At 49.3% G+C, this 126330-nt stretch overlaps 3 protein-coding genes across 4 annotated transcripts; 1 reads left to right on the forward strand and 2 right to left on the reverse strand.

The window, feature by feature from the left end:
* The first annotated feature begins 949 nt into the window (after nucleotides 1-949).
* GAL (galanin and GMAP prepropeptide) lies at nucleotides 950-6242 on the forward strand. 2 transcript variants are annotated; one of them, XM_019755608.3, is made up of 6 exons: nucleotides 950-1139; nucleotides 1387-1467; nucleotides 2217-2271; nucleotides 4108-4194; nucleotides 4593-4676; nucleotides 6005-6242. In XM_019755608.3, the coding sequence occupies exons 2-6, from the start codon at nucleotides 1387-1389 to the stop codon at nucleotides 6067-6069; spliced, it is 372 nt and encodes a 123-aa protein (XP_019611167.2). In that variant the 5' UTR covers nucleotides 950-1139; the 3' UTR covers nucleotides 6070-6242. The 2 variants fall into 2 exon arrangements, with proteins under 2 accessions (XP_019611167.2, XP_019611166.2); XM_019755607.3 differs by having other exon boundaries at nucleotides 1000-1139; nucleotides 4542-4676.
* A 4160-nt stretch (nucleotides 6243-10402) lies between these two features.
* On the reverse strand, nucleotides 10403-44999 carry TESMIN (testis expressed metallothionein like protein). The gene is made up of 10 exons (XM_074336845.2): nucleotides 44960-44999; nucleotides 43976-44523; nucleotides 41878-42033; nucleotides 39129-39249; nucleotides 37285-37361; nucleotides 34116-34207; nucleotides 17427-17529; nucleotides 14928-15065; nucleotides 12962-13137; nucleotides 10403-11291 (listed from the first exon to the last, which is right to left on the reverse strand). Exons 2-10 carry the CDS (start codon nucleotides 44450-44452, stop codon nucleotides 11102-11104), a joined length of 1530 nt encoding a protein of 509 aa, XP_074192946.2. The 5' UTR covers nucleotides 44453-44523; nucleotides 44960-44999; the 3' UTR covers nucleotides 10403-11101.
* A 2541-nt stretch (nucleotides 45000-47540) lies between these two features.
* CPT1A (carnitine palmitoyltransferase 1A) lies at nucleotides 47541-104551 on the reverse strand. The gene is made up of 19 exons (XM_074336847.2): nucleotides 104393-104551; nucleotides 82087-82239; nucleotides 79566-79705; nucleotides 77157-77328; nucleotides 75185-75286; nucleotides 74114-74251; nucleotides 73184-73261; nucleotides 71701-71808; nucleotides 70238-70325; nucleotides 68345-68540; nucleotides 66287-66475; nucleotides 65154-65259; nucleotides 61049-61165; nucleotides 59044-59208; nucleotides 53561-53695; nucleotides 51841-51993; nucleotides 51062-51175; nucleotides 50767-50859; nucleotides 47541-49715 (listed from the first exon to the last, which is right to left on the reverse strand). The coding sequence occupies exons 2-19, from the start codon at nucleotides 82225-82227 to the stop codon at nucleotides 49629-49631; spliced, it is 2322 nt and encodes a 773-aa protein (XP_074192948.2). The 5' UTR covers nucleotides 82228-82239; nucleotides 104393-104551; the 3' UTR covers nucleotides 47541-49628.
* Between the last annotated feature and the right edge of the window lie 21779 nt (nucleotides 104552-126330).

Consider the following 126330-nt stretch of genomic DNA (forward strand, 5'->3'; position numbering starts at 1 on the left):
GTATTCTTGGAGCAAGCTGAGGAGGGCCTGTTTCTGCCTGATTTCTCTTCCTGCTGCCCTACCCACCCGCCCACACCTTGACCACCCCTGGGAGCCTGGGTTGGTCTCTGCTCTGGGCCACCCACACCCCCCAGGTCCCCAAGAGCTCAGCCACTACCTGACCCTGCTCAAAACTGTTGTGTCCTGAACCTGGGAGTCAAGAGAGGGACATGGCAGGGACCCCTTCTAGGCCAGCAACGCCCACGGATATAGGGAACATGGCGGGGGGGGGGGGGGGGGGGCGGGGGGGGCGGTGCCCCCTCCTACAGCCCAACAGCCCTAGTGGACTTGCCCCCTTTTAGCAAAACAGGACAGGAGTCTGGGTACCTGAGGGCCAGTGGGCACCCAGAGGTGGAAAAGCTGGGCACCACTTTGGAGGCAGGGAGCCCTGGGACTGCCCTGCTGGGCCAGCCAGGACTGAGGGGTGGTCCCTGCCTGTCTCTCCCGGGGTTCCTGGCCATGAAGCTCAGTGGCTTTCCAGGCAGGGGAGCACCCTGTTGGGGAGTAGGGACGGGGGCTCACTTCCTCCAGGGCCCAGGGTCTGGGTAATAAGGGTGGGGCTCTCAGCACAGCCGCGACCTGGGTCGTGAGGTTTTTAGGGCGCTCCCGAGGTGGTTTTGGGGTTCTCTGCATGGGCTGATACAGGCTTTGCACTCAGGGTGATGGGTCTCTTCCGCGGGGTTTGAAGTGCTCTCCCGCTCGGATCGGGGTCTCTCTGCCGTCCCAGCCACCCTCACACAGCCCCCCAGTACAAGGCCACTGCGCGGCCCTCGGAGCGCGCTAAGGAGCCGGGTTGAGGTCACTCCCGCCCCCATCAGGGCTCAGAGGGGGAGGCGGGAACCGAGCCAGTGACGTGACCGCGCGGCTCCGGACGCACCGCATAAATACGCCGGCCACGGCCGCTCCAGGCGCGGACACGTCGAGGGATCCCGGTCGCTGTGCGCTTCCCGCCTCCTTGTCCCCGGGGCCGCGCCATGCGGTGAGCGCTCCCGGCCCGACCCAACCCGACGCGACCCGACCGGACGCCCGACCCTGCGACACTCGGGATCCGCCGACACCCCGCCGGGTCTCTGACACCCCCGGACCCACCGCCGCTCAAGGTACCGTGTGCCCTCGGCCGCCCCAGCTGGCGGCGTCCCCTCTCCCCGCGTCCCCTGAACGCCCTCAAGCCGATGGACGCTCCCGGGGCCGCGGCGCCTCGGCCGCTTGTCCCTGGGCTCTTGCCCGGGCACCGGCTGCCGGGGGCGTCGCAAACCACTCGGTCCTCGTCACCCTCGGTGGCCGGCTCCCCTCCCACCAGGGCCGGGCCCCAGGTGCGCGGCGCCCCCACCGCCCCTTCTCCTGCAGATGCCCAGAGGCGGCGCCCTCCTGCTCGCCTCCCTGCTCCTCGCCGGGACCCTGTCAGCCACCCCGGGGCTCGGGGCACCGGTAAGTGCAGGGCGGGGACAAACGCCCCCCGAGCCGTGTCCCCTCTCAGCGAAGGGGGGCGATCGCATCAGAACCGCACTGGGCGGGGGGTGGGCGCTTCGTGCCAGGAACGGAAGCAAACGGCGGGGCGGCGGGGCGGGGAGGCCCGGGTCCTGCGAGCGGGCGGAGGGCGGGTGTATCCGCGGAGACGCTCCCCCGTCGGATTCTCTGGGCGTCGCGCCCCCGCGGCGCCCAGGCAGCCCCGCTGCAAACCTGTAGGTCTGAACACTGACGTTAGCGCCTCGGTAAGTCAGAAGCAAATCTCGGTTCGTAGAGAGTCGGTTACACGGTCTGGGAGCCGCTGTGATCAACACGTGTCCTCAGCCTCACTTACAAGCAAGTGATGGAGATGCGTCTGTGGTCCATGGCTCCACAAGGAACTAGTTCCTAAAGCAAGTAGTCCTGTTGTCATGTCAAATATGGCGTGTTTGGGGGCAAACCTGGAAGTTTCTGGAAGCTTGCACAAGTGCGTGCATCGTCCTAATTCCTGTGTTATGCCTGCAAAGCCTGGGTGAATGTCATTTAACGTTCATTCTTGCTTTAACAGTTTGCGTCACTTGAGTTTATTACGTGAAAGAGTAAGGAGATTGTGTTTGTAATTTAAGTTCTATGGTTATTTGAAGTTCGTAACTTCGCAGGGACCACGGCTGGCTGTACAAACAAGCTGCCCGCATCAGGCACGGTTTGACCCCCCTTTTCTCCCACTTAAGGTGAAGGAAAAGAGGGGCTGGACTCTGAACAGCGCTGGCTACCTTCTTGGTCCACGTAAGTGACCCAACACCACCTTCTGAAATGTGTGCGGAAGATTCCAGTGACAGTCAGATAAAGGGAAATGGGGGGGGGGCGTTTCCTGAGACTTTGAGGGTGAGTTTCCATGTAGGTTAATGACATTTGCCACGTTCCTACATGGCACCTGCTCCCATTGCCTGACAGGCAGCCCCCACCTGTGGCAGCCCTCCTGCCCCTTCACGCCCCTCACCCACAGCGATGGACTGATTCCTGGGGCCCCTGACCCCTCCTGCCCCACCCCCACCCCCAGCCTTGAGGTACCTGGCTCTGTCTTGAACCCCGACCCATCCTGCAGCCAGGCAGACCCTCAGCACCCTCTCTCCAGCCTTCCTGCCAGGCCTCCCGTTTGCTCCATTCCTCAGGCTGCCTCCGCCCCCGTTTAAATAGACTTCCTCCTGCTACAGATGATTGTTTATCCGTCACCTGGAGGGTCCTGAGAGCTGTGTGCTTTGAGAGACTCAGGCAACAGACGTGACAAAAGCTAGATGGGGTCACAGGTGGATCCGCTGGGCGTCTTTGGGCTCAGGTCCCACGCGGTCTTTTCACTGGTTCAAAGGGTGCACGTTTTCCCGAACCCTTTGTCACTCAGAAAGCACCTCGTCTGTGCTGTGTGCTGCTGGCCCAAAAGACAAGAGGAACCCTGCAACAAAAATATCTATTCCTGGTACTTTGGAATATTGAGAGTATATCAAGGTTTCGAATCCTGAGTTAGAAAACAAGTTCGTTTTCACTGTCAAGTTTCTATCTCGGTCAAGTTGGACCACCAGGAGCTGGGCACGCAGACTACCCGTTTGTCCAAACTCTTAGCACTTCACAGCATGCCCTTGACTTTACTGCCCACGTAGAAAATGGCGACATAAGGAGCATGTCTGCTGATGACACCCAGTCGTGTATCCGAGGATCAGCTCACCACCATTCTCCCAAATTGAGTACCAGGAACTCTGTCTCTGGAAAAATGAATTCATTTTCTTTTGTCCAGCCTTGTAGAAGACACAACCCACCAGGGCAATAGCCGGGCAACCTGAGCCGTCCACGCCCCCCTCTTCTTCTTTATCTCCTAAGTAGCCCCCAATCCAGCCCCTTCTCATCATTCCAGGCCATTTGGTTTACAGCCCTCATTCTTTCTTTCCAGTAGTTTCTTTAGGCATCCCTCTGCTTGTAATCAAGATTCACACCACCCAACACACACACGCGCACGCACACACACATGCACACACACACGCACACGCACACACACACTCAGCCTCCCTGCTTCCCTCCCTGCCTCCTCCTTTTCTTCTATCTCCAAGTCTCTCTTTCCCCCTCCCTCACTCCCCCTCTGTGTGTGTCTCTCTCTCTCTCTCACTTCCTGGCTCCAATCCATCTTCCACACAGCTGCCAGAGTGGTCTTCGAAAAATAAACATCTTCTTACATCAGAACTTGAAATTCTTCGATGGCCCCTCCTTGGTTTCAGGGACACAGGACCAAAGCCCCTGCTGACCCCAACCCCTCTGGAACCCTCCTGGTGCTTCCTGGCTGCACCAGGCCTGTGTTGCCCCAGGGCCTGTCTGGCTCTGCTGGAGTTTTATGTGTCTGCCCTCTTTCTCTCCCCGTCTTGGGCAGGCAGCCTCCTTCTTGGGCCCTGGCACACGTTCTTCCCTCAGGTCCATGGAGCATGACCTTCCCTCCTCTGGGGTTTCCACGCTGAGGCTCCAGCTTTACAGTCCTGTTCCGTGAGCGTTTGGGTTATAAGCAGCTGCATGTCCTTTGGGTATGGGAAGGGTGTCACCTTAGTAACGCCATTCAGGGGCTGTCCTCTCTGATCTGCACAGATGCCATTGACAGCCACAGGTCATTCCATGACAAGCATGGCCTCGCTGGCAAGCGGGAGCTCCCCCCTGAAGACGAAGGGAGGCCAGGTGAGAGGACTTTAATCCCGGGGCTCCGAGTTGCTTCACTGTCTGTCACCTCCCAGGGCACGTGGGGCAGTGGGGCCTTCGGGCTCCGGGCTCCGACAGATGTGGCCCCGACCCACAGCCACACCTGTCAACTGCCAGAAACAGAAGCAGCAAAACCTGAGAGGAAGAGGCAGCCACAGGGACAGCAGAGAGCCCTTCTAGATGGGGCCTCCAAGAGAAGTGGCCTTGAACCCACTCCCTCCAATACATGAGCAAGGCCCTGGGCAGGGGGTGGGGGGCGTCTTGGTGATGGCTTCACGCTCGGGGGTTCACTGACCTCCTGGTCCCCGTGGATGGTGCTGTCCTAGGACCCAGAGTACCTATGGTGAGTCGTAAACGCGGATCCTTCTGGTTTCCAGGAAGCTTTGACAGGCCACTGCCGGAGGACGAGAAGGACATTGTGCGCATGATAATCGAGTTTCTGACTTTCTTGCATCTCAGAGGTATGTGACATATGACCAACTTACATTTCCACCTCTTAGAACCCTGGGCACATAAGAAGCCAGCTAAGGAAGGATTCCATAGGCTTCTACGGGGAAGTGACCGAGCAACCCCACATACCTACTGTCACCACTGTTGGCTGGGATTCCAAAGCTGGGAACTGGGACGAGCTACAAAGGGGCTGGGATTGCCGCGGGTCCAGCGCTGTCCCTGGAAAGGGTCCTCGGACCAACAGCGCTGCTGGGAAGAGAGAGGGCCTTGGGGTTCAGGTCATACCATGCATTTACTGACGTGGTGCCAACCACAATGCCAGTTTGGCCACAGTACCCAAGCCAGGTTCCCCGTAGGCCATCTTAAGACCTATCTGTCTCATAAGCACGATAAACTAATAGGAGCCCATAGTTCAGATTTCGGGTTTTCTTCTCACACCTGGGGCAGGCTGAGCTTAAGTCTAATGGCTCTCGATCCTGGATCTAGTATCATCTACATCTAGTACATGACCAGGCCTCCCTATGAGCCCCATGTCAACGTTAGCACTTCTGTCTCTGCTTTATGCTTGTCATTCGTTCAAGTCTGGCCTCAATCAGATAATCTCACAGGTCAAAACCGCCCCTGTGGAAGGCGTGGCTCTGAGAGTTAACCATGAGGGGTGGTAGGGGACACAGCAGGGAGAGGGGGGTGCACGCTGTGATGCTCCAAGAGCCACTTGGTTGTCCAATTTCACACGTCACAGTTTTGTTATGAGTTTGGAAAAGTCAAGGCTGATCCTGGTTCTGTCCTGAGACATTTGCTGTCCGTCCCCACTGCGTTGGTTGAAGGACTTCAGGTGGGTGTGGGAGGGGGAAGACGTGGGGGGAGGAGACTTAAAGCCCATTGCTTTTCCTTAGAACCATCTGCGGGCAGGGAGACTGGGGGGAGGACTTAGAAATCTCAAAGCCCATCACCACGTTCCCTCGGTCTGAGCCTAGTGGCGCCTTCGGGGTCCTCCCAGCTGTACAAAATCTGCTGTTGACACTCCAGCAAGGAGCAGATGGACTTTTCCAGGGTTTATTTTTTTCATTTTGTTTTTTACCGTGTTTTATGTTTTGAATTCCGTAGCATGGAACTTCTTTCCTTAGGACATACCAATTTTTATCACTCAAACAGGAGTTATACTTCCTTAAAGCATGAATTTGAAAGTCTGACAGTTTCAATACTAAGTATGAGAATTAAATCATGAAAAGTAAGAAACAGGAAACGTTGGACCTGATTTGGGATTGGAGCCACAGTTGTGATTTTCCTCCGGGCAGACGGCCAGGGCTGGCCACCTAAGTGCCCCTTCCCTTTGCAGAGGCCGGGGCCCTGGAGCATGTGCTCCCCTCAGCCGTTTCCTCAGAAGACACAGAGCAGTCCTGAGGAAGCCCCAGGGAAATTCGTCATGTCACATCACGCGGAGACTTTAAGATGACAACTTACGTGGAGTAAACTATTCCTGTCCTCACTGCTCTGATGCTATTCTCTTATCATTTAAGATTTTCTCCCTTTGGTAATTATTTTATTTTGAGTGGCAAAATAAAAAATAGCAAATACTTTTGTTGTATTTTTCTTCCTTGCGTCTGTCTTGTCACCACTGCCACCAGTGTGTTTTCAAAGATAAAGCTTGATTCTACTCATGTGTGTTGGATAAAAGTTTTAGACCCAAATTGTACTAGTGAGAGCGTCTCTGAGATACTTTCCCTTGTCACTACCCGTCCAGGGAAAATGAAGGTATCTTCACATGAAGCCGAGTCTAACATGATCATGAAGGTAAGTCTGTTACTGAGACAAAAGGACCAAACGGACAATGGAGCTGATATTCCAGGGAGAACGTCTGAAGCAACTCCAGTCATGAAGAGGAGCTGTTTGGTGCCATGAGTGTGACAAGTGATAAGGGGAAAAGGATTGGCCGGCGGGGGGGGGGGGGGGGGGGGGGCTGGGAGTGAGGTGGAGATGGACAGGTGCAGTATCAGAATTCGTGTGGCTGAGGTAAAAGGTGAGCGTCCTGAAAATCTTCACTGTTTTTTGATGAGGCGACGTGCATCACACCAATGCTCTGTGGGGACCAGCAGCCACAGGGTGTGTCCTGAACCTGAGTACAGAGGGCGCAAAAGGTCCTAAAAGAACACAGGCAGAGATGGAAAGCCTTTTATTAAGTGCTGTGACTGACGGGGCTTTGGGGTGTTTACCAGAGCAGATCTGAGGGGGGGGGGTGTTGCCCTTCAGTGGCTCCCCGCTGGCTGTTCCTGAGTGTCACCTGGGGGCCAGGTGGCATTCAGAGTCTGGGGCTCTGCCTTTAATGCCCCCCCGACCCCGTGATTGCAATACACAGCCAAGTGTGAGGAGGGTCACCGCCTAAGGACCTGCTCCAGGACGAAGTGGATACTAGTGGGGACCCGAGCCCTTGCCTCTCTCTCCCCACCTCCAACACTCAGGAAGCTTTCCCTCCTTCCACCAGCCATTCCCCGACGTGGATCCACGTCTCCTCCACTTTCCTGTGGTGCTGCGACCCTGCTCAGCTCTTCCTCCGTCTGCACACACCTCGTCCAGACCCAGGGTGCCCGGTCTGGCTGAGGGTGAAGCAACACCAGCCACCCGGCTCTCTAGACAGAGGGCCCATCCTTCACTCCCTGCCCTCGCCACCCTCAGCTGTCCTCTTTCACATGTAATTTTATTTAGTTCTCGGAGTGTCTGATTCAGGACGGCCGGATGGGCCTGAGTCTGCACTGCTAACAAGTGCCCAGTGATGCCCCGCTGCTGGTTGGGGACACCCCTGTGCCCTCTCTCCATCCCTGCAGCCCACAGCCTTCCTGCTGGGTCTCCTCTAGCCTCATCGCCTTCCATCCAGCAGCCGTGCACCCCCGTCCGAGCCCCAGCCCTCCCTGCCAGTCCCCTGGTGCGCTGACATTCAGACCGCCAACTGTCGAGGGACTGAGAAGACAAGTCACAGACTGGGAGGAAACATTTGCAAAAGACACATGTGGGGGGAGTCGGTTGGCTCAGTTGGTTAGAGCGTGGTGCTGATACCACCAAGGCTGCCGGTTCAATCCCCACATGGGCCACTAACAAAGAAAAGACACATGTGATAAAGGACTATTTCCCAAAGTATACAAAGAATTCTTAATAAGAAAATGAACAACCCAGTTAGAAATGGGCAAAAGACCTGGGCAAACACCTCACTAAAGAAGAGGCACCAGATGCCGAGGGAAACAAAGCTCCACATCGTATGTCACCAGGGAACTTCAAATTAAGACAACGAGATGTGGCCGCACAGCTGTCAGAATGGCCGAAGTCCAAAGCACAGACACTGCCCAGGGCTCCCTCCTGCCCCCCTGGAGAGACAGCTCCCCGGTACAGTGAGCAGCTCTTTCCCCTCCAGTGTCTTGATTTTCACCTAGACTCTGTTCTCTTAGATTCTCTAAGTTCTCCACCATTTTTATCTTGGATGAAAGTTACACCTTCAGTTACCTAAGCCAGTATTTTAACTTACTTCTTACAGTAATTTGCGTGTCGTGGCTTTAAGCTGCATCCACCCCGGCGGAGTTTCGGGCATGGTGCAGGGATTCGTAAAGGGATAAAGGGCCTCAGAACCAAGAGGAGGGTTACACATAGGTTTCTGCTGATAGTCTGCGGTCACAGAAGGTTCTTTCTTAAGGATGGTTCGTTTGCTCCCATGTTTCTGTATTGTGTACCAGCTTGTGGTTAACTGATGGGAAAGAACATTTTCAGCATGTGTGGCTATGGGGACACAGCCAGGAGTGCAGTTTCCAGGCTCTCGTCCTCACATGGAAAGGTAGTAAATGGCTCAAGTAGTAAATGGCCATCAGCTGTGGCTAGTTGGCCGTCAGCTGTAACCAGTGAGCCATTGGCCACTAATATAACTGCTGTGGCTACGCTAGCAGCAAATGGGGGCTAGCAAGAAGATGGTGGCTGAGCTAGCAAGGGCAGATTGCAGTTAGCACGGCGGGTTGCCGCTAGCAAGTGAGGTTGGTTGGCAGAGAGAAGTGGACGGCAGGTTGCGGATCATGTGGCTCCTGCTTCCTGTGTCTCCAACCCAGCCACCAGCGAGAGTATAATGGTATGACTCCCCTATCTATGGCTCCATGGGTGTTCCTTTTCGGCCTCACCATGTCCTGCGTTCTTGTGCGGGGAGTGGGAGCTGAGACCCTGCATGACAGTAACATAAGAAATATATGTTGGGGGCCGGCCCGGTGGCTCAGGTGGTTGGAGCTCTGTGCTCCTAATGCTGAAGGCTGCCGGTTGGATTCCTACATGGGCCAGTGGGCTCTCAACCACAAGGTTGCCAGTTCAATTCCTCGACTCCCGCAACTAACAACGGCAACTGGACCTGGAGCTGAGCTGTGCCCTCCACAATTAAGATAGAAAGGACAATAACTTGACTTGGAAAAGTCCGGGAAGTACACATTGTTCCCCAATAAAGTCCTGTTCCCCTTCCCCAATAAAATCTTAAAAAAAAAAAAAAATCACAAAGGTGGCCCAAGTCATTTAGTAGAGTAGAAAGATACAGGGGGTTAAATTTGCACAACACAGCCAGAAATAGGGACTTACTACTTTTATTTTTTTTATGGGTCTTAAGATAGCATTAGCGTCTACCAGAAACAAAAAAGGTGCGGTTTTGTATCTGTTCAGGCGTCCGCGTAACTGCTGCCTCTGGGCCACATCACGTGGCTTCATACACAGCTGTACCTGGCTTTTACTTCATGTTGGATTTCCTAAAAGCTGTTCCAACTTGCTAAATTCTCCCCATTGAGAAACCCTGCAGGGATCATGTGCTCCCAGAGGTCTCCGCCTAACTCTTAGGGTTTAGCTCAGAATACCTGGTGTGGGGACAGCGTCCCAGAGAACAGCTTCCAGGCTTTCGGCTTCACATGGAAAGGTGCTGGCTCGGGGAGTAGATGGTCATCAGCTGTGACTAGTTGGCCATCAGCTGTTACCGGTTAGCCATTAGCCACTGATATAACTGCCGTGGCTGTGTTAGTTGGTTGGTTGGCAGAGAAGTGCGGATTGTAGTTAGCAAGGGGTTGGTTGGCAGAGAAGCAGATGGTGGATTGCGGATCGTGTGGCTATTGCTCCCTGTGTCTCCAAACCAGCCGCCAGCGAGACTATAGTGGTATGACTCCCCTATCTATGGCTTCATGGGTGTTGCTTTTTGGTCTCACCATATCCTGTGTTCTGGTGCGGGGAGTGGGACCAGAGTCCCTGCATGACAGCTACACCTGGCTGCAGGGCTTTTCCAGGCAGCTTGCTGCCTCAGAATAGTGCTGGAGGACCCTGTACGAACCCCCACACCCCTACCCCTACCCCACACCTGCCCTGTGAGGTTCCTGGCACTTAAATGTGCCTGGTGGGAATTCAGATGTGCTCTGAGTGTAGAACACACACTAGATTGTAAAGATTTGGTACATATAAAGAAGGTGAACTATTGCAATCGTTTTTCTTTTGATTACATGTTGGAATGATAGTGTTTGGGATATACTGGGTTAAATACATTGGGTAAAAATGAATTTCACCTGTTTCTTTCACTTTTTTAAATGTAGCTACTAGAAAATTTTAACTTGCCTGTGTGGTTGGCAGGCACTGCAATTGGTAGCGCTGCCGGCCGGCCTGGAAGGAGTCACAAAGCCCACACTCCCAGGCCCCTTCAGTCAGTAAGTTAATTACAACAGAAGACATTTGAAAATTTTATTCCTGTTTGCTTTTACAATAGAACCAAAACAAAGTCAACTTAATAACTAATTTTACCTGCTGATTTCTGCAAACTAGTTATTTTAACCATATTTTACCAACAATAATAACATTATAATAATTACAGGGAAGTTAATTGGGTAGCAGACCTTTTCCACATATTCAAACAGAAACACATAAGAAACTAGATAATTTTCAGTCCCACAGCTCAAGACGCTACTGATGAAATCACGGCCGTGGACCCCGGCTGTCTGCGTTTCTCGGAGACCGTAACAGAGACTGACAATCTGTGCGACTCTAGGGAAATGCCTGCACTCAGGAATTCTTCAGAGTATTTAGTTCTTTAGAGATTTTAAGTTGTATCTTAGCAGCTCATCTGGAGAATTTCTTGCTAAATAATTTTGAGGGAAAATCACTATGGCTTTTTATGCACAGAAGCCTCCACAGGAAAATTCCCGAAGAAGGACCAAGCAATAGGCCTGGGAATCCCTGTATACCCAGGACTCACGTCCACCCTGCAGGACACAACGTCAGTGCAGACAGTTCTCCCCGCGTCCCGACGCAGGGGGACAGTGGAGCTGTCTTTAACAGTGCAGCTGTTGATGCAGACCCGGCCTCTCCTGCTTAAAACCACCCTCCTCTGCGTAGATTTCCTCAGAACTTTGGGATGAAATCCACACGCATCCACACCTCACCACACTGCACTCTACTCAATTTTCAACCCTTTGGATTTGAACTCGGTGTGGAGAATCTGCGACAAGCACCTCCCGAATTCCTCTAGGATCAGCCGCTGGGCCAGGCTCTCCGAGTGATTCTCCTGCTCTGCCTCTTCTCCTCGAGCCAGCAGGCAGGCACATGTGGCCTCCACCACCTCCCAGGAGATGCAGGACGGTCGCCTGTCAGAAACAGACCCGAGAAACGCCGTGGTCAATAGCCCTGGTGCTTTTACACACCTGTTACAGCCAAGGGGACACGCCTGTCACAGTATTTTAAAGACTGTCACTGTAACATCTAAGGTTGTCTTCATAATACTGGGAACTACTGACTGTGATAATATCAGGATTACTTTTAGAAGAAAAATATAGAGGAAGGAAAACGTCAGCTTCTTGACCTCCCTCTCATGACAGAGTTTAACTTTTCTCACAATTAGATCCACAAGCAAACCCAGAGGCCTGGGCTACAGTGTCAGCTGTGGGCTGGGCAGGCACAGGAGCAGCAGAACCCTGGACAGACAGGACAAGCCCTGTAGAGAAGCAGCTGTGGCCCGAGCTCTGTGCACAGTGTCTGGGTGTCCTCCCCGGGGGACACGGGGGGCCAGAGGATGCCTGTAGGGCCAGGCCCTGAGGACCTCCCCGCCTGTCACTCCTGGGGGTGCACGTCAGCCGGCCCCAGCCACAGAATGCCATGGAGCCCTGACTGAGCCTCTGAGAGGCGGCCATACTGTGTCCTCCAGGACCTGCCATGTGCCCCGCTGAGCTCAAGAGGCAGCCGTGGCTTAGCTGCCCAAGCCGTGCTCAAACGGAACAATTTTAGGAAAACTTTTTCAAGTGTTAAAAAGTGTTGGAGGGGCAGCCAGTTAGCTCAGTTGGTTAGAGCGCGGTGCTCACAATACCAAGGCTGCCGGTTCGATCCCCTCATGGGCCACTGTGAGCTGCGCCTGCCTTAAAATATAAAACTAAAGAAGTGTTGAATTATAAAAATAGAGAGATGTTGGGTCAGATTAAAGTCTCTCTATAAAGGAAACAGGCCAGGGCTTTTGTTGAAGGTGGAAGAACAGTGCTGCCCCTGGGTCAAGAGTCATCGTCACGTTTGGAGACCAGACCCCAGTGCATGGAGCCTCCAGCACCTTCCATCGGACACACACCATCCCGATGGCGGCAATAACATTTTCATATGTCATTTCACGGAAGATGCGGCCATGTGTGGGTACATGTTTACTGATAAAGCTCTCTGCAGGTCCCAGTGACGTGCACTCCTGATGTCTAACCAAATAAGCAGGAATTTGGCTTTTCAATGATATTGATTAACTAATGCATCTGGTACTTTATCATGACATGACCCATCCATCACACCAAATGCAAAGACATGTTTTTAAAATGGATGAATCCAGTCCAATATTTAGTAAAATTATTATTCAACGTTTGAGACCTACGAGGATTACCTTATGGCCTCAAAATCATTAAATGGTAAAATATGCAACTAAATTGGAACTCGTAGTCCCTTTAGTAAGGAAAACAGTGTGTACTGAGAACATCACAATGCTGTCACCTCACGTGGTAAAGAGTGGCTCAGGCACTTGCTGTCTGGACATCATGCCCTTGTAGCCTGAGGTCAGTGGCCTGTAGGTGACCCCTATAGGGCCCCTCTGCTCCGTGAGGACAAAAGGGCGGAGTCAGAGGACAAACAGCACAAAGTAGCAGGGGCCTCTGGGAGGCAGGCGCCCTCCTTCCCCACGCTTTCTTCCGGCCCCCACAGACAACCTGCTTTCTTCCCAATGTGTAAATTAACCCTCCTCTCAAATCACCCTCGATTTCCCCTATTAGGACGGTTAGTTCAGAGTACTTACTTTTCTTTTCTGAATTTTGGTAGCCCTGCAAATTTAGTGGGTGACAAGTGATGGCTGCCTTCAGAACCTCCAATTTCCATATAGTTTGGCATGGTCATGAGTGTTTTTCGTTCTGGGCTTTCTTCATAATTTTTGCAACCAATGCATTTGCAAATAGAAGAACACATAATTTTGGCCTGGTAATAGAAAATGCTTCAATAAAATTGGGTTGCCCGGCAACTCATCAAAAAACAACACGTTCTCTTTGGACCTTCAATAACTCTGCTCACACCTGTGTGGTGTGATCACGCTCAATCTGCAATTTCAGACCCAAACAAGTCGACGTGAAGAGGAGCAAGTAACTGACATGCGGAGAGCGGGGTGCACGTCCACACGCGGCCATCGTGGCAACACAGTGGGCGGCTGACCAGGGAATGGGGGCCGCGTGTGGGTGTGTCCGGTGGGGGTGCTCCCTCCTCCTGGGAACCCAGCGAAGGCTTCATCTGACTGGTTCTGAACGAAGCCTGTGCCAGCGGGGGTAACTCCATGTCCTCCCGCAGCGCAGCGCTGGGTACTGTGCTGGTTGTGCTGTTGCCGAAGGCCGGAGGGGGAGAATTAGAACCGGCCCCTCCAGAGTAGGCCTGTGTTGGGTGCTGGAGGGGAGGTTCCTGCTTCCTCGCGGGGTGTGTGGGGGGTTGTTTCCCACCACATGGCAGTGTGACACTCAGGGGGCTGTCCTGGCTGTGCCCAGCAAGCCTGGGTTCAACCCCTTGACCACCCCAGCCCTGGGGCACTCTGCACACTGGCCCTGCCACCCACTGGGGTTTTCAGCCCCTGGGGACTGCCCTCTGTTCACTTCCACTCACACATGCATCTCAAAGGGTATCTGGGTGTTTTGAGCAGGACGCTTTTCGCTTTTCGGGATTTCTAATTACTCTAATGCCAGGGACTATAGGACAAGTGCACATCACGTGGGCCGGTGCCGGCAGAGGCACGCGGGCTGACTCACTGTCACAACAGTCCATAAGGGTGCAGGGAAGAGCAGAGAGTGCAGCTGAAAACAGTTCCTGGGGGGACGCCAGGCTTTTGAACTCTGTATCTCTGCAATAGTTTTGACTGTATTTTCAAACTCCTGGCAGGGCGACGTGAGGTCTGCTTACTTGGAGCTCTTAATGTGTGTCTCCAGAATCATGAAGACTTGTATTAAGACTGAGCTTCTACGACCATCTTTTAAAAATAAAGTTCACGGTACCCCCAAAAGCCCTCAAGCAAAGCAAAGGCGAGCCCTGTAAGGAAGGGTTCTGTGCTGCTCCACCGAAGGGCTGCGGGTTCCCTCCCTGCCTCTCTCCTCTTTTCCTTCAACACAAGGAGACACAAAAGGGAGGCGAGAGAGGGAAGAAACTGGAGGAGAAAGCAAGTCTGTCTGCAGCCACAGAATCTGAGAGAAACAAGGCTTTTGTCCAAGAATCTGTCTGCACCTCGTCTTGTTGGCATCTCTCTGGCAACACAGGCGACTGTCCACTCTGGTCTCTGAGCGGCTGCGAGCCAGGGAGGACCTGCTCGCCCCCGACAGATGTCCTGGGGACATGGCCCCACTGCCCCCTGAGAGCGTCTTCACTCTGCTCAGGGAGGAAGAGGCCCGGCCGCCTCCAGGAGCCACCACACTGCTGGCCTGAGTGTGGCTCACAGGGCCAGAGCGCAGAGCCACAGTGGTGGGCGGGGCGGCCTCCCCTGGACACGGGTGGGCTCGGGAAAGGCACGTGCTCCCAAGGGGACCCTGGGCTAACTGGCTTGATTCGTAAAGCATAATTTATATTTAAGAAATGAATACAGATGTATGAGTGCCCTTCTAGATAGCCTAGAAGAAGAAAACAAAATTCTAGTTCTCTTTTTAAGTTACAGGAAGCTTTTCTCTTAACGCCACAGTTCCTTAGGCCATAATATTTACCTGTTTCCTCCAATAACACTAGGAAATTTGGCTACTAACCTCATAGCATTCGCAGTAATTCTTAAGGCAGCCTGACCGCTTGCAGTTACAGCCTTTGTTATGTCGTGGCTTAACGTCCCCCTGTTTCCCTTTCCCGATTTTTGGCTGGAATGCTTCCGGGTTCCTATCAAGACATGCCTAAGACAGAAAATGCAACACACTCCATCAAGACATACTTTGTTATTAAGAAATACTGTTCAGCGAAAGGTGTCTCATTTACCTGTCATTTGAACCTACTTGTTCCTTTAACAGAAGCCACACTAAGCGGTGTGTCTCCTCGCACAACTAAGAAAATACATGTCCTTGTTTCATTCTAATTTGTTTACACACTTAAAGGTACACTGCAGCCAGTTTCTTCAGGCTTTGCTGTATTTCCCGAGCTTCAAAGTCATACAGATTTATTGTAGAAAATTAATGGTCAGTAAAGATGCCAAGAAAATCGTGTGTCCATGTGAACCTATTTTTCCTTCCAGCGTTTCTTGGACGCGTTATCCTAGGATGGTTGGGATCCTGTACTCTGCCTACAGCTCACATTTATGGAATACTCGTCATGCTCCAGGCATCTTCACATGTGACTTATGTGCATTCTCTCATTTAACCATCAGGGCAATCTTGTGAAGAGAATGCTACACCCGGGGGCACCGAGAGAGTAATAACAGATGGACTCGGGTCCCAAGGCTCACGCTGAGCCAGGGAGTCAACCGCTGGGCCACGCACGGCTCAGGCAGCACGCACGGCTCTTTATCCGGCTTGTCTAACTTTTTTACGTATGTACTTTTTTTAATGACAAAGTGATTCAGTGCTCCTTATAAAGATTCAAGCAACACAGAAGTCACCATGTCAGGCCCTTCCCTGTCCCCTCCCCAGGTTGGCAGCTGGGAGCTGCGCCGTCCCACACCAGAGCCACTGGAAATGGCCGCTGCAGAAGGGCCTTCGGGCAGCACTGGCCCGGAGCAAGGCTGCTCTGTTTGCGCATTTTCACTTCTTACCACAGCACAAGGCCCCTCCGTGCACACGTCTGTGGAGTGCAGTGTCATGAGTTTGAGCGTGTGCGCGCCTGTGGAACCCCAGTCGGGGCGAGTCAGAGGACAGCCCAGCCCCCTAGGGGCTCCCCCCTCGACACACCGCAGTGGGAACCACTGTTCTGACTTGGATCCTGTCCGTTGGCCTGTTCTGGGCCTCCAGGCATGTGGAGTTCAGCGTGCACCGCGTCTCTGAGGCTCCCCACGAAGCTGCACAGAGCTGAGGTCCTTTCTTGTTCATTCATGTCTAGTATTCCATTCCACGACACCCCTCAACAGATTTATGCATTCCACCATGGACGGACACGTGGGTTGTTTCCAGTTTGGGGGCTATTTGAATAAAGCCGCCATGAACATTCCTATACCAGCTTCTGGTAGACACGCACACTCACCTCCATTGGTTCTGCTTCTGGAAATTAAACTGCTGGGGCGCAGTACACACAAAGGTTTACTTCTAGTAGCTGCTGCCAAACAATTTCCTAAAGTGGTTGTATTCATTTACATTCCTACCAGCAATGCATAGAATTCCACACTTTTTAAATAAAACTTTTTGCACTATTCTCTGTAGATAGTATCCTTTACCCCTAAAGAAAATGCTTCTATCCTGAAGGGTAAGATGCATCAGGATTTTCTTCTGTCCTATGGATCTGGCTGTACCAAAGTTGACAAAGGTATTTTGAACTGAATTATCTGTAACTCAAGAGGGGAATTAAATTATTTTAGAAAAAAGAAACCACAGAATTGTACACCTGAAATCTATGTAATTTTACTAACAATTGTCATCCCAATAAATTTAAAAAATAAATTTTAAAAAAAAAGAAGAAAAAAGAAACCAACCAACCATGGCAGTCTCAAGCCTACAGGAATTAGAGGGCACCGACTTGTATCCCGGAGCAGGCTGGGGCCCAGGCCTAACGTCCTCCCTTCTCTGATGATCATCTGTGTCTACAGGAAGGGACGGAAGCTGTGAGCTCCTGCAGTGAGTCTTCTGCAAGTGGCCAGCAGGGCTGCTACCCCCGGGAAGCCCAGAGTCGCCCCTTCATGCGGGAGCCCAGAGAATAAACACTAGACGTGTAACGGCTGAGAGCGCCCACCCAGTTCTCTCTGCACAGCGGACCATCCACACCTCTCTTCAGGTTATACTCTTTGAACTCGGGCCTCTCTGCTACACATTTCTCAACCCCAAATCAAGACAAGGTGGACATTAGCACGTTCTTAAATTGGGACCTTCCGAGACCCGCTGGACTTGTGCAGCCGTCCCACACAGGTGGAGGGCGGAGGTCTCCCCGGCTCCCACTCCCCTCATGGCCCCCGTCACGGGCCAGTGCCCACCTGCAGGACCAGTCATGTGCAGTGTATATTCTTCAAGACTTTGGGTTTTCCCTAGAGTGAAATTAGGCATCTCTGGAGACGGTTTTATAAACATCTTGAGTCCTTTTAAATGCTTTTTAAATACATGTATTTAATGGAAAGTTACCTTAATGGCCTTAAACCGTTCGATTTCATGACGTAAATTGTTGCAACAATTATTACAATTGCAGTTGTTGCAGAAGTCCCCACTGGCAAAGCAGTCACAGTACCTGTGAAGAGAAGGACAGTGCGTCAGAGGTGCAGATGGTGTGGCGGGCAAAGAAAACGAGAGGGACACGGACACGGACACACACACACACACACACACAAGGAGCCGGCCAGCGTGCTGCAGACAACACAACTTTTGTTTAGACAACTCTCTGTTTTTAACAGAAACTAGATCAACTGGGATGATTCTCCAGTGACCACCACAGAGGACAGAGAAGCTAGTAAAACCATCGGTTTCATCATATAGGACTTGGCAAAGCAAGACAATTTCCTGGCAATGTCCCCAGGTGTCACGTGTGGCCTGCCCCTGAATGCGCACTGTGTTCCCAGGAGCACCGTAAGTTGGTAGGTGGAAACACCAAACAATAAAGGGCTCTTTTCCCATCAGCTATCCCAACCCACCCAGCACGACTGCAGGTGAGTCCACTTCTTGGCCAGACCCTGACAAGGAGTGAGAACTAATGGGACCCAGAGGTGGAACCTGGTCAAGGCTTTGTCTTACTTTCATTCCACATCCGTGTGTGTTGGAAAGAGAAATGAATGGTGGAGGAAACACATGTGTGAAAGGGCTGCTATCACTCTCGGTTGTAGCACAAGGGTTGTCCATGAACTTGGGTTCTACAGCACAGCACTGTTAGCAGGGCCGCTCTGAGAACGCGTCCACTGTGCCCTGGGCTCTGGAAGTCATCACATTACCTGTGGCCGAAGGGCAGTGCCGAGGACCTTCTCTGATGTTTTCCTTGAAGATGCATCAGTGTTTACAGCTAGTAACTGCATCGCGTGCTCCTGTAGGACGCCTGCTCTTACTGTGCTGTACAGACGTGTTGCGACCTATGCTTTAAGCTTCCTCAACTCAGGTAGAAATCCAGTGTCAAGGCAAAGACCCCTAATCACCTGCCTGTAACCTGCGCCCAAGAGAGGCTTTGGGAAGCTCACCAGCCTCTCCACAACTTCCGTTTGTGATGAGAGAAGACCTACGTGTTCTCTTCTGAGCTCATGATTCATTGAAAAGAGCTTCAAACTCGGGTTTTTAATATCAGCTCTGCCACCAGCTCCCCATGTTATCAGATATAGTTACTGATCAGTCAGCATTTCAAGCTGTAAAATGGAAGTCATGGCACCTAACCTACCAGTCTCAAAGGGTTGTTCAGGGAAGCCCTGAAGATCATGTGGGTGGATGGGCTTCCTACAGGGCAGGCGGGTGGGCTGCATAAATGCAGAGACAGCCTCTGTGTCCGGCAATGTGGTAGACTAGATGTTTGCAGAAACCTTCCTGTTATAGAATCCTAAACATGATTCTTTTAATATTTATTATTTTAGGTTTTTAAAATAATATTTCTAAATGCATGTCAAGTCAAGAGGAGAGTAAAGGAGAGCAGAGATGACAAAGACAAGAAATTGTGACCTCAGAGGGGTGGCTTCTGTAGCTGCCAAGTGTTGTCCTGGGGTATCTGCCAGTCCCTAGTGGCCCAGAGCTTGCGTTCAAAGGGGCTGCTCATGCAGGAAGCAGAAGACAAAGTCTGGGCTATGAAAGGTGGAGTTGGATCAGAGATACCCCCACTTAAAATGTGGAACCTTGAAAGGGGACCTCCCCATAAATCTACTCCACAAAGGAGAGAGTAGAGATACATCCCTCTGTGGCCCACAGCCTGGAGTACAGGGGCAAAATCTGGGAGTTTCTCCTAAGCCTGCCTAACCAGAAGCATGGAGAGAGGGACAGGAGACAATGACAGGCTTGGAGGCCAGGAAGGAAGGTGAGTGAGTTAACTGACAAGCCGGCCCAAGACGCTAAACCCTGGCCAACAGGAGAGAGCGGAGAGGCAGCTCTGAAGACAGAAATTGGTGGTACCAGGCTGCTCTGAAGTGGCAAGAAGGCGGGTGAGACAAGGACAGAATTGGCTGAGATTCTGTCTCGGAGGCAGTGGGCCCCAGGCTCCTTCCCGCTTCTGGCAGCAGGTGACTGCCTCTCCTTTACGTGGCAAGCCTGAAATCACTCTCCGGGGTAAAACACCTGCAGACTGGGGAACTGTAATGAACTAAAGACCCCAGGTTTCTTCTACTTAGCTCCCAGAGTTCCCGCAGAGACGGGAAAAGCCTCCTTGAGAGCGTTGACTAGCCCAAGAGAAAACAGACAGAGAAAGAGTCTGACACTGAGGTTTCGCAATAAAAGTCTCAGTCACATCACCACCGTGAGCAAGCCTCACCCATGCACCAAGGGCCCCCAGCCAGCTTAGCCTCCTCCCTAAGTGTGAGCAGAGCGACAGCCATAGGTCAGCAGACATTTTAGGAACTCTTTCCACATGAAAGAGGCCTAGAAACAGACTATGCAGAGGGAAAACGGGGGTGTGGGGGGTGAGGGGAGGTCATCCACAGCTTAGACAGATTCAGAAAAATGACTGCACCCAGGAAACAAGAAAATGATGCCTAAAAAACACTCAGAATATAAAAAGACGTTCAGGGAAATAGAAAAGTAATCAGAGATGAAAAACTTAGCAGAAGGTATGGAAACTAGGACAACAGCAAAAGAAGTAAACACAATAAGAGAAAGAAAAACAGAACACCAGACCAGAAGGTCCAACACTGATGTCATTCGAGTTCCCAAAAGACAGAATTCAAGAATGAAGGAGAGAAAATAATTCAAGAAAATGTCCCAGAACTGAAGGGCATGGGTTTTCAAAGTAACAGGTTCTGCCGAGTGTCAGTACAACAGATAAATGAGCCCACAACCAAGACATCCCACTATGAGATTCCAGAACACTGGGAACAAAGAGAAGATTCTACAAGGTTCCAGAAAAAATAAAACAGGTTTTATACAAAGAATCAGGAAAAACAATAGTGTCCAAATTCCAATAGTAACACTGGAAATGAAGAAACTTCAGTAAAGCATTCAAAACTCTGAAGGAAAATTCAACTATTTGAAGTTGAATTGAAGTTGGGAACCCAACCACCCCATCCAGAAGGACGGGATGATGGTGGAGACAGACTAAGACGCCTGTGGAAGTGTCAAGTCTGACAGCGCTACCTCCCGTGCATTCTCTCGGGAAGCCGCTGGAGGCTGCCACACCAGACCGATGCAGTGCGTCAAACGAGGAAGATAAAGGCTCCAGGAGCCCAACGTGAGAAGGTAGCAAAGGGAGCCCTTGGCTGGTGGCCGGGGGAGGCCCTGGGTGAGGACTGCACAGCAAGCACCCAGCAGGGCCAGGCCCGGGGAACGGCTTTCTCAAGACAAAGGGACCCAGTACCTGGCATGTCGGAGCATGTTGAAAAGACACGTACACAACCCGAGAAGGGGTTAAGGTTACATTCGTGGCACAGCCATACAAAACTAATTATTAAGTATTAACTCTAGGAAAAAGGTAAAGAAATGTAGGAACGAGAATCAATCAACAGTGAGTAGTGTTTTCATAGTGATAAATTTTAAGTACTTAATACTGATCTAACCAAATATATCTGAATCTGACTTCTTGTTAGAAATAATGGAAAACAGTAGAATTACGTCTTCGAAGCACTGAGAGAAAAATGGACAATCTAGAATTTTAGTCAAATCACGTCTGTTCATCAAGGTCCAGGCCAGACGCATTTCTTTTCTGGCTCTCCATACTTTGCTGGGTGATTTTATTAACTATTATCCCTCTGCTTTTCTTTCCTTTATGTTGAAGATGTTAAAATCTGTTTCATCCCAGCTGCTCTGTCTCCCACACTCCAGACCCTAAAACCCTCCCTTTCTCTTCCCCAAACCTCGTGATGGTCCACATCTGCCGCTTACCCTCCCTCCCCTCCCACTCAGTCCTTAACCTTCTGCCTTCGGAGCTTCTCCACCCCACTGACTCTCACAGGCAATCCACAGCCTCCTCACCGGGAAACGGGAGGACCGCTTCCCCGCGTCAGCTCTGAGCAGCCCGTGACACACCGCGCCCAGAACCGCACCGCGCCCCAGAACCGCACCGCGCCCCAGAACCGCACCGCGCCCCAGAACCGCACCGCGCCCCAGAACCGCACCGCGCCCCGAACCGCACCGCGCCCCAGAACCGCACCGCGCCCCAGAACCGCACCGCGCCCCAGAACCGCACCGCGCCCCAGAACCGCACCGCGCCCCAGAACCGCACCGCGCCCCAGAACCGCACCGCGCCCCAGAACCGCACCGCGCCCAGAACCACACCGCGCCCCAGAACCACACCGCGCCCCAGAACCACACCGCGCCCAGAACCACACCGCGCCCCAGAACCGCACCGCGCCCCAGAACCGCACCGCGCCCCAGAACCACACTCCCAGCTCCCTATCAGACGTTTCCACCCCAGCTTAACGCGTCCAGACCTGAACTCCTGATCTTCCCCTTCACCCCCCACGCTGCCCACACTGTGTCCCCCTCGCCATTCGCGGTGTCGTCACCCACCCAGGGATAGAACCCCAGCGTTATGGCTAACCCCGACAGTTACTTTTCTCTCTTTCCCGACATCCAAGGGGTTGCCAAGTCTACTGAGTCTGCTCAGAAACATCTTTTTAAAAACTATTTGTGACCAACAAAATCATATTTGGTGTAGAAATTTTAAAAATGTAAATAAGCAAAAAAAGAAAAATTGCCACCCCTTAGAATCCCACTCCGTAGAGATGATGATTTGGTGAATATATTTCACACTTTTTCTGTAAAACTATGCACACTGAAATAATATATATTGTTTGATTACATATTATATATAAGCAAAAACAAGGTATTCTATATACTGTCTCAGTGCATTTGTCACTTATCAATATAACATCTTGCTTTTATTACTTGTCAACACAAAATTATGAGTGGTTCCCATGTAAATAGATGTACACACAATTTTGATGGCTGCAGAGTACCCCGTGCGAAAGCGGCATCATAGTTTAGTTAATAATTCCCTCACATTGCTTCGTACGCTGGGGACTTACTTACACACAGCGCTGCACCAGTGCGTCAGCCTCCTTTCTATTCCTGCAACCCGGACCTCCCTTCTCTTGCCACAGGACCTTTGCACCTCTCCCGCCTCTGCCGGGAATACACTTACCCACCCGCTTTCAATCCCCCTCCACCTGATGAGCGCCTCCTCATCCAAGCACCCCTCCTCAGGGAAGCCTTCCCTGACTGCCATGCGGGCCAACGCCTCTGTTCTTCCCCATCCCCCCGTTACTGGTCCTTTGCCACATTTTCCACAGTTCCACTCTGACCTTTATTCACATCTGTCTCCCACATGAGACTGAGAGAGCCGAGAGGGCAGGGACGATAGCTATCTTGTTCATTTCTGTCTTCCCTGTTCCTGAAATCACAGGCATTCAAAATATTTGTCGAATGAATGAATAAATGAGTGGGAAAATGCATATGCTTGAAATGTCTCTTAAACCTGTTTTTTCCTTTATTACGACCATCCCTGCCTTCGTGCAGGTCTTCGTCATCCCTTGTCTACACCGTTGTGACAGCTCCTAACTAATGTACTCAGGTCCTCCACTGGGCCATTAGTGCTAATTTCCTAAAACACATATCAGACAAAAAGAAGCAAGGAAAACACAACAATTGGAAAACACAAAGTAAGGTGGTATTATGCATTCCTGGTGGGAACGAGAAATGTGCAGCCACTCTGGAAAACACTATGGCGTTTCCTGAAAAATTAAACATAGAATTACCATGTGATCCAGCAATTCCACTTTTAGGTACGTCCCCAAAGAAGTGAAAGCAGGGACTCAAACAGATGCGTCTACACCTATGTTCACAGCAGCATCATTCACAATAGCCAAAATGTGGAAACAACCCAAGTGTCCATCAACAGATGAACGGCTATACAAAATGTGACATGCGCATAGGATGGAATATTATTCAGCCTGAAGAATGGAAAAGAATGAAGCATTGACACACACTACAACGCGGATAAACCTTGAAAAATTATGCTGAGTGAAAGGAGGCAGACGCAAAGGGATACATATTGTATGATTCCACTTATGGGAGGTCTCTGGAACAGACAAATTCAGAGACAGAAAGTAGAACAGAGGTTACCAAGGGTTGGGAGGGGGTAATGGAGAGCTATTTAAGGGGGACAAAGTTTCGATTTCATGATGATGAAAAAGGTCTGGAAACGGATAGTGGTGTGATGGTTGCACAGCATTGTGAATGGAATTAACGCCACTGAATTGTACACTGAAAATGGTTAAAATGGTAAATAATAAGCTTATTTTACCAGACACACAGAAAAAGCTAGATCCAGAGAAGCAGGTGTGGAATGCTGCTGCTTGAGTGAAGAAAAAAAAAAGTTAAAACTTCAAAGAAATAAAGTGTACAAACAAATACACACATATCGGTAAAGAGACAAAGAATGCAATGGATTTTAAAAGTCTATTAAAGACATGGGTTATTAGATATGATATTTTTAGCTCACAGGAGACACCTAAAACAAATCTACCACACAGAAACTGTGAAAATAAAGGGTGTTATAAAGTATAACTTTCTAACACTAACCAAAGAAACTTCGGTGTGGTGACATTAACATCAGACAAAAACATAATTTAAGTTGAAAAGCAACAGGATACAGAGGTATATGTAACAGCTGATGAAAGACGTCACCAAAAAGATATAACAATCATGAATTTATATGCCATTCATACTACAGATTCAAATATATAAACCAAGATGAAATTACAAGAAAAAGTAGAGAAATTTACAATCATTTAACAGCTGATGGAAGACGTCACCAAGAAGATATAACAATCATGAATTTATATGCCCTTCATTCTACAGATTCAAATATATAAACCAAGATGAAATTACAAGAAAAAGTAGAGAAATTTACAATCATAGTGAGAAGTCTTAACTCACTTCTATCAAAAACAGATAAATCACACAAAATTTAATAAGCATTTAGCAGATTTAAACAACAAAATTAACAAACTTGAGCTATTGCGTAGATTACTACAACCAACGCATAGAGAATACATATTTAGTTAATACAGAATATTTTAAAAATCAGTCAAACATTAAGTCATAAAGGAAGTCTACATTAATTTCAAATAATTGATATCATATAGGCCACATTATCTGACCACAGTATAAATTTTTTAACAATAAAAATATAGTTTAAAAAATATATACATATACACATATATGCACACATACAAATATATTCGGATGCCTTGAAATGTACATATAAATACCTCATAAGGTGAAGAGAACATTACAATGAAAATTATAAACTATTTCGAGTGAGTGACAATAAAAGTGCCTCATATCAACTCTTGTAGGACGCAGTAAAACAGTACATAGGGGTAATTTATAGCTTTAAATGCACGTCTTTTCTAAAAAAATCAGAAAAGATTAAAAATAAATAAGTTAAGCATTTACCATAAAAAGATAGTAAAATAGTACAGGTATAGGGGGAAAAGTAAAAATGTATGTGCACAGGAAATAGGAAACAGGAATACAGGTGAGAAAGTCAGTATAATCTGAAAAGACTACAAAAATAGACAAACCTCTCATGAGACTGATCAAGAAAGAGAAACAGTACAAATAAACAATAGGAGAAATTCAAATTAGAAAATTAGACAACATAAAAGACTATAGCTACAGATACAGAAATAATTTTTAAAATAATGTAAGAATATACGAAGGCATTTGAAAATGTAAAGAAAACAATTTTCAAGAAAATGTAAAATATCAAAATGGACTGAGAAGAAATAGAAAACAGTAACAACTAAGGAAAGCAAATGAGTAATTTGTCCCCTCCCCCCGCCCAACCCCCAAAGACACCAGGCCCAGACAGTTTCACAGGCAAAGTTTTGTCAAATTTAGATGAACAAACATATCCTTCCTTACCCAGGCTTTTTCAGAGGCTAGAGCGAAAGAGAGGAGAGGGTGGGCAGGGCAGCCTGCTAATGCATCTTATTAGGTAATATAACACTGATGCCAAAACCCAATAAAGAAAATATAAGAAAGGAAAAGTACAGACCTATCTCACTTGTGGACAAAGATGTGAAAATCCTAAGCAAAATATTCGAACACTAAATCTTGCATTGTGTCCAACAGATAAAATCAGGACGTCATGATCATTCTGGGTTCAGTCGCTGGCCTACAAGGCTGGATTAACATTAGAAAATTTGTTGTAATTGATCATATTATAAGATTTAAAGAGGAAAACAATCTGGACATTTCAGTAAGTGCAGAAAAAAGTATTTGATAAAATTTATTGGTCATTTATAATAGGAATAAAAAAAGGAAGCCTCTTAGGAAACCAGAAGCTGGAGGAGATTCCGTGACCTGACACGGCACGTGGCAGAGGAGCAAGCTGTTTTGCAGTGTCCACTCGCCCTGCACTCGCCACAGACAGCAGTCTTGTTGCCCCCAGGCTGGACTCCTTCAAGACTACATTTCCCAGCTTGCACTTGGCTACTAGGCTAGGGGTGGGAGTGATCATGGCAATTTATGGTTATACCTTGAAAGGTGGGGAGTGTGCCTTCACCCTTCTTTTCTCTTCCCCAAAGAGACTGGATGTGAGGGTGAGAACTGGGGCCGCCTTCTCAGCCCACAGGATGGAAGGCTTCCTGCGGATGCAGAACAAGTGACAAAGGAGGCTGAGGCACAAGCACTGATGAGCTGCCCCGAGCCCTGGGATGGCCGTAGTTTCCAGTCTCTGTTACAGCATCTACCCATGTATTCTATAAAATGCCTCTCAAAAACCAATAGCAAGCATCTTACTCAGGGCAGGGCAAGGGAAGTTTGGAAGCATTTCTATTCAAGTCAGGAGCAAGCCAGCAACGGTGGGACCAGCACTGCCTGCCATTCATCACCATGTGCATATGTGCATGTCCTGCCCCTGATGATAAAGGGAAAGGAAAGCCCCAGATAGAGGCAGACGCGCACGTTCTCTGAAGCCGTCGTGCACCCTCAAGCCAAACTCAACGACTCCCCACAAAGAAAGTTCCAAATAGTGTAATTCACAATGTAAAAAAAAAATCACAAAATACGTAAGGTAACAAGTCATAATGAGTGAACAATCAAAAGACGTGAACATCAGAATCAGTCAGAAACTTTAAATATTAGAGTTATAAGCTACAAAATATAAATTAAGTATTTACTGCTTTAAAACATAAAAGAAGGAATCCAAGCATGAGGAGTAATGGGCAAGAGACTATAAAGGACCATCCAGACTTGACCTTCTCCCCACAGAATTCTGGTTAATAAACAAGCTGGTTAATCAGAGACAAAAGGCCATTTGAAAAACCAGTATTGGAGATGGCCCAATCTATGATCAAAATCTTGATTTAGATTTTATCAGAGTAAAAAAAAAAAAAGGTAGATAATACAACTGCTCCCAACAAATCCCACCCAATATCCCAGCAAAAATGGAATTGGAACAGAGGATGCTTAAAAAACTGAGCTGGGATTTGTTTAGTCAGCATATGAAAGGGCTAATTAAAACTGTCCTGAAAAAAATCTATACTCATAACACAGAACCTATTCCATGTGAAATGCCCACCTGCTGAAGAGGGCTCCTGCCACTCGATGAAATTGTGCCAAAGGCTCACAGTTTAAGACTTACGACGATACTGCCTGTATTGAAAAAGTTCCCGCTACAAAAGCGTTTCCCAAGCAACGCTCTCATAAACTGAGTATGAAGCAAATCAATGTTTAAAATGCAGAAAAACGATTGAGAAAGGCATAGCCAACAGTTATGAGAAGGTAGAAGTGAACTACTTCAAAAATCTTAAAATCATTTTCAATAATCAATACATTTTCAATAAATCACAAAACATTTATCTACCTTTTTCTTAGGTTTACGTCAACACCATTTTAATTGCAGAATATTTTTATCATTTAATAATAATTCCCAACATTTTATGGCTAATGGAACAACAGCAAAAGCTGAAGTGTGTTTAAAGTTTCAAGGGTAACCAGGAAAGGAGCTAAGGTGGGAGGCTGGCTCTGCCTCTCTTTGGAGGAGGAAGGCGAAGGGGGATGAATGCAGAGACGGAACCCTCGCCTACCACAGCAGGCAGGCAGCAGAGGGGACAGACGTGGAGGAAAGCTCTGGAAGCCTCAAAACGGGTCAGTACAAGGGCGCTGCTGGGGACCAGTCCAGGGACCAAGGAGAGGTGGAGCTGGGTATTAATACCTCCCACTGTGGTGGGTATTAATACCTCCCACTGTGATGGGTATTAATACCTCCTACTGTGATCCCGCCAATAGTCATCAATTTTTACCCACGTGTAGGTATCGCTTTGATTTTTTTAAAAGATGGTAACATGTTTTCTCTTTATTAATGGCCAATTAGTAGAAATCCCTCTTGACTTTTATCCAGTAGAGACTCCCAATAAAGTAGGACACATGCACCCTAAGAAAATTATGTCCTATTGCCTTGAGAACATGACGTAGCTGGGTGCAGCAAAAAGCCAAAGAAAACTGAAAGCTGTCAATGGCGATCGTGCCGCGCTGGCTGGTGAAGCCAGCCTGGCGATCCGCTCCTACCATTGGTTCCTGTGCCAGTTTTCCGGTAGGAGTACCTGAGGCACACGTGGAGAGACAAGGCAGTGTCATCACCTCGCAGGTGGCTCTGCTTGGGTGACTTTACACCGCCTTTCCAAAAACAGTATTTCCAGAGATAATCAGTTTCTCCGTGATGGGCTGATACCAACCAAGCCACGAGGCACAGATTAGGATACTGGGTGTTAATTCGCGGTGGAAATAACGTCCCCTTCCTGTGCCCATCGTGCTCACATCCTCTGTATCCCGGGCCCCACGCTGCGTAGGCTTGGCCTGGAGCTCCTGAGGAAGCTAACTTGTCAGGAAGACGGTTGCACACTGAGCATGGAAAGTCACAGCGTCATGAGCGGGCTGCCAGCCCCGCCCCCGCACGCAGCGCTTCTCTGGAGAAGGCAGTGCCCGCGTTCCCCAGAGACAGTGCCTCCTTCTGGGCAGCGCTGGACTCACTCCGCCTCCGTTTCCTTTGTTCCAATGCTGACCAAGCCCCCGTGACAATTCTTTCTTTTGTGTAGCATCACCGATTAATCTGGAAAGCTGCTTCTTGGGCCTTCCATTGTTAGGTCATCAATAAGTTAAACCCTTCTTGGCCGCTCATCTGATTTCCAAGTCCTTAGGGGTCACCTCACTTTGTCCCCAGTTATAGCCTACACCTTGCTCAGGCTTCGCGGGTTATTCCTGGGGCCCCAGACCCAGCCCGCAGCTCAGCAGCCCCCATCCACAGGGTTCCCCGCCCCTCCTGGCTCTGTCCGCTCAGACACCACCACCTGTCCTCCATCGCATCAGAAGTGTCCATCGGGGCAGGCCACTCTGCTTGACAAGGTCACATGGTCCAGGCTTTTCCCTCTGCTGTCCTCCTTCCTCCTGTCCCCGAGCTGCACTGTCAGTCCCTGACCACTTGTCTCATGGCGTTTCCAACATTCAGCGAGGCGTACGGCTCGCCTCCCCGCACTAAACCAATGACAGCTCACGTGTCTGCAGACAGTCAACCCTAGATTTCAGCATTACTTTTTTAAAACAACAATTTGTTTTTTCAGTTTTGTTCTGTGAACCAAGTTTCACGGGCTTCTGGATTTGTACCCACGTCCACACCCCCACATCACTGTCCCGTCGGTGGAGCTCTCAGTGACCTCAGCAGGAGCTCTGCAAGGGAAAATCACGCGGAGACGGTGGTTAGGGTCGTTAGACTCCAGGCCTCGGCCGTCAGCCCCCCTTCCAACACGGAACTTCAAGCAAGCTGAGCATTGGGGACAGACAATGAGCCACCCGGAGCAGGAGCCGAGAGCAGTGCACACGAACGCCAGGCTGCACTTGGCAGGGTGGGCGAGGACGCTCAAGTTCAACGTGGCGATTCCGTCCAGCTCCTATTTTAGCTGTACTGTCCCCACCCCACCCCGGGGCCCAAGATTCTGCTTCACCGTCTGCCCCACCCCCCAGCCTCCTGGAGCTCGCATCCCTGCAGATGGATGAATGTCTCTGAGAAAATTCAATACAGAGTAAACCAATTCATCAAACTTTTAAAAACTAGGAAGTGGAAAGGTTACAGTTAATGCTGAACAAGGAGGCCGTGCTTTGTGTTTGTCTGATGTGCTACAGGACGTAAAGCAAACCCAAGAAAATGACACCACTTGGGGTGTAGACAGTGTCCTCCACTAAGTCACTTGGGCAGGGTGACACCAGAGCAGCCGCAGCGGGTTTGCGTGACGCGTGGCTTCCGCTGGCCGCGGCCTGAAGCCTGCTGGCCATTGAGGTTTGTCTGGGCTCTGCCCCACTTACTGACTTCTAAACAACCTTATTTCTATTTAATAATGAAGGATTTGTGATTACTTACAATTTCAGACACTGGGATTTGGTACAGTTACATGGCTTTTTAGAGTTTGTGTTCCATGCACTAAGAGTTACTCTATAAAGATTAAAAAGGAAAATGTATTCAGATGGTTACTCTTTAAAAAGAGACTTAGCTTAAGCATGTGGTGTTTTCGAACAATTACTGGAGGTCTTGGCACCTAGCAGCTTAGGTGCTATTTACAGGGGCCAGATCCTGAAATGCCAACTGCAGCTGCCCAGAGGGCCTACTGGGGGTGCTGGGGGGGGGGGCCTGCTGCTCTCCCCAACCCGAGAAGCCTTCCGGGAGCTTCTTCCCCGGTTCTGCTTAAACCTCTATTGTGTGTGCCCCTCCCCGCCACTCTCCCACCACCAAATAGCTCTTGGTGGTTTTATTTTTTGTATTTTCTAAAATCTGAACACTGCCAGAAAGTCTGAGAGCAATAGCGGATCCACGTTCCTACTGCTGCAGCAAGTAGAGCTGCCCCATTGCAACCTTACCAACAATCTCAGAGTGTGTTGCGAGTGGGTCCCGTGGTCCCTCGGGACCTCCCTCCTAACTGCTCTTGTGAGAATTAGCCCAGAAGCCACCTTCAGGGGCATGAGAGGAAGACAAACGTGCCCTGGCTGCTGGGCTACAAGTCAGGAGCGTCCCCACGCATTGCTCAGACATGCCGCTCACTGAGAGAACTCTGAACATTGGTAACGTAAGGAGTTTGCTAGATCAGGATGAAAAGGAGAGGCACGTGTGCAGAAACACCAGCTGTGATCAGGGCTCTTCCCAGGCGCGTGTGGCCACCTCATCGTGCAATGTGCCCTGGTGATGACGTGTGCCCTGGGGCTGCCTTTCCTCAACCACTGGCTGCTTCCGGCCAAGGCACGTGTTGGTCAGGTTCCCACACCAGCGCGTGGCGGCCCACACTCAGTGCTGACCGACCTCTCCTGCTACCACACGGAGCACAGGAATTGCTCTGGCCCTTTCGCTCTGTGTTATAATGAATACAAGTGCCCTGGAGAGAGTGCGCTGGCCAAAGCCCTTTGCCCTGGACTCTGCCATTGCACACACAACTGTCTTGAGTCAGGATTGAGGTCGATCCTGAATTTTCTCTCTGCTCTGACGTGCCTGACTTACGGGCCCTCCACCGCTATTCTCACCATCTATGTTTCTGTTGAGTGACATTCCTTCCTCGCCCCTCAGAAAAGCTAATGGTGCCCGATTCATGTACAAGCTGTTGTTACTTTTTCTGGAGAGGTCTCTTATTTTTAACATAATGTCTCCAAACTATGTCAGTGAACACTCTATGGATTTATTACTCATCTAGTTTTGTTTTTCCCTTTATCGATAGGAGAATGGCAGCTTCTGCCCTCATGGGTGCCCAGAGGTGGCAGGTCTGGCTATACTGCCCCCTGGCTCTCCACCGTGGCTCAGACATGAGCTGTTCAGGGGAGAGGGTGGGGACACCTTTCCCTTCCCCTCGCACCTGCCCCTGAAAAGGAGCACAGGGCAGCCTGGCCCTCCCTGACCAGAGGAAAGAAAACTCCTCTAAACACTGGGGCAGTGGCACGAGCAGACATCCCAGCGGCGGCCGTGCTGTAACTGTGGAGGGACAAAGTGCAGTTCAGTGAGAACCTAGTGTCAGGAAGATGCCAACAGGCATCTACTAAGGGACGTCATGTGGTCTGGACTGTGATACGTGCTTCCAGGGACATCAAAAAATACACACTTTTTAATTTGCGGTGCATGTCCTGGATGAATCCACCAAGTAACTGGGGACATGAGATACGCACAATTGAAACATTAGACAATGGAAGATACTATATAATCAATAGTCAAATTGCTTGATACTGATTGTAAATGGTATAAAATTCAGAGACAGAATAGTATGTACACAGAAGAAGTTAGAACAAAATACTTGTGAAGGAGGTAAAACCTGACATCAACTTTTAAGGCTGTGTGTGAGGTTTTCCATTACTGGTCAAAAGGACGTTTCAGTTGAAATAACAGCACGAACCAAGAGCACCTTGGAATGAGCCCAGGGTGGCTGAGGGGACATTAGCAGACAAGTTGATTGTAATGGAAGCTACACTGGGAAAGAACTTCCACGGCTCTAATAATATTTGACTACCCTCTTATGCCAATCTGAAAATTGAAGCGTTAGAAGAGGGCAGGACAGCTCTGCCTCAGAAAAGCGTTGTGAAACAACTGTTCCACAATGAGTCATGACTTCATCTTTAAGAAAAAAATGTCCAGAGAAGCAGAATCATGAATATTCTTTATTATAATCTTCATTATGTTACCAAAAATAATAGCACCAATGATGTATCAGAATTCACATTAACACCTGACTATCAGATTATTAAAGCTATAGAGAAGAACAGGACGTGGATTTTTATGAAGAGGACTTTTATTAATGTGATAAGCTAGTCAATAAGTTAGCCAGTTCACCACCCGACTCTGAGGACCGATGACCGGGTGAATTCACCCGTGTGGACCGCTGGCCAGGAGGCCCGAGCCGACCTGCTGTGCCATCTACTAGGTTAGACACACTGGAGCCCTGCGGTGCTGACCGAGTTCCTCTCTGATGTCTCCAGACCTAGTTTGGCCTTGCCCTTGTGTAAGTCAGAAGGAAGCTAAGGAAGTATCTAAAGAGGTGACGAGGTTCAGCTCGTCAGCCGTGGTCGGGATCACACAGAACGAAACCAGCAGCAACCAGCCTCCTGCCCGGTCCCTTACCACAGACAGGTCGGTGGGGACTCCAGCCTGCTGTCAGCACCAGCAACATCCAGATAAAAATAACCAGGGCTGATTCAGCCCACGGGCGCCAATCAAGTCATTATTTGCAGCAAAAAATGCAAACACCAAGCTGACGCTGTTCCTGGCACATCACTTATAACAGAAAAACCTTTTAGGACCTACATAATTACTCCAAAATAAAGAAAAATATGTGACTGAGGACACGCAGGGCAGACTGGAGAAGACGGGGTGGGGGAGGAGGGGAGGGAGAAGCAATGGAAACGCCTCTGGCCTCGGTGGCCTGGAGCGCTGTAGCTGTGACAGCACGCGCTGGAAGGACAGCTTCGGAGCCCCGTCCCCACCAGTGTTCTGGATGCACTAACGCACACGGGCAGGTGCTCCCAGGTTACAAGAAGATAAAGTGATCATGACATCTTAGTTCATGCTGTGGAACCAAACCTGTAACGCCACCAGCAGAACCGGCAAGTTGCTTGCATAGTTTTGTCTGGTCCAGAAATGTTGAGGGTCATGACGACGGGACCAGTTAGGATCACAGCAACCACCTCTCCTCTGAGCCATCCCACCAAGACAGCGAAGCAAGGAGAACGGCTCCACACAGACTCACTGCGTTCAATTAACTGTAAGTTGGAAGCAGACGTGGGGCAGCAGCACAGCCAGCGGAAGGAACAACTGCTAAAATGGAGGCAGCAGATCACACGAGCAACCACCACTGCAGTGGCAGGGCGGCGGGGACTGTCCCTAATCCCAGTACAACCCCAGGACTCTGCCGCGTTCACAGAGCGCATCAGACACGGCTGAGGGCAGAGATCCGCAGGTGCCGGAGGCTCGAGAGGCCACACCCACATCTGTAAACTGCGTGGTCTGATTTCCGCCGGGCCCTGGGATCTACACTGCATCAGAACGAGCGGCAAAATCCTGCGGGCGCAGGAGCAGCATGATCTCCAGAACCAATAAAGGGCTCAGCGAGCAGAAAGCGCTGCCCCGTCCACGGTTAGCACGCGAATGTTAACTCTACAAAGAATTCCAACCAGCTTGGTTAGTTTCATTAGTTACATTCGGAGGCACCAAGGTCCCAGACACGTAGGTGCAGCCCACGTGCCCCTGGAGACCGTGTGCCCCAGCCGGCACCTGTCCAAGTGCATCTGTGGACCTCACAGGACAGGCGCACTAAGACGACCACCAATGTGAGGTGATTGCCACGTCATTACATACACTGATGACAGCAAAAAAGAGACAGTACAGCTCGTGTCAACCAATGTGAAACCAAGGCAGAGCTGTGAACAGCAGCGAGCCGCCAAGACCCTGACACCGCACAGCAGACAGAGCGGGAGCCCCACTGGCAACGACCAGCCAGACACGCACAGGGACACTGCTGGTGGCACTGCTGGTGGCACTGCTCAACGCAGGGTCTTTTCGGAGTCATGAGGTTGCAGGGAGAGCTAATTTTATAACTTAGAAGAAAATCACAAATGTACCCAAGAGCCTCTTAAACTCTTACTAAAGTAAGTGACCCCGATCGCTCTGATCCTTACCCAGCCAATGTTATTTTGGGTGGTCCTGGAAGAGCCGGTCCCGAAGGGAAAGAAGACCCGTTGACCATGGGTGGTAAGGCTCCATTGTCCAGCTGTATAAGGCAAGGCAAGCAAACACTGCATTAGTCCATGTTTTACACACTCCAGCCAGCCAGCTCCCAGGTACAGATGAAAACAAGCCCTTTCCTTCTAGAACTTACAACAATATGTGGGCCTCGTCACCGCGACGATTCCACTAACCCCTGAGCAGACTCCAGCCTAGCTGTGCAGGGCGGGCGGGGCCCTGGTCATGGGGGGCGGGGACAAAGGGAAATGGCTGCTGGGCCAGGCCACCGACCAGCTGGCAAGCAATCCACACAGGTATCAGTCGGCTGCCCAGGGACATTGTCACAGACACCTTTTTCATTTTTATGAACTACAAATTGTGAACTAAATTCAATTATAAATTTCTATAAGCTAAACATGTCCTTTATTATTATATCCTTGTGTATAACATGAGCGATCTTGACATCTGAAGTCTCATTAGCAACCACTTTTTCATCTATGCAACAAAATATGTTTTGTAGTCAGTTCTAACAAATTCAAAAGCAACGTCATAATCCCTGGGTTACCTACGTCTTTGCTTTGGTGGTTCTCATTTATTTTTCTTCATATTACTCGGTAGCATGGCTCACAGATGACAGTCAGGGGAAAGGAAAGTGGAGCAAACCCACCACTGTCCTAATTTGCTTCTCATGAGAAGCTTGAAGAACTTAAAAAGTACTGGATAAATTTAATTTTGCAATTATTTGTATATATCACAGTTAAATATCCTATCCTCGTCCTGTTCTCCCCTGAAAATTTGGAATTTAACAATAAGGTTTATTTAAGAAGTACGGCCTGGGAAAAATACCCCCTTATTCATCCTCCTCATCTTCTCTCTTCTGCTTCTTTTTAAATTGTGTGTAATCGCTGCCTGTTGGGGCTCGAGGGCACCGAGAAAGCACCCTGGCCCAATTCCTTCCACACAGACCCGAGTCGCACGGAGGCCTCACCCTCAGGACCCCTCTCTCCGGTCTGGCCAAGAGCTGTGGCTTCTCTCCTCTTGCTCAGTTTACAGGAGGGAAGTGTCCACAAATCACTGTAACTAATGTTTCTTTTACAGTCACCAGATACTGACTTGTTGGACCATGTGGCCACATGGCAGCCCAAAGAGCTTCGACTCTTTTGGAGAAAGCATTTCACAGTTCTCAGAGCCGAGGCAACTTTTTGCATAAAGCAGGAACAATGTTCCCCTTTGCTTATTTAGCCCCAAAGTTAAGCAGAGAAAGAGAGCCAGCTGTCTTCCAGGTACTACGTAGCGGTAATGCCAGAGCAGCTTTGTGCTAGAAGCCAGGCTTTTCTCCAGCAGTGTGTGGCCACCCGAGGGAGATGCACGTGAAGCCTCAGGCAGGCTCTGGTCACGTCACCTGGGCAGCTCACTAAGATGCAGGTTCTGCCCAGCGAGTCTGGGGTTGGCTCCAGAGCCCCATTTCTAAGTAGCTCCCAGGCGACGCTCATGTTCCCACTCCATGAGCCACACTGAGTAGCGAGGCTCTGAAGAACATACCAGGCCTGACAAATAAGTTCCGGAACTTGTTGCAACAATGTTGCTAACCTTTTTTGATATCAGAGGGATTCTTCATTATGAATTTGTGCCAACTGGACAAACAGTTAACCAAGTTTACTATTTGGAAGCGCTGAAAAGGCTGCCTGAAAAAGTTAGACGACCTGAACTTTTCGCCAACAATTCATGGCTCTTGCATCACGACAATGCACCAGCTCTCACAGCACTGTCTGTGAGGGAGTTTTTAGCCAGTAAACAAATAACTGTATTGGAACCCCCTCCCTACTCACCTGATCTGGCCCCAATGACTTCTTTCTTTACCCGAAGATAAAGGAAATATTGAAAGAAGATATTTCGATGACATTCAGGACATCAAGGGTAATACAACGACAGCTCTGATGGCCATTCCAGAAAAAGCGTTCAAAAATTGTTTTTAAGGGTGGACTAGGCACTGGCGTTGGTGCACAGCTTCCCAAGGGGAGGACTTTGAAGGTGACTGTAGTGATATTCAGCAATGAGGTATCTAGCACTTGTTCTAGGGTGAGTTCATGAACCTATTTGTCGGACATCATACAGACTGAGGGTCTGGCAAGGAAGTGCTAGATTTGCTTATTCTGTGTCTTTCATGTGAAAATGTAAGGGGCACAAGGGTGGAGTTGTGTTTTGTTTTGGGGGTTCACTTCACGCTCACTCACTAATGTAACGAGTGCCCTGTTGAAGGGGGAGCGATGCCCTGTGCGCGCCAGGCTTTGCTGCAGTTCTCAGGCAACAGAGACAGGTGAGACTCACCAGATCCCCGCTCCTGTGGGGCTGGCATTCCCGGGATGGATATACACAAACAAGCAAACCCCCAAACACAAAACAGTGGTCGCGTGGGGCAGACAACGAGACAGGCCCTGTGGCAGTGACCAGCTGCGTACAGGGGGCATCACAGGCTCTTCTGGGAGGTGACGTTTGATATCAAGACTTAGGGAAAAGAGCACATTAGTCTTATAATTATACTGAAGATATGCATGCTGTAGTATAATCATAAAAGCATTTTAAACGTTAAAGAAGCATTTCCATAGCAGTGAGGAAGGTAAGGGACAGTCTAGATCAAGTGGTTCTAAGTGCTGATGGCAGGACCGCAGGGGCATGTCCAGCAGATGGGGCAGAATGGTGGTCTGGGGGCTGCAGGAAAGCACGAGACACTTTCACAGACACAGGTGCTGTCTGGCCAAGGACCACGTCTGAGACTCACCCCATTCCTCCCACGGAGCCTGACATAGTGGAATACCTGCTAAATGTTTCACTGCTGATTTTTATATGGAGGCTAAATTATGTTTCCTGAGTAATTCCAACTTTGACAATCGAAATCTCAAGAGACAGTAATGCCCATATATATACATATGTGTGTGTGTATATATATATGAGTGTGTATATATATATATATATATACTTTTTTTTTTTAAAGGAGGGCGCAGCTCACAGTGGCCCATGCGGGGATTGAACCGACAACCTTGCTGCTATCAGCACCACGCTCTAACCAACTGAGCTAACCAGCCACCCGCAATTATATTTTGTTTTACTAAAACGATGACTTACTTGTTGTGTAATGAGATTTAATTTTGCTGGTACTGGCAGAAACCTTCCTACTAAAGCAGTCACTGGTTTGGGGGCATCTGTAAGAAAGACAATTAAAATTAATTGATACTATATAGTGTCCCTCTTTCACCTGCACATGGAAGAAAGTACAAACATGAAAATGTATTATGGAATTATCATGTGCAAAGTCATTTAAACTTATCCTGATCTCCTGTTCCTATTTTTATTCTAGAAAACCTTTTGGGTCAATGGACTTTTTTTATATTCCATCCTTTTCCTTTGTCATAATGCTACTTAACCTGAGCTAAAAAATGCAGCCAGTACCCAGGTTCCCAAACTGTGAGCCAAGGTGCCCTGGAGTGTCCAGCTGTGACCACCCAGTTTAAACTTACAACCTGGAGGGCCCAGCTGGCCAGTTTGCATTTTCAAAGAAAGCACAGCGACATCTGTTGGACATCATGTGAACTACCTCCAATTTAAGTGTATTCTTTTTTTTCAACTGGATACTAAGTTGTTAGGCTGTAAATACTTATTAGCCATTTGGACCAAACTGCTTAACCACTAGAATCGAGACAGGTATTTCTTTGGCCTAAGGGTGCAGTGAAAAACATTCCTGAGACAAGAAGGGCCTGTGAACCTCCATGTTCATGAATCCAAGTGGAAGGAGAGATGTGTCTTAGTCTCCTGAGTCACCCAGCTGGATGGACACACTTCCTGCTCCAGGCTTACGCATCCTTTGAGGTAACTGCATGCATTTATTTTATGGTGATATTTAATATGTTCACAACATACCAAATATCTGGGCAGAGGAGTTATGATTATATGACAAAGTGACAGATTTGGGGAGCATTATATAAACCTCTTTGTCTGTAGGTCCTAAGGCATTAGAATTTGCCGTGCACCAGGAATAGGGAAAACCCTCCCCTGCCTGTGTTGACGGTCAGATGCAGCTCTGACCTACAGGGAACAGAGCCAGAAAATCCACGGCTGCTGTGTAGCCAAAGGCCCAACTGGTGTCAGCGTCTGCGTTTTAGGAAAAGGAAATGTCTTGGAGGCATTTTATCTGTCCCTGGATAAGGAAACTGCCAGGATACAACAGGAGTCACAATCTTCCTTTTTGCCCTGGACTCCAAAGGTCCATTGAAATGACATCTGGGTTTACTGTTGATTTAAACTATTGGCAAGGTCAGTGAATCATCTGGCAATGAAGTATTCTAGTTAACCCAGGAGTTAAAGTAGCACAGTGACATCTATGTCCACATAGAGATGCCCAGTTTCCAGGAATTGGTGTCTAACTTCTGTAAACATAATCCTTAAAATGCCATTTAATCTTTCTTTAATCATTCATAAGGCATTTCAGTATAGTCAAGCACTTAGGTGTCATTTATTGCTATTGTGACAGTTTAAATCAGCATTTAATATAGTTATTTCAGACCTCATGGTGATTAAAGCAGTGACAGTTCTCACTGATCACACAAAAATGTTTACATTAAAATTTAGTTTATACCTGATCAGTCAACTGCCCACCCAATCTGGGAAAGGTTGCTGTTTCAGCCCAGGCACCTCCAAGCACACCCTCTTGTTGGTATGAATGGTCACCTGTTAGGATCACAACGCTCTCTGCAGCTCGCAGACGTAGAGGGCAGCTGTCCATGGGTATGGGACAGGCAATGCAGTGTACATAAATTAGTCTGTAAAGATATTGTTTTCTATTCTTAGTTCACTAAAACGGGCTATGAAGTTTGCAAATTGCCTGCCTATTTCACTTTAACTCCATGTACAAAGCCAAACACATTCGCTTCCCAGCTTATATATATGAAATAATTACTTAATTTACTTTGTACCTGACTGTGGATAATCATTTTGGTCTTGATACTGAGAAACCAAATGGAGTGTTTTCAGTTCTCTTGTGCCAGAATTGTCTATACACAGCATTTGTGTGCCCCCTTTCAACTGACATATCACCTAAAATGGAAAATAATGATCAGGTTGCATTTTAAAAAGACATCCAGGAATATGAACCAAAATAAACTTGAGCCTGCGAACACAGCTTCAATCCGGAATTTCAGTTTTAATGGAAAACGGAACACTGCAGACCTGTTCTGAGAGCTCTGTCCCTGCAGGGACATGTGTGTGCGATGGTCAGCGTGTGGACAAAGCGCCTGCCTGCTCTGCCTTTCTCTCTGCGTGTCTGGCCGCTGAGGTGGAGGGCGAGACACAGGTGACCGCACGCGAGCGAGTGTCCCTCACCGTCCCTCTCTCCACGGCCTACGTGAGTGCAGACCGTGTCCATCCGCCGACCCCGCCCTGGTCAGATCCAGTTAACTCTAAGAAAGACTCCATCCTCTGCCTGGATGTCTGTAACTGGTCACGTACTTAGAATAATCTTTCACTTTATGATGCTTGTTCTTTCCTGCCACACGCACATGTTATTATTTAACACGGGGGATTTTTTTTTTTTAATGTTTTCACTAATCAGCCATCTTGGACCTTCTCTAACAAGTGGGATTTATTTTTATGCCCACTAATTTTATTGCCTACAAGTACAATTTAGAAAGGTTAATCGAAGAACTGGAAAATTCTAAGAAGCCATGTCAATCTTCCAGGGCCTGACTAGAACTCTCAGATCACCTAGCTGGATTCCGACCATAAATAAACCCTTAGCGAGCCAGGTGAGTCCATCAGTCAAGAGCAGCACAGGCGGAGCCCTCCCTGGGTGCAGGCCTGAGGCATGATACAAATGCAAGAGAAGCCATGGTTTCTAGCCACACGCAGCTTCCAATTGCGACGGTAAAACCACAAATACCCACAGAAGCTGTGGTTTCTGCCTTTAGGTTGCCTTGGGGTTTCCTAGACAGGAAAACCCAAATAAGCATAAAGAATCCATGTATAGAGGCAGACGAGCTGGCCGGCAGTCAAGGTCTCCGGCTGCTTGGGACCTGTGTGCACGGAAGCCAGCGTGCAGGCGCCGGGATGATTTCTCCCAGGGAACGCTTTGTTTGCTGTGTCCATGTAACCTTGCTTCTTCTCCACCTGCGGGTGGATCACTACCCCTCTGGCAGCTGCCACCAGAGACTCTCCCCAGGCAGTAAGTCTCAATAAACCTGTCTCGCACAGCCACTGGTGTGTTTTTTGGGCTGCGGCTTCTCAGGCACAGACCTTGGAACAACCTGGATTCAGTCTGAACACGATGTTACCAAAATAACATACATAGAGCCTGTGTTAATGAGGGGCTGCTGAGCACTGCGTCCGACATTCAGCTCATCCTGACATTGGTAAGAAGCCAGCATTCATGTTTGACTGGAATTGTATTTGTATTTGGAGGATGAAGTGTACCCTCCCCCCACATACACACACGCAACTGAGAGAAGGGCTCAGAGTGGACTCTCCTACCTCTGTCTACTGCAGACCCTGGCTCTGCCCTGCCCTTCCTGGGAGAAGCTGACATCCCTCCACAGTCTGGTGTAACGGAAAGAGGTCTCATCGTGCTCGCCTGGTCCCCGTGTCCTGGAAAAACTCTGCTCTCAGAACCCGTGGGCCTGAGCAGAACCGTAGGCAGAGGCAAGTGCTGGCGTACACCACAGTGACGCCAGAGTTTGCGGTGGGTGCATTTTCAAGTATTTCCCAGTCAAGTGCATGCCTTACAGCAAAGGCCTCCTTGCTCAGAATAAAAGCTGTTTCGGAAAAAGCAATCTCAGCTCTCTGCTAAAAGAATTCTTTCAGCCAGAGTCCCAGGCTCCCTGCTTTCCAGTCCTTACTACTAAGATCTGAAGTCTGGGAAGCATCACTTATAAGCACACTAGTAACATCTCTGTTCTCTTAGCATTAAAATAGAGATAAAGGAGCGGCTGGATGGCTCAGTTGGTTAGAGTGCAAGCTCTCAACAAGGCTGACGGTTCAATTCCCGCATGGGATGGTGGGCTGCGCCCCCTGCAACTAAAGATTGAAAACGGCAACTGGACTTGGAGCTGAGCTGCGCCCTCCACAACTAGATTGAAGGACAACGACTTGGAGCAGATGGGCCCTGGAGAAACACACTGTTCCCCAACAATATTCCCCAATAAAATAAAATAATTAATCTTAAAAAAAAATGGAGATAAAGAGAATGCCCACCCTACAGAGTTGATAAGAGGATTAGAGGAATTACAAACGTGCCACAATATCCCATAAGCCACAAATGTCCGTGATCACCTCTCCTATCCGAGTGTTACTGGGTCTCACTAGGAGTTTGCGGCAGCCTCTGGCCTCCAGCCACAGGCCAGACTACAGGGCTCAGCTGCCTGCCCATCGCTGGGCAGACCTGAGTCTGTGCGGACTGACATGACACGTGGCCACCATCCTAAAAGTTCAGAGGTCCTCGTCTTTGCTTGGTTTGCCCCGATCAGTAGAAATGAGAATCTTGGAGGTGAAAGGACTAAGAGAAAGGCTCTGATTAGGCCCCTCTTGATAGACGAGACAACCAAAATGTGATTCACCATTTAAACTGAATGAAAAACAATGACTGAAATACCCATTGCTGCCGACTTAGTACTGATGAGGGTCAAACCGTAGTAACGCAATGTCAGTCAGTCCCATGTCCTTCGGTGTAATTACCATCGGATTAGAGTCCTTATGAGAGCAGCCCGAGGCCTCCTCTGCTTCCTGGGATGCGGGGAACTTGCACGACGGTTCCTGGGCAAGACGGCTCTGCTGACTTGCTTCCTCCGGATTGTTACTTGTGATCGTGCCACCGCCTTCCTTTAGTTCAACCTTAAAAAGCAATTGTCATTTGAGAAGTCACATTGTGGACACTGGGTTTGGCAGGTGCATAATAAATTCCTGTAGAAGCTACATTTCTAAAGCAAAGGGCACCCTGACCTCAGAGCCTCTCTTCCTCACAACTACTCTCCCCACGGGGCAACAAGGCACCTGACAAGCCTCACTAGGGACTGAGGACCTCAAGGATCCAAACCACCTGCCCGTGAGGGGTGCAGCCGTGCTCTCGATGTGGAGCTCGTGTTGTGGGCTAAGTAACTGAGCAGGTTCCCAGGCAGGTCACCTGGGGCTGTTCGACAGCCCTGCTCCTATGGACCTGGCAGCCTCGTGGGCCTTCCTAACACCTGCTGACATGCTGACCCTGTGTCACCGTTCTTAGAGCACGCTCATTAGGTCGTATGAAATGTTCTGGTCCATTGTTTGCTTCTTCCTCAAGAAGCCTGGAATCCCAGCTGATGTTTTAGTAACACTTAGAATGTAACTTAGAAGGTGTTGGTAGTAATATTTATAATTAAATAGTAGCACTTTCCTGATTGAATAGTAGGACAATAATTATTACAAAGCAGTGAGGGTAAGGAAGAGCCGACCAGCTTTGTTTTGAAGAGTCCTATACACCAACTGTCAACTCAATGGCACACCAACAAAATGACCAAAAAACTGGGAGCAACACCAGTGACATTACTAAAAATCAATGGGATTAAAGGGGAAAAAAAAAAGTCTCAGTTAAAAAAATTACTATCACAACTGAGGGCCTGAAAATTGGGGTGCCTTTTCAATTTGGTAAGACTGGAAGGGGGATTAAAACCCAGTCATCCCACACTGTGCATCGTCCCTTGCCCTCCTTAACCTCCACCTGCCTAGCTGCCTGTTACAGAGCACAGGTGGGTCCTTCGAAAAAGATGGTGATTTTAAGGGAGCCATGCTAGGACCTGACACGTTGGACCTGGCAGCAAATGGATAGCTGACATCTGAAGCCACTTGAACAGGTTCTGAGAGAGACCTCGGCACTGGGGAAGGTTGGGGGGAAGCCATACTCTGAGGTTCCTCTCCATCAAACCCCCAGGATGGCGGAGGCCCCAGCCTTTCCTTCACACTAAAGAGCAGACATTGTGCTAACCAGGGAGCGGAAATCCAAGATCGCGCCGCTGTGGCTCATATACACCAAGTCAGGGCCCGGCCACCTCCGCAACACCTCAAAAGGTTCCACAAAGGCATCATTTATGACTTATTAGAATGATTTTATGGCTGAGTCATCTAGTTTTCTGAACTAGATCCTTTGGGGAGCCAGCATATATTTCCTTGGGATCCTCTGCTTCCATTAAAAATGGATTTGTTTTGTTTAAGCAAGAACAACGCAGAAAATGACCAGTGATTTTTCATAGCAAAGGAGAGAGTACTTAGCTGAGAATGAGCAAGAATGTACTGACTTCTATCACACATACTTGAAGAACCATCACTGGATAGCACAGGGGAGCTCTAATGTGTTGATTTCAAGGCTCACCAAACACCCGTGTTAGCTGTGGGTTACAAGCCTTATAAATCGAAAGGGGGAGGAGGAAAATTAAATGCAAAAACGAGAACTCAATCACACTGCATTTGTTTTCACAGACACTAGTTCCTCCAACATAAACAGAGATCCTTTCCTAAAGCCGTGATAGCAGCGGTGCAAGGTTAACACACTTGCTTGTTGTATGTGGTCTGCAGGGTTTAGGCCCAGTTTGAACCAGGGACCCAGGACATAATTCACCTCCAGGTAGAATGGCATCTCGAATTACAAAGGGATGCACCCTGTTTGGAATATGTGAGAGCCAAGCAGGGATGCTACTGGTACAGGAGAAACCCTTGTGGAGGGAGATCTTGCTGCAGACCGCAGTCTCACGTCCCTAGTGGGAGAGGGGTGAAGGGGTACTGTGCCCATTTCCCACGCGGATCTTACTGGAATCACCCGGACACCGGGGTGGGCGGCTCCTTCCCGTGCCCAGGTGCCCAGGGGCACGACGGCAGGACTCCTGTGAGGGGTGAGCAGGGAGGACAGGAAGTGGACGTTGTAAGCTGGCGGCGGAGGCGCGGCGGCGGGAAGAACGGTGTCCTCCAGGGGGTTGAGCTCAGGGAGACTCGGATACTCCCCGAGCATTTCCTCCTCGTTTTCATCCACCAGGAGCTCGACTTTGTCTTTATCATTGCAGTTCACGTTCAGCGGGGGGTTGAACGCATGCAGGAGGGGCTCTTTGGGGTGTGCGGGGCTCAGGTACGCGTCTTGTAACACGTGGAACTCGTCTTCCTCGGCCTTCACAGCCACCGGGGCTTTCAGGGGCATGTTTTCGGAGACAAACTGACTCTCCGCGCCGAACAGGTCGTGCACGATCTCATCCTCCGGGCTGGACATTCCGTCAAGCAGGGTGGCTTCTTCCATGACCACTGACCCGACTTCGCGCGGGGCGTCACCTCGCACCCTGCTCCAGGCCGGATCGCCGAGCCGCGCACCTGCAAAGACTCAGCCAGATGAAGCGGACACCGCCCCCACCCCCGCCCACGGGCTGAGGGGAGGGCCTCCGGCTGTTTCCGAGGGGCCGCACAGAGGGTCCCGCCGCCCCCGCCACGGGCCGGACAGAGGGTCCCGCCGGCCCCTCCCACGGGCCGACCCCAGGGTCCCGCCGCTCCCGCCACGGGCCGGACAGAGGGTCCCGCCAGCCCCGCCACGGGCAGGACGGAGGGTCCCGCCGCCCCCGCCACGGGCCGGACAGAGGGTCCCGCCGCCCCCGAGGTGCTGACCAGGGGTTCCCACTGCCCCCTCGAGGCTAAGGGCCCACCGTCCCCTCTCCCTCCTGCAGACCAGAGACCGGTCCCGGGGCCGGGGGAGACCCGACGGCGGCTGGGGTCCAGGCGGGGTGCTGCGTCAGCCCTGGTCAGAGGGACCTACCTGGGGCTCCCGGAGCAACAAGCGCAGGTGCGGCAGTTAGCGGTTGGCGGAGTGGGCGGGGCCTGGAACAGGGGCGGGTTGGTGAGGCGGGGCGCGGGGCAGTGGGCGGGGTCTGGAGCGAGGAGCGCGCGGCGGGGGCGGGGCGCGGGCCAGTGGGCGGGGCCTGGAGCGAGGAGCGCGCGGCGGGGGCGGGGCCTGGAGCGAGGAGCGCGCGGCGGGGGCGGGGCGTGCGGGAGGGGCGGGGCGCGCGGGGACGGAAGGACGCGCGGGGGTGGGTGGAACTTGAGTGGGGCGGTGTCCGGTAGTGTGAGGGCGTCGCAGGCGAGGGCGTGTGAGCAGCACTCGGAGGAGGCGGGGCCGGTGACAGGGGGGCGCGCGCACAGCAGGCCGGGGCCTGGGGCTGGCTGTCGCGTGGAGGTGGGCAGAGAACACTCCCGGGCGCGGCAGCTCCAGGCTCGGGGGGAAACTGAGGCCCCAGAGCAGTGATGCCGCGCTGCTGGGACTCCCTGGCTTGACTTCTTATTTCAGTCTTTAAAACCCCCTCTCTGCTCCCGAGCGCCACAGGACACAGCCAGGCAGGGAGCCCCGTGGCTGGACGCAGGGCCGGAGACTTGCTCAGGCAGATTCCCCGCCAAGTACACACTCCACGTCCCCGGTGCGGGAGCTTGGGATGTGTCGCTGGAAACCGCACGTCCCCAGTCGAATATAAACGACCCGACGGTAACCACTGAGGTTAGAGGGGAGGGGAGGGGGCCAAGACGCGAAAGTAACGAGTACAACCAACGGTGACCTAACGCTTCGGGTGGGGCGTGAGCTAAATCCACCCGTCACGGAAGCAAAGGTGAACACTGCGTGTCGAGCAAGGAGGTGAACGCTCGCTTAGGGCGTCGGCCCTGACCTGCCAATCCCACCAAGCGCGTGGACAGGTAACCGGGGATGGCGCCGGGGTCAGGGGCGCTTCCTGGCACCTGTGACTCAAGTCTTGTTTCATGGGCTCGGGTGAAATTAAAATGTAAAACATCAGCTTTCTAATCTCATGTTTAAAATGTCATACTTTCCAAGCAGTAGTAACCAAGATACAGCGACACTGTGTAGTACTATTTAGCCGTACATGTTTGCATTCAAGAAACTGCAAGAAGAAAATAAAAAGTGAACAATAAAAACAAAAGAAATCCCAAGACAATGTGACGTTGAGAATTTCCAAATTTAAGGCCCAGCCGTAAGTGTGCTAGGACCTCCTCATCTGAACAATTATTCTGAGACATTAAAGTTGAGTTTAAAAGAATAAACTATCACCACTGGAATTTTCCTGTCATGTGAGTGGCCTCAAATATATTCCTGGTAACTAGTTCATTACAAACATACTTGACTTGAAGTCAACTTCTTTGAGAATTCACTTTCTGTCCCTGTGAGCTACGGGGCAGGACTCCAGAGAAAGCTGTTGGCTTCTTCACGTGAAACTAAGGTAGCTTTTTTCTTGAATTATACAAACATAAACCCTCCTACGGAAATATTTACATATCACAGATAAAACTGATGGTCCCTTGAGCACCATGCCACTCCCAATCACCATGCCTTTCACAGAGGGGGTCCCTTTGAAGTCTTTTCAGCCCTTTCCAAACCAAGATTTGCTGTGTGTGTGTGTGTGTGTGTGTGTGTGTGTGTAGATGGCTTTACTCTCATTTTATGGCTGGATTAATCACGTCATGTTTAAATCTGCCAAGTTCAGGGGCAGAGCTGAGTGCAACTTGTCAAACTGTAGGGTCCTAGAAGGTACGTAGCTAGTAAATCCAAAAGCCCAAGTAAAAAACAGCGACTAGCCCACGGGAGCACATCAACCCCATTCACACAGCAGACAGCTTTACTGGGCAACTCCCAGGCGTCAGACATCACATGCAGTGTGCATGGCCACCTGGACACCAAGCTGCGTCACCAAGCCGGGGAGAATCAAAAGCCAGCAACCTCTGTAACACTTGCTGCTCCTAGATGCTTCTCCAGCCCTGCTGGATTGGCCAAAGCCAGCTGTCTTGTCACTCAGGTCTCAGCTCAAACCTGTTTCTAAATCAGCCTCCTTCCCCTGCCAGCTCCTCTCCTCTCCTCCTGCCCCACCCCTCCCTCCACGCCCCTCTTCTGCCTTGGACACTTGAAGTCCTTTGACTGGTTCTCTTGGCTCTCTACCTCCTCCCACTGGAATCTGATCTCCATCCACAGTCAGAATCTGGTGAGGTCCCCACAGTATTGCCTAGAACAGAACTTAGCGCACAATAGGTGCTTAATAAGAACTTGAGAAAACTAAATTCATGCATCCAGCAGATATTTACTGAGCATCTACTATGTGTCAGGCACTGTTCTAGGCACAGGGCAAGGGACTGGATGAATGGATGTAGAGTGAAAATCCACAGCGCTGTTTCACACCTTCCCTTCTCAGTCAGGTACACAAATCCAGGGACTTCCGCTCTGCCCAACCCCAGGCCTTTCTGCATATTTTGGTTTCTCACCTTTGTCCCAAAGGCCTGAGCTTGGTACCTGACTTATAATCTCCTTCTTAACAGAACAAAAGAGAGAACCAAATACTGTGGCAGACTGGGGTTAATGTTTTTATTAATGGCAACATTCAAACTGCATTTCTAAGATTTACATCCGAAAGAGCATATTGTATTTACATGCAACGGACAGTCCAAGATAACAAATTCAAACCACAGCTCCATTAACACCCTGGTTTGTTCCGAATTAAATTAAATACGTAATACTCTTACCTCTTTCTTTCAACATGTACAGTAAAAACCCACTCTTCCTTCTTCTAAGGAATATAAAAATTGCATTGACAACTGCACTGATTAGCAACAATTACATGTGAAACACTGAAAACCTGAGAGATAAGCCCAAATATGTTTGAGTGCTAACACGTGTACACTTGAACGCTAGGTAATACAGACCAGTCAGTGGTCAATCATGCATGATTTAGGTGGCTGTGACAGTGACTGATGGGGCTTGGATTGGCAGCCACGCCTGCCTGAGGCAGAGTGGGCTATTCCTCCCACACTTCCTGGGCTCCTACGTACCACAGACGAACAGGAGATATTCTGACTATGGCTGTTATTAGTTTTATTTTTTTTGTGTGTCTGTTTTCATTTCTTGCATGTAAGGGAAAAAAAATCTTTGGCCCATTCAGGTGGGATTTTTACATTACAACATAAATACAATATGCATGTGCTCGTGGCAAGCACCTTCTTTCTCCTCCAATAGCTCAGCCCCATATTGTAACCAGAGTGCAGAACTGTCACAGAAGCAAGCCCAACTCGGACAAAGTGGTCAACATAATAAATACACAACTTTAAATGGACAGCTAAGCTTGTCATTACAGCCCAGAGACAGTGGGTATTTCATTTCATGATCCTTTATTTCTACATTAAATACTGAAGACGATTCAGTGCATAACTGCTTTTTGGTCACTCACCGTCTTTCGATAAGGCACTCGCATCTGAAGGGTAGGCTGTGTTCAAGTCAGCCACCATCACCTGTGACACTTCAGCTGGCCTCTGAGATGACCCGGTGCACTGTTTCCATCCACCCCCATTGCTTCTGCAAATAGTGGGTCTTCTCTACCAGGTGGGATTAGAAGCTGCACTCTCCTGAGCATTTTGAGGTCCGCCTTCCTATTTCTCAAGTTTTGTTCTTTTCTCAGGGGCAAACGTTATGTTCTCTTTGTTGTCAGTTTGGGTACATAGTACACCTGAGGCACATATTATATTTTATTCTCCAGGGAATGCTCCAGACACATAGTATTTGACCATCATTTCCTCCTGGTTCCCCATTTCTGACCCCCACAGACTGATGGGGGAAGCCAGCATAGCTATCCTCACAGAACTGGTCTTTCTAGGGGTGGGGGAAACCGCAGGAAAATGCCTATTTAGGACTATTCACTCAGGACATTGAGAAGGGAGTAAGAGACCCACTATTCCACCTAAAGGCTTCACCAGAAAATAAATCTTTCATATGGTCTCCCTCACATTTTAGGGCCTTCTGTTTTTAAGGCACTGGGTTTTGAAGACTCGCAAGGTCAGGAAAACTAAAGACGTGGCAGACTTGGAAAGGCAAACACACACAAGCAGACCAGATGAGAACAGTTACGCACGGTGACAGAAACGGTTTCCCAAAGCACGGCGTCCTGTTAGTGCGTTACATGTGTGGCAGCTATTAACTGTTAACATCTCCAACTGAATACTTCCCTCTCTGAACAAAACATGTTTATGCTACGCTGCTAATGTTAAACGCCCGTAAGTACCAGGTATTCGGTCACGGCCGAGGAAGTACGACAATTCCGTTTCCAACACATGTGAAGTCAGAACCCCAATAGTATCTTAATGAGCTCAACAATATTTTTATCCCTTAATAAACCCAAGTTGATGCGAAGACTTTCGGGGGGCACTTTATCAAATGTTCCTGAAGTTCGGACCCGCCTGGAAGGAGGATGGTTATACTTCATGTGGTGGACAGTCTGCTGTTCTAGGGAAAAAAAAAAAAAAAATACCACACCCTCGATGGCAGGAAAACGTCTGAGATTTTTAGAGCAATTTTTCATCCTGAACTATAATCAGGACTAACAGCTATTTTTCATTTGGTTTTTGTCAGAAGAGCTCATGTTCCCTCACAGCAGCTCTCGCGGGGATCACTTTTTGGAATTGGAGCTGACGCTGAACAGAGTGATGATATCGGTCATTGCCTGTTTCAGGTGCTTCCCGAAGCGATGAGAATCCTTTCGTGGGAAACAAAAAGCAAACGCACATCACAACGTGGCAATTCCCGCATTTCGGGCCTTTCCACTTAGAACCTGACTCAAACAACGAACACCCATTTGCCAAAGTCCCTAAGCTTCAACTTCATGGCTTAATCATTGAGAGAAACGTTGAGGGCTGACAGACATAACTGGTCACGCGCCTGTGTGTGTGTGGGGGGGGTTGATCTGAAGCGCTCCCTACTGTCAATGCGATACATACAATGCATTACAGGGCACAGTAAATGAATTCCAATCTCCTTGGTTAACAGTGAACTTGGGCCGACTCGGTGGGTGGTTCAGATGGTTGGAGCGCCGTGCTCCTAACACAGAGGTCGCTGGTTCGATTCCCACGTGGGCCAGTGAGCTACGTCCTCTACAGCTAAGATTGTGAGCAACGGCTCTTCCTGGAGCTGGGCTGCCGTGAGCTGCTGTGAGTGGCCGATCGGACCGGCGGCGACACTGCCTCAGCCGGGTGGAGCGCAAGGCTCATAATACCAGCATGGGCCATGGAGCTGTGTCCCACACAACTAGACTGAGAAATAGCAGCTTTGACCAGAGTGGGGGGAGGCAAGAAAAGGGGGGGGAAAAGCAGTGAACTTGGCACTGCCTGTTAGGAAGGTATGTGGGACGGAGAGAAATATGAGGGTTAAGAGCGCCACACTAAGGGCACGTGTTCCCTCACAGAGAACACCACGGACCCCTGCTTCGTCACGCACGTGTATTTCTTAGCGTGTACACACTAACCCTAGTCCTCCCTCCAGTGTTACAGAGTCTGAAAGCTACACAAGCACTCCAACACTGAGACCTAAAACCACTGCCACGCACGAACGTAAACATTTTCAACCAAATAAGATAATTTCTTTAAAACTAGGTTAAGAGAATTTTAAAATTCATTAATGTGAAAATGTCCAAACCAAGTCAAAGTACATAACTGCACTGAAATTTTCTGTCAACCTAAGGGTATGCTCCCTTTAAAAAAAGAAATGGTTAAAAATACCCTATCTTTAGAAAAGGGGACTTTGGTACGTACTGTCTCAGGGCTGGAGAACTTGGAAGATATGTGGAAATTGATGAGGTTCTCTCCCACCAAAATGTACGACACACCATAACCATCGTCGGCAACCTACAGAAGAAAGTAAGTTGAAACTTAACCTCGGGAAATGAGACGATGTGAAGGGGGTGCTTCCTAACATGCAAATACAAGACTGCTGTTAACATCTGCATTACTAATTGGCAGGCATTCCTTTACAGCACTCAGAGCTGAGACTGGCACTTCCTGTCCCTGGGACTGGCAGCTCTGTGTACACGGATGCCGGGTCACTTACCGGTCCAAAGCCCCCTCCACTGGACACGTACTCCGGATTTCTCTGCAAATCAAACAACTCCACCTGCTGCTGAGGGGTCTGGCTGGTTGATAATCTCCAAGGCTCAGATAAGACCTGTAGTAAAACAAGGAAATGTCCCAGTGACACTTTGCCTGATCCTATCCTTTTCTGTCCCTGAGGAGCCCAGGTGGGACACAGGGAAAGGCCTGTGGAGAGGGATAGGGCCAATGAGGACACCAGATTGGGGGGGGGGGGGTACGACGGGCAACCCCAGCTAACAGTGTCACCAGCAGAAAAGGTGGTGTTACATTAAGTGATTTGGGATGGGGAAGGGAGAAGGGGGTGCTGGAGCAGAATGGTACCAGCTCTGGTCAGACAGCTGCTAATTTTCAGGAATTTTTCAAGCTGCTTGTTAAACACAGCCAGCCATTACTAAAAATTAAAATTTATAAACTTTAAACTCTATTAACAACAAAGGTGATAAATACTCAAGAGCTTGTCACGTCCTAGTTGTTTTAGTACATTTTACTGTTATCTATGCCCTGGACATTATTTACAGGTAGTTAGGTCAGGACAGGAAATCAGACCCAAAACATTCCGGGCATTGAAGAAATGCAGCCTCCAAAACGGCAGCTCCCATTTTCCACCACAGTGATGCTTAACCCCCAGGACCCAATTGATGAGCCAGTTCCGATTTGTAAAATCTGTCCAATTGATTCGCTACGTTTTGGTTTGGCCAATTAAGCCTGAGGGAGCTGCCATAGGGAGCCACAACTTACTTCCTTCAGGAAAGGGGACTCGACAGCCAGATACTTGGACACCACGTAAAGGCAGAAGAGATGGCGGTCGATCCCAGAGCCAGTCATCGCGAGACGGTACATGTGCTGGTGCTTGTCGGATGCGATCCTGAATAATTTGAGCCTCTGTTCAACCTGAACAACAAAGGATGGTAAGTTTCAGGTTTGCTGTGTGGATCTAAGCCCCAAGGCGAAGGTAACAGAACTTTCTCTGCAGTGGTCCCCCAGGGGACCTGAAAAAGCAGGCGACTGGGGGGTGTCCAGGAGAGACTGACCAGGTGCCCCGAGCAGAGAAGCCCCACCCACTGGCTGCCCCTTCCCCCAGGCTGTTGGAGAAGCACTTGGTGGGGGGGGGTCCTGTGGGCAGCCCACCTGGCATCGTTTCACCCTTTACACAAATGAGATTGCTAATGTAAAAATAAATAAATAAAATAAACGGAGACGCTTTAAAATGGAGTCAGAGCTGCCATCCCAGTGGAACCGCCTTGCATGTCTTATTCCTCAAACCTCTAGAATGTTAAAATTTAGGGCAAAATAACCTTTGGACTTGGCCTAAAGCAACATTGTGCCCCAAAGAACTGCTTGCACAGAAAACAAGAAAGCAGGTATTATGACTACCCTACCACACTGAAAATTAAAAGCATTGTGTAGAATTAGCATCTCTCTGTTAGCTTATCTGCACCGAGAGAATCGCCGTAACTGTCAGTGGGAACACCATTCGGGCTTCTGCCTGAACCAGTGCTTCCCGAACAGCTATTGTCTTCCTGCTCTCAAGTAAATGCCTGTCGCCTCTCACTTGAGTCTTTACTTTTAGGGGAACACTAAGTAGGCAGGAAAGCTCGAGTTACGGCGGGTCGCAAATATTCCTCCAAAGTGATCTAACAACTCCGCTGAAACAGCGCTTCTGGGCCTTTATGTCTGACACGAAAAGGCTGCTGCGGGTTCTTCTGGGCTCTGTTAGGTCAAGAATGTGTCAAGGTTTGTCCAGGCTGGGACCCACCTACGCCAGACCTGGTCTTCAAGGCTGTTTCTGGAGGCAGCTAATGACAGCTCAGAGCACTCTGTCATGACACCTATTGCTTTCTTTCTTTTCCCAGAATGGAAGCGCTTCCAGGACAAAGATTCCCCCCGACCACAGCAGAGCAGAGCAGACGCCCGGTCCGCATCTCCTGGGCATCAGCGTGATTGCCTGTGCGTTGGGTACAGGCAGACCTGGGCTGGATTCATCTGATCTATTCCTTTATCTACGAAAATGAACGGCTAACACTTCACAGGCTACCGCCAGGATGTTCAAAAGCCGTGTTTGGGAAGCCCTAGCACCAGCCTGCTCGGGGTTGCAGTTACCCCGACCCAAAAGCGCCTGTGGATGGTCACCACCCGTCACCTAGACACACCTAGACACCAACTACTTGTGCTGTCCTACAGGACCAACCTCGGATGCCTTCATTCCCCTGTTGTGTACTGTGCTAATTTAAAGACTCTTAGGAAGTATCACCTGATTTATACCAGTTACAGAATGACAGAGGACGGACAAAAACTAACCTCTGTGCGTGTCCCGAACGTTACATTTTAACACTTTGTTCCCTTGAAAGGGTGGAGGAAAGGAGAAGCGGGTATGCACAGGATTTAATCAGAGAGGCCTCAGGAGGCCTTCTATGGACATGGTGAAAAGCGCTGTTTCTGCAGCCCGGCGGCAGCTTACCGTCTGGGTGGGGTCCGACATGGCGAGCACGAAGTTGCAGGACTCCGTGGTACACGAGCGCACCGTCTCCGTCCGCCCCTCTCGGTACAGCCGGGTCATGGAGGCCTCGTATGTGAGGCAAAATTTGCCCATGTCCTGGGAAAAGAAAAATATTTTCCTACAAGGCATGCCAATGAACTCAAACACAGAAGATGGATCGGTTAAGGTCAGCAAGGAAAAGCAGGCTTCATCCTCAGCTTTAGTTTTTAGTTATCGTCCATTTTTATAGGGGGTCATGCAGCAGGCAGATGGAGATGTCGTTAGCTTCGGAAAGGACCAGGGGTCAGTTTCTGGGTAACCCAGGTTTCCACTTCCAGATGCAACAGATGCCACGGCACAATTTCCCGAGTTTCACACACCGACCCGAGTGGGGACACGGTTATGGAGGAACACAGAGAACGAGGTCTGCATGCAACCGTTGGAAATCATTGAAGACATAAAGTGTTGGCAGGAGATAGTCCATCATATCTGGATGATGGTGAGAATATCCAGTAGAGAGACTAGGGTTTCACGAGAGGGGAGGGGTCAGGTACGAATGTCCAGGGCGGCCGGATGGCTCAGTTAGTTAGAGCGCGAGCTCTCAACAAGGTTGTCGGTTCAATTCCCGCATGGGATGGTGGGCTGCACCCCCTGCAATTAAGATTGAAAACAGCAACTGGACTTGGAGCTGAGCTGCGCCCTCCACAACTGGATTGAAGGACAACGACTTGGAGCTGATGGGCCCTGGAGAAACACACTGTTCCCCAATATTCCTCAATTTAAAAAAAAAAAAAAGAGTAAGGATGGCGAGGAGGTGCTGGGCATAGTGGGAGGGGTGAATTGGGCATTTAGGGGCGTAGAGACGGGGGTGCCTTGGGACTCCAGAGTCAGCACTTGTCAATCAAGTGAGATGAGCCAGGGGCTTGGGGTTTTCCTCTGGCCACGCCGCCGGCTTCGCAGGTGCAGGATTGAGCAGGCAGAGGGTTAGACTGAACTGGGGGCGGTTCTGCTGTGCTGGGGGCCACAGGGCCACGGTAAGGGACAATGGCAACAGGTTGGGGAATCTACGCCCAGAGAGGAGAAAAGGGAGGCAAGATGGGCGGAGGCCCTGATCAGGCCCACACTAGAAAGGGGCGAGAATGGCAGAAGAGCTGGTGGCCTGAAGCTGAGACCCTGGAGGTGCGGTGATGACACATAGCAAGGGCTCTAGATGACAGCAGCAGGTGAGGACAGAGACAGGGTCCGAGGAGTACGTGGCAGCCAGCCACATGCACCATAGGAGGAAATCACTTGCAGTCTGTCCTGGGTGGTTGCCCATGGCCACCAGCTATCTCAAGGACAAGCAGGTTCCCAGCATGGACGGAAAAGTGGCAGTTTATGGACCCAAGTTTTTTCTGAGCAGACATCCCTGGGCATTCAGATGTACAGGCCCTGGGGACCCCAGGGTGACAGAAGGTGCCCTGTGACAGGCCAGTCTTGTTAAGTCAACCCAGGAGAGACGCCCCCAACACCCAGCACAAAGCACACCAGCTCAGAACGCTTGTCCTGATACACCAGTCACTACATTTCACTTGGATGGGGTCCCAGAGGGTCCTAACTCCGTGTCCTATTCCTAAGCAGGGGTCCCAGTTATTTACCAGGCATGCCTTTCAGAGAGCTTCCTACAGGCCCCCTTATTACAGGTGTTTTCAAGGGGGCTCGTTATGAAGCAGTAGGGAGGGGCGAAAGAAGGAGAACAGAAAAAAGTTTAAATTGGTCCTTTAGTCATTTAATAAAGGTCAACTGAGGAGCTGTGAGGCGATGACGTACTGGAAGTCAGCTTCCCACTGTCACACTGGGTAAGTGGCCAGCACAATCATGCAGCATGCCCACACAGTGGCCAACACGAGCATCTAGAAACCTCCTGGCAAATGCACTGGGTATTAATGTGTTCAGGCCTCTTACAGAGCCAAGCCAGTTCTGCCTGCAGCCCCACTTAACCTGCCACGACCAGGTGCCATCGGGAGCGCAGCCGCTCGCCACCGAAACACCGCCAGGGTCTAGCGACCAGGGTCAAAAGACAACGTCTATAAAGACATTAACACACACAGTATGAGAACATAGACCTACTACACGCTTCGACAGCTGCCCTGTGGCTAACTGTGCAGGGAGGGGGAACCTGGGGGCCATGTTCACCACTCGTTTCCAAATGAAAAATACACATGACCCAAAAGCAGGAAGCAAATGACTACAGACTCAAATTTATATGACCACTGCCCAGTGTCTTCATCAATCAGTCATTACGTTTATGTTTACTGATGCCTCTTTCTCTGTGGCTGGCCTGTTCCTGGCATTGGGAACACGGTGGCAAACGTGTCCCCACCCTCAAGGAGCAAACATTGTAGCAGGAGAGATGGACATGTCACGTAGTGACAGGTGCACTGAACAGAAATGACGTGGGGTTAGTGAGACTGATGGGGTGGGGGCTATTTCAAATAGGAGATGGAGGAGCAACCTAACCAATCACACCTCAGTCCAGGAGACAGCAACTTCCAGTGGAGAGCAAGTGCAAAGGTCCTGAGGTAGGAATGAGCCTGGCATACGCAAGAGCAGCAGAAAGGGCCGTGTGGCAAGAACAGAGTGAATGAGGTCCAAAGTGGTGTCAGAGAAGACTGGACAGTTACACAGAGACCAGACCAATGGTTACTAACTTTGGGGATGTACGAATTTAGAAGGAAAAAAATACAGATATTTTAATTTTCTCTAACCTCAAACTGAAATATAGCATTTAGAAGCACAGGCAACAAACCACACTAATTATGAGCAGAGCCTGTGACTTTGAATAGAAAATCATAGCTATTTTCACATGAAATTGCGATTGTTTGCACATATCCCAAAATATCATCCAGGCTTATCGCTACTTCAAAATGACAGCAGCCATCAGACCTGCTACTCAAAATTAGTGCATGAAGAATTATATTTACTGCATCACAGATTTATGTTCAATCTCTTGACATCTGCATTTTAATGAACTAGTTAACCTGTGTATTTCCTTTTATGCTTTACAAATGTTATTCAGGGAAGGAGTTCTCCAAGGCTTTCCCAAACTGGCCAAGGGTGCCAGGCACAGAGAAGGTTCCGAGGCCTGGAGCAGACCCCAGGACCAGGTAGGACATCTGGATGTCTGCTGAGCCAACGGGGGTGGGGGTGGGGGGGCTGGAGTAGGACGTCCAGCTGGTCAGAGATGGGTCTGAAAGTGAGCTCCACAGAGAGCTATGTCCCTAACAGGGCTGGTGCCCAACTAAGCACATTAAAAACTTCTGAATGGCTGAACGTGATGTACATTTTTAGTAGACCACTGAATAAATCGACCATTTTTAATAGATTGAGTGCTATGTGAAGACTCTCAGCCTTCCCGCCTTCCTGAGTGCCTCTGTATAATCCTGCACCCGGCCTCCTCCTGACCAGGCATCTTCCCCCTTAAAGCTTTCCCATGGCTCCAATCTCCTGCACTCCTCACTGCACTCAAGGAAAGACATTCGAGACCAGTGGGGCTGCTGGAGGCGACCTCACCCTTCTTGCTCTAATGGGGCTGCCTCCACACGCTCACCTTTAAAGCCATACACTAGCTACTGACGCCTGGTGGCATTTATCACGGTAAAAAAATAGCCCCTGTGACTAAGAGTTACCGAACGGATGTGATATCCTGAATGCCTTGTATAGTATCTGTCAAAATGGCTGTCTGCTTTCTTCTCTCATCCAGTAATACGACTGACTCTATGCGTCTTATGGGATTTGCTAATACCACACCCCCTTCTGCTCTCGTATAAGCTGCTGCTGGTGATTATACTTGCCCTGTACCAGCAAACTCTTTGCTAATGCTGTTTTTAGGTTCTCTGCATTTATAATCATGAGCAAAACTGGTCTATGGCTTTCTCTTCCTGTGTCTCCATCAGATGAAGCTGCATCGCAGCGGCTGAAGACATGGGTTCTAGAACGAGCCTGCCAGGACCCCAGCTCAGCCACCGCGAGCTGTCGGACTCACGCAGGGTACCTGACCCGCTGCGTATAGTAAGTGTCCTGCTCGGGCTGCCTGCCAGGCACAGCACAGCAGTGGGTAGTCTCCAAGCACCTCGTTACCGTGACCCCAGTGACGCTGGGTCCCCAGCTGGGTCTGGGGACCAATGGGGCAGCTCCCTTCCTTCCTGAACTCTCCTGTGCTCTCCAAAGCCGCAAAGCAGCCTTGCACAGGTTCGCTGTAGTGGGCAGCTCTCTGACGTCCCTCTTCTACCCACAGGTGCCGCCCTTCTCGGGCCTTCTCCCTGGCCTTGGGTCAGCCCTACTAATTTGTGCTGACGCGGAAGACGGTCACGCCATCAAGATTGTCAAACGTACTCCTCATGAACCTGGTGTCCACTATGAAAATCTCCTCTGTATCTGAAGGGTCACCTCCTTCCGCAACCCTAGTGATACTGCATGCACAGTTCGGTACAAAGTTTGCTTAATCAATTTTAAAAATCAAGCTTATTAACCCTCGATCCAATTCCTCAATCCCGTTCTATCTTGTAGTCACTTAACTGTCAGACAAAGAGCCAAACGACAGATCCAGGCCAGGGGCGGCCTCCACAGCTGCCGCCCGGATCCAGGCCTGCCACATACACGTCACCCTGGCAGGTCACCACACTGTTCTGCGCCTCAGTTTTCACACCTGTGACATGGGCTAATGATGGTGTGTCCCACTCAGGGGCTGTGAGAGTCCTGTGTGTACAGCGCTCAGAACAGGACCTGGCACAAAGCTAAACTCGGACACGGTGGCAAGTGTTGTCACAAGGACATGACACACGGCACATGTGCGCAGCGCTTGGGTTTTAAAATACAAGTTTTCAACTACAAAAGGGGTGTATCTTGAGCCAATGCCACATGGCTTCTGCAGACCCTGGAACCCAAGAGCCACCCTCCCTGGGGTGGAACGTCCCCTCCGACAGGCAGAAGTTCCATTTACGACCCCCCACGGGCCCAGGCTGCTTCCTCCAATAAGTCTGTCACGTGGAAGCCAAAACGTGACACGGCGCTGAGAGAAAGGGGGACAGAAACATCCGCCCCAGAGCACCTCCAGGGGGCTGGTAGTGTCCCCTTGTATGGAAGGGGGTGTCAAAGATCAGAGACAGCAGCCAACGGCCCTAAGCATTTCCGCTTTACCAAATTCCAGCAGTCTAAGCTTATTTTAAGGTTTAAATCTTCCCTTTGGAGAGCAATGCGATCTCACTTTGCTCCTCCCGACTCGCCCGTCCTGTGTCATGCAGGGGGCTACGACTGCCCGCGAGTGACCACGAAGCAAGACCCATCGGGGCTGTGCTTCTGTGCCACCGGCCGCCCGCTCCCACGGCGGGTCTCCGCCTTCCCTACCCAGTGGGCAAACAGCCCTGAGCCTGTGGTTAGGAACCCCCAAAGCGCTCCTGACAAAAACCCAGGCTCGTGGCTCTTACCTGGTAATGAGCCAGCTGGAGGGCAAGCTGCACAAAAGCATCTGGGCTCGTCTGGCATTTCTTGATCAGCCCTTTACCAAAAGTGTCGAATGCAAAAGAATGGAAATCCACATCGTTGGCCAGAAGGTTTGCGCTGTTCAGGGAAGCCTCTATCATCTCTTGACACTGGAGAAAAGGAGAAAGAGATTTTGCTTAGTGGGAGGAAGTCACGACACACACAGTACAGGAAACCACAAGCTCATTTTCAGTGTCGCTAATGGAGTTGCTGCTTGGAAATGCACGCGTCACGTTTTCCTCTTCGTTCTTTCCAGAAAGGGTATCTGAGAGCTGCCCCTCGAGGAACAGTGGGGCGCCCCAAGCAGGCAGAACACAGGCAGGACACGGGGGCTTCCTGGTTCTCGGTGGGACTCCAAAGGGCATTTCCAATGGCTACTGGTTTTCTTTTATAAAATCCATTGTTGCTACACATTAATGATCAAGGAACCAGTTTTAAAAAATAAATAGACGGTGCCCCAACCTACAATGGAAAAGAGCTCCCAAGCCATGGAGAGACATGGAGGCAACGTAAATGCATGTGACTAAGTGAGAGGAGCCAGTCTAAAAGGGCCACATACGTGTGACTACCTCAGGGACATGCTGGAAAAGGCGAAACTGTGGAGACAGTGAAAAGCTCAGTGGCTGCTAAGGGTTGGGGGAGGGGTGAACACGTGGGGCGCAGAGAATTTCTGAGGCCGTGAGATACACAGTGCAGGGCACTGTCATAGTGGATACGTGTCCTCAGACAATTGTCCAAACACATAGAATGTCCAACACCAAGATGCACCCTCGTGTAAACTGTGGGCTCCGGGTGACAATGACGTGTCAGTGCAGGCCATCGACTGCAACACATGTCCCAGCTGGGAGGGGCGCGGTACCTGGGAAATCTCGGCACCTTCCCCTCAATTTTGCTGTGAAACCAAAACTGCTCCAAAAACTTATTTAAAAAAAATTTTTTTTAATAAATGGTAAGTGACGTGGTCACCTACAAGGACCCTAAGCTCACGTGCTCTGACAGAGGTTACACCTCTCAGAGGAACACACAACAGCCCTGGGGACACAGGACGAAAAGACACAACTGGGTAAGACTAAAACACTGGACACATTATTTTCTACATCAAAAATGACTTCTTGAGGGGCGGCCGGATGGCTCAGTTGGATAGATCACGAGCTCTGAACAACAGGGTTGCCAGTTCGATTCCCACATGGGCCAGTGAGCTGCGCCCTCCACAACTAGATTGAGACAACGAGCTGCTGCTGAGCTGCCAAAGGAGCAGCCAGGTGGCTCAGTTGGTTAGAGCGCAAGCTCTCAACAACAAGGTTGCTGCATCAATTCCCACATGGGATGGTGGGCTGTGCCCCCTGCAACTAAGCTTGAAAACGGCGACTGGACTTGGAGCTGAGCTGCGCCCTCCACAACTAGATTGAAGGACAACTTCGAGCTGATGGGCCCTGGAGAAACACACTGGTCCCCAATATTCCCCAAGAAAATGTATTTAAAAAAAAAAAAAAGACTTTTTAGACCCCAGGAATTCCTGCTTGGGTTACATGAGCTAGGATTTGGTACTTCCAACCCTAAAATTTCTTCCTGTAAGGGTGTGTACTAAATGGACAACATCTGAAAATCTCTAAGAGAAAAAAAAAAAATGACTTAGTGATTTAGAATATTTCAACTCTAAAGGAAGTGATTCTTTTTTTCCTTTTTACTTTTTCATTGTGATGTCTAGCTACGTTTCAGCTGGAAACCTCTCACTGACAACCTTAGCTACAAGCTTTAAATGGAAGAAGAAATATTTGCCGGGGTTTCCAAGGTAACAGGAACTGTAATCAGCTCCATGGCCCCAGCAAAAATTCCTTAGGCGAACAAATTCCAGTCTTCATGGTTGTCAAGTGAGCTGTGGACAGTGAGGAAGTGCATCTGGAAAATTCCCACCCAAGGTAATTAACAACTGGGGTAATTGGGACTTACTTCCTCCGGAATGTCCCACTGGAGCCGAGTGGGGTATGGAATGTTCGGGTTGGTGTCACCTTTGCAGTGTCCATCCTCCAAATAACCCAGCTGAAAGCTGTCAGTGGCCATGACATACTGTCGAGAAAAAAGAATACATATATCAAGTCAGAGAAGACACTACGTTAATAGTGCTACATAAAATGCATTTGACCTCCCAAAAGAGACACCTCCTTGTTCTTTACAGGGATGTGCTCAAGACTTCACACCAGCCCGAGGATCTGTGCTTACAACCTTAGCACTTCAGGTCCTCTGCATAGAGAAGATAGTTCTTATCGCTGCTTTCAAGCTGAGAAAAGAGACCTGAAAAAGCGTAACAGTTGGCCAGCTGATAGGAGCAAAGCCAGGTTCGAGCAGAGGCGCTAGTGCCACTTGCAGCCTCCTTCCTGGTCCGGTCACAGGCCAGTATTCCCTGGGAGCCACCTGTGGAATATTCACATCTAGCCTAAGGCCGGGTCCATTACTCCCATTGTATAAATGACGAAACTGGGCTTCCGAGACAGGCGCAGCAGTTTGTCCAAGCTGACACTCCTCAGTGGCCAGGACCTGAGCACAGGTACGGATGCTGTCGTGCCACCATTTACTCAATGGTCTTCACCGAGCGCTTATGATGGGACAGCATCTCTTCCGAGTGCCAGGGGCAGAATGGTGAACCAAACAGACAAGAATCGCTACCCTTTCTCAAAAAGTTAAATACGACCACACGACCCAGAAATTCCAATCCTGGGTTTACACTCAAGAGAAAGAAAACTTATGTTCACATAAAACTCGTGCACAAATGTTCACGTAAGCACTGTTTACAGTAATCAAAAACTGGAAACAACCCAAATGTCCATCGAGGGACGAATGGATAAAGTGCGGTCCGTCCATACAGAGAAACACTAACTACTCAGCCGTGAAAAGGAGTGAAGCTCTGACGCACCACGACAGGGACGAACCTTGTACACGCGCTCAGTGAAGGAGCCAAACACGAAAGACCACACATCGTATGATTCTGTTTCTAGGAAATGGCCAAAATAGGTGGTTGCCAGGGGCTGGGACAAGGGGAAATGGGGGAGTTTCTTTTGGGGGGTGATGAAAATATCCTGCAATGAGATGGTACCAACGGCTGCACAACCACCTTGTGAATATACAAAACCCACTGAACTGTATACTTTAAGAGGGTGAATTTTATGGTACGTGAATTCTCTCTCAATAAAAAAATAAAACAACTTAAAAAAAAAGGAATCCTTGTGCTCAGGGAGCTTACAGTCTAGTGGGGTAGGCAATGGAACAACCCAAGGTCAGATGGTGACACTGTCGGATGGTGAGAGGAATAGGGGCTCCGCGATGCAGGCGTGGGGAGGGCCGCATACACTCGGGGTCCACGCAGACCTGAGTGCGTGAAGGAGCCAGCCTGCTTGCATCTGACCGGCTCGGCATCAGAGCCCCCGCAAGAGTCCAGCACATTTAAGCATCAGAACTACATCAAGAACAAACAGGATTCAAGGTGACTCGGTTTGTCTTTAACTGGCATGGCATCGCTGCACCGTCCCCTTTCAATTGGGCACAGGCCTCCGTGACAAGTGACGAGATCAGTTCCCATCTAAGTGGGGAGCGTCCAGTCCCTGGAGTCAGAGGCCACTTGGTCGGCTGAGCAGTAACACTTAAAACCAGCACTTCTAATTGGTCACCCTGTTCTAAGACTAAATCTCAGTACTCTCCTCTTATGCAGAGTAGCTAAGAAGCCTGACTGTCAGCACCCACTGACGTCTCCACTTGGTACATTAGCCCTGCATGCAGACTGCCTGTGAAGAAGATTCTTCCTCTTTTTCCGAAGACTCACTCTTATGCACCTATCAGGATGGGGTGTTAACAGGCTTGGACCATTATGCTCCGCTAAGAGGTCTAAAGTGGCTTGTTGTCCTGTCCAGAGGAGCAGAAGGTGCTTTGATCGTTGCTGGAATTGCAGCTGAAAAGACCCTACACCTCTGTCAGCATTACAACGACGGCCGGTGGCAAAGAGCCCTTTTGATACCTGGTTGCTTTTATCATGTATCTGTCTTGGGACCACACTGCTGTTTTAAAAGATTGGAGCACTTTGGTTTTTTTCCCTGTTTATCCTTTTTCCCACCTAGAAAACTTCCATTGGCTAAAGGAACGGCATGTTAGGTTTTGTCAAGAACCGAACCAGAGGTTTAAGACAGTCAGGAGAAGTGCAGGAAAAAATCACAGGAGCCCCTAACCGAATCTTGAGAGAGGGCTGGGGGAGGAGGTCACTGCCTAGAGGAAGTGGGGTCAAGTTGAGACTGAAAGGGGCCAATGGCTGGGAAAAGAATGTTCTGGACAGAGGTGAGAGCACACGCAAAGAGCCTGCAAGAGGAAGCATGACATGCTCCAGAATCTGTTTAGCTCTTATTGGACAGGGACAATCTTCTAAAAAGAAACGTTGAGACGCAAAGCCTCCATAAAATCTTTAAGAAAAAAGAATGAGGGGAATGCATTACGATGTCTTCACAAGTGTATGGTACGATTTCATTTCAGGTGCCCAACCCAGGATGCACACCTTGTGAAGGGCAGAGAGGTCATGGACAGGTATCTCCCACCTGTGCAGCGACTTCAGGGTCAATTTATTCCACTCCATTTATCAGAGCAGCAGCAACTAAAAAGACGGTAAGAATTTGCAACGATATGGATGGACCTAAAGAACATTATGCTGAGTGAAATAAGTCAGACGAAGAAAGACAAATACCATATGATCTCACTTATACGTGGAATCTAAAGAACAGAATAAATGGGCAAACTAAACAGAAATAATCTCAGAGATACAGAGGAAAAACTGATGGTTGTTAGACGGCAGGGGGTGGGGATGAGAGAGAAGGTAAAAAGATTAGAAAGCACAAATTAGTAGTCACACTATTGCCACAGGGATATGAAAGACAGTTTGGGAACTACAATCAATAATGTTGTAAAGATTATGTAGGGTGTCAGATGGGCACTTGTTTTATTAGGGAGACCACCTCAGGGATGATATAGATGCCTGATCACTGCACTGTACACCTGAAGCTGAAACTGAGTAATACTAAAGATCAACTATAATTAAATATATATATATACATAGTCACGGGATATGGAGTATACAGCATAGAGAATAGAGTCAATGGAACTGTAACAGCTGTATACGATGTCAGAGGGGTAGTAGACTGGGGGAAGAGGGTTATCACTTTGTGAGGGGTGTAAATGTCTAACTAGTACATTGTTTTGTACACCTGAAACGAATAAAAAAAGAGAGAGAGCAATAAACAACAAAACAGACTGTAAGAATACAGTCTTTGTAAGCACTGTGACTCTCAGAGGGCCTGATGATTTAACAAAAACGTTACCTCAAGTCTCATCAAACCAAAAGTACAGAATCTCTGGGTCAAGTCCAGAGACTGACGACCATGGAATCGAGCAATTTCTTTAAACAAGAGCACGATGGGTGAGTTAAGAAAATAAGACCTCCACTCAATGTTTTATATCAAACATGGAAAAGTTCAGAGAGACATGAAGTTTTAAAAGTTTAAAGGTGCCAGGGCCAATCTACATTGTAGTTTAAAAAAAAAAAAAAGCTGGGGGGAGGGAGAAGATGACAGGGGGCTGGTGGTTTTTCAACAACGTGGTAATTTTAAGAATGAAATGACCTGGGAAAGGGCGTGCTGCATTGTTATAAACCAGGATGTCAATGTGCTTGCTTCTACTTGGTCTAAACATGGAGATTAAGAAAATACAGCAAAGAAGGGAGGGTTTCTTCCAGAATAAACTGAGCTCCGGTTCTGCCCTGAAGTCACTGCATCACAGCAACTGCCACTTGATTCCGGGATTCCATCATGAGGTGGTATCGCATGTGTTTCTATTCAAGAAGCTAAGTTTCAGGAAACGAAGACACAAACACCGTCTGCTTAGTCATTTAAGTTTACGTGCAGTGCCAGCAAGTGCTGAAAATTCTCATTATGTAACCAGACAAATATTACGAAACTGCAGTCACTGTGCGGCCTGGGGCTCTACCAGCCCTTTCTTCCTGCGAATCAAACCTGCAGACACTCACCTCCCACAGGTGGCCAACGATGGGTGCATCCGCCCAGGAGTGCTCAGCATTCAGACCCATTTTCCCGTTTTTGAAGACGATAAATGTGAATGACTTGTCAAACCACCTGCGGGAAACGAAAATGTTTATGTCACGTAAATGTTTCAAAAGACAAAAAGAAAACGTTGTTGTGGATGGTTGACTTTGCACCCACCCCTCGAACAGCTCTACGGAGTAAATAATAAAAGCACACACAGGACCCCAAGTCCTTCATTTCTTCCCTGTTCCAGACACAAAGGTAAGCTTTCATGTACCGGAGACTAGAAGAACAGGACATCTTTTTGACAACTGCAGAGAAACGGGAAGCTAGGCGGACACATGCCCACACCGCAGCAATCCCTGCCCCCAACCTGACAGGAAGGCAGGGCCTCACTTTACAGCTAAGGAAAAGGTGTCTCCAGGACCTGGGACAGCCTCAGGGGACCAGTGAGCAAGGCCAGAGTGACAGTCAGGTCAGGCCCCGCCCACCATCTCCTGCAGCCACACCTTATTAACATCTCCAAACAGAGGTTGTCATGCAGAGAGGAAGAATCTCAAATTTGCTGCTTCTTCAGCTGTGTGTGTGTGTGTGTGTGTGTGTGTGTGAGAGAGAGAGAGAGAGAGAGAGAGAGAGAGAGAGAGAGAGAGAGAGAGAGTTTTTTGGTGACAAGAAGAGAATTAAGAGAATTTTTATGCTAGCCTGATTCCTTAACCTTTTCACTGCAATCGCTGAGTTCAAGTTTGTTCTCCAACATGTGTCAAAAATCCACAGAAAATAATTGCAGTATTTATATTTTTAAGTAAATACAGTTAAGGTGCTACATTTTATTAACATATGTGATTACTTTAAAGTATAAAAATATCCTATTGTTATTCATTCTTGAAAAACACAAAAATATAGAAAGACCTGCTTTCCTAAAAGTCCTTTCTGGAACACTGAGCTCGCGGGGTAAAGTCGAATGCCGCAGTCGGCAGCATGGAAATATCATTCGACTATAGACGCACATGGCAGTGAAAATGTTAAGAGCAGAGGTAACGTGTGGCTGGGGTCAGCCTTATGTAACATTTCTTCCAAGTTCACAGGCAAACTAGTCTTTCAGAGAACAGTACAGTACCTGTCAAAACACCTGCCATGCAGTAGAGACTTGGCATAGCTATCCATTGACGTATCCGGGTCCTCCTTTTTATATCCCTGTTCCGTTTCATCTAATGTCACGAAGAATGCTGCCTTTTCCACGGCGTCGAGAGACTGCTTATTTTTCCCACGTCCAAAATAGGCCTGACGACACTTGGCCCAGGGCACTCTGCAGTAAGGATTCGATACAGTTAAACCTACAGCCCTGGGGTGACAGCTCCTTGCACGTGATATTTGAAATGACAGTGTTTTTCAGTTTTGTAGGAAAACCACACGCTTGTGATTTTCTCTATCCGACTGCCTGCCAGCTGGACTGCTTGGTCTGCGGACAGGAGACTATTATCTCGTTATGCGTTCCAGACCGGAACACAGGGCCTGCTGTGTGACTGTTTAATAAATGCTCACTGGCCCCTGAGCTCAGCTGTCTGGGGGCCACAGAATCACAGAGAGAACTTTCTCCCCGCGCCCCCTCATGGGGATAGTCCTAAATAAGTTCCAGCAGCGGAAGTCACAGCAAGTCTGCGTGAGCACTCCCCTCGTGCCAGGCTCCACTCCCAGTCCGGTCCATGGACTGGCTCACAGACCTACACTGCCACTCCCATCTTTCAGATGGCAAGACTGAGGTACAGAGATGAGATCACAGCTGCTTTGTAGCAGGGAAGGATTCAAGCCCAGGCCAGCCTGCCCCGAGTCCACGCAACTAATGACACAAGACACCCTGTGATGTGGGGTGCCCCAGGAGCCAAATTCAAGGGATTCTTTTCCATCCCACCTTACATGAGATAGCGGGGCTGACGTGACAGCCACTTCTCCAGGGTCGCCCCAGCCATGGCTTCCTCTAATCACTCCTGGGGCCCCTCACCCCGGCCCTCCCCAGGTCCTGTGCCCGTCCACCCTTCCAGACCAGGGTCATCTGGTCTCTGTCTCCCACCCTCTCCTCTCCCCAACACTCAGCTGAGATGGTCCACAGGCGCCCCCTCCCAACCCTTGGCCCCGCTGACTCTCAGTCAGCACTGGGGACATGGGGCTCATTCTGCAGGACACTCCTCACTGCTGTGCACGGACTCATGCCCCAGTGGTCGCTGAATTCTCCTGGTTTCTTGGACAAGCCTCCCCTTCCACTCATAGCACCCGCTTCCCGTCCTCACTGCTGGGGGACCCCTTCTGCTTTCAGGACCAGAATCATCTCGTAAGTCTGCTTGGGTCACTCCAGCCTAAACTGGTCCCTTTACTGGCACCCAGTCACAGGACCAAGGCCAAATGTAGTCGGGCACACGGGACCCATCGTGCCTCAAGACCCAGGGTCCCCAGCAAGCTGTGCTGCCCCGGCAGGTGGCCCACCCCCAGACACCTCTGTCACCCTGCGTGCCCTCACCATGGGCATTTTCCTCTTCTCTGCCGAAGGGCCACTCCCCATCCGACTCCCAGTGCTGCTGTAACAGGTGCCACATTGCTGTACCTCAGGGCTTCTCAACCAGGGACCCTAAGCCCCCAGGCCACACTGGGCAAATCTGAAGACAGTTGCACGTGTCACAAGTGGGGGACTGCTGCTGGCATCCTGTGGTCCCCCAACCCCAAACAATTATCCAGCCCCAAACATATTGAGCCGAGGTCGAAGACAGTCTGCCCTCAGCATCTGCACAAGCCCAGTTCTCAGGTAAACAGAGGCCTCTCAATGACCAGCAGACAAGGCAGGAAATGAACCCTGACACAGTCCTTGGTTTAAACTCGTTGTTTCCTCAATTAAATACAAGGCAGCCCCGTGAGGAAGCCTAACTCCTTACTTCTGTGTCATGTGCTCTGGGACCTGTGCACACAGACGCCTGCCTGTCACACACAGAGATGCCCAAGGGGACCCAAGGGTGGTGGTGGGACCTGCTCCCTCAGAACAGAGCCAGGCTGACGAGGGCTCTCGTCCCACTCGTGTCCCCAGGGGCCTCGGACACACGCCTGCCCTCCAGCAAGCTGCTGGGGAAGATGAGAGCCATGTGCTACCCCCACAGCCCAGACACCACCGGTGTCACGGGGCGCTGCACACCTTTCTCCCGCAGTGAGGGCCGCCAGCTTCTCCTCCCCGGCCTGAGGCTCCGAGGGGTCGTCCAAGATCCTCTGCATCTGCTGCTCAATCTCTCGGGGCTTCAGCAGCCGGCCGTCGTGGTACAGCCAGACCTTGAAGTAGCGCCCTCTGTGGAACACGACGATGTGCTTGCTGTCCCTTATGTGCTGGATGGTGTCTGGGGTGGGGGCGGGGGGCGAGACATAAAACCCACAAGCACAGGTCAGAGGGAGGAGAGAACGTCACCCCCGGCTTTTCAAGGGCACCAGCTGCGACCCCGGCGTCCCTCTACTCAGCTCATAAGTCCGTTTCTCGAGAGTCCGTAGAGGGTTAAGTGCAGCATCAGAGCTGAGAGCTCTGCACGCAGGCCTGGCTTCCAGACCCTGCTCGGCCGCTCACTGGACATATCGTCTCAGGCCAAAGACTTGGCCCTCGCTAAGCCCCCATCTTCTCATCTATGATATGGAGCTAGTTCTCTCGTATGGATACTCAAGGATGAAAAGACTTGTTCCTGGTCTCAGAGGAAAAGCTTTCGGCTTTTCCCCATGAGTCTGTTAGCTATGGGCTTGTCACATGTGGACTTTACTATGTTGAGGTATATTCTCACCACTTTTATTCAACGTAGAACTGAAGTCCTAGCCAGAGCAACTGGGCAAGAAAAAGATAAAGGCATCCAGGGCCGGCCCGGTGGCTCAGGCGGTTGGAGCTCCGTGCTCCTAACTCCTGCAGGTTTGATTCCCACATGGGCCAGTGGGCTCTCAACCACAAGGTTGCCAGCTTGATTCCTCGATTCCTGCAAGGGATGGTGGGCTGCGCCCCCTGCAACTAGCAACCCAACTGGACCTGGAGCTGAGCTGCCCCCCTCCACAACTAAGACTGAAAGGACAACAACTTCACTTGGAAAAAAGTCCTGGAAGTACAGACTGTTCCCCAATAAAGTCCTGTTCCCCTTAAAAAAAAAAACGAAAACAAAAACAAAACAAAAAAGATAAAGGCATCCAAATTGGAAACGAAAACTGTCACTGTCTACAGACAACATGGTATATCTATCACATATACAAAACCCTAACGACTCCACCAAAAAACTGTTAGAAATAATAAACGAATTCAGTAAAGCAGGATACAAAATCAATATACAAAATCATATGCGTTTCTATACACTAATAACCAACTATCACAAAGAGAGATTAAGAAAGCAATCCATCTACAATTGCTTCGGAAAGAATAAAACCCCTAGAAATCAGTTTAACCAACGAGGTATAAGATCTATGCACTGAAAACTGAGACACTGATGAAATTGAAGGCGACACAAATAAATGGAAAGATAGTCCATGCGCGTGGTTTAGAAGAATTAATATTATTAAAAGGTCCATACTACCCAAAGCAATATATAGATTCAGTGCAATTCCCATCAAATTCCAATGACATTTTTCACACAAGTAGAACAATCCTAAACTTTGTGTGGAAACACAAAGACTCCAAAGCCATCTTGAAAAGGACAAAAGCTGGAGGCATCACAATTCCTGACTTATATTACAATACTACAAGAATCAAAATAGTATGGTACTGGATCAGTGGAAGAGAAAATAGAGCCCACAGGTAAATCCACACATATCTGGTCAATTAATTTATGACAAAGGAGTCAAAAATACACAATGTAGCCTTGAACCCAAGAGAAACGAAGTCAGGAAGGCCCAACAAAGACAAAGGGAAGTCAACAACAGAAGGAACATTCTCAGGCCTGAAACCTTGAAAACCTCAGGCGGTCACAGCAAATCCGTGATCGCCTTTGACATTTCCCGCACCACCTCCTGACGCTGACATTAGGAGGAAAAGAGCCGCTTCCCAGAGGGACCCTGAGGACGTGCCACTCACCGGTTTCCTCTCCTGGGATCCGAGACGTGTTGAACATTCGCTCCCACTGAGCAGAGCAGAGTGGGACTGTGGACCCCAAAAGAAGTATCTGTGACAGGAAAATGTGTCAGACTAATAAAAATTCCACGGGGGGAGAAAAGGAGCACATTCAGGCCACACATTCAAATGCTGGATTTGTGCTCTGTGCACACAGTGTGATCTGACTTAATTTTTCCCAGTCTCCATAAAGAACAGCCGTTCCCTCGACGCCAGGTTTCACTGCGGACTTGCGGAACCATGACAAGGCACAGCTTCCTAGGTTGTTACTGCCTAGATGACACACTCTCATCGGTCAGGTATAAACTGACACTTAAACCGACGGGGTATTTACAAAAGAAATGTCTTGTTTCTCTTGAGCTGTTCACCAGCTAAATTATTTTCCTTCAAAAGTTAACTAAGAGTTTCTTCCAGGGGCAAATTACAGAACTGAAGTACATCAGACGGATGTCCACGTAGGACACGCAGGAGAATTAAATCTCAGAATAATTATGCAGAGCGCAAGAAGCTAGACCGCAAGAGAGCACACTGTATGATTCCATCTATATAAAGCTTTGGAAAATGAAAAATGGTCTAAAGTGACAGAAGGCAGATCAGAGGTTACCTGGTGGGTGACTGATGGGGAAGGGGCACAGAAAGGGATGGGGACAGGGTAGGGAAATATCACAAAGGGGCACGAGGAAACTTTTGGGGGTGATGGATATGTTCACTATCTTGATGGTGGTGATAGCTTCATGGGTGTGTGTGTGTGTGTGTGTGTGTGTGTGTGTATACTGTATTTTGCTGTGTATAATAAGCTCCCGTGTATAATGCACACCCACGTTTTTGGCCTAAACTTTCAGGGGGGGAAAATCTTTCATTTTAATTTTTTAATTCAAATTTTTATTCGTTTACATTTAGGTACTTGTTTTTTGCATTATAAAGGAATTGTAGCACTCATTTTTTAACATTATGGTACCAGAAATTTTATGTAACAAATACTTACAAAACACAAGAACAGATACAAGGTACTACAAGAAATTTTATGTACCGGTAACAAATTTACGATATTTACGCATCCTAGAAAGCCAACAACTCTTCATTGTTGCAAGTTCTTCATAAGTTCAAAACCGATTATCGTATTCGAGGGCATTATTTTGCATACGGATATCATTATTGATTTCTAGAGCTACACTTTTAACTCATAAGCATAAACAAAAGAATTAGAAACATTTATCTAGATACAGAATTAGTGCTACCCATGTAAAATGTGCATCCTTATTTTTCCCTCACAACTTTGGGCAAAAAAGTGTGCATTATACACAGCAAAATACAGTATATGTCAGAACTGACAAATTAAATATACTTCAAGTATGTGCAATAAATCAATAATACCTCAATAAAGCTGTTTTAAAAGAATTTTTTTTAAAAAAGCAGTTTGTGCTCACTGGTTTGATTTCCTCCCGGTCCAGTTTGCGTCTATACAGCAGGATGGCGTGGATTGCGTTGCCTGCTCTTGCTGCCTGTATGTGAGTCGGCAGGACATAGAGCAAGTCCTGAAACGGGAATACACGTGTCAGCAGGGAAAATGTTCATAGGAAAGACAGGCTGATTTACATACATGACAAAGCACTTCGACACTGTTAAAATAGTTCCATACATGTGGTCACTTATACCTGCTCTGCTAGAAAATAAATTGTACTTTCATTTCCTATACTTTGTCCATATTATTTTGTTTATGTTTTATAAGAACACAAGCCCCCAAGGAATTCTTGGGATTTTAAAGGGAACAGTAGCTTTTAAAATGAAATCTTCAATAAACAGAATTCAAATTTTTAAAAGATAGTATTCTGCCCCAAATATATTCCTATAATGCAAAAATAAATAAATAAACAAATAAATAAACAATCAGATAGGAAGTTTTCTGAATGAGAAGTAACCAAAAGTTAAAATAACTTTTTACGTAGAGCAGTGCCTGCAACGTTCTAAATTCTGAGACACATTTTGTTCTAAATGTCATTTTCCATGACTGGAAGGAAAGGCCAACGGACACAGGTCTACACTATAATCTGAGAGTATGTCTTCAATTATGTAGGAAAGTGCTTTTGTAGGAAAGAGACAGGAATGAAAAGGTACCCGGTGGACAGCTCCCTCTCGAAAAACATTCTATGTCCCACACTAACCATTTTTCTGTAAGTTTGAGATTGTTTCTGATGGGGAAAAAAATTAAAATAAAAAGAGAAAATTTTAAAAAGGAGAAAAACAGAAAAGAAAACCAAACAATAAAAAAAGAGAAAAAGGGGGGTTAAAATAAAAGGAAGCAAGGACAAAAATAAAGAGGAACTGAAAGAATTTGATGCATCAGTTATTGAACGGTGACCCGGAACCCAACAGGAGGGGCTCCTAACACAATTAATGACGTGTGCTCTCCTAGCCCCTCAGTGTCTCCAAAGACAAAGAACAAAGACAGGAAACGACACGCAACATGTGAGCCCCGGAGTCTCAGGGCGCAGGACAAAGCTCAGCGTGCGGGCAGTGGGCAGACTCTTGGCCACCTGGCTGTCCCTGAGCCTTCACGTCACGGTGGCACCGCCACGCAGAGCTCGGTTAAGAAAGCCAGCAGAGGCACACAACTCTGTGAGGACTCCCTGCTGATCACGAGGGCACGTTTGTGACCCAGATTTCTCTGAAGTAGCTTGTTGCCCTTGAGCTACTTGGCAAATACAGAAGGACATCCATGTTGCTCTCCAGTGTCGGAGGCAGGTGCTGGGCTCCCTGGTGGAGCATGGAGCCTTGGACAGTGGAGGCAGAACCGGGAGCAGCACGGCCCCAGCGCCCGAGCTTCTGCAGGACAACCGGCAGGGCCACGAAGATGCCGCCCCGCTGCTCGGCCCCCACCGGACAGGCCACGCAGCCGGAGAACTGGCTCACCATGGCGTAGTAGTTGCTATTCACCATCAGCGGCCCGCGTCCTCGCAGGTAGATGTATTCCTCCCACCAGTCGCTCACCTGTTGGTGCAAACAGACAAGCTCAGGAAGTGACGCAGGCGCCCAGGGCTCCGCTGAGTGCATTTTGTGCAAAAAAGTGGGAAATGGAAAGTGATTTTTGTTTTCAAGTCATGACATAGCTAGAGGGTAGATCCACTTCACTTTAGAAATGGTTAAAAAAAAAAAAAAAAAGACCAAATGGAAAATAAGTGACAACTGTTTGTTGACATTTCTTAATAATCATTATTATCCAAAAGTATGCTACAGACTGCTTCTCCTGGCTCTGCTTGCTGGGTGTCCCTGAAGTGGCCACCTCTCAATCCCGTCTGGTTCCCTTCAGAGCCGTGGTGCTAACACGGGGCCCACATGTGTCGTCGTCACTCCCCAGCACGACGTCCCGCTATCCCCCAAAGGGCCAGCCACCTCTTCCTGACCACACCCACAATGCTTCTGGATGAACTCCCCCCCCCACTTTGTGTTGAAGTGCACGTACACAGAATGGTGCGTGTGTCAGAGTCTACGTGTGCGTGTGAACATGTTTAACGACTCAACACACCTGTGTAACCGGCACCTGATCAGAAACAGAACATGACCCCGCTGCCACCGCTGCTGGCCCCTGGCGCTCCCTGAAGGCACTGACCACCCAACCAGACGCCCACCGCTAGCCCCATCCCTGGTTTTTTCTGGGTCCTGTTTTAACACCTTCTCTTCCAAGTCAGCTATTCCTCAAAACCCAGAGTCCCACCCCCACCTGTTTCATCGGCCAGATGTGCCCTTGCCCGCCACACACGGGGAAGGCCAGCTGGTTCATGGAACTTTCATATTTTCACACCCAGAATTCCATCAGGAAAACTAGTGTGCACGTATACTTACATAATTCGTAGCCCACCAAGACTTTAACTTCAAATACCACTGTAACTTTGGCCCAAGAGTGACAGCAAAATCTTCCGCCAGAGCCGTCATCCGCCTAAAGTCAGCTTCCTTCATAAGAGGTCTCACCGATTCCAGGTACTGGGGTTAAGGAGAAAAATGGGAGCCGAGTTAAAACTCCGTTTTCTGACCAAGAAATGTAAACCTCTTTCACAGATTGGAACCTCTTCCCCGAAACTGGTTGCGCCAGTCCTCACACCAGCTGGCTAACTAACTGCCACACTAAATGACGTTTTAGATCAGAGGTTTTAAACGTTTTTGTCCTTTACTGGCCCACAAGCTCCCCACACCCTGAATCACCACAAAATCACCAAAGCGACTTCTAGATGGACAAGGTCCCAGTTTGGTTAACCAGGAAATGTCAGTGATGACTTTTCTCCATTATCTGGCTCGTAGCGAGAGCTCCGTTCTCAGCTAAGCGATGATGTTCTGATGAAATGGGGGTGGGGGGGGTGGAGCTCAAAGTGTGGGGCAATTCTGCCCCAGTGCTCAGGACTGCAAAACAGGAAGGAGGAGCCAGAATCACGACCGGGGGCGGGGATGGTCCTGCCACCAGGTCAAGGCCAGATCTCCAGGTCCAGAATTTTCATAACATTGTGAAGGTACGTAATGCCACAGAATGGTTTAAAATAGTTAAAACGATCATGTTTATATTATATATGTTTACCATAATTTAAAATGATTAGTAATGTAATATAGCAAAAGCACTGAATTGGACCCTTTGAACTGTACGGTATGTGAATTGTATCTCAATAATGCTGTTAAAAAGTTTTGCCAAGTGGTTTCTCTATCAAATATGATGCCTTTAAGAAAAAAAACACAAGCAAACACCTAAGATGTGCTGATACGTTGGCGGGGAAAAAAAATTTCGTATAACAGCCCTGTAAGGTGCACTGCTGGCAGCCCACACAGACACACGACAGAACAGACAATCACCATCAAGCTGTAAACTTTAATCCTACAGATGCCTGGCATGTCCCATGGGTGTGACCATGAGCTTGATGCCGCACCTACCCTGTTCACGGTGTCTTTCACGGCTGGGACCGGCAGACGCGGCAGAGATGTCTGGAAGCTGTACAACATGGGTTTTCGGCCTGAAAAGACCTTGACCATACCCTTAAAACAAAACGGTACACTTCAAAAGGTGATACTGTGCAAATCTGAAACCAGTTCTCAAGTGTCTACAACTTGCCAACTATGTACAGATGTCCTGGGTGGTTTATTTTCCCTCTAGTCCATTTTCTGCCCCTACCCTTGCAGGCCTTGGCAAACAGGTCACCCCACAGAAAAAGCAGGTTGAATGAAAGCCTAGGTCTCACAGCTGCTTCGAGATCTCCTACCTGGTCCAGGAGGTGTCAGTCTCCAGCCAGGACCCTCCTCAGGCACCCTGCCTGGTATCACTGACTACACTTCTGCACGTGGGTAAGCTCACCCACCTACTTCTGCAGGGCCCTTGGTTTCAGGATTGGCTCAAGGCTCTGGCAGGAATGGTGGGTGAGCAGGGGCTAAGCTGAGGTGCCTGGACCTCAGGCCAACCCCAGAAGCACTGTGGCCCCTTTGGTCCCTGTCAAGCCTAGTGGACAGCACACACTTGCCTGCCATCGGCCCTTACTTTAGGCTAGAATGACCTCAACTTGGTGTAATAACTGGTCATCTCACACTGACTAGACCTCAAAGGAATTTCTAGGGCTCATGGTGTGTGTGTGTGTGTGTGTGTGTGTGTGTGTGTGTGTGAGAGAGAGAGAGAGAGAGAGAGAGAGAGAGAGAGAGAGAGAGAGAGAGAGATTCTTGACGCTGAAGAGTGCTGGGACTCAACTGGACATCAGCCATGAAATTTCATCCTAGGGAATGTCATTTAACTTGTTTTGCAAAATATGGGAAATGATCTCTGAATCTCTTCTGGGTGTTAAATTCTGCTTCTCTGGAAATCAGAAAACATAATCCAAGCAATTAGCAGAAGTCGGTTTGGGAAAGAGTGAAGGGCAGAGTATGTGGTGGGTTCGCACCTGGGGGTGGCACCACCATGGCTCTCAAGACTTCTCTCCCAAACTGGCCCCCAGCAGGTGGCAATCAGCTCGCAGATGGAGCCAGCGTGTGCTGAGGTTGGGACAAACATCCATACACAGGGTAAAGGAGTGACACTCGGGCTGAGGGCCATGGGAGCTGGTGGGACATGCTGGAAGCCAAGGGTGAGTCGGGGAGACCTGGTCAGACTGGTCAGCCAAGGAAACCAGGTATACCTGACCTCAAGTTAGAAAAGCTACCAAGACGTGGAGGGACGGTACTTTTATTGGATAGGTAACCTGGATGACAAACCTAGTAGACATTAATGTAAAATGTTCAGAACTCACCAACATCATTAAGAAAAATGCTCTTGGACCCAAACATTGTGAGTCGTGGTGAATCCATCCTCTCCAGCAATTAGAGGTTAACCCCTAGTCATGAGCGAAGGGTCAAAGGTCCCATGAGGACTGCTTTCAAAAGTGAAAGCCACCCACACGAGACACTAGGCCAGACACAGAGGACTAATATCTCCTGATCTCACCGATCTGTGGAATCTAAGAGTCCAACTCATAGACATGGCACACAGAATGGTGACAGCCGGAGGCTGGGGAAATAAAGGCGTGTTGGCTCATGGGTATACAATTTCAGTTACACGGAATAAATAAGTTCCGGGGGTCTACTGTATAACACGGGGCCTGGGACTGACAATACCAGAGACTCAAATGTTTGCTAAGAGGTAGATCTTAGATTAAGTGCTACCACAGTAGGGAACAGAGGGTGGGGGGAGGGGTACATGGGAACGTTGCGGGGTGGTAAGTGTGTGGCACTGAGAGGGGTGACGGCTCCCCGGGTGTGATGCATCTCCAGACACAGCAAGCCGTGTGCGGTCACTGGCCACAGCTCTTCCATGGCAAGCACACCTCCATAAAGGGGTTTTAAACACGTGTACACCAGCCCTGCTCTGCCAATGACGTTCAATTACCATCCAGACTTTGGTGGCACGGCTCAATTTGCCGTGCTTGGCAAACATCCAGCCATGGTAGGACAGCAGCAGCTTCAGGGAGTAGCGCATCGTGACGATAAGGGCCACCCACAGGCCCGTGCCGAACAGGACGCCGCTGACCACGTTCTTTGTCTGGCTGGACATGGAGCCACTACCGGGACAAGACGAGACAAGCAGCAAATACGTTAGCAAGCAAGAGAGGCTGGGGGCGACAGCTCCGTGGGACACCGCCAGGCGCGGCGAGCCACAGCGGCCTTCCGCGGACACTAAGGAGACCGCAGACCCCAGACCAGGAAGCAAGAGTCGGGCCTGATCAGAGAAAGGACATGCATATTAATCCAACCGTCGAGACTCAGGCGTTGTTCTCCTCACCTTGAAATGAATCAGCCCCTTCTGCTTTGGCGGTCCTCAAAATGAACCCAGGCTAACGTGCGGAATGGGGGCAGGGGTTACACAACGTCCTCCAGGGTCTAGGGACGATGACAGAGGTGACATGAGGCCGTGGCCTGCCCCCATGACAACTACGCCCCCGATGGCCCTGCATCACCTCAGCTGGGGGCTCGCAGCAGTTCTACGCCTTTCCGATCCTGCTCTCTATGGTGTTTTTCCTCGAACAGAGATTTGGAGTTTGCCGTTACTCAGGAGAAACTCAGATCGTTTGGCAAAGCAATTCCCTCAACTATGTATATCAACAGGGCTAGTTTTTTTATCTAGGCAGGAATATTTATCATATATAAACCAAGAAACTGATTGGACAGAATGATCATTTAAATAATAAAGACAGAATATGTTTTCAGTTGCTAAGGAAAGTGATTATTTTATCGCAAAGATGAGCCTTTAGAAATGAGAAGAAATGAAGCTATTCACACGTCTTTGTGGTTTTGCTTGTAGTTTTAGTTGTTTTGTGGAAACCGCAAAATATTTACAAAATAAAAACTAAGTCGTTTCAAATTACTAGAGCAAACCAATATACAACTTGAAGGTATCTCCAGTATTTGGAAACCACCAATTTAACATTTTCAAATACTTAAGTGACACAGAAACACGTATCGTCAAAGTAAAATGCTTTTGCTTCAAACCTTGTATCTTTCTAGAACCTGTCCAATCTTGAGTTCGTTTAACCGTAGTCTCTACTCGAAACCTTCTTTTCTGAGTCTAATTTACACGCAAATGTGGATGTAAAGATTTAAGAACTTATCTTACAGATGCTCGACAGTTCAGTTGTCTCTAAGTGCTACCTCACCAAAGGAAAAAGACTTACTCAGTTCACAAATATCAGACATTATTTTTTATGTATATACATATAGTACTTCGAGAAAAAACCTGAGCAAAAAAACTTCTTGTGAAGAACACGTCCTTCTGAGGCTACAGGAGATGGACTAACACCCGGTCACCTGTACCTATGAACACAGCCTCTCAGAGATGTGAGAGATCCTCCAGGAAGAGAGTTCCAGAACGGTCCTTGAGCCTGGGTGACACTGGCCTGTAAGCTGGTCTTTCTCCATTTGGGACAGGGATGGCCCAGTTACCCCAATTGGTTTAGAAGGACAAAGACACAAATCTTATGAAGATCCAGATTAAAAGGGCTTTAAATAGCCAACACTTCTAAATATAATCCAGTGTAAAGAGACAGCCCGCATTCAACAGTAAATAATCACCTGGTAAACCCACAACTGTCTGAAACGCAGGTAGGACTAGCACAGTGCGTGGGTCAAGCTGTCTGCAGGGGGTGGGCCTGTGCCCCTTGGGAACTAAAGGATGAGAGGAGAGGCTAGGGACCGAAGTGTCGAGAGTGACAGGTCCCTGCCTCAGCTGCCCCGGCCCCCAGGCAGCCCAAGGCATCTGCTTCCACTGAAATGACAGGGAGTTTTTACGCCGAGTTTTGTACTCGGCTGGATTCTCAGGGACTCCTGTTGAGTCCGGGGGCTTCTGAAGGAACAATGTTTAATTCCAAACAACCAGCAACGTGTTAAGTTTATTTAAAAAGGACCAGAGCCCATCTGTTTAGCTTAGGTCAGACCCCAACACAGCAGACATGGCCTGGGGACAGTGTGGACACACCCGGGCTGCATCTCATCCCTTAGGGACCCTACCTTCCACCCACAACTCCTGGCCCGAGAAACAAAGCCTGATTATGGGACAAGGATGTGGGGACTGTTATTTCTCTAGTAAGGGACCTGGCATGTTCAAGGGGGGTGGCACCCTTAACAGCAGAACAGGACATGGGAAGAAAGCCGACCCTGAGAGCTGCAGCAAAAGCTTCACACTGAATCCAGAACGGCAATAGGCATGTTATACTTGAAAAGACACAAAAATAGCAGCAGTAGCAACAACAACCAAAACCCCAACCACTTCCTAGACGGTGTGAGATCTGAAAGGATTACTTACGTCGTGTCGAGGGTCCGATTGATTTTTGCAATTATTCCCAGCGAGGGGTCGATTTTGGCGTACATGGTCGACATCACGCCCACCACCACGATGAGCCAACTGGAGGGACTGGCTGGGTACACGCCCGTGATGATGCCATTCTGAAAACAGACACGCAGTGAGAACGTCCCGCCCACAAAATTGCGTGGCCTCTGGCAATGGGGACCAGGGAGACGCCAGGCAGTGGGGGGTGGGTGTTTGCAGCACTCGGGCGGCTAAGCAGTCATGCTGTCACTACTGGAAATCTCCACCTGCAGCTGCTCCAACTTCTGTCCAGCTCCTTCCCTTCCTCTATTTCTGACCCAAAAGCCTCCCTCCCTACCCCTGACCCCAGGACATTAGAATCACCCCAGGGACTAGTGTAACATACAGATTCCTGAGCTCCACCGAGACTCACTCATGACACCCATGGGTTACGGACGTCACTGAGCCAACCATGAAGTCCTCTCCCAAATCTGCTCTACCTGGGATGCCTGAGGCGCCCCCCCCCACTCCAAAACCACCCCTCCCGAATCAAGACACTGCTTAACCCCGAAGTATTTACAGGAGACCTCACTCCATGCTGAAAATTTGCTGTAAGATTCTTTAGCCAAACCCCCCCACACCCCTAAAAAACAAAACCAAAAAGGAGCAGAAGGGAGACGGAGGATGTATGAATCCAAACTGGCAAAATGTTGACCACGGGAGAAACCGGGAGAAGACTGGTACGGCTCTTTACTCTGTACTTCTGCGTATGTATCAAAGCTTCCAATTAAAAAAAAAATTATTTCGAAAGTCATCAGACTAAGAGATGGATTTGACCAAGACAGTGGATTAAAAACTCTCAAAGCTTTATCTGAATGCTTCAGAAGATACTTGCATCCCTGCGTGTTATTTCTATTGGATTCCTCCACTATCGAAAGGGAACAGATTTTAGCAAAACAAGTCAGATAGAAAAAGCAGAGAACCATATGATTTCACTGATATGTGGTATATAAAACTGAAAACAACAAAAGAACAAGACAAACAAATGAAGGAACAAAAACTCATAGACGTAGACAATAGTTTAAGGGTTACCAGAGGGTAAGGGGGGAAGGGGCTCTAGAAGAGGGTAAACGGGGTCTAACATGTGGTGATGGAAAGAGAACTGACTCTGGGTGGTGAACACACAATGTGAGATATAGATGATATATTACAGAATTGTACACCTGAAATCTATGTAACTTTACGAACAATTGTCACCCCAATAAACTTTAATTAAAAAAAAAAAGAAGGCTGTGATTAAGAGTACTTATGAAACAAAAAATACTGGAAAAAAAAAGAAAGGGAACAGATTTTAAACAAAGGGGGGGGTCTTCTGGTATTCTCTGAAGTAAAATAAAGGTTATTTTAAAATAAATATACAAATATACAAAATTACGTTAAAATGGCGGAAGGAAGATTCCAGATTAAGTGCCTGCTGCTCTTCCCCCTGCAGCTGCTGACAGCTCTGCTGGCACCCCTTCCTCTGAGCGATGAGATGGTCCCCCAAAACCCCTTGATTGGGCATGGCCATGCACTGTTTTGTATCATATGTTTTCATACCTACTGGCCTTGCTTTCTCAGGTCTTTGAAATCAGAGAACAACATTTGCACTGTGGTAAAATGATGGCTGCTCCTTCTGCACCCCCGTTTTATCTTCCTCCATTTGAAAGTAATGAGGAAAGGTCTCAGCAAGGCCAGGAGGGCAAATCTCGCTTCCCCTACAGGTGACACCCCCTCCACTTCTGGTGGATCAGGCTAGACAACCAATGGGCTGTGACCGGCCATGTCCCTGGACTCCAGGACCTACTGGCTGAGCCCAGGGACACCTCTCCAGCCAGGGCCAGTTCCCAGGGACCCATCCACCTCCACGGTCACAGCTCTCACCTACTCTAGCTCCTGGGCCTTTCTCAGCAGCCCTCCTGTGCCCGACCCTCCAAAAAGAAACTTGGAGAATTAAAACACCACCTACTCAAAAACAAGACAGGTGCTTGAAACCGTGAATAAATGTCCTCTCAGGTAAACAGAACTGAGAACCTGTGAAGTTGACTGTACTTGAGTTTACGTGCATTATTTGTCAACGTTTGAATATTTTATCAGTGAGACAGATATCTGTTAAATAAACTCACTGCAGTTTCACACAGCTGGAAAACAATCCTTTTTCTAGAAGGTGTGTAGGATTCTGGACTTGGAGCAGGAGACTTGGATTTTAGTCTTAACTTTTCTTCTACCGAGCAGACCACTCACCAAGCCCAGACTTCCTCACCTGCCTGACAAGGTAATGACTTGCCGTACCTTCCTTTTGGAATTTCTTTAGGAACTCCGTGAGCCACATAGGAAAGTGTTTCCTAAGACTTAAGTACCATGAAAAGAGAAAGTGTGCTAATTACCACTCTGAAATACTTATGCTTGAAAAGCACCCAGCAAACAGTTCTCGGTGTCAAAGTGACTACTGTACAGATTTAAACGAGTTTCTGAGAACCTTGAATCTGATAAACTTCTTTTTCCAGGAATGAAGTCCAGACAGGTAGATCTGCTTGAGGGCCTCGTGGCTCAGCCGCAGGTCGATCCCGTCCGGGGTAACTGTGAACTGGAAAGCCACGGCTTGGTGAGCTTCTGCCATCTTTACGGCCTTCTGGACAGAGAAGAGGACCATGTAACACCGTGGAACATTTTACAGGACAGTTGCCCTTATTAGAAGTGTAATTCGTTTCGAATTTAAGTTTTTCCCCCCGCAGTTGACAGATTCAACATTTGTCATTAACAGACCCAATTCTGTGATCACCCATCACCCTGTCCAGCACTATATTACACAGACAATCAGAGGCCCTGGGTCATCAGCAGAGTCCAGGAGTGAAAGCCCTCACCTCCAGCCTGGCCTCCAGGCCCCAGGCCCATGGAAAGCCTTGCCCTCTGACCCCTGGCCCTGGCCATCCCCTCAGTCCATGCCCAGCTGACACAGGAAGCTGGGGGCTGTTTAGCAACGTGCCAAGGCAAACCCCATTCCTGCCAGCAGTCACCTGGAGGCCACAAATGACTCTACAAGGGTCCTGAATCCTTCAGATAAAAACAGACTGACAGCAAATGCAAATGTGTGGTTGGTGTCTTGAAAAACCATTTTAGGCACCATCAGAGACTCTGAAAACCAGGCACAGAGTCCTCAGGATGGAGCTGGGCCTTCCTCCTCTAAGGCTGTGACTGAAATCAAACTCAACACAAGGGGTGGGGCACCCCTGGAGCATCTACCCTCCCCAAGCACAGCCCCCTGGGCTAGCTCTGCCCCACACCCCCCCCCCCAACAATGGAAAGTACCTTTCATTCCAGCTTCCCCGGAACCTACAGTATGTCCTTTGTTTCCCGTTATCCTTGCTCCTGTCTTCTTGCTCGGCTGCCTCCTGACACAGCCACCCCTTCCCTCAGGGCTTCCCCTCACTCCCAACGGGCCCCTCTGCCACCTTCTGAAGGCACCTTCTCTTCCTAACCCATTTGTACAGAGCGCCACATGGATAAGGCGGCAGCTAAGAGAGGGGGGAAAACTGACAAGAGCCATAAGAAAAATCTGAACTTGCACATGTGTGTTTTCTCATCACACGCAATTTTTCCTGTTTTCCCCCACATACGCCCTCTCAGTGTAGAGGTAGGACCTATCACAAGAAACAGACACCCCGTTACAGAAGTCAGACCAGCCTAGTCTTCAGCCAGTCAGAACAAACGATTCCAGTAGCAGGCCCGTGAAAGGCAACCAACTTTCATTCATTTGTTCACGCAAATGAACAAAAAAGTATTTGCTGACTGCCTCCTATGTGCCAGCCATGATGGGATCGAGATGCTGGCAGAAAAGGTCCCCCTGCCCTCCCTCAGCTCAGACAAGGAGGCAGAAAGAAGAGGGGACCTACCAGGGGACACTGATGCCCAGGAGGGCAGGCCTTTCTGGCCGAAAGTCGGGCCTGCGCAAGGACTCGAGGCAGACGGCAAGGGCAGAGTGGCTGGGGCCAAGGGAAAGACGGATGGAGTCAAGAGCAGGGCAGCCACAGCTGACTTCAGAAAGGATGGCCCAGAGGCAGCCAGGAGGCGCTGGGCTTTGCACTAAGGGCTATGGAAAGGCATCTCGGGCTTTAAGACAGGGTATCTGTTCCTGTTCTGTTCTAAAGACCACCCTGGCTGCCATACAGAGTTTGGCTGAGGCGAGGAAGCAAGACCAGGGAGAAGCTGAGGCAGTGACCCGAGAGAGTGGTCCTAAGTGGGGACAGTGGGGTCGGGGAGGACGGCCGCTCCAGACAGGTGTAAGAGGCACTCTAGGGCTTCCGGTTTGCACCACCCGCTCAGCACAGCCATTCCCTGACATGAGAGGGAGTCTGTGTGGGAGGACAGGCTGGGGCCGGGAGCAGAGAAGTCACACGTGGACCCACCACATGTGATGTCACCAGGCAAGAGCAGAGGTGAGATGGGCACACCTGGGAAATGGCAACGCACAGAACCTGAGAGCTCCGCTTTGATGATTCTTGGAAAAAAAGTGGTATAACCTTAGCTTAGTGCCATCTGTAACCATTCCAGAATGTCCACATACTATTTAGCAGGCATGGAGCAAGCTGCCATAGCCTGGGCAAGTTTAAAGGAATGGATCCCATTCTTGAAAGCAGCAAGCTCTCTAAGCAATGTGTTACAGATGCCGTGTTTCCCCGAAAATAAGACCTAGCCAGACAATCGGCTCTAATGTGTCTTTTGGAGCAAAAATTAATGTAAGACCCAGTATTATATTGTATTATATTATGTTATGTTATGTTATATAAGACCTGGTCTTATATTAATTTTTGCTCCAAAAGACACATTAGAGCTGACTGTCCGGCTAGGTCTTATTTTGGGGGAAACACGGTACACGGTACCTTCAGAATGTTGAAGAGGGCACCCAAACCAATAGCTTGGATCCATTTCTCCAAAAGTATGCAAGTGGCTCTAAGATTCTCCCAGGCTAACTCAGTCCCCCACCCCCATCAAGGCCTTCAGCAGGGCGAGAGAGACAAGATTCGGCACAGCACGCACTTCGGCAAACAAAATTATGTGTCTGGCTATCCTTGCAATGATGTATGAGATTTCTCAAGGGCTTTACATAGAACATGAAGGGTTCACTCATGGTGTAGATTAAATATGGTATTTGTCGCCAATTCTGTCCAGAGACATGTGCGGACGTTTGCTCAGGAATCTAACCTCCGCTGGGGAGAGGCATACAGACTGAGAACATTTGCAGTCTCCTTCCAACGGCCTTGTCCGAACTCTCTGAAATTAACCAAGGATTTTCTTGCTTTGATTGGTTCAGACTAAAAACCACACGTAAGTGTCCTGACTACCCCCAAAATGGACAATCTGTTTCTCTCGTTTTGTAGGATGGCTGCCCTGAGCCGTAAGTGGGAACTAGTGAACCAGCCACTGAGAGGGGCTTGGAAAGCTCCCTTTGCAAATAGAATGAGTGGAAATTCCACCCTCAGTCCTGGTACCCACAGCCTCGAGGGTCCTTAAAAACATTTATAATTGGAATACCGCCTCCTGCAGCCACCAGGGAAATGCAAATCAACACCACAGCAGCATGCCACTGTCACCCCAGACCAGGATGGCTATAACCAAAAAGACGGCTGACAGGTGCTGGCCAGAAAGGAGGTGACGAGCCTGGGAACCCTCATGCCTGCTTTGGCAAACAGCCCGGCGGGCCCTCAGAAGGTTAAACACAGAGTTACCATGTGACCCAGCAATTCCACCCCTAGGCGTATGCCCAGGAGAAATGAAAACACACCCACACAAAAACATATGAAAACGCATACACGTATGTCCACACCGGCATTACTCATAATAACCAAAAAGCGGTAAAACCTGAATGTACTTTCACTGATGAGTGAGTAAACAAAATGCAGTCCATCCACATAATAGACACTTATTTGGCCATAAAAAAGAACGAAGCACTGAAAATGTTATGCTTAAGTGAAAGAAGCCAGATACAAAAACCCACATAGTGTATGCAAAATGCCCAGAACAGGCAAAACCAACAGAGATAGAAAGTAGAGTAAGTGGTCGCCTAGGGCTGGAAGCGATGGGGCTGGGGGGGCAGGTGATGGCTAAGAACAGGAGGGTTTCTTTTTGGAGGGATGAAAATGATCCAAAACTGAACGTGGGGGTGTGTGCACGTACTGCTTTCTTTCTTTTTTCTTTTTACGTACTTGCTTTCAATGGGTGGATTGTATGGAGGTGAATTGTATTGCGACAAAGTTATTTAAAAAAACAACACTGCCTCATGAAATTGAAGCGGTGTTTGTTTAACATTTAAGCACTTAAACCCTCCTCAAACATATAATTCAGGTAGGCAGGCAGGTGATGTGCCACTCGCCCTTTGTCCCCTCGTGTGTCCACCCTAATGCTCCATGCACACTAAGGGAACCTTCTGACAATGGCTACCTTGTGGTATTAAGGAATGACTGTTAAACAGTTTCAGGTGTTTTCAATATTGTAGTCACGTGCACACTGTAGCTGCTAACTTAGCATTACATACTGAAATATTTACCAATGCACTTTTATCTTGTATTATATCTGGGATTTGCTTCAAAATCACTGGGGGTGGGAGGCATGGACAGACCCAGGTTATGAATTGGCTGCATGTAAGAACTGGTGACACTGGTGGCCATATGGGCGTCTGTTATGCTAGTCTCTCTTCTTGTGCTTGTGATCTTCTCTAGTAATTTCTTAAAATACATTTGATGAAATAAACCACCTGGCCACAGCATCCACAACACAGAAACACCTGTTCGACCCACCCAACTACACCTGCTTTAACAACAGAGGAAGCATGAGGCTGCCTGGTCATTGTGTCCCTGGCCCCACAGCACCCTTGCAGAGACTGCCACCTCTGCATCAGCCGCAGGTGTGGGGACAGAGTCCCAGAGAGCAGTTTCCAGGCTCTCGGCCTCACGTGGAAAGGTGCTGGCTGGGGTAGTAGATGGCCGTCAGCTGTGACTAGTTGGCCATCAGCTGTAACCAGTTAGCCATTAGCCACTGATATAACTGCCATGGCTACGCTGGTAGGTTGGTTGGTTGGCAGAGAAGTGGACGGCAGATTGCGGATCATGTGGCTCCTGCTTCCTGTGTCTCCAACCCAGCCGCCAGTGAGAACATAGTGCTATGAACCCGTGGGTGTTCCTTTTTGGCCTCACCGTATCCTGCGTTCTTATGCAGGGAGCGGGACCAGGGGCCCTGCATGACACATGGCGCAGCGAGCAGGGTATGGTACCAGCCAAAACTCTCCGAAGGGCGGTGGAGCTGTTTGTGTGTGTGAACACTGTCTCGGGAAGCCCGTGAGGACTGGTGGTCCTCTCGAGCCTCCGGATGGCACACTGCCCTATTGGCCATGGCGGGCGTCACCTTCCTTTTGGTGGTCCGCTGCTGCCGTAGGCTCCTAGATTGTGGGCATCTTACACCGAGCCCTCCACCCAATTGGATGCCTGGCGCGGTGAGCAGGATTCCAGCCAGGTAGGAATGGAGTCTGACTCTGGGCAGGAGGACAGGTGGCCCCCACACAGTGTGTGTACCCGGTGGCTGCTGTTCTCAGGAGTTGGACCGCTGAGGAGGGGTGGGAGGACATGGATGGCTCTCCGGCCAGCGTGGAGAGGGCCCTGCAGGCTCTGGCTGAGCGGTTGCCAGAAAAGGTGAAGGGTAAAGCTGGCCGTGTGGGCTGGATGTTCTTTACCACGCTGTGAGGAGCCCCACAGTGGAGACTCTGAGGCAGAGGCGGAGGAAGCTAGTGGAGACAATGTAGCTCCCAACCCTCAAGCCCAGCCAATCTTGAAGCAAAGGGTAAAACTTGAGCAACCTTTGGGCCCCGGGGGGGCGTTGCTGCCGGCAACCCACCTGTGACTGAGTTCACAGCCTACACCGGTTACACTCCCACTGAGTTGCAGGAGCTGGGGAGGGGGTACAGACAGCGCCCTGGAGAGCCAGTCTCGGCTTGGCTATTACGTTTATGGGATGAGGGAGCAGACAACATTCTCTGCTCCCCAGGCGAGATGGAAAAGCTAGCCTTCGTGACAGTGCATCCGTCCCTGCGACAAAGGTTACAAAACTGCCATAGGTTGGCCAACAACCAGGGCAACCATTCTCTAATGGCGTGGCTCATGGCTGCGGTACGCACCGTATGGGAACAGGCTGGCGAGCTGCCAGACACTGTGAGTCAATGGCAGTCATATACAGAACTTACGCAAATAATCCGTGAAATGGGTATGAGACATGCTATTTTTAACCTCAACATGCAGGGCCCAGATGACGAGCTTTTTACTGCCAGCATGAGAGATCTGGTTTTGGATCCTTGGTTGCTATTTTTACGCCGTGTTGGGCGGCGGATCCATGAAGTTACCACTGTCATGGCCATCCTAGGGGATGTTGAAAGCCAGCAGCAAAGGAAATTAAGACAAGAGGTCTGAGAAGTTAAGACCTGGAAGCCAAAATCAAAAGTAAAGGGGCGAGGTCGCGGGCCTCAGAGAGTAACACACGCACAGATGTGGCATGATCTCGTGGCAGCAGGGATCGATAGAAAGAAAATAGACCGACAACCCAATGCATTCTTGTTGGAACTTTGGAAACAGTTGCGTCCGGAACAGTAATTCCGGAGAAACATAAAGGAGGAGTCTGGGAAAGCGCGACCCGTGTCCCTCCAGGACTTCATGCAGCCGCTTGAGGCCGGCTCCTCTCAGCTTGATTAGGGGTGGGGCCAAGGTACCTGGTCAGAGGGGACGAGCAGGGACCTGAGGCCCCACGTGGAACTGTCCATACATTGGTCCCCTTCTAATGTACAGAGGGTTTTGGCCCTAGTTGACACTGGTGCCGACTGCAGTCTCGTTTACGGGAACCCAGAACTGTTCCCCGGACCAGCAGTCTGCATTGATGGCTACGGGGGAAAAACTGTGACTGTGAAAGCCGTTTCCTTACCACTGGGTATAGGAAGGCTCCCTCCTCGTACCTACAAGGTTTATGTCTCCCCCGTTCCGGAGTATATTCTAGGGGTGGACGTGCTACATGGCCTCAGCTTACAGACGTCGGTAGGAGAGTTCCGTCTCCGGATCCGGGTAGTGAAAGCGGTGACACGCGGGCATGCTCACCACCCTCCTCAAGTGTTGCCACAGCCCTGGCGCGTGGTTACAGTGCGACAGTACCGCCTGCCAGGAGGGCAGGAGGAGATTGGTCGTACAATATTGGAATTGGAGAAGGCACATAGTGTGAGGCCGACGCACAGTCCCTTTAACTCCGCAGTATGGCCTGTCAAGAAGCCAGATGGGACCTGGCGAATGACTGTGGACTATAGGGAGTTAAATAAGGTGACGCCACCCTTGCACGCTGCAGTGCCTTCAATTCATTTAATGGATTCTCTGACTGTCCACCTGGGGACATATCACTATGTAGTGGACTTGGCCAATGCTTTTTTCTCCATTGACATTGCACCCGAGTGTCAAGAGCAGTTTGCTTTTACTTGGGATGGGCGGCAGTGGACTTTTCAAGTCCTGCAAGGATACTTGCACAGCCCCACTATCTGCCACGGGCTCGTGGCCCAGGATTTGGCACAGTGGGATGGCCCATCCTCTGTGGCCTTGTTTCACTATGTCGATCATATTTTATTAACATCTGATTCTCTTTCAGATTTAGAGCAAGCAGCTCCCTCTCTTCTCTGCCACCTGAAGTCACGCGGCTGGGCGGTGAATGAGGAAAAGGTCTAAGGCCCTGGCTTATCCGTCAAGTTTTTGGGTGTTATGTGGTCGGGTAAGACAAAGGTTATACCTGAGGCAATCATTGATAAGATACAAGCCTTTCCCCGCCAACCAAGGTCTCCCAACTGCAGACGTATTTGGGTCTGCTAGGACATTGGCGGGCATTTGTACCCCTTTTAGCATAAACGGCAAGGCCCTTGTATAACATGATAAAAAAGGGAGCCTCATGGGATTGGACAGAGGCTATAGAGCAAGCCTTTGTTGCCACGAAACGGGCAGTGCAGCAGGCACAGGCTCTGCAAGTAGTGGACCCCGGCCGCCCATTTGAACTTGATGTTCACGTAATCCAAGAGGAGTACGGATGGGGCCTCTGGCAATGGCAGGAGCGTCTCCGGTCGCCAGTGGGATTTTGGTCCCAATTATGGAAAGGAGCGGAGGTCCGCTACTCTCTAATAGAGAAACAGCTGGCTGCTGTGTATGCAGCCCTAGTGGCCACAGAAGCCATCACAGGAACGGCACGGGTGTTGGTTCGCACAACCTATCCTGTCCAGGGGTGGGTCTGTACATGGACCCAGGGACCCAAAACGGGGGTGGCACAGACCACCACCCTCGCCAAGTGGGGTGCTTACTTAGAGCAACATAGCACCCTTAGTTCAAGCCCTTTGAGCACAGAGTTACAACAGGTCCTGGGGCCTGTGGAGTTTGTAGCCCAGGCTGAGCCAAGTGCTCTGCCTAACGGGGAGGACTTGGAGCCCTCGCCCTACAAAGAAGGACAGTCCCCCCCCCCCCATGTCACATGGGAGACCGTGCTTGCTGCGCCATATCACACGGGGTAGCATGAGGGGTCTCAGCTCCCGCTCCCCACATAAGAACGCAGGAGTGACAAACGCACGGTGAGACCAAAAAGGAACACCCACGGAGCCATGGATAGGGGAGTCATACCACTATAGTCTCGCTGGCGGCTGGGTTGGAAACACAGGAAGCAGGAGCCACACTCTCCGCAACCTGCCGTCCAGTTCTCTCTGGCAACCAACCCCACTTGCTAGCTGCAATGTGCTGTGCTAACTGCAATCCGCGCTTGCTAGCTCAGCCACCATCTTCTGCTAGCATAGCCATGGCAGTTATATTAGTGGCCAATGGCTCACTAGTTACAGCTGACGGCCAACTAGCCACCGCTGATGGCCATCCAATCACAGTTGATAGCCTTTTACTACCTGAGCCAGCACTTTTCCACGTGAGGCTAAGAGCCTGGAAACTGCACTCCTGGCTCTGTCCCCACACCCCAGTACCTGAGGATGCCTGGTATACTGATGGCTCTCGCCGGGGAGCTGCAGCCGTTTGGACGGCTATTGGTGTGCAGCCCAAAACAGACACCATTTGGTTTGATACTGGGACGGGACGGAGTAGCCAGTGGGCTGAATTACGGGCTGTGTGGATGGTAATCAGCCACGAGCCTGGGCCCCTAGTTATTTGCACTGACAGCTGGGTGGTGTTCTGGGGGCCTAACGTTGTGGCTCCCTACATGGAAACACCAAAACTGGTTGGTGGGACACCATCCACTGTGGGGTCAAGCCATGTGGCAGGACCTCTGGGAACTAGGGCAGAGAAACATGGTGACCTTAATGCATGTCACAGGTCACTTCCCCTTAGTGTCCCCAGGTAATGATGAAGCAGATGCCCTAGCACAGGTACGATGGTTAGAACGGGCTCCTGCCGCTGATGTGACCCACTGGCTGCATAGGAAATTGCAGCACGCTGGAAACCAATCCATGTGGCAGGTGATAGCAGATGCCTGCTATGATTGCGCCGTCTGTGCCCAGGACAGCCCCCAAAGGCGGAGGCTCCCCTGGGAGACACAGCAGATTACGAGAGGGAGGGTGCCCGTCACTCGCTGGCAAGTGGATTACATTGGACCCCTGCCTAAGGCCCGCAATGCGATATATGCATTTACAGCAGTGGACACTGCTACCGGGTTGATGTTTGCTTGGCCCTGTCCGGCTGCGGATCAGCGGTATACAGTGGTCACCCTTACACGGCTGTGTGCCCTCTATGGGCACCCCCAAGTCATTGAAAGTGACAGGGGTACCCATTTTACGGGGCAAGAAGTGCAGCGCTGGGCTGCCAGGATGGACGTGCAATGGTTGTTTCACACCCTGTACAATCATCCACAAGCAGCTGGCATGATTCAACGCTATAATGGCCTTTTGAAGCAAGGTCTCCGGGTGTTGAAACACCCTCCCACGATGCGTGACTGGGCCTCGCGTCTATGGGACGTCCTGAGAGTCCTGAATGAGAGACCACGGAAGGGAGGGCCCGCGCCAGTAGAAGCTCTGCTACATTGAACGGCCGCTCCCATTCAGTTACAAGTTACCACCAGTGAGACTCTGTTAAAGCCAGGCTACGGCAGAAATGGGAACATTTTGCTGCCAGCACCCACATGCTTGAAAGCAGAGGAACGGCAGCAATGGACTTGGCCCTGGCAGGTCAAAAGCCCCCACTGTCAATGGTTGGGCCTGATAGCCCCTTGGGGGGCCAGTTTGACTCATGATTTGCAAGTGACGTCAGGGGTGGTGGCTGAGTGGCCACCGCAAGTGACTGTAGTATACGGAGGTCCCGATACCGGGATGATTTTGCGAGGAAACTATGTGCTCTCACTATGGCCTATTATGGGGTCCCCTGTTCTGTTACATGTTGAAACTATGCAAGGGACCCCAAGTACTGCCATAAAGGTCTGGTACCACAAACCGGGAAAGGTGCCAGTGGCAGCGACCCTCCTTTCCCAGGACAAAAAGCTAGCATGTATCCTCCCAGGTGGAAGGGATTTGCCATTGTTGGTTCCTAAGACTACTGTTTCTTTTCGTCCGTAGGTGTCAGTAGGCTAATACGGCACAGGGACCCTCGTGGAAGACGCTTGTCGCGTAGATTGTGAGGCGAGACCCTGTAGGTGTGAAGTGTGGGGACAGAGCCCCAGAGAGCAGTTTCCAGGCTCTCGGCCTCGCAAGGACAGGTGCTGACTCGGGTAGCAGACGGCCATCAGCTGTGACTAGTTGGCCATTAGCTGTTACCAGTTAGCCATTAGCCACTGATATAACTGCTGTGGCTACGTTGGTTGGTTGGTTGGTTGGCAGAGAAGCGGACTGTGGATTGCTGATCATGTGGCTCCTGCTTCCTGTGTCTCCAACCCAGCCGCCAGCGAGAATACAGTGGTGTGACTCCCCTACCTATGGCTCCGTGGGGGTTCCTTTTCGGCCTCACCATATCCTGCATTCTCGTGCGGGAAGCGGGACCAGAGTCCCTGCAGGACAGCAGGGCACATACCTTTCTATCTTTCACCCAGTGGGTGTGGGTACAGCCTCACCACACTGCCCTGCCTCTCCTATCTCCAAGTCACCTGAAATCGCCACCAGAGAAACTGACGACACAACCGCCATCATGTCTCAACAACTGCAATCCCTCGAAAGGCCATCCCCACACAGGTCACGGGGCCAGAGGGTATCTAATGTCCCTAAAACTAGGGACCTTTTTCTGCAAATGGAAACACACAGGAAAGGTCAGCGGGTTGAGCCGTTCACTCTGCTCCCTCCTCCCGTGGACTGGAGGGAGGAAACCTGATGAGAATGGTCAGGACGTGACCTGCTTCGAGTGATGCATCCCAGCCAACAGAAAGCCACACTGTACCTCCAGATGTGCCACCGGCTGTGGTAAATCGTACTAGCAGCCTCCCTGCGCTGGTACAAGTGCCTGGAGCTGAATCAACACTGGGGCCACCTAGGACTGCCCTCCCCACAGCTGGTCAGTCCACCTGCCATGTGAACACACTACAGCCAGGTGAAAAGGGGTGGGAGAAATGCTGGGATCCGGCTCCAGGTAGGAGGGAGCAAGCCATTAACAAAATTCATGGACAATTAGGAATTACGAGGACCTCACCAAAGCCCCCGTGAACTTCCCTGTATTATACAGCAAGACTGTCTTCCGTCTTACGTGTTTTAAGTCACCAGCTACTGTAAACACAGAGGAATGCAGTTACACCGACGTACCCCTCCTAGAATGAATGAATATTAATATTTTGCCATATTGATTTGGGACTGCCCTATCGCCAACTCTCCCTTCTCAGCCGGCCTTCCTGGAGTCCCAGGACAAACCCGCCCAGGCCAGGCACAGCTGTCAGCGCAGCTGGGAACCCCAACACACTGAGAGGAAGGGCCCTGGGGCCAGCTGGCAGGCTGGCCTGTGTCTGGATCAGAGCCACCTACCCTACGCAGCCTCTCCTCTGTATCCCTCCCACCTTCCAGGACGGCAGCAAAGGGCACAGCAGGGCCCTGGGATCAGGTGTGCAGGCCTCCCAGGGCTGGCAAGGGGCTCTGCCATGTCCCATATATGGTGTATAATAACTACACTGTTAGTCTCCGGGAGGCGTCAGCCCAGCTTCCCGCTCCTGCTGGTGGAGGTCTCCAGACTGGCTAAAATGTGTCCGCTCCTGCGGCCTCCACTCACCCCCTCATTCCTGTGTCTTCAGACCTAGGATCACTGTTCCTCTTCCAGGTCCTCTGCACCCACAGGCCCTGCCTGGGGCTTTACTGTCTACCTGTGCACACAAGGATCGATGCTGCAGGCGTGTCTCCACTGAAGCCAAACAAGTCAACTGAGAATGAGTCTCGCTCCTTCCCACACCCGCCCCACCCTCTCTCTTATTGCAACACCGCCAAGCCCTGCACAAACATTCCTCATTCCCCTATGGGATGCAGACACCACACCTGCTGGTTCTGACAGGTATTCATCACCCCCCATTGCCACCTGGGCACCTGTCTACCTGCATGGAGAGAGGTGGCTTCCCTGGGGACAAAGCAACACAGCATGACTGTTGGGATCTATCTACAGGGCAGGGCGTGCACCTGGCCCCGAGTTCTGGGGGTGAGGGGAAGGACTTCCGGAGAGAACATGTGCACTGACTGGCAAGAAAGGCGACAGAGGGCAGGACTGGTGGTTCAGGTGGTTGGAGGGCCAGGCTCCTAACGCTGAGGTCTCCAGTTTGATTCCCACATGGGCCAGTGAACTGCGCCCTCTACAGCTAAGGTTGTGAACAACAGCTCTCCCTGGAGCTGGGCTGCTGTGAGCAGCCCGAGGTTGGCATGAACTGCCGCAGGCTGCCATGAGCCGCTGAGTGCTGCCGTGGGCTACAGTGTGCTGCCATGAGCGGTCAGTGGCCAGTGTGAGCGGCCAGCAGCCGGCAAAAGCTGCCATGAGCTGCTGTGAGCGGCCGACCCATGACCAGCAACCGACTGCCTCAGCCAAGGGGGGAGCGCAAGGCTCATAATCCCAGCATGGGCCAGGGAGCTGTGTCCTACACAACTAGACTTAGAAACAACGGCTTGAACTGGAGTGGGGGTGGAGGGGAGGCGGAAGCAGGGGGGGGGGAAAAGAAAAGCAAATAGAGAAAAGCCAGGTCACAAAGAAGAAATGAGAAGAGAAAACACAGACAGGAGAAAAGAGAGCTTAACCCCTCCCCTCTGCTGTCACTGGCCCTCCATTCAGTGTGACAAACTCCTGGAGGGAACGGAGTGATGGCGGAAGCACCTTGTGAGGACGCAGGCTGGCTGGGTGACTGACAAAGCCTTGGGGACTGCTCTTGAGGTCGGGCCACCTCTGGCCATGTGCCCCTGTGCTACAACATGCTATGGGCTGGGCACGCAGTACAGAGATCACTTCCGGCTCATCAGGTGGAGCCCCCCCCGGAGCCCCACCTGGCACAAACCTTGCTTGGAACACCCCTGAGGCACTGAAACCCCCAGGCAACCTGCCACTTTAGAAATCACGAGGGCCACTGAGGGAGACATTCTCTAACTAAGGTCCACACAGAGCACGTAAGCACCTTACACTAATCCGATCTCAGAAAAACACTGAAATCCAGAATAAGACGCCCTGGTGAACACAAGGACCTACTGATCACAATTTTTAAAAACTCACTTCTCTGCTCTGAGTTTTAAAAATCCACACCTCTGGTCTGTTCCATGGCTGTTCCCTACAACTTCTCAAGGTCATCCTCCAGGTCACCTCGGCCAGGCCCACTAGCCATGACCCGTGGCCTGGGAACTCCGACTCACAGATGAAATGTCTGATGTTCTTTTTCCATTTCTGTCTTCTCCTTGCTTCACACCTAATGTGTTTCCCTGAAAATAAGGCCTAGCTGGACCATCAGCTCTAACGTGTCTTTTGGAGCAAAAATTAATATAAGACCCAGTCTTATTCTAATATAAGACCTAGTCTATATAATATAATATTACATAACACTACCAGTTACAACATAATACCCGGTCTTATATAAGACCACGTATAATATAACACAATACCGGGTCTTATATTAATTTTTGCTCCCAAAGACGCATTAGAGCTGATGCTCTGCTTAGGTCTTATTTTCGGGGAAACACGGCAGCACGCTCCTCTCTTCCCGGGCCTGCTCGAGCCAGCCTTTGAACTATGATGAAAAAAGGAGTTCTATGGAAAGTAACCTCATAGGGTGCTCTGATCATAAATTCCCCTGGGCAGGTGGGTAGTCACGCCCCAGGCATACAACTTCCTTAGTGAAAGTTTCACCTTTGCCTTAAGCTACCCTGCCCATCCCATTGTTTCTGTGCATCCAGGTTAACACACCTTTGAAGTAAGTAACCACCCTCAAGAGAGCACGTAATCTTGTTAACATCTGACAGGTGGGGGCTCCAGGTGGGCACTCCACCTGTCCAGACAGAAGTGATCTCTCACCTGTGGGACAGTGAACAGGTCCACGGCCCCAATCTTGTAATCCGATCCCCACCTTGCTTTCTCCCACCTCCATGTAACCTTCCTTCCTTCCCCTCCTGAATGTCAAATGCATAAAAGCTGCAGCAAATCTTATTCTCAGGAGCATTTGAGATCTTGCTTCCCGGCACAGGTCATCAGTTTAAATCAACTAAACGCTTATAAAAATTCTCTACAGGTTTGGACATTACTTCCGTCGACAGAACCCTCATTCCCAAAGCACAAGAATTCTACCCACTACATTTCGCAATGTCACCTGCCCTTGCCAGCAAATGACTATCACTTGTAAATTATTCGTTTAATCTCCCAATATCAATCTTAAGCTGCTCCAAGACACGCATCCTTGTTTCATGGTCTGAATCAAACCATGAGGCTCACAGACATTTCTCCAACACTGGAGGTCAAAGGAACAATCTGCAGGGGGAGAAGGGGAGATGCTGCAAATTCTCATTCAACTTTCGTAAGCGCACCTTAATTTTAATAACTTTGCCCAAAGATCCTTGGCCAATCACCTGGTCTGTACTGCTCCTCGAATGTGTTATCCACTTTGTCCTCGTTTTCCACTATCAATTCCTTTTAACCTAAAACCTTTCACCTCAGAGGTCAGCAGCCTGCAAATCCGAACAGCGGCCATGTGATCCAGAGCCTATCCAGAAGAGAGGTCCATTTCCCCCAAGGAGAAGACCAGGTCCTCTGGCAGAAAGGCCACGTGGCCCTCCTTGAGTGTCACTCCCTCCACTGCAGGTCCTGAAACAGGTAGTCACTTAAGGAAAGGAGGTTTAAGGTCATCATAATGCAAAGCGCGGTGCTACGTTTCAAAACATGCCCAGGGAATTGAGATGTGGCAATCACCTCTGTAAGGTAAAACAATAAAAGTTGCCATGTGACAGCTGGCTTCCAAGAAAAATCTTTATAGAAACCGAAATATGTAACTAAATTATGTGCCCTCAGAAGTCTTTCAACATAAACTCCAAAATCAACAGACAAATAAGCGGAGGGTATTAGGTTGGTGCAAAAATAATTGTGGTTTTTGCCATGATTTTTAACCTTTTAAACCGCAATTACTTTTGCACCAACCTAATAGATACATAGGTATCTCTGTAGATAAATAAGTAGGTCATAGGTAGGTAAATCGTACAGATTAACTTTTGTGCTATTAACAATAAACATACGAAATATTCTTTCTACCAAACTCTTTGGCATATGCCAGACAATGTGATCCGCATTTTACCTGCATTAGCCCATTTAATTCCCACTAAAACCCTAGGAAATGGGTGCTGTTGCTATCCCATTTACTACACAGAGGACCAAAGGCTTGGCTGTCAAGAAAGCTGCCCAAGGTCACAGCCAGCAAACAGCCACGCTGGGAATCAGACTCAGGTCCAACTCCAAAACTCTGTTTCTTACCTACCAAGTGAAGCGGTGAGCACTTCACATAAAACATTCCACTTAAGATTCCTCAAGTTACAACAGACATAAAGTTAGGTCACTCTGTAGTGACCAAAACGATGTGACTGCATCGAGCAATAAAACTACAGTAACTACAAACACAACGGTGCCAACGCTAAACTTTAGTCACGTGCTCCAGCCTTCCCGCCGGAATTGCACAAGTCACAAGCACACAGAAGCAGGTCCTGCGCTCTATTAAAATCCAGCCAACAAGCTGGCCTCAGCAGGCCAAGAACTGTGCTGGAGAGCCTCTGAGAAAAGGTTACCCACAGGAAGTGACAGCTTAGCGCAGCCCGGTATCCCTCATCAGGGAGGAGTGAGGCTGGATGGATGACACTCGCGCCACCAACCACCCCTGGAAAACAGCCCTGAGAGAGGACACTGCAGGGAGAGAATGTGCAGCGTCATCTTTAGTGGAGGGCACAGCAGTATCCCCTACATCTTCTCCTAGGGTCTGGTGACCAGTGCCTGGGAGGGTTCCGTTGGGCTAGTTCTGCCCTCCAGGACAAGCTCCAAGGTGGGGACACCCCATCCCTGCCAGGTATGACTACCAAGGTGCCACCCAGGCGGCCTCAGCACTGATACCCAAAGCACTTCAAGGAACGTGTCAGGAAGGTCCCAGAAGGGCATCACCAGCCCAGGGGTTTCCCTGACACCTGCATGTGTCGCAGAGTTCATGACTGTCCCTCAGGTCCCTCTGTGCTCTTTACTACTTAGTATTCCTGCTGCGGATCAGGATGAGACATTAGCTGTCGGCAGAAACTAGCGGTAACAGAAAGAAACAGAGAAATAGCTCCGCTCCATTTGCTGTGGGCACACACAGCCTCTGTGCGTTCCTCCAGCCAAGTCGTCCTTCACGTGTGTACAAACCCCAATTGTTATTTCCCCAACCCGACGGGAGGCCCCTTAGAACAAGGCTGTGAGATTCAGAACTCACTTTCTGTTTCTGGGAGGGCTTCGTGTACAAGAAGCGGCAGGAACTTTCATTTATGAAAGGGTGTATCTTGAATTCATGACCCAGCACTCAAAAGCCACACTATTTACACTGGCCACATGGCTAATTTCTTGCAGTGAATTATCTGATAATAAACCATTTACATTTACGGGTGCTAAGTCAAGGCGGGTTATACAAGGAATTCTCAATCATTATCCGTTTTTCCACAGCTCTCAAAAAACAGCATAGCTTCTGCCTACCCAGGTAGCATAAAAATAAAGCAAATCCAAATGTAAGCCTTATATTGTACCACACCAACAAGTATGGGGGGAATCAGATAGAGAAATGCAATCTCTACAAGAATTGGGGAAAAGTCACTGGAGATCACATTTTGATAAAGAAAACACAGACTGTCTTGGCAGCCCCAATTACTGGTTCAATCTATTCAGGTTTTCTCTGGAAGGCATGCAGAAGGACCCACCTTGCCCACATGGGCACAACCACGTGAGCAGGGACTGATGGGAGGGGCATGCACCAACCCAAAGAGACCCCTGAACCTCTCCTGGTACCAGGATGCTGTTCCCACAAATGTTCCTAAAACCACGGGGGGGGGGGGGTTGTTATGTTTCCCATGCACATTCTTCACCTTTGCAGCCAGAAGCGCAACTGAACTTGTCAAACTGCACGTTCTAATTTGGGGACTGCAGAATGCTGCCGTGTCCATCAAACCCCCTGCAGCCATGGCTCTGCTTGCCAGAATCTGTATTCATTTCATACGCTCAGAACTATCCTCACATCTAGCCTCTTGTTGCGCCCTCATAAAATCCCTGTGCGACAGAATGACAGGGGTCAGTGGCACCACCTCACAGATGAGGAAATGGAAACCCAGAACTGCACATGGCTGATTCAGCATCACGTCGTGGGCACGGGGTGGGTGGGTGATGCTAACACCCAGCTGGCCCTCTGCCTGCAGTGGTCTGGGAAGCAGCCGGATAAGGAGGGGGCACAGGCTTCAGAGAACACAGATCCGCCTTCAAACTCCAGCTCTGTCACTTACTCATCTCTGTGTGTGTGTCCGCTTGAGTAAATGTTATCACCTTTCATAGGATCTGTTTCCCGGCATATAAAGTACAAATGTTCCTCGACTTACAATGGGTTACAATCCCGATAAACCCATCATAAGTTGAAACTATCATAAATCAAAAATGTATTTAATACACCTACCCCGGAATACCAGAGCTTAGCCCAGCCTACTTCCAACGGGCCCAGAACACAATACCCAAAAACCAGTGGCACACAGCGCACTGTCAAGTTTTAGCTACTGTCCCTGGTGATCACATGGGAAACGTCGCCGCCACTGCCCAGCATCATAGGAGAGTATCGCACGCATGTCACTTACCTGGGAAAGGATCAAAATTCAATTGTGCTTCTACTGAATGCATATCGCTTTTGCATCACGGTAAAGTAAAAAAGTCATTAAGTCAAACCATCCTAAGTTGGGGATGGTCTGTATGCCTAATACCCACACCTCGTATCAACTGAAGGAGAGCAAGTGACAAGCCCAACCTTACTGCAGAAACATTCTTTGTTCCTTCCCAACTGTGGCACGGGTGCTGCAAACATGTCCTCCAAGAATGTGGATTTCCTTCCTCTTCCTACCCCCCCACACCAGGGTCTGATGCCAGGGTCTGATACCTTGGCCAGCTGTCTTGGACATTTAACTGTCAGCAGTGTTGCTGATTTATTTGTAGCGTACGTTATTTGTACCTCTCACATTGTACAACAAGGTATACTTGTAAAAGTAGAAACCCAAACTGTGCGCATTGAATCGTTTTAAAGGGCAGTACAGGAGGTGACAAAACTTGGGAAAATCAGTGATAAATGCATAATTTTATAAATGAACAATTATTTCATAAAAAGCAAAGTCTGAGTTAGAACATACGGCAATTTCTTTAAAGCAAGGTTATTTTGTGTTTGCTTTTAATACAAATATATATTACTTTTTAAATGAGGGGCAAAGGATTCTAAAGGAAGGGAATTAACCCCTAATTTGACCCCTCAGAACTCCAATGTCCCTGTCCTCACAGAGCTTGCCCCAGGGAGTCATAACACAACATGACACAAAGTGCAGAATGCTGTGGGCATGCTGGGGATCAATAGCCACGAAACCCCATGGGAAGCCAGGACTGGTGGCGAGGAGGGGCCACCGACACCCGAATGGGAAGGAATGAGCTCGCTGGTCTCCAGTCCACGCGACCTTGACCAGTCATAGGGCAAAGCAAGGTGCATGGAGAGGAGGGACCCAACAGCTCCCTCTGCTCCCTGCTTCCCTCCAAGGAACTTCCCATGCACAAAAGGACACCCCTCCACCCCCACCTACCCCCCCAACGCCCCACACCCCATTTCCCCCACCCCACGACAGTAGGAAGCCGCAGCAATCCAGGGAAGAAAGAAAGCGTGCTCAAACATTCTGCTCTGGCTCATGGAACCAGGGAGGAAGGTGAGTTTAGGAGCCATTTAGGAAGCAGAAGGAACAGGTGGGGCCGAGGAGGCAATCGGGAAGAATCCGGGAGGACCCTCAGGTTCCAGGGATGGGTGGGTGAACCGCCTCATGGAGAGTATGACAGTTTTTTTCCTTTGTCCAATGAGCTATTCCTTCGGAAGGAGGGCAGTAGCCACCCTATTTCCCAACCTTCCAGGTGGCAATCACCCTACCCTACCACCCCCACGGGCCAGCCTCACTCAGCAACACAACTTTCAATTATTAACTTCCAAGAACAGTCTAGGACATAAAAACAACCCACACCAATGAAAAGTAAAGGTGTACTTTCTGCAGAACTCAGACTCCCAGTCACCTTACCCACAAAGGTCAAGTTGGCCTCAGTCCAGGGCCTGCTGGGAACCCAATGTCCACCTACTTGCTTAGGGCAGATGAAGTTCACAAAAGGCAACAAAATATTAAAAACCAGCAAGCAGGAAACATTCCTTACTTGTGTTAAGTCGCAGTTGTGCTTTTTTAAAGCATGCCCTAGAATCATCAGAGAAACTCTTAAGAGTGGCGGCTTCTGGAAAAGGAACCCGAGTGAGGCGGCCAACTCTGCGCTGTGCTCTCCCATTTGCACCGAGTGCCTGTCTTACTTATTTTTGAAACAGAAAAGTCTTCGCAAGGGCCTGAGCCTGGCTCAAGCCACTCAAAGTAGAGGCCTCGTTCAAGTAGGAGACAGATTATCTCTGAAACACACGTTAAACATACTAGCTTTAACGACAACTTTACTCTTAAAAACACCAATTCTTCCAGAATCCAATTCCAGGCTTCCACCGACAAAAGAACTCTGGCCTGCCAATAGTAACCATGCAGAGTGACTAAACATTTTTTCCAACAAAGGAAAAAAAAATGCTCCCTATCAACGTGCATACCCCGGCCTGGGCCTGGGCCTGAGCCGGCGCGCGTTTCCGCCTCCCACCTTCCCACCGCCTCCCGAGTTCAGGCTGTCTTTAATTGCTCGCTTGGAACCCGTCCTCAAAGGCTCCACCAGCCACTACGCGCGGCGCGCCCCGCCTCCTCCTTCCCCCACCCCGCCGCAGGAGTCACGTGACGGCTGAGAAAAGTAGGGGAAAGGTTACGCGAGCCCCGCCCCCGGCCTGGCGCGCCCCAAGCGTTCAGATCCTGTTCCACCCGCCGTGCCCGGAGAGACCTTCCGGAGCTCGCTGGCGTGCGTCGCCCGCGCTACCACCCCGGCGGGCGAAACGCAGCGCCCTTGGTGGGAAGGCCCAGTCCTGCGTGGTCAACCTTGGGGACAGTTAAGAGATTAGTGCAACTGATGACACCCCACACCATAAACGCAGCACCGCGCCTCCGCGAGCCTGGAGCGCGTCCGGAAGGGGCTCGCTGCGATGCCCAGGAAAAAATTAACGGTGTTTCTATGAATGGGCACGCGGGGCCAGGGTTACGTAAGCGCAGGCCCTCGCCCCAGGACTCCCGGGAGGCCCAGGCTTGACAGCTCCGTGACCAATGGGCCGGACCGGGGCCAAGGGCGGCAGCGACGCCAGGTTTCTTCCCTTCACCTCCGGATTAGGCCGCTTGTTTTCAGTACAAACACGAAAAGTTATTTTGGCCTGTGCATGATGCCAATTTCTGCCACTCTGATACAAAGTAGGTGCACTCCTAAAGATGGCCCTGTTTTCTGTCTGATTCCAACAGCTGTTCAGATGGAGATCAGTGTGCAAGGGCAGGTCTAGCCACTTCACATTGGAAGGAAACCGGTCGTTTGCATGCGAGAAGAGCCCCGGGTAGCACAGAGGCAGAACCACCCCAAACTCTCCATCTAAATGCGGCATTCGATTCTAATCAGACACGACGGTCCCAGACACTCCCACACCTCCACAACCACGCATTATCCGCATCAGTGTCCTCCTATTTACGCCACACTCACTGCGAGTCACCTTAAATAATTTGGAAAGTGATGGGGGTGATGCATGCTGGCATAAATGAAAGACCAGTGAGTTCGGCCATTTTTTATTCATTTGGTTTGTGGTTTAGAAGGAAACAAACATGCCTGAATATCTGGATAGACCAGAAACCGGACTCCCATGCAAGAAAATGGTGTAACAAAATACAAATTTCAAAAGGTTAAACTGATTTTCATTCAGTAACTTACCAGTGTCCTTCTAAAATTTGCCCTTGGATATTTTAATAATACATGGAGCATAGAGGGACCGAAAACCTGTCCAGGGTTGGGAATACTTAAGTCTATTCTGTATTCAACCTGGTTACTTGGAACTTTTAACTCTCGGTGTTTTAAAAACAAAACAAAACAAAAAAACATCAGCCCTCATTTTTGTTCCCTTCGGCTTTAATGAAAGCCAACCACCGATGTACATTATAAAAACGCTGATCCACACGAACAAAACGAAAGAAACTGGCTGTGGGCTCACGGAGGGAGTTGGGGTTAGGGGCTGCGGGCGTCAGGCTGGCAGGCCAGGTTCGTTCGGGCCTGGTCACGTGAGGCCCTCACTCCCGCCGCGGCAGCTCCGGGGTCCCGCGCGACCTCGGGCGGGTTCTTCGCGCGGCACGGGAAATGGTGGGGACACTCGCAAGCGGGGACCCGGGCCCAGCGCCCTTATCCCGTCCACCACGGGAGCTCGGACCGCTCCTGGGGTACCCTTGCCTGGAATACCCGCGCCAAGGGCGTGTACCGACGGCTGTACTGCGGGGGAGTGGGGTTGGGAGGGGGGCGGCACCCCTCGGAGTTCCGAGGTCCGAGCGTCCCCTGGCTTCTAAACGGACTGTCCTACCTCCAGACCTAATCCACTCAGGGGAATGTGCTTGGAGGATGGGGAAGAAAGCTTGCGACCCAAGTGGCCCCATGCCGGAGGCGTCCTGCCAAGTCCGCAGAGCGAAGCATCCCTTCATCTCCTGCACTTGTACCCGCTTGCTGGTCAACCGACCCTCGGGCTGACCCCCAGACCCAATACACTTCTGGGGGATGGGACTGAGATGGGGCAGGGAAGGGAGCCGGTGGCCAAAGTGGCTGGAGACGTCTTGCCAACTCCGGAGGATTAAGCATCCCTCCCGCAGCCGCAAAGAACCCGCCCGCGTGCAGACCGACCCCGGGGAGGACCCCCAGACCCAATTCACTACGGGGACTGGGGAGTCCCTGCCCCGCTCGGTTTTCGGGTTCTCTACTGAGCCTGCCGTCCGAGGAGGATGCTGGGGGTTCCCCTAAGCGCCCTTGCTCCAGCGGCCCACCCTCCGCCTGGTCCCTGACCCGGCAGTCCCCGCGCAGTCCCCGCGCAGTCCCCGCCCTGGAGTCCCCCGCAGCCCGTAGGGCGGCGCCCGCCAGCCCTGCCCGAGGCGCGCGGCCTCGGCCAGGCCTTACCGAGTCCGGGGACTGAGGCGCGGCGCAGGCGGAGGCAGCGGCAGCTGCAGCGACGGCGGCGAAGGCGGCGGAGTGAGCGAGCAGCGATCCGGCACCAGGGGCGGGAGTGCCGCCAGCGAGGCCGAGTGCACCCGACGCCGGCCGCCGGGGATTGGTTGAGGCGGGCGTGGGCGACCACTTGGGATGCCCGACGGGCCGGGGGCGGGACCTGGGCGGGGCGGGGCATATGGAGGGGCGGGGCACTGGCGGGGAGTCCTGGGGAGAGCTTCAGGTGAGGAAACTGACGCTCCCACGCGTGCTCACCACCGCGGTCTCCTCCAGCGTGCGGCCTAGGGTGAGATTCCTCGCCTTGCGAGCCTCAGTTTCCTCATCTGAAAAATGGGCCTTAGCACGGTGCCCAGCTCGTGCTCGCCCTTCAGAGGCATTATCCTGTGTAATCCTTACCCTAACCCCTATAAATAGCTGATCCTAGCCCCGGCGGGAGAAAGGATCACTAAGTTGCCCACGATCACACAGCTAAGAAGATGGATCCGACAGTGGCCCAGGGCTGACGCCAAGGCCCACGCTCCAAATCGTGCGTTATCCCCGTAGGGACAGCTGATGCGACCCGGAGGCAGTGCGGCTTGCGGGGCCACTATGCTAATGGAGATTCTGGGGACCTTTCTGAGCCTCCTTCTCATCTAACTGAGATAGAAATACCTCCCTTGCGGGACTTTGGTAAGATTTCGCAAACTCATTATGTAGGTGCCTAAAGCACATTAGGTGCCTAGAAAAAAAAGGCTGAAGGCGAGGACAGAGTGACCGAGAAACCCTTGTGCCGGTGACTGAGCTCCGGAGAGGGACAGGAGTGGAAACTGCTCAGCGGCCGATCCCAGGGGTCTAGCCGAGGGTAGCTGCCGCATTGGGCTCGGGGAAGACGGTGCGGGGCTGGGGCTCCGCGCGTCCTGCCGGGTGAGCCGCCCCTCCCTATCTTGACCCGCAATGTTGCCCAGGCCGGAGCTGGCAGCCCTGCATACAGCAGGTGCTCCATAAATGCACCAGTTTTATGAACAAAGACTCGGCTCTCCTAAAGGTCAATCACTCCTTTTGGTTATGAAAAATCCACGCTTGCCTCTATCTTTGTCTTAATTATTTGGTCGTTACCGCAAAAGGATTTGGAAGAGAAAACGAAAGTTCCCTCTAGTTCCCGCCCCCACCGCTGCCACTATTCCAGTTAACTGTTCGTGCGTACTGTCCAGCCTGTTGTCGACGAAGTCACAGGATATGTGCGGTTTGTAAAACTTTGTTGTCAATTGGTTTCTGTCGTGGACAGAGTTCCCTGGGGAGGCTCAGAGAAGACCGCGTCTTTCAGAGTATTTAATCCCCCAAGGACACTTAGCCCCCTCCCACCCCCCACCCCGCTTTTCACCATTGCAGGTATAAATAAAGCTGCACTGGCCTTCCATGTTCATCAGTGAGCGCCCGTTTCTCTCTGTAAAACCCTGGAAGTGAAGCAACAGGTCAAAGGGCAGGCATGTGAGACATTTTGGTGCCACTTACCGAGCTGCCCTCTGGAAAAGCTTACTAACTTCCACTCCCACCCGCGCATGGCAGCGCGACCTTGTCTCCAGGAGCTCACCAGCGCTGGCAATCATTATCCTTTTTTTAAATCTTTGCCAATCCTAAAGGTGACGGTAGATCTCTCTCCTTATTTTAATTTGCATTTCTTTACAGTTAGAAGTTGTCCCCGACCCCCGCAGGTTTCACCGCCCAAGAAGGCAGGTGGTCTGGGCCAGGGCATACCTATCTCACCAGGTCCCTCCAGGGTTACCTGCGCTCCTCTCCCTGCACGTGGACCTTCCTGGAAGCTGGACTGTCACCCTCACCTCAAATGCCCTTTCCTCCTCTCACTGGAACCCAGGCCGCCTGCAGGTCCCCATCCCAAGGTCACTTTTCTCCCTCACTCGGTGCTCTGTCGTGCGTCCCGCCGGGATTGGCCCGGTGCCCAGTCTGTTCCCAGGACTCTCTGGCCTTGACCGTACACCCTTCTTTGCGCTCAGCCTCGGTGCCACCTGCAGGCTGGGCGGGACGGGCAGGGACCGCAGTGGGTCAGATCACCGATGCACCGCGCTCACCTGTGCCGCGGTCACTCCCGCGGAGGTAACGAGCCCACGCTCGCCGGCTACTCCATGCGTTCCATGGAGGCTTCATTCCCCTCTCGTGCTCTGCTCCCTGGGACTGCAGCTCCCGGGCCGGCGGGCCGGTGGGGCGGTGGCTATTAATACAGAGCAGAAGGACTAGGCCCCTGGAGAGCTCCTGACACGGTCTGATCCTGAGTCCCTCGCGGCCAAAAATATCCCAAAACTAGAGAAATCTGTCTTAAGCTTTTTTGTTTTGTTTTGTTTTCTTTCAAATTCTCCCCCCGTTTAAAACGAACATACTTTAAAGGAAAGCTTGTTTTATTTTTTTTAACGCATGTACTATAGCATCACTAAGAGACACCTCCCTTTTTTGCTCTAAAAATATCATTTTGTGGAAAAATTCAAACATAAAATAATTCATGGGAATAGTATAATAAAGTCCTATACAACCAACACTCAGGATCAACAGTTTTCAAGCTAGGGCGTTTGTTTGTGCCCTTGGCCCCCTACTGATTTCTTTAAAGCAAACCTAGAAATCCCACCATTTTGTCCTCAAGTTCTTCAGTAGGAATCTCTGAAAGGTAAGGGTTCTTTTTAAAAACATAACCACAATACCATTGTGCAATCGAAAGTGGAGGAACAATTGTAACACGAAACTTTTAAAGCCCTCTTGGCCTGCCAAGAGCACAGCTGAGTCCTCTCTCTTGCCAGCCTCTCTCTTGCTGGCAGCTCCCAGCAGGTTCTGATCCAAACGTGTGTGAGACTTTTTAGAGCTCAGCTCTCGTTTCCCGTAGGAAACACTTTATAATCTCAGAGTTCTGTGCTTCCTTCTCTTCTCCAGAGTTTTGAGTCCCTCTGAACTTGAACCTTGAGCCCCGACAGGCAGTGAGTAAATAGTGGTCCTTCCATGTCAGGGTGTCGATAATATTTGCTCAGCAAGCATGGGGTTTGGTGAGGACAGAATGAGGTCACACAGATGCAACAAACTGAATCCAAGGTGCCGGTGAAAGGAACAAACAGCAGCAGTGAAAATGTATTTCTAATTAAACAGGCTTGTCCTATGACCCAGTAATCCTACTCCTGAGTAAACACACCAGAGAGAAATGAGAGCTCATGTCCATGTAGAGACTTGTTCAGAAATGATTGGAGGAGATTCACTTAAACTAACAAAAATCCAGAAATAACCCCAATATCCATCAACAGCAGAATGGATAAATAAATGGTGGTTTCTCCACACAGGATAATGATAAGCAGCAAGGAAAAAGAATAAACTACTGATACACGCAACATGGGTGAATGTTGCAGATCTTATGTTAAGCAAAGGACAGCCAAACAAATGCACAGAAAGTCTGTGTGCTGTATGTTCCAGAAGGTAAGTGATGTCTGTTAATGGCAGTGATGGATGACTGAGCACCGTGTAAAGAAGCTACAGGGGACTTGGTGGGGTAGGTGGCAATGCCTGGTTCCATATGCTTAAAATTATGCACATTATGCCCTTGCTACCTGTATGTTAGGCCTCAATGTTTTTTCATTAAAAATTAAAAGTGATTGACAAGTGAGTGGGACATTGACTGTTGGTGGCAAGGGTGACACCATCCAGGCAGTCATGAAAGGAGAGGAGGTGATGAAGCTGAGACCCTGGGATCACAAGGGGAGACAGCAGAGTCGGGAGGTGGGGAACAATAGAGCCCAGCTGCCAGCCCCTCGCTGGTGCAGGGGAGAGGCAGGGAGAGCGTCTGAAGCCTGGGTGATGGCAAAGCTGTGGGCAGGGGTAGTGAAGGAGGTCTGAGCACCCCATTCCCTCTCTATCCTCCTTTCTCCTCCTCGTCCTGCTGCCTCCTCCCCTCCAGGCCAAGAACGCCACTCTGTTTCCTCTGCATCTCGAAGTACCCAGCACCCTCACGGGCCCGTTTTAGATCCAAGGAAGGTGGGCAGAGGTTTGCCTTTTGGGAGGCATCCCAGTACAGAAGCAAGAGCGGTGACAGGAGTGAACACACCTGGCCACCAGCCGGAGTCTGCCTCTGGCTGGCCACATGGGCCACTCACTACCCCATCTGGGCCTCAGTTTCCTCACCTAAAACAATGAGGACGTTGGGCTAGGGGATTAATGAGCAACCTTTTCACCATCATTTTTTACAAAATTTATTTGGAGAAGCACTAATTCTAGTGGCTTAGTGATGTGAACTCTAGAGCCAGACAGCCTGGGTTCAAATCCTGACTCTGCTACTTACCAGCTGAGAAATTGTAACCTCTCGGTGCCCCTGTTTCCTTCCCTGTGAAATGGGGAGAGTAAGTAATAGAAGCTGCCTTAGAGGGTCTTAAGGAAGATTACGCGTGGCTGATGGGAAGTGCTCAGAACATTCCCCAGTACACAGTAGGTGCCATATAAGCATTAGCTATGATGATTATTTTTTCTCTATGGAGCGCATGTTTTAAAAGCTTTTGTCTGTAAACAGTAAACATCAATGAAAGAATAACTTATTTCCTCGTTTATTAATCAACTGCCAGCTGGAGCTCACCACCAGCGTGAGGTGCATCCATTCCTCAGACGCTCCTTCCTCAGGGTAGAAGCCGCTAAGACCCGAGGGGATGCCAGCCGAGAGCAAACAGGTTGGATAGTTTGCTCCACACGGGTTCCTTTCAGATACAGGTGGGGTCCCTTTAAGGCTTTTTGAAAAGGTCAGAGTAGTTCAAAGGTCGCCATTGTGACCTCAGATCTCAGTCATCTCTGAGGCCCCCATTAGCGCAGCCCACTTGGAGGGTGTGATCTGAGCTGCTTAGTGTGACCAGAGCAGCATTCTGGGCACAGAGCAGGTGACACCTTCGTGGGTGCTCCTTGAAGTTGTCATCTTGACTGGCCCACAGCTGGGATGGGCCCAGCCTGGACATGGGGCCTTATAGACGGGAGAGGAGTGATATTCTTGTAGCTCATTTTAGCAAATGCTGAATATGCAAATGACAGCGCTGACAGAAGCTTCTGTGTCAAGACAAATTCTTCCCCTTTGGAGGGAGAAGGAGCCAGGCAGGTGATACTGAGTCAATAGTTTTTAAACTCTAGGGATGGCGGTGGGGGAGGGTACAGGTCACTGACCCTTTGAAAACCTGATGACAGCCACAAACACTTTTCTCAGAAAAATGCACACACATACACACACACACAAACAGTGGTAAATAATTTCTCTCGGGCCTTTCAAAGCCCATTTATAGACTCCAGACCCACACAGGCTCAGACAAATTATCTGAAACTTGGAAATAAGGCAAAGGGATGGCTAAACGTCCTTTCATGGCTCATCTAACAGGCCCACCTAAGGGTTAGCTCATTCTCTAGGGAAATATATCTTTGGGCCCTAGAATCTATGAAGTTACATGTTAACTGGTAGTTGTTGTTTTTTTAAAAGATTTTATTGGGGAAGGGGAACAGGACTTTATTGGGGAACAGTGTGTACTTCCAGGCCTTTTTTTTCCAAGTCAAGTTGTTGTCCTTTCAATCTCAGTTGTGGAGGGTGCTGTTCAGCTTCAAGTTGTTGTCCTTTCAGTCTTAGTTGTGGAGAGCGCAGCTCAGCTCCAGATCCAGTTGCCGTTGCTAGTTGCAGAGGGCACAGCCCACCATCCCTTGCGGGAGTTGAACCAGCAACCTTGTGGTTGAGAGGATGCGCTCCAACCAACTGAGCCATCCGGGAGGCAGCTCAGCTCAAGGTGCCGTGTTCAATCTTAGTTGCAGGGGGCAGAGCCCACCATCCCTTGCGGGACACGAGGAGTTGAACTGGCAACTTTGTGGTTGAGAGCCCACTGGCCCATGTGGGAATCGAACCGGCAGCCTTCGGAGTTAGGAACATGGAGCTCTAACCGCCTGAGCCACCGGGCCGGCCCTTAACTGGTAGATTTTTGTCCAACAGAAATGTTCTGTCGTTCGGAAAAAGAAAAAAAGGATTCCTCAAAGTTATGGTTTTATTGCCCTGTAAGATAACCAGTTTGTACCTTTTTAGGAAAAACTCAGATTTTGTCTACCTTCCTGTGTAGAGAAAAATCTGGTTCTTCCCTACCGTGTGTTTCTCTTCTGAAAATCTCCTTTACGACTGACACAGAACACTTCGCTTCTGACACTTCTAGTCACCAAACGTGCATGGGGGGGGGGGGTGCCCCACACCAACAAGCCATTCAATTCAATTCTGACACCATCTACCCAGAGAGCATCAGATTCCACAGGTAAGGGCTCAGTCCTATAAGACTACCCACCCCCCGCCCCTTCAGACTCTCCAGAGGCTACTTGGTAAACCATGGGACCGGTTTTTAGAAGACTCAGGATTTGCACAGTATCTTTCTACTTGCAGATGCGATTGTCCTCAGATTTCAAATGTATCCACATATTTTCCTTTTCCTTAAGAAAGTCCGTCTCACCCAGCGGCTCCTCCTCCAACTGTGGCACTGGTCCTCCGGAAGCTTACCGGTGACCACCAGCACCTGCCACCTGCCCCAGGTCCCATCCTGTTGGGCCCTCTGCTGCAGTTCACTGCTACTCCACATCCTGTCCTGGGAACGCTGTCTCCCTGTAACCTCTGAATCACCCTCACCAGGTTCTCCTCCCCTGGGACCTGTTCTCAGAGGTTGACCGTAGGTCCCTTCTGTCTCCCTCCACCCCCAACCTAGATGTGACTCTGACCCTGGCGAGTGTCTACACCAGCCTTGTTTGCTCTCCTGCTAGCTCCCACCCTGCCAGATAGCACCCATATTCTGATCCTCCCAAATCCTCAAGGAGGGGCCCTAGCAGAATTCTCTCAGCTTTCCTGCGTCTGTCCTTCTTCCTGGTGTGCCTATGCTCACCTTCCTGTCTGAACACCTTTGCTACATCCTGTGGCCTCAGGCAGAACTAGCTACATTGTCTGCCAGGCCCCGTGCAAAATGAAACTGCAGAAACCCTGGGCGGCTGGTTAGCTCAGTTGGTTAAAGCGGGATGCTGGTAACACCAGGGTTGCCGGTTCGATCCCCGCATGGGCCAGTGTGAGCTGCGACCGCTACAAATAGATTGAGACAACAAATAGATTGAGACAACTATCCACAACTAGATTGAAACAACTACTTGACTTGGAACTAATGGATCCTGGAAAAACACACTTAAAATAAATAAAAGTTTTTTAAAAAAGGAAAACGCAGAAACCATTGTTCAAGAATTAAGAATTTTAAGACTGGGCATTAGAGTGGCTGGATGGCTGAGTTGGTTAGAGTGCGAGCTCTCAACAAGGTTGCCGGTTCACTTCCCGTATGGGATGGTGGGCTGCACCCCCTGCAACTAAAGATTGAAAACGGTGACTGGACTTGGAGCTGAGCTGCACCCTCCACAACTAGATTGAAGGACAACGACTTGGAGCTGATGGGCCCTGGAGAAACACACTGTCTCCCAATATTCCCCAATAAATTTTGTTTTTAAATTATTAAAATTAAGGCCTTCATTAAAAAAAAAAGAAAGAAAAAGAAAGACTGGGCATTAAGCCACCACCGGGCCTTTCAGCACCCTTCTGAGTGCTGGCTCTGTGTGACTGGGCAGGGTTGTACACCCATGGAGCTGACCCTGTCCCCAAGGCAGGACCCACAAGACCTTCCAAGGCCTGCACTTAAAGGACCAGCCTGTGCTTATAAGCCTCGATGGACTAACTCTGTGCTTCTTCCACTCAAGCTCTCACCCAGCTTCCTGCCTCTGGGCATCCGTTCTTGCTGTTCCCACTGCCTGGAGTGTCTTCCCACTCACCTCTTATCTTCCCTCCCCACCCCCTGAACTGGCAGCCTTGTGGTTGAGAGCCCATGCTCCAACCAACAGAGCCATCCAGGAGCTCAGCGGCAGCTCAGCTCAAGGTGCCGTGTTCAATCTTAGTTCCAGGGGGCGCTGCCCACCATCCCTTGCGGGACTCGAGGAGTTGAACTGGCAACCTTGTGGTTGAGAGCCCACTGGCCCATGTGGGAATCGAACTGGCAGCCTTTGGACAAAGTTAGGAGCACGGAGCTCCAACCGCCTGAGCCACTGGGCCGGCCCACCTCTTATCTTTGTGCCCAGCGGTGGGCTAAATGCCAGGCACAGAGACAGGGTAAACCAGGACCCACTCCTAACTCTCCAGATGCTCAGAGAGCATCTGGGTTCTGGCTCAGCGGCAGCCCTGCCCAGCTGTGAGGCCCCAAGCCAGTAAACTTTCCTCTATTGCAAAATGGGATAACAACCCAGGAAAGTGCTCTACCCATAACCTTCCTCCTTTAAAAAAAAAATCTATTAGGATATGACTCATGTATACCATAAAATCCACCCTTTTCAAGTGTACAATTCAGTGGTTTGTACTATATACACAAAGTTGTGTTACCATCACCACAATCTAATCCCAGAAGTTTCCCAAAACATGCTCCCCTAAAAGAAACCCTGACCCACTAGCCATCACTCCCCTCAACTCCCGCCAGCCCTTGGCAACCACCAATCTGCTTTCTGTCTCTATGGATTTCCCTATTCTGGACATTTCCTATAAATAAAATCCTCCAATAAATAGTTCACCTTCTGTATCTGGCTTCTGTCACTGGGCATAATATTTTCAAGGTTCTTCCACGTTGTAGCGTGTCAGTGCTTCATTCCTTTTTATGGCCAGTAACACCCTATTGTATGTCTGGACCACGTTTTGTTTCACCATTCCTCCTTTGATGGATGCCCACAGCTCCTTCATTTACCAGCCTCCAATCTGCCTGTGGGGGCTGGGGGTGGGGTGCGGAGCTCCCACTCTGACCTTGACCCTGAAATAGAACCCGACGGCTGTCTCCTTTTCCACCTGGAAAAGTCCCTCTTAGCCTTCAAGATCCAACTCAGACACCACCTGCTCCAAGAAGCCTTCCAGATTACCCAAATTAGATCAATAACCTCCTCTTCCCGGGTTCCCCTACAGGGCCCGGTTCCAGGACGTCCGGTCTTTTCTAAGATTTGAAGGACCTCCCCCGCCCCACTCGAGATCCGGAACTACGGTTGAGTTCCATTTCTGACGACTCGCCAGATCTTTTGTGGAAAGGAAAAGAGGGGAATTGGCTGGGCGCTAATTGGCCGCCAGATAAGCTAATTGTTTCCTTAAGGTCACTCGATTTTGATGGGAAGAGAGACGAGCGTGTCTGTGTGTGGGGGGGATTTCGGGGGTGGGGAGAGGAAGTGACAGACCGCAGCGGCGGGGAGGTGGGCCGGGAGCGACAGAGGCTTTAGGCTGTCGCAGGAGCAGTTGCACTTTAAAAACGTCCAATTGCCCTGCTCCCTTGAATTTGTTTCTTCTGCAGGAAGTTCCGCGGTGGATCCCGACGCTGCAGCCCCTCCCCTGCCCGCCTGGGTGCCGGCCCCATGCCAAGGGAGAGGCCGAAGTAAGAGCGCGGCCAAGGTCTCCGACACCTTGCACAGCTGCGAGTCCTGCCGCTGGGGGCAGCTGGCGGCCAGTGGGGAGGAGGCCCCGCGATGTCCCCCAGCTCCCGGCGCTCTCCCTCGCAGCTCACCCCTGCTCTTCTCGGCGTCCACCCAGAGCCCTAGTTGCGTCCCAGGGTCACCTAGAGCCCCTCTTTTGTGCACGGGAAGGAGCTGGGGTGGAGGGGGAGGCAGTACCAGAGATGCGCTAGTTCGCCCATCTCCTCTACCCGCCCCGGGTCAGCCGGAGTCACCGGCGGGAGGGAGAGGGTGCTCGGGGCTATCGCCGCGGGTCAAGGTCGGCCGGGCCCGCGCGCGGGGGCCGGGTTAGACTGCGGGAGGGACCAGCGCCAGCTGGGCCGGGGTGTGAAATCGGTCACGAGTGGGGAGGGTGGGGGCAGTGTGCTTGCCTTGCAGCCGGGAGACCGCATCCGGTCCCGGGCGTCGAGACCCGGGGAACTCGGAGCGTTCCCGCCCTGCGCCTCTCCACGCGCGGAGCCAGCACTTCCTCGTCGGCGTGCGCCTTGCTGCGCGGCTTCCTGCTCTGGGTGCCCTCGGTCTGCACTGCAGCCAACGCCTGCGATCGGCCTGAGCCGCGGCCAGCGCCCCCAGGGGCTGGCGCAGGAGATGGCCTCCAGAGCGGGCTGCTTTTTAGTAAGTTAAAATTACGCAATTAAGGTGTAGTCACTGTGGAAACACTGACCTTATAACAAAGAGGAAACACGGGACCGTATAACAAAAAGCTTTAAAAAATTGCCTGAAATCTCACTCTCGGTAACACTTCGCTGCATTTCCTATCGGTCTTTTGTGCTACTGTCTATGTATCTTTGATTTCGTGAGTTTTTACAAAATGGAAGCCGAATGGTATATACGCGTTTCTGTTCTCTTTTTCTTGATTGGACGCTATCAATTTTTCCCAGGTAACAAATGCATTCTCAGGAATAAACGGAAACTACCGTAGGCAGAAACCCCCATCAGCTTCTCCCTCCTCCAAACAACTCCTCCCTCTGGCCGTAACCACAACTGTTAGTCGGCTGTATATTCTTCCAGACTTTTCCACATTTTACATTCCACATCTTCCAGAATAGTTTTGTTTTAGGGATCTCCTTCACATAGATCAGATTGGGTTTATACATAATTTTGGCACTTGTTCCCCCTCCCCACTTAACAGTATGTTTTGGAAATCACTCTAAACCTACCTTCTTAACTGCTTCATTATTTTCCACAGTTTGAGTGCACCTTCATTTATGCTGATCATTGTCTGTTGTTTTCTTGTTTTTAGTTTGTTTCCAGTTTCTCTAGTCAACCATTCATCCCAAATATGTTTCTCCAGCACCTACTGTGAGCTGGACCTCTCCTAGGCTCCGGAGAAACAATAATGAACAGACTAGATGCCACCCTCTCATTTCTACAAGGGCAATGAACAAGGACTCTGCTGGTGGGTCAGCAGGGGATATTTTATTTTTTCAATCGGGAATATGTTCAAATCATTAATATGGTTTAAATATCAAATCAGTATAAGAAGTATCTAGGAAAAAGCCTTACTCTCACCTCTGCCCCATCTGACACACACAGGTAACCACTCTTACTGGTTTCTTAGGTTGTCTTTCCAGAATTTCCTTATGAAAATGCAAGCAAAAATTAGTATGTATGTCTATTACCTTCTTTCTCATGTCAAAGGAGGCTTGCTATATCTCCCGTCCTGTGTTTGCCTTTTCAAAAATGTACTTGCATGCCTTGAGCTGTCTTCCTGTCATTACATGCAGAGTGTCTCTGTTTAAGTTTATTTGCATATGGTTTAATGGTACACAGTGTTCCATCATATGGTTTATTTGATCACAATTTAATTGTCCTCTGTGACACAGGTATTTCCTGTCTTTTGCCCTAGAAACATTGTTGCAATGAATAACTGTACAAAGGTCAATTCTTGCACCTGCAAGTCTATCCCTAGGGTGGGTTCTCGGAATTGTGATTGGGTCAAGGCCATGTGTGTGCAGTGTTGTTGTATATTACTGAATTACCCTCTGTGCTGGGATTAGTCAGGGTTCTCCAGAGAAACAGAACCAATATTTTATATATATATATATATATATATATATATATATATATATATATATACACATATATATATATATATATGCACATATATATGTACACACATATATATGTATATATAAATACACACACCGTGTTTCCCCCAAAATAAGACCTAATTGGACAATCAGCTCTAATGTGTCTTTTGGAGCAAAAATTAGTATAAGACCCAGTATTATATTATATTATATTATATTATATTATATTATATTATATTATATTAAAGACCCAGTCTTATATTATAGTAAAATAAGACTGAGCCTTATATTAATTTTTGCTCCAAAAGACTCATTAGAGCTGATTGTCCAGCTAGGCCTTATTTTCAGGGAAACACAGTGTGTGTGTGTGTATAAAACATAATATATATGTATATATATTATGTTATATATATATATATATATATATATATATATATATATATATATATATATAAAGAGAAACAGAGAGAGAAATACATATACCGGGGGTGCCAAAAAAATGTACACATGTGGACACTTTTGTCAATGTGGCTCAAGCAATAGTTCGCCATAATCAGAAGTGTCTGGATGCTGATGGTAAACACTTTGAGCACCTCTTGTAACTGCAGAAGTCAAAGGTGACTTGTATTCATCTTTTGTTATCAGTATATGAGGTCTGATAATTAAGTTTGGGAACGCATCCTAGAAAAAGTGCTACATACCTCATTGCTGAATATCACTATGGTCACCTTCGAAGGACTCCCCCTGGGAAGCTATGCATGGATGCCAGCGCCTAGTCCACCCTTCAAAGCAATTTGGAATTGTTTCTGGAATGGCCATCAGAGCTGTTGTCGTATTACCCTTGATGTCTTGAATGTCATCAAAATGTCTTCCTTTCACTATTTCCTTTATCTTCAGGTAAAGAAAGAAGTCATTGGGGGCCAGATCAGGTGAGTATGGAGGGTGTTCCAATGCAGTGATTTGTTTACTGGCTAAAAACCCCCACAGACATTGCCATGTGAGCTGGTGCATTGTCGTGATGTAAGAGCCATGAATTGTTGGCGAAAAGTTGAGGTCGTCTAACTTTTTCACGCAGCCTTTTCAGCACTTCCAAATAGTAAACTTGGTTAACTGTTTGTCCAGTTGGTACAAATTCATAATGAAGAATCCCTCTGATATCAAAAAAGGTTAGCAACAGCATTGTAACAACTTCTCAAATTTAATTGTCAGACTTGAGTAATATTGAGTATTACAATTTTAATACAGTTTTTTTCCATTTTTGGGGTACCCTCTGTGTGTGTGTGTGTGTGTGTGTGTGTGTGTGTGTGTGTGTGAATTGGAACTTTAAGAAAACATGCTCAGGCAGGGGGTGGGTAATAGATGGGAGGAGGTAGGGCTTATGGAAGTTCACGCAAGAACCCTACAGGAAGAACCCTATGGTTCTAACTTCCTTTTTTCCTTCTTTAAATACCCCTGCATCTTGGCATGCTGGCCATAATGGGCACGTGCCTTGACCTGTCTGTATGTGCTGGGTTGCAACCCTTTTTTTCTCCCGAATAGATCCTTTTTTGGGACGAAATAGGCTGACAAGTCCCAAAATCTGCAGTAGGCAAGCTGGAAACCAAGGAGAGCTGATGGGATAATTCCTGTACGCTGTGTGGTAGACTCAAGACCCAGGAAGAGCCACTGTTTCAGTTTGAGTCCAAAGGCAGGATAAAAAAAAACAAAAAACTCTATGTCCCATTTCAAGTCAGGCAGGTGGGGTTCCCTCTTACTCAGGGAAGGGTCAGCCCTTTTCTTCCGTTCATACCTTCAACTGACCTGCATTAGGGAGAACAGTCTACTTTACTTAGTGCACTGATTCCAATGTTATTCTCATCTAGACACAAACACCCAGAATAATGTTTGTCTGGATATCTGGGCCTCTGCCCTCCATGCCCATGGCCCAGTCAAGTAGATACATAAAATTAACCCTCACACCTCCCATAGGGTTGCCTCAGTTTGCCCTTCCCCCAGCACTGTCCCATAGACACACCAAAAATGTGTGTCGAAAGTTTAGGTTTTCCCCAGTATGAGAAGTGAAAAAGGGTGTCCTTGCGCCATTTTAATTTGCATTTCTTTCGTTATGAGGAAGGTTGGGTGTTGTTTCATAAATGGGAGAGCCATTTGTATTTCCTTCTCAGTATACTGCTCAGACACTTTTCCTATTTTTCTATTAGGTTGTGGATCTTTTTATAGACTGAGCTGAAAAAAACGTTTTTTGTTTTTTTTTTACTAAGTGTGTCTTTTTAAAACAGCATTATCGAGATATAATCTACACATGATACAATTCATCCATCTAAAGTGTATATTTCAATGGTTTTTAGTATGTTTACAGAGTTGTGCAATGATCACCACAATCAAGGTTTGAAAATTTTCATCATCCCAAAATAGAAATCTCCAACCATTAGCAATCACTTCCCTTTGGCCCCCAACCCAGGCTTAAACAGCCACTAACCTATTTGGGGTCTGTATGGATTTGCCTGTTCTGGACAATTCGTATAAATGGGATCATACAATATATGGCCTTTTGTATCTGGCTTCTTTCACATAGCATCATGTTTTTGAGATTTATCCATGTGGTAGTATATGACAGTACTTCAAGTTCCTTTGTATGGCTGAATAATATCCCATTGGATGGGTAGACCACATTTTGTTCACCCATTCATCTGTTGATGTCTATTTGTCTTGTTTCCACTTTTTGGCTATGCGCCATTTTACGTTCCCACCAGCAGTGTGTGAGGGTTCCAGTTTCTCCACATCTTCACCAACACTTGTTATTACCTGCAGTTTTGATTCTAGCCATCAAGGGTATGAAGGTGTTGCTCATTATGGTTTTCATTTGCATTTCCCTGGTCACTAACCAGTTCATCTTTTGACTTTGATTTCTTTGTATGATTTCCTTCTATAATCAAGTTTCTTATTATTTTACGGCTTCTGAATTTTGACTCGTAGAGGAAATTGCCCCCACTGTAGGATTATAAAGCAATTTTCCTGTATTCTCTTCTAGTACTTCTGTGCTTTCAGGTGTTTCATTTAAAGCTTGGATTCCTTTCCATTTTGGTCTGGCATGTGATGTAGGGGAGGAAAAAAAATTTTTCCTCTACCCTTCTAGATTCTTGGTTGAGACACGCTATAACAAAAAAAGACAGATTAACAGGAGAAAAACAAACAGAAGTTTAATAACATACATACCTCTTATATACATGGAGAAACCCAGGAAAACTGAGTAACTCTCTGACATGGCCCAAACCACCACCTTAAATACCATCTCCAGCTAAAGACAAAGGAAAAAGTTGGGGAAGTAGGGTGGGAGCCAGTTATGGGACATTATCAGGAAAAGCACCTTAAACACGGGTAAAGTTGTTATGCAAATTTAGGTCAGTTACCTTCTCCATTGATAAGAATTTCTAGATATTTGGTCATTCTCTTCCTAGGACAGAAAGGGAGACACTTACAAATGAAGATTTCCATTATAACAGTAAATATCTGTTATAAAAGGGTAACTTTTATTTGATCTTCAGAGCCTCTCCTGTGTCTGCAGTTTCTTAAAAATAATCAGCTCAAGATAATCCTTATGCCAATAAGGCATCTTTTGGGGTGGCAAGTTCTGCTCCCCTTCCATGTGAAATAAGCATCCCCTTCCTTCTTTTCTCCAGAAGCCATGCTGTGTCCTGGCACCCCTGGCGGGAAAGATTTAGATCAGGTGGTCTGGAAGGCCAGTGTGAAGAGGTGACATTTGCAGGAAAGGAACATTGTTCCAGAGTGTGCCATCATCACAGGTGAGAAGGTTGCAGGTACAAAGGCCCTTAGGTGGTAGGAAGCTTTGCGGGTTCTGAGAACATAAGACCAGGTGGCTGGCCAGCCAGGTGGCTCAGGCGGTTGGAGCTTCGTGCTCCTAACTCCGAGGGCTGCTGGTTGGATTCCCACATGGGCCAGTGGGCTCTCAAGCACAAGGTTGCTGATTTGACTCCCCCAAGGGATGGTGGGCAGCACCCCCTGCTACTAGCAATGGCAACTGGACCTGGAGCTGAACTGCGCCCTCCACAACTAAGACTGAAAGGACAACAACTTGACTTGGAAAAAATCCTGGAGATACACACTGTTCCCCAATAAAGTCTTGTTCCCCTTCAGAAAAAAAAGAGAGAGAGAGAGAGAGAGAGAGACCAGGTGGCTGCAGGTGGTGGAAAATCCCCGAGGACAGAGTTGGATTCCAAGAAGTGGCCAAGTCATAGACGGCCTTGCAGCTCTCTGTGTGGATAGAATTTTATTTTCAGTTGAATGGTATTGAAGAACTGCAGGTAAGATCTTTACAACTGTTTGCTCGATAATATCTAGAAAGGAAACTTCTGGGTCCAAGTTTAAGCGCACTTTCAATTTAGCTGCAAACTGTCAAATTGTCCTCTAAAAAGGCTATGTGGAATTATTCTCCTTCCTCTTTTCCCTTTGTTATTGTAATATCATTTGCCATTTTATTAAATATTTTTGAAACATGGTTTAATGACTGCATGGTTTTTTGGTTTTTTAATCTTTATTAGGGTGTAGTTGACATACTATAAACTCCACACATTTGAGCTGTACAAATCTGTAAGGTTTGGCATATGTACACACCCTTGAAACCATCACCACAATCAACACAGTATAAGCAAAAATGAGGCCACATACTCAAGCTGACAAGCACAGGCGAGGCCTGTATGGCAAGAGACTGAAAGGAACCACACAGGATGGTCTGAACATAAAAATTCCTGACTACGGTGGTCATAGCAGGTAGTCACATCCTTGGCCTGTAGCTTCCGTGACAAGGGTCAAGCTTTACCTTAGGTGAGCCTGTCCATTGTTTGGTTTTTTTTGCATCTAAGATAACATACCTTTGAAATGTCAGAGTAACCTCCTTTTCCAGACCCCTCGGGGCACAACCATGGCACCAGAGCACAAGACCACAGGACCCCTGATTGTTGTCTTGTTCCCCAAATACCATCTTTATGTGCTATAAATGTCAATTATTAACTATTCTGTGCCCACAAAGTACGTGTCTGTCTCTCCATTTTGCTTTTTACCCAAACCGAGACATTTCTCCTCTGCTTTCTCCCGCCTTTTCATCTACTACCGATGGATCTCATGTAACCCTCTTTTTGCCTCCCCCTTTGTTCCTAATATGTAAAATAAGCTGCAAAACTGCCATTCTCTGGAGCATTTTCTCAATTTGTTGAGATTTTGCTTCCCAGCAGTCGTCATCAGTTTGGCTTAAAGAAACTCATGAAAATTATGTATGGGTTTGATCATGTCTTACGTCAACAATAGTGTTCATAAACAAAACTCAGCTGAGTAAATTTAAAGATCTAATTGGCATTATTAGACAGTTCATGAATGGGGCAGCCTCCTAGCTGGCAAGGAGAAAGGACCTTTGAGGAGCCATACAAAATGGAAGACTTTTATAGGAAGAAGGTTGGCGAGACAAGGAAGTCATGAACAAGAGAAAGGATTCTTTCAGGCAAGGTCACCTCACGGGTCGGAGATGGCAGGGGTCTTATCAGGCAGATGACCTCACACATGTCGATTAGGAAATTCCACACTGATTGGTTTCAAGTTCTACTCCTGGGAGAAGCTGAAACCCTAAGTAAGTCTTGGTTTGCTGACTTGGGCTCAGCACAAGTGACTCCATTTTGGGCCCGTTATTCTTTTTAATAAGTAGCGAACACATCCATAACCTCCAAAAGTTCCTCCTGCCTTTGGTGGTCCCTGCTCCCCTGTACCCCTCTCCAGGGAACCACTGCTCTTCGATGCAGTTCCTACCCTGTGGCTGTCATAATTATGCGAGCATTCTTCTGTTGTTGGATATTTTTATCCCATCCACATTTATTCCATTTTTACTATTATATTTATCCATCCAGCTAGGATGAGCATCTTTGCACGTATGTATTTCTTCCCATATCTGATTATTTTCTTAAGACAAATCCCTAGAACTGATATTACCAGCCTAAAGGTAATAAATGTCAAGACTTTTGAAGCAATTTGCCAAATCCTCTTCATAAGACTTGCTAGGCACGACATTCATTTTCCATTTGATTTTCTTTGTGAAAAGTTGAATCTTTTTAAAAGAAAGAAAAGCTAAATGTGGCTCAGATGTTCCTGTTGGACATAGGGCTAGCTATTTTTGGAGAGATACTTACGTGGCTGTGAAAAAAAACAACCATTAACATATTAGATGTTTTAATTTAAGGGATTTCCTCTTGCCTGGGCACTCTGTACCTTGGTGTGGTCCAGTCCAGAGCAGGCTTAGGTGGCACCAACAGCCTCCCTCAGCCATGCCTCACCCTCCCAAATTCTGGAGACTTCTGCATGTTGAGATAAAAACCTTGATGTAACTTTTTTTCAACTAAATAGGCTTCTCTGAGCCAGGCTGGGACCTCTAGGTACTGGGTCCTTGGAGGGGCTGACAGCAGTCTGAGGCAGATGAAAGGGGGACACAGGGTTGGGGTACCAGAACATGCCACCCCAAAATGGGCCTCTTTGGCCTACTGGTGGTTTTGAGCAAAGGCCATTGAGAACCGGCAGATGCAGGAAAAGCTGTAAAACAGAGCACCAATTTTCCTCTTGTAAAGAAAATTTACATTCATGAAAGTGTTTCCATTTATAAAAAGAATCCCTCTCCCTGAGGGGAAGTGGAGGACACTTAACTCTCATCAGTGGAGAAGACAGGGACTTAAATCTGTATAACAAACCTTACTACACAACCCTTGATTACCATTCTTTTCCTGGTCACTTTCCCACAATTTTCATCCTCCACCCAGAAGCCCAAATCCCCATTTCCTTGGCTTTAACCTAAAAGGGTATTTAAGCCCAAGTTGTAACCACCCCACTGGGTTACTCATGGCTGGGTTCTCCAATGTGTCCATGCATGAAGCACATGTTAATAAACTTCTGTTTGCTGTCTTTGGCCAGTCTCATTTACAGCATCCAGCTGGAGAATCGAAGAGGCATAGAGGAAAAGATGTTTTTTCTACCCCACAGGCGTGTTGATGTAAGAAATATCCAACCCTGTAGAAAATTTTTATGAGAGTTTATTTGAGCCAAACTGATGACATACGAGTATGCCGGGGAGTGAGATCTCAAATGCTCCAGAGAATAACAGTTTTGCAGTTTCTTTTATGCATTTGAAATTAAGGAGGGGACGTAAGGGAGATTACACGGAGGTGGGAGAAAGCAAAGCAGGGATTGTGTAACTGAGTCCAAGTTTGTACAAGTTACCGCATGACAGCCAGTAAGTCGAGTGACAAGGTGTTGGGGCAAGAATGGTGGCTTTATTCAGAAAGTCAGCGAGCCGAGAAGATGGTGAACTAGTGTCCTAAAGATCCATCTTAAGAAAGTACAGAATTCAGACGGCTTTTATATCAAGGGAAGGAGGAAACGAGAGCGGCAAGAGGTGATTGACAATTGCAGACATCTGGACGCCAGCAGGGGTCCAAGGAAGATTGTGAAACTTCTTTGTTCTTGACTCTAATTGACATGCATCTGGTCACGAGGTGCCTGCAAATCTTTGATTAAACAATCATCGTTTTTTGTACCTACTTCCCTTCCCTCCTGAGGAGAGGCACCTTCTGGTAAGGGGCTGTTTTTTATAAAACTCAAGCCCCAAGCAGAATTCCTCTAATGATTAACATGGCTGTGTGCGAGGTGAAGCAGCAGCTATGAGCATGAAGGCCCTGGGAGCAGAGCAGGCTTGAACCAGATAGAGTCAGAGAGGCCTGCGCATTTCATCAGTTACAGTTGGATTACAGGACAGTGAACAAGATTACGTGCTCTTTTGAGGGTTAATACTCCCGTCCAGGGTTATCACTTTTGGTGTTTCAAAGGTGTGTTAACAGGATGCACAAGAACAATGGACAGGGCTGGCTTACGACCTGTTATTAAACAAGTTATAGACCTGGGGCTGTCACTCCCCACCATGACCTGCTCAGTTAGGAATTTATAACCAGATCACCCTGTGAGGTTGCTTTCCATAGAACCCCTTTTTATCGCCCACAGGTATAAACTTCCCCAGGCAAGCTCTGAACATAGGCCCCTAGCCTCAAATCCAGGGGGCTCCATTTACTAGCAGTGTGGCCACAGATGTGGTTTTTTTTTGTTTGTTTGTTATAACTTCTTTAAGTTGCAGTTTCCTCCTTTGTAAAAAGAGGGATAATAAAGCTTACCCTGCAGATTATTATGAGAATCTCATGGAGATGTAATGGTTAATTTTATGCGCCAACTTGACTGGGCTGAGAGATGCCCAGAGAACTGGTAAGACATTATGTCTGGGTATGTCTGTGAGGGTGTTTCCAGAAGAGATTAGCATTTGATTCAGTAGACTGAGTAAAGAAGTTCTCCGTCACCAGAGCAGGTGGGCACCATCCAATTCACTGAGGGCCTGTGTAGGGAACAAAAAGTTACCACCCCAAAATGTGTCTCTGGCATGAGGATTATCTTAAGCTCATTATTTGCAGAAACAGAAGACTCAGGAAGTTTTTCTTTCTCTCTTCCTTAATTGCCTAAAAGAATTTAGATAGAGAGCTTGTAGCTATTATCAGAGATAGCTACAAGTGTAGTGAACTGGGGGAGAAACTTAGCAAGACCAGTTTGTTCACATTCCTTGCTGTGTCCCTTTGTCACTGCAGGGCATGGCAAGTTCTTGTCTCACCAAACATTTGCTCTTCCTATCTAGGGAATTTCCTTCCTTCATTTTGAAGACCCAGACCCCTGCCCGCTTCTCCTTAGCTTAGGATGACATATAAGCCTCAACTACCTGACTGTCTAAGGGTCTGATATCCTCATGGGGCCCTTGTACATATATAATTAAATTTGTTTTTTCCCCCCCGTTTGTCTGTATCATGTCAATTTAATTGTGAGACCGCCCAGAAGAACCTAGAAGGGTAGAGGAAAAATGTTTTTTCTCCCAACACTCCTGAATAGAACAGGAAGGCAGAGGAAGGGTGACTGTTCTCTCTGCTTGAGCTGGGACATGCATCATCTCCTGCCTTGGACATCGGTGCTCCTGGTTCTTTATATCAGATTGGGATTTGTACCATTGGCTCCCCTGGTTCTCACGCTTTCAGCTTTGGGCTGGAATTATACCTTCCCAAGTCTCCAGCGTGCAGATGGCAGATTGTGAGACAGCCTCCATAACAGCATGAGCCATAATCACGCTCTTTCTATATATCTGCATGGATCCTTTTGGTTCATTTGCCTGGACAGCCCTGAGTAATACAATGGGGTTATTTTGGGGATTTAATGTGATAACTGAGGTAAAGTGCCAGGCACAGCGCCTGGCTTATAGCAAGCCGTGTATGAGAGGTGGTGATGCAGTGGGTGGAGCCTGCGTGCTCAGCCTCGCCAGCTGGGCAGAACGAGGCACCTTGCAGAGTAGGAAAGAAGGGGAGAGGGAAACGATGCTCCCCAACACCTGCTGGGGGCTACTGGGCAGCCCACCTATAAACTGACCTCACAGTGAGCTCCCCTGCCAGGTCCCCTCCATTTCCCAGAGGTGCACACTGGGTCTTAGAGGAGGTTGGACACTGGTGCAACACCCCATTGTGGGCTAGCGACGGAGGCAGCTGGGACTGAAAATGGTCCGCTTGTCAGTCGAAGTGCCACTCGATGCAGGCCTGCTGCACGCTGGTGACCTTCCCTACTCTCGATCTGGGTGACACAGGAATGCAGTTTTTGTTTTCACAGTTAAGCATTTATTTAATATTTAATATGCATCAATAAGTAGTGGCTACATCAAGGCTAGGATTTTATAGCTACAATGGCTTATGGCAAGGCTAAAGGAGGGGTTTCAGTAAAAAAAGAAAATGAGGGAAATTTTAAAAATTACATAATAACACCCATCGTGGCACGCTAGGGAGAAATCACGAAGATCGAAGTTGAAGGGAGCCTGGGAACAGTAGTGACAGGTGGGGGTCTCACTGCCCACCTTGCTCCTTCCTCTGAGAGCGGACCACAGGTAAGGTGGCTGGATGCAGAGTGGTGGTCTTGAGCTTCCATGTGCCCTTCCCTCACCCCCTGCACACACACACACACACACACACACACACACACACACACACACACACACACCCTTGGTCTGTTGGAAGCATGAGGGCTCCTAGGTCCTACTGCCTACTGTTCTCTCTGCTGGGGCAGTAAGACAGGCCCACCTTCCCAGCCCTGCACCCAACCTTGGGCCCCTCCTCACCCTCCACGGAAGGACCAAGACCACTGGTCCCAGGTGTCCAGGTACCCACAGCCCATTGGAAGGACGGGGATGTGACAAGGAGAGGGCAAGGGTCCCTAAGGCGGTGGGTG

The sequence above is a fragment of the Rhinolophus sinicus genome, chromosome 14 (genome assembly GCF_057876585.1).
Source record: "Rhinolophus sinicus isolate RSI-liver-muscle chromosome 14, RSI-T2T, whole genome shotgun sequence".
Classification (NCBI taxonomy): Eukaryota; Metazoa; Chordata; class Mammalia; order Chiroptera; family Rhinolophidae; genus Rhinolophus; species Rhinolophus sinicus.

Bases quoted from the DNA above. Each gene is read 5' to 3' on its own strand.
- TESMIN (XM_074336845.2), bottom strand. From the start codon at position 44,452: ATGGAAGAAGCCACCCTGCTTGACGGAATGTCCAGCCCGGAGGATGAG. The intron at 39,250-41,877 runs GTAATTACACCG...TTTCCATTTTAG, and splicing joins ATAAGGACTCTAATCCGATG to GTGATATGTCAGTTGAAAGG. The intron at 15,066-17,426 runs GTAACTTTCCAT...TTTCTGTCTTAG, and splicing joins AACGGTTTAAGGCCATTAAG to GCATGTCTTGATAGGAACCC.
- CPT1A (XM_074336847.2), bottom strand. From the start codon at position 82,227: ATGGCAGAAGCTCACCAAGCCGTGGCTTTCCAGTTCACAGTTACCCCG. The intron at 75,287-77,156 runs GTAATTGAACGT...TTTTGTTTTAAG, and splicing joins GTGCCACCAAAGTCTGGATG to GGTATGGTCAAGGTCTTTTC. The intron at 74,252-75,184 runs GTAGGTGCGGCA...CCTTAACCCCAG, and splicing joins TGAAAGACACCGTGAACAGG to TACCTGGAATCGGTGAGACC.
- GAL (XM_019755607.3), top strand. From the start codon at position 1,387: ATGCCCAGAGGCGGCGCCCTCCTGCTCGCCTCCCTGCTCCTCGCCGGG. The intron at 1,468-2,216 runs GTAAGTGCAGGG...CTCCCACTTAAG, and splicing joins CCCCGGGGCTCGGGGCACCG to GTGAAGGAAAAGAGGGGCTG. The intron at 4,195-4,541 runs GTGAGAGGACTT...GTGCTGTCCTAG, and splicing joins TGAAGACGAAGGGAGGCCAG to GACCCAGAGTACCTATGGTG.